The following is a 110,680-nucleotide window of genomic DNA, read 5'->3' as shown; positions in this document are numbered from 1 at the left end:
GTCTTTGGGTCAAGATTTCCTTATGGAGGGTTTGGCTCCTTACTGGGAGGTTTTGGAGCCCTAAAAGGAGGTTTTGGGTCCTCACTGGGAGGGTTTTGATGCCACCCAAGGAGTTTTTGGGATCTCTCAGGGATACTTTGGGAATTCCCAGGAATTTTTGGGGCTCTCTGAGGCATTTCCTGGGATTTTTGGAGTCCTTGCTCCAAGATTTGGGTCCTTACTGGGAGGTTTTGGGCCACTAAAAGGAGCTTTTGGGTCCTTACTGGGAGGGTTTTGATGCCACCCAAGGAGTTTTTGGGATCTCTTAGGGATACTTTGGGAATTCCCAGGAATTTTTGGGGCTTTCTGAGGCACTCCCAGGGATTTTCTGGGTCTTTGCTGGAAGTTTTGGGTCTCTACTGGGAGGGTTTGGGTCCTTACTGGGAGGTTTTGGAGCCTTAAAAGGAGGTTTTGGGTCCTTACTGAGAGGGTTTTGATGCCACCCAAGGAGTTTTTGGGATCTCTTAGGGATACTTTGGGAATTCCCAGGAATTTTTGGGGCTTTCTGAGGCACTTCCTGGGATTTTTGGAGTCTTTGGTCCAAGATTTGGGTCCTTACTGGGAGGGTTTGGGTCCTTACTGGGAGGTTCGGGACCTTACTGGGAGGTTTTGGAGCCCTAAGAGGAGGTTTTGGGTCCTCACTGGGAGGGTTTTGATGCCACCCAAGGAGTTTTTGGGATCTCTTAGGGATACTTTGGGAATTCCCAGGAATTTTTGGGGCTTTCTGAGGCATTTCCTGGGACTTTTGGAGTCTTTGCTCCATGTTTTGGGTCCTTATTGGGAGGTTTTGGAGCCCTAAAAGGAGGTTTTGGGTCCTCACTGGGAGGGTTTTGATGCCACCCAAGGAGTTTTTGGGATCTCTCAGGGATACTTTGGGAATTCCCAGGAATTTTTGGGGCTTTCTGAGGCATTTCCTGGGATTTTTGGAGTCCTTGCTCCAAGATTTGGGTCCTTACTGGGAGGGTTTGGATCCTTACTGGGAGGTTCGAGACCTTATTGGGAGGTTTTGGAGCCCTAAAAGGAGGTTTTGGGTCCTCACTGAGAGGGTTTTGATGCCACCCAAGGAGTTTTTGGGACCTCTCAGGGATACTTTGGGAATTCCCAGGAATTTTTGGGGCTCTCTGAGGCATTTCCTGGGATTTTTGGAGTCCTTGCTCCAAGATTTGGGTCCTTACTGGGAGGGTTTGGGTCCTTACTGGGAGGTTCGGGACCTTATTGGGAGGTTTTGGAGCCCTAAAAGGTTTTGGGTCCTCACTGGGAGGGTTTTGATGCCACCCAAGGAGTTTTTGGGATCTCTTAAGGATACTTTGGGAATTCCCAGGAATTTTTGGGGCTCTCTGAGGCATTTCCTGGGATTTTTGGAGTCCTTGCTCCAAGATTTGGGTCCTTACTGGGAGGTTTTGGAGCCCTAAAAGGAGGTTTTGGGTCCTCACTGGGAGGGTTTTGATGCCACCCAAGGAGTTTTTGGGATCTCTCAGGGATACTTTGGGAATTCCCAGGAATTTTTGGGGCTTTCTGAGGCATTTCCTGGGATTTTTGGAGTCTTTGCTCCAAGATTTGGGTCCTTACTGGGAGGGTTTGGGTCCTTACTGGGAGGTTCGGGACCTTACTGGGAGGTTTTGGAGCCCTAAAAGGAGGTTTTGGGTCCTCACTGGGAGGGTTTTGATGCCACCCAAGGAGTTTTTGGGATCTCTTAGGGATACTTTGGGAATTCCCAGGAATTTTTGGGGCTTTCTGAGGCATTTCCTGGGATTTTTGGAGTCTTTGCTCCAAGATTTGGGTCCTTACTGGGAGGTTTTGGAGCCCTAAAAGGAGGTTTTGGGTCCTCACTGGGAGGGTTTTGATGCCACCCAAGGAGTTTTTGGGATCTCTCAGGGATACTTTGGGAATTCCCAGGAATTTTTGGGGCTCTCTGAGGCATTTCCTGGGATTTTTGGAGTCTTTGCTCCAAGATTTGGGTCCTTACTGGGAGGTTTTGGGTCCTTACTGGGAGGTTTTGGAGCCATAAAAGGAGGCTTTGGGTCCTCACTGGGAGGGTTTTGATGCCACCCAAGGAGTTTTTGGGATCTCTCAGGGATACTTTGGGAATTCTCAGGAATTTTTGGGGTCCTTTGAGGCACTCCCTGAGATTTGCTGGGTCATTGCTGGAAGCTTTGGGTCTCTACTGGGAGGTTTTGGATCCTTATTGGGAGGTTTTGGAGCCCTAAGGGGAGGTTTTGGGTCCTCACTGGGAGGGTTTTGATGCCACCCAAGGAGTTTTTGGGACCTCTCAGGGATACTTTGGGAATTCCCAGGAATTTTTGGGGTCCTCTGAGGCACTCCCTGAGATTTTCTGGGTCTTTGCTGGAAGCTTTGGGTCCTTACTGGGAGGGTTTGGGTCCTTACTGGGAGGTTTTGGGTCCTTACTGGGAGGGTTTTGATGCCACCCAAGGAGTTTTTGGGACCTCTCAGGGATACTTTGGGAATTCCCAGGAATTTTTGGGGCTCTCTGAGGCATTTCCTGGGAGTTTTGGAGTCTTTGCTCCAAGATTTGGGTCCTTACTGGGAGGGTTTGGCTCCTTACTGGGAGGTTTTGGAGCCCTAAGGGGAGGTTTTGGGTCCTCACTGGGAGGGTTTTGATGCCACCCAAGGAGTTTTTGGGATCTCTCAGGGATACTTTGGGAATTCCCAGGAATTTTTGGGGCTCTCTGAGGCATTTCCTGGGATTTTTGGAGTCCTTGCTCCAAGATTTGGGTCCTTACTGGGAGGCTTTGGGTCCTTACTGGGAAGTTTAGAGGCAATTTTATCATTCCAGCATTTTTTTTGGCCGTTCCCAGTGGATTTTTTTTGCCATTCCCAGTGGATTTCCTGCCACTCCCAGTGGATTATCTGTCATTCCCAGTGGATTTCTTCCATTCCCAGTGGATTATCTGTCATTCCCAGGGGGTTTACTGCCACTCCCAGTGGATTTCCTGCCACTCCCAGTGGATTTTCTGCCACTCCCAGTGGATTATCTGTAATTCCCAGGGGATTTACTGCCATTCCCAGTGGATTCCCTGCCACTCCCAGTGGATTTTCTGCCACTCCCAGTGGATTTCCTGCCACTCCCAGTGGATTTCTTCCATTCCCAGTGGATTATCATTCCCAGTGGATTTCCTGCCACTCCCAGTGGATTTCCTGCCACTCCCAGTGGATTATCTGTCATTCCCAGTGGATTTCTTCCATTCCCAGTGGATTTTCTGCCATTCCCAGGGCATTTTCTGCCACTCCCAGTGGATTATCTGTCATTCCCAGGGGATTTCCTGCCACTCCCAAGGCATTTCCTGCCACTCCCAGGACATTTCCTGCCACTCCCAGGGCATTTCCTGCCACTCCCAGGGGAGCTTTTCCCAGTCCCAGTGGATTTCTGCCCCCCCCTCCACTCACTGCTTCCCGGCGCCTCCGTTCCTGCTCCCTCTTCCTGGCCATCTCCCGCTGCTGGTCCAGCATGGACTGGGAGGATTGGGGCTGGGAGCTCTGGGGCTGGGGAGCTGCCGCCGAGACTGGCACCGGGACTGGCACCGGCTGCTGCTGCTGCTGCTGCTGCTGCTCCTGGCGCCGCCGAACCTCCTCGTGCACCCGCCGGGCCTGCTCCAGAGCCTCCTCATCCTCCCTGCTCCTGCTGGCACACACCAGGGCATCCCTCAGCACCAGCACGGCCTGGGCACCACCGAGGGCATGGGGATGGGATGGGCACATGCCAGGGCATCCCTCAGCATCAGCACTGCCTGGGCACCACCGAGGGCATGGGGATGGGATGGGCACATGCCAGGGCATCCCTCAGCATCAGCACTGCTGGGCACCACTGAGGGCATGGGGATGGGCACATGCCAGGGCATCCCTCAGCATCAGCACTGCTGGGCACCACTGAGGGCATGGGGATGGGATGGGCACATGCCAGGGCATCCCTCAGCATCAGCACTGCCTGGGCACCACCGAGGGCATGGGGATGGGATGGGCACATGCCAGGGCATCCCTCAGCATCAGCACTGCTGGGCACCACTGAGGGCATGGGGATGGGCACATGCCAGGGCATCCCTCAGCATCAGCACTGCTGGGCACCACTGAGGGCATGGGGATGGGATGGGCACATGCCAGGGCATCCCTCAGCATCAGCACTGCCTGGGCACCACGGTGGGCATGGGGATGGGATGGGCACATGCCAGGGCATCCCTCAGCATCAGCACTGCCGGGGCACCACCGTGGGCATGGGGACAGGAGCTGGGATGGGCACATGCCAGGGCATCCCTCAGCATCAGCACTGCCTGGGCACCACGAAGGGCATGGGGATGGGATAGGCACATGCCAGGGCATCCCTCAGCATCAGCACTGCCTGGGCACCACTGAGGGCATGGGGATGGGATGGGCACATGCCAGGGCATCCCTCAGCATCAGCACTGCCTGGGCACCACGGTGGGCATGGGGACAGGAGCTGGGATGGGCACATGCCAGGGCATCCCTCAGTATCAGCACTGCCTGGGCACCACCGAGGGCATGGGGATGGGATGGGCACATGCCAGGGCATCCCTCAGCACCAGCACCGCCTGGGCACCACCGTGGGCATGGGGACAGGAGCTGGGATGCTGCTGGTGGTGTTATGGTGAGGTTGGTGGTTATGGAGGTGGTGTTGGCTGTGGTGCTGGTTGTGGTTAGGGTGGTGATGGTGCTGTGGGCTGTGGTGGTGGTTGTTATGGTGCTGGTGGTGGTTGTGGTGCTGGCTGTGGTTATGGTCATGGTGCTGGCTGTGGTTATGGTCATGGTGATGGGGGTGGTGGCAATTATTGTAGCAGGGGTGGTTATGGTTAGGGTGGTGGCTATGGTGCTGCTGATGCTTACAATAGCAGTGGTGGTTATGGTGCTGGTTGTGGTTATAGTGGTGGTGATGCTGGTGGTGTTGGCTGTGGTGATGGGGTGCTGGTTGTGGTTAGGGTGGTTATGGTGGTGGTTAGGGTAGCAGTGATGGTTATGGTGCTAGCTGTGGTTACGGTTATGGTGGTGCTGCTGGCGCTTACGGTAGTGGTGGTTATGGTAGCAGTGGTGGTTATGGTAGCAGTGGTGGTTACAGTTGTGGTGGTTATGGGGGTGGTGGTGCTTATTGTGCTGGTGGTGCTTACAGTAGCAGTGGTGGTTATGGTTAGGGTGGTGGTTATGATGCTGGTGGTGGCTATGGCAGCAGTGGTGGTTACGGTGCTGGCTAAGGTGGCAGTGGTGGTTATGGCACCAGTGGTGGCTATGGTGGTGGTGCTGGTTATGGTGCTGGTGGTGGCTATGGCAGCAGTGGTGGCTATGGTGGTGGCTATGGCAGCAGTGGTGGCTAGGGTGGTGGCTATGGCAGCAGTGGTGGTTACGGTGCTGGCTAAGGTGGCAGTGGTGGTTATGGCAGCAGTGGTGGCTATGGTGGTGGCTATGGCAGCAGTGGTGGCTATGGTGATGGCTATGGCAGCAGTGGTGGCTATGGCAGCAGTGGTGGTCACGGTGGTGGCTATGGTAGCAGTGGTGGTTATGGTGCTGGCTAAGGTGGCAGTGGTGGCTATGGTGGTGGCTGTGGCAGCAGTGGTGGCTATGGTGGTGGCTATGGTGGTGGCTATGGCAGCAGTGGTGGCTATGGTGGTGGCTATGGCAGCAGTGGTGGTTATGGTGGTGGCTGTGGCAGCAGTGGTGGTTATGGCAGCAGTGGTGGTTATGGTGGTGGCTATGGCAGCAGTGGTGGTTATGGCAGCAGTGGTGGTTATGGTGGTGGCTATGGCAGCAGTGGTGGTTATGGCAGCAGTGGTGGTTATGGCAGCAGTGGTCATGGTGCTGGCTATGGCAGCAGTGGTGGTTACGGTGCTGGCTAAGGTGGCAGTGGTGGCTATGGTGGTGGCTATGGCAGCAGTGCTGGTTATGGCAGCAGTGGTGGCTATGGTGGTGGCTGTGGCAGCAGTGGTGGCTATGGTGGTGGCTATGGCAGCAGTGGTGGCTATGGTGGTGGCTATGGCAGCAGTGGTGGTTATGGCAGCAGTGATGGCTATGGTGGTGGCTATGGCAGCAGTGGTGGTTATGGCAGCAGTGGTGGCTATGGTGGCTATGGCAGCAGTGGTGGCTATGGTGGTGGCTGTGGCAGCAGTGGTGGCTATGGTGGTGGCTGTGGCAGCAGTGGTGGTTATGGCAGCAGTGGTGGCTATGGTGGTGGCTATGGCAGCAGTGGTGGTTATGGCAGCAGTGGTGGCTATGGTGGTGGCTATGGCAGCAGTGGTGGCTATGGTGGTGGCTATGGCAGCAGTGGTGGTTATGGTGGTGGCTGTGGCAGCAGTGGTGGTTATGGCAGCAGTGGTGGCTATGGTGGTGGCTATGGCAGCAGTGGTGGTTATGGTGGTGGCTATGGCAGCAGTGGTGGTTATGGCAGCAGTGGTGGCTATGGTGGTGGTTATGGCAGCAGTGGTGGCTATGGTGGTGGCTATGGCAGCAGTGGTGGCTATGGTGGTGGCCGTGGCAGCAGTGGTGGTGCTGGTTATGGTGCTGGTGGTGGCCGTGGCAGCAGTGGTGGTCACGGCGCTGTTGGCCTCACCTCATCCTCTCCTGCTCCCGCCTCAGCCGCTCCTTCTCGCGCTCCACCTGCTCCGCCTGTGCCTTCAGAGCCTTCTCCCTCTCCTCCTTCTCCCTCGCTGCCCTCTTGAACTGCTCGAAGCTGTCGCTGGAGGACTTGGCGGTGGCCGAGGGGGTGGTTGGATGCTTCTGCACCAGGCTGGCCCAGGAGCCCATGTTCTTGATCTTCAGGTCCTGCGGGGGCAGGGGGAGTGGGTGGGAGGGAGGGAGGGTGAGGGGGTGCCTGGGGGGGGTGCCTGGGGGGGTGCCTGGGGGGGTGCCTGGGGGGGTGAGTGGAGAAGCCTGAGCCAGCCAACGCTGCCCCCACTGCTGCCCAAGGGCTGTGGCCCCTGCCCCACACCACCTGGAGAAACATCTCCCCCCACACCATGGGCAGCTTCTCCTCCTCCTCCTCCCCTTCTTCCTCCTTCTTCTCCCCCTCCTCCTCCTCCCCTTCTTCCTCCTTCTTCTCCCCCTCCTCCTCCTCCTCTTTCTCCTTCCCCTCCTCCCCTTCTTCTTCCGCCTCCTCTATCTCCTCCTCCTCCTCTTCCCCTTTCCCCTCCTCTTCCTTCTCCTTCTCTTCCTCCCCTTCTTCTTCCTCTTCCTTCTTCTGCTCTTCTTTCTCCTCCTCCTCTTCCTCCTTCCCTTCTTCCTCCTTCTCCTCCCCTTTTCTTCCTCTTCCTCCTTCTCCTGCTCTTTCCTTCCTTCTCCCCCTCCTCATCCTCCTCCTTCTCCTCCCCCTTCCCCTCCTCATCCTCCCCCTTCCCCTCCTCATCCTCCCCCTTCCCCTCCTCCTCCTCTCCCTCTCCTCCCCCTCCTCATCCTCCTCCTTCATCTCCCCTTTCTCCCCCTTCCTTCTCCTCTTCCCCCCCACCCCTCTTCTCCTCCTCCCCCCTCTCCCCCCAAAGCCAAGCTGGTGGCTCCCAGCACCTTGCCAGGGCTGCTGGATCCATCCCTCCAGCACCTCCTGCTCTCCCCCACCCAAGAGCTGGCATCATGGAAGGCTCTGGGTGGTGGAGACCTTCCCAGGGCAGCCAGCAGGGACACCTGGGAACCATCCAATGCCTCTGCTGGGAGGACACTTGGAGCAGCAGCAGGAGCAGCCACGGAGCCAGCACTGGCAGCTCACCACCACACCAGCCCCAGGCACAGAAGTGGCTCAGACTCCAGCAGAGCTCACCTGGCAGGGGCCCAGGCCTGGGCCAGCTCCAGCCTCTCTGGGCAACCTGGGCCAGGCTCCCACCACCTGCCCCAGCAACCATTTCTGCTCTGCCCCCACCCAGCCTCACCTCTGCCACCTGCCAAGCCCTGCCCCTTGCCCTACAGCTCCTGCTCCACAGCCTGGCTCCAGCTCTCTCCTCAGCCTCTCCCAGCTCTGCAAAGGCCACCAGAAGCTCTCCTGCAGCCTCAACAACCTCAAACTCTCCCAGCCTTGGCCTCCCAGCTGCCAGCTCTTGCAGCAGCTCCAGGGCCTCCCCTGGCCCTGCCCCTCCAGCTCCCTCTCCCTGCTGTGCACTGCAGCTGGGGTCCCACCACCAGACAGGCAAAGTCCTCTCCCAGCTCTTCACCCAGCAGCACCCCCAAGTCCTCCTCCATGGGCTTCCTCCTCCATGGGCTTCCTCCTCCATGGAGCTTCTCCTTCATGGAGCTCCTTCTCCATGGAGTCCCTCCTCTATGAAGCTTCTCCTTCATGGAGCTCCTTCTCCATGAGGTTCCTCCTCCATGGAGTTCATCCTCCACAGAGTTCCTCCTCCATGGAGCTTCTCTTCCATAGGGCTCCCCCCCCCCATGGAGTTCCTTCTCCATGGGGCTCCTTCTCCATGGAGTTCCTCCTCTATGGAGCTCCTTCTCCATTGACCCCCTCCTCCATATTGCTCCTTCTCCATAGAGTCCCTCCTCCATGGGGCTCCCCCTCCATAGAGTTCCTCCTCCATGGGGCTCCCCCTCCATAGAGTTCCTCCTCCATGGGGCTCCCCCTCCATAGAGTCCCTCCTCCATGGGGCTCCCCCTTTATAGAGTTCCTCCTCCATATTGCTCCTTCTCCATAGAGTCCCTCCTCCATGGGGCTCCCCCTCCATAGAGTTCCTCCTCCATGGGGCTCCCCCTCCATAGAGTTCCTCCTCCATGGGGCTCCCCCTTTATAGAGTTCCTCCTCCATATTGCTCCTTCTCCATAGAGTTCCTCCTCCATGGGGCTCCCCCTCCATAGAGTTCCTCCTCCATGGGGCTCCCCCTCCATGGGGCTCCCCCTCCATAGGTCTCCTCCTCCATGGGGCTCCCCCTCCATAGGTCTCCTCCTCCATGGGGCTCCCCCTCCATAGAGTTCCTCCTCCATGGGGCTCCCCCTCCATAGAGTTCCTCCTCCATGGGGCTCCCCCTCCATGGGGCTCCCCCTCCATAGGTCTCCTCCTCCATGGGGCTCCCCCTCCATAGGTCTCCTCCTCCATGGGGCTCCCCCTCCATAGAGTTCCTCCTCCATGGGGCTCCCCCTCCATAGAGTTCCTCCTCTATGGGGCTCCCCCTCCATGGGGCTCCCCCTCCTTAGAGTCCCTCCTCCATGGGGCTCCCCCTCCATGGGGCTCCCCCTCCATAGAGTTCCTCCTCCATGGGGCTCCCCCTCCATAGGTCTCCTCCCCCCGGGAGCTCTTCCTCCATCCCTTCCTCCCCCAGCCTGGACTGCCACTGGTGGCTGCCCCCAACCCAAAGGTGCAGAAGAACCTCCTCAGGTTCTCCTTGCCCTCACTTCTGGAGCTTCTCCACATCCCTTTGGCTCTGCCCTTGCTGGGACTCCATCTCCACCTCCCCCACCCCCATCAGCCACCTCCAGAGGAGGAGATGTGGAGCAGGTTGGAGACCATGCTGAGGTCATCCACCCTCCCCCCACCCTCCACTCCTCCCCACCCAAGGTTGGTCCTGCAGGAGTTGGGTCCCAGTGTTGAGGTCTTCTGCCTTCTTTGTGGCCAGGGTTTGGTTACCTTTTTGGGGGCCACAGGGGTCTTGGGCTCCTGCTTCTGCCTCTCCTTCTCCTGCACCCCCGGGGGGGTCGGGGTCTGCTCCGGGGGTCTGATGACAGGACGCCCACCCTCCAGGGGCTTCAGCTCCGGCCCTAGGAGCAGGAGACACACTCAGAGCCTGCTGGGGGCTCCACCAGAGCCAGGGCAAGGAGGACCACCCAGGAGGTGTCCAGTGGAGGGTGCTGGGGACCTCCACTAGAGCCAGGACAAGGAGAACCACCCAGGAGGTCTCCAGGGGAGGGTGTTGGGCACCTCCAGAAGAGCCAAGTCAAGGAGAACCACCCAGGACAAGGAGAACCACCCAGGAGGTCTCCAGGGGAGGGTGTTGGGGACCTCCACTAGAGCCAGGACAAGGAGAACCACCCAGGAAGCCTCCAGAAGGGCCAGGACAAGGAGAACCACCCAGGGCAAGGAGAACCACCCAGGAGGTCTCCAATGGAGGTTGTTGGGGACCTCCACAAGAGCCAGGGCAAGGAGAACCACCCAGGACAAGGAGAACCACCCAGGAAGTCTCCAATGGAGGCTGTTGGGGACCTCCAGAGGAGCCAGGACAAGGAGAACCACCCAGGACAAGGAGAACCACCCAGGAGGTCTCCAGGGGAGGGTGTTGGGGACCTCCAGAAGAGCCAGGACAAGGAGAACCACCCAGGACAAGGAGAACCACCCAGGACAAGGAGAACCACCCAGGAGGTCTCCAATGGAGGCTGTTGGGGACCTCCAGAGGAGCCAGGACAAGGAGAACCAGCCAGGACAAGGAGAACCACCCAGGAGGTCTTCAACAGAGGCTGCTGGGGGCCTCCAGAAGAGCCAAGACAAGGAGAACCACCCAGGAAGTCTCCAGTGGAGGTTGTTGGGGACCTCCAGAAGAGCCAGGGCAAGGAGAACCACCCAGGAGGTCTCAACCAGTTGAGGCTGTTCGAGGTACTCCAGAAGACCTCAGTTAGAGGCTTTTGGAGTCCTCCAGAAGACCTCAGTGAGAGGTTGTTTGGGGCCTCCAGAAGAGCCAAGACAAGGAGGAACCACCCAAGAGGTTTCAACAGGGGAGAGGTTGTTGGTGTCCTCCAGAAGATTCATGACAAGGAGGAACCACCCAGGAGGTCTCAAGTAGTTAAGAGGCTGATGAGGTCCTCCACAAGACCCAGGACAGGGAGGAACCTCTAGGACACCTCAACCACATAGAGGCTATTGGGGTCCTACAGAGGACCTCAGTTAGAGGCTGTTGGAGTCTTCCAGAAGACCTCAGTTAGAGGCTGTTTGGAGTCCTCCAGAGGACCTCAGTTAGAGGCTGTTTGGAGTCCTCCAGAGGACCTCAGTTAGAGGCTGTTTGGAGTCCTCCAGAAGACCTCAGTTAGAGGCTGCTGGAGTCCTCCAGAGGACCTCAGTTAGAGATTGGAGTCCTCCAGAGGACCTCAGTTAGAGGCTGTTGGAGTCCTCCAGAGGACCTCAGTTAGAGATTGGAGTCCTCCAGAGGACCTCAGTTAGAGGCTGTTGAAGTCCTCCAGAAGACCTCAGTTAGAGATTGGAGTCCTCCAGAGGACCTCAGTTAGAGGCTGTTGGAGTCCTCCAGAAGACCTCAGTTAGAGGTTGTTGGAGTCCTCCAGAAGACCTCAGTTAGAGATTGGAGTCCTCCAGAGGACCTCAGTTAGAGGCTGTTGGAGTCCTCCAGAGGACCTCAGTTAGAGGCTGCTTGGAGTCCTCCAGAAGACCTCAGAGGCTGCTGGAGTCCTCCAGAGGACCTCAGTTAGAGGCTGTTTGGAGTCCTCCAGAAGACCTCAGTTAGAGGCTGTTGGAGTCCTCCAGAGGACCTCAGTTAGAGGCTGTTGGGGTCCTCCAGAAGATGCATGACAAAGAGGAACCATCCAGGAGGTCTCAAGCAGTTAGAGGCTACTGAAGTCCTCCAAAAGGCCCAGGCCAAGGAGGGAGCACCCAGAAGGTCTCCAGCACCAAAGTGGAGGATGGAGCTGGGTCTCCACCATCTTGGCCACCAGGATGGCTGAGGATGAGGCCCTCCACCATCAGGAGGGGTGGTGGGGGTGGACTTGGCAACACCAGGAGGAGCTATGATGGAGTCTCCCCCACTGCCCTGGGTGCTGATGGAGGCCTCCACTGCCAGGGCAGGGCTGAAAGCTCTCCAACTCTGCAGTGAGAGAGTTCTGCACCACAGCAGTGGGCACTGCTGTGGCTCTCCCCTCTGGCACTGTGCCCTGCTGTGGCTCTCCAGCCTGGCAGTGGGCACTGCTGTGGCTCTCCCCCCTGGCACTGGGCACTGCTGTGGCTCTCCAGCCTGGCAGTGGGCACTGCTGTGGCTCTCTAACGTGGCACTGTGCCCTGCTGTGGCTCTCCCCCCTGGCACTGTACCCTGCTGTGGCTCTCTAACGTGGCACTGTGCCCTGCTGTGGCTCTCCACCCTGGCACTGTGCCCTGCTGTGGCTCTATAGCCTGGCACAGTGCCCTGCTGTGGTTCTCCACCCTGGCACTGTGCCCTGCTATGGCTCTATAGCCTGGCACTGTGCCCTGCTGTGGCTCTCCCCCCTGGCACTGTGCCCTGCTGTGGCTCTCCCCCTGGGCGCTGTGCCCTGCTGTGGCTCTCCAGCCTGGCACCGTGCCCTGCTGTGGCTCTATAGCCTGGCACTGTGCCCTGCTGTGGCTCTCCCCCCGGCACTGTGCCCTGCTGTGGCTCTCCACCCTGGCACTGTGCCCTGCTGCAGCTCTCCCCCCTGGCACTGTGCCCTGCTGTGGCTCTATAGCCTGGCACTGTGCCCTGCTGTGGCTCTCCGCCCTGGCACTGTGCCCTGCTGTGGTCCCCCCTCCCCCCCGGGCGCTGTGCCCTGCTGCGCTGTGCCGCAGCTCTCTGGCGCCCCCCGCTGGACTCACGCTGCGGGAGGTGCGGGGCCGCTTTGATGCCGTCGGGATGCTGCTTGGGGGGGTCCTGGCGCAGCGGGGGGCTGAAGGCCTCGGTGCGGATCACAGGCGAGTGCATCTTCTCCTCCTTCACCGCCAGCGGCTGCGACTGCACCACCGAGGCTGCTCTCAGCTCCTGCCCCGAGGGAAGGGAGGAGGAGGAGGAGAAAGGAGAAGGAGGTCAAGGGGAAGCAATCCCAAGCACAAACCCAGGCTGGGGAGGGAAACTGGAGAGCAGCTCTGAGGGCATGGAGTCAGTCAGCAGCAAGTGTGCAGAGGGCACCAAGCTGGGGGCAGATGTGGCTGGGTTGGAGGGCAGAAGGGCTCTGCAGCAGGACCTTGACCACCTGCACAGATGGGCAGAGCCCAAGGGGATGGCTTCAGTAGCTCCAAGTGCAGGGTGCTGCACTTTGGCTACAACAACCCCATGCAGAGATACAGGCTGGGGTGGGAGTGGCTGAGAGCAGCCAGACAGAGAGGGATCTGGGGGTGCTGATCGATACCCGCCTGAACATGAGCCAGCAGTGTGCCCAGGTGGCCAAGAGAGCCAGTGGCATCCTGGCCTGCATCAGGAATGGTGTGGCCAGCAGGAGCAGGGAGGTCATTCTGCCCCTGTACTCTGCACTGCTTAGACCACACCTTGAGTATTGTTTTCAGTTCTGGGCCCCCCAGTTTAGGAGGGACATTGAGATGCTTGAGCATGTCCAGAGAAGGGCAACGAGGCTGGGGAGAGGCCTTGAGCACAGCCCTACGAGGAGAGGCTGAGGGAGCTGGGATTGGTTAGCCTGGAGAAGAGGAGGCTCAGGGCAGACCTTATTGCTGTCTACAACTACCTGAGGGGTGGTTGTGGCCAGGAGGAGGTTGCTCTCTTCTCTCAGGTGGCCAGCACCAGAACAAGAGGACACAGCCTCAAGCTGTGCCAGGGGAGATTTAGGCTGGAGGTGAGGAGAAAGTTCTTCCCTGAGAGAGTCATTGGGCACTGGAATGGGCTGCCCGGGGAGGTGGTGGAGTCGCCGTCCCTGGAGCTGTTCAAGGCAGGACTGGACGTGGCACTTGGTGCCATGGTCTGGCCTTGAGCTCTGTGCTAAAGGGTTGGACTTGATGATCTGTGAGGTCTCTTCCAACCTTGGTGATACTGTGATGCTGTGATGCTGTGATGCTGTGATGCTGTGATGCTGATGCTGTGATGCTGTGATGCTGTGTGATGCTGTGATGCTGTGATGCTGTGATACTGTGTGATGCTGTGATGCTATGACCTGGTGAGGGGGATCTGGAAGTGATCTTCTCCTCCCTCTGCTCTGCACTGCTCAGATCCCATCTGGAGTGCTGCATCCAGTGCTGGAGCCCCTGGGTCAAGGAGGGATGTGGAGGTGCTGGGAGGGGTCCAGAGCAGGGCCAGGAGGGTGAGCAGAGAGCTGGAGCTGCTCTGCTGTGGGGAGAGGCTGAGGCAGTTGTGGCTGTGCAGCCTGGAGAGGAGAAGGCTCCCAGGGGACCTTCTGGTGGCCCTGCAGTGTCTGCAGGGGGCTACAGGAGAGCTGGGGAGGGACTTTAAGGCTGTCAGGCAGAGATAGGACTTGGAGGGGTGGAACAGAGCTGGAAATGGGGAGAGTCAGAGTGGCTGTCAGGAGCAAGTTCTTCAGCATCAGAGTGCTGAGAGCCTGGAAGGGGTTGGTGGTGGAAGCCTCATCCCTGGAGGTGTTTAAGGCCAGGCTGGATGAGGCTCTGGGCAGCCTGCTCTGGTGTGAGGTGTCCCTGGGTATGGCAGGGGGGGTTGGGATTGGCTGATGCTTGGGGTCCCTTCCAACCCTGACTGGTTCTGTGGTGGCCTGGGCTGCAGCAGGGGTGGCCAGCAGGGTGAGGGAGGGGATCCTGCCCCTCTGCTCTGCTCTCCTGAGACCCCCACCTGGAGCACTGTGGGCACCTCTGGAGCCCCCAACACAAGCAGGACATGGAACTGCTGTGAGGGAGGCCCAGAGGAGGCCATGAGGATGCTCAGAGAGCTGTGGGCACCTCTGGAGCCCCCAACACAAGCAGGACATGGAAGTGTTGGGAGGGAGGCCCAGAGGAGGCCCTGAGGATGCTCAGAGAGCTGAGGGAACCTCTGGAGCCCCCAACACAAGCAGGACATGGAACTGCTGTGAGGGAGGCCCAGAGGAGGCCCTGAGGATGCTCAGAGAGCTGTGGGCACCTCTGGAGCCTCCAACACAAGCAGGACATGGAAGTGTTGGGAGGGAGGCCCAGAGGAGGCCCTGAGGATGCTCAGAGAGCTGAGGGCACCTCTGGAGCCCCCAACACAAGCAGGACATGGAACTGCTGTGAGGGAGGTCCAGAGGAGGCCATGAGGATGCTCAGAGAGCTGTGGGCACCTCTGGAGCCTCCAACACAAGCAGGACATGGAAGTGTCGGGAGGGAGGCCCAGAGGAGGCCCTGAGGATGCTCTGAGCACAGGCTGAGAGAGTTTGGGCTCTGCAGCCTGGACAGGAGAAGGCTTCCAGGAGACCTTGGAGTGGCCTTGCAGGGTCTGAAGGGAGCTCCAGGAAGGCTGGGGAGGGACTACTGAGAAGGTCTTGCAAGGACAGGAGGAGGAGGAGGAGGTGGAATGGGTTTGAACTGGCAGAGGGGAGACTGAAACTGGACGTGAGGAAGAAGTGAGGATGGTGAGAGACAGGCACAGGTTGAGGGTGGTGAATGAGGCACAGATTGAGGGTGGTGAGAGACTGGCACAGGATGAGGGTGGTGAGAGACTGGCACAGGTCGAGGGTGGTGAGAGACTGGCACAGGTTGAGGGTGGTGAATGAGGCACAGATCGAGGGTGGTGAGAGACTGGCACAGGTTGAGGGTGGCGAGAGACAGGCACAGGCTGAGGGTGGTGAGAGACAGGCACAAGTTGAAGGTGGTGAGAGACTGGCACAGGTTGAGGGTGGTGAATGAGGCACAGATTGAGGGTGGTGAGAGACTGGCACAGGTTGAGGGTGGTGAGAGACTGGCACAGGTCGAGGGTGGTGAATGAGGCACAGATTGAGGGTGGTGAGAGACTGGCACAGGTCGAGGGTGGTGAATGAGGCACAGATTGAGGGTGGTAAGAGACTGGCACAGGTCGAGGGTGGTGAATGAGGCACAGATTGAGGGTGGTGAGAGACTGGCACAGGTTGAGGGTGGTGAATGAGGCACAGATTGAGGGTGGTGAGAGACAGGCACAGGTTGAGGGTGGTGAGAGACTGGCACAGGTCGAGGGTGGTGAGAGACTGGCACAGGTTGAGGGTGGTGAGAGACTGGCACAGGATGAGGGTGGTGAGAGACAGGCACAGGATGAGGGTGGTGAGAGACTGGCACAGGTTGAGGGTGGTGAGAGACTGGCACAAGTTGAGGGTGGTGAGAGACTGGCACAGGTTGAGGGTGGTGAATGAGGCACAGATTGAGGGTGGTGAGAGACTGGCACAGGTTGAGGGTGGTGAATGAGGCACAGATTGAGGGTGGTGAGAGACAGGCACAGGTTGAGGGTGGTGAGAGACTGGCACAGGTCGAGGGTGGTGAGAGACTGGCACAGGTTGAGGGTGGTGAGAGACTGGCACAGGATGAGGGTGGTGAGAGACAGGCACAGGTTGAGGGTGGTGAGAGACTGGCACAGGTTGAGGGTGGTGAGAGACTGGCACAAGTTGAGGGTGGTGAGAGACTGGCACAGGTTGAGGGTGGTGAGAGACTGGCACAGTTCAGGGGTGGTGAGACACTGGCACAGGTTGAGGGTGGTGAGAGACAGGCACAGGTCAAGGGTGGTGAGAGACTGGCACAGGTCGAGGGTGGTGAGAGACTGGCACAGGATGAGGGTGGTGAGAGACAGGCACAGGATGAGGGTGGTGAGAGACTGGCACAGGTTGAGGGTGGTGAGAGACTGGCACAGGATGAGGGTGGTGAGAGACTGGCACAGGTCAGGGGTGGTGAGAGACAGGCACAGGTCGAGATGCTCAGGACCAGCTTGCCACAGGTTGAGGGTGGTGAGAGACTGGCACAGATAGAGGGTGGTGAGAGACTGGCACAGATTGGGCTGGTGAGAGACTGGCACAGATTGGGCTGGTGAGAGACTGGCACAGGCGGAGGCTGGTGAGAGACTGGCACAGGTGGAGATGCTCAGGACCAGCCTGGCTTTACCCTGAGGTGTGTGGGGCTGGGGGCAGCTGGGACCTGCTGAGCTTTCAGCTCCCTTCCAGCCCTTAACCCTCCAAACCTCTTCCCTGCTGCTGCTGCTGCTCCTCCCCTGCAAACCTCCAGGCTCTTGCTGCTGCTCGGTGTGGCAGAAACTGCTGCCCCCCACCTTGGGTGGTCTCCCTCCACCCTCTCCTCCTCCTCCTCCTCCTCCTCTGCCTCCTGGTACCTGTTTTTTTGGCTGGATGCTTTGCTGAGGTGGGGACTGATGGACCAGAGCCTGGAACTGCGGCATCTGTGGGGAATGCATCATGAGAGGGGAAGGAGCTTCCCGCAAGTGACCTGCGAACAGGTTGGCAGCGATCAGTTAAGCGTTGGGCACCGCCTGGCACCGCCCCGACCGCGCCCCCACCCCCCCCCCCCCATCGCCCTGCCCCTGCCCCCCACGGCGCCGACGCAGCTGCTCCACCCCCCCCTCCCCCATCAGCTACTCCGGAGGCCTGAGGAGCTGCAGAGCATCGAGTGAGAGCCTCCAAAAGGAGATGCTTGAGGTCCTTGAGGGGTTGAGAGCCTCAGAAAGGAGATGCTTGAGGTCCCTGAGAGGCTGAGAGACTCAAAACAGAGATCCTCAAAGGGCTGAAAGCCTCAGAAAGGAGATGCTTGAGGTCCTTGAGGGGTTGAGAGCCTCAGAAAGGAGATGCTTGAGGTCCTTGAGGGGTTGAGAGCCTCAGAAAGGAGATGCTTGAGGTCCCTGAGAGGCTGAGAACCTCAAATCAGAGATCCTCAAAGGGCTGAAAGCCACAGAAAGGAGATGCTTGAGGTCCTTGAGGGGTTGAGAGCCTCAGAAAGGAGATGCTTGAGATCCTTGAGGGGTTGAGAGCCTCAGAAAGGAGATGCTTGAGGTCCCTGAGAGGCTGAGAGCCTCAAAACAGAGATCCTCAAAGGGCTGAAAGCCACAGAAAGGAGATGCTTGAGGTCCTTGAGGGGTTGAGAGCCTCAAAACAGAGATCCTCAAAGGGCTGAGAGCCACAGAAAGGAGATGCTTGAGGTCCTTGAGGGGTTGAGAGCCTCAGAAAGGAGATCCTCAAAGGGCTGAGAGCCACAGAAAGGAGATGCTTGAGGTCCCTGAGAGGCTGAGAGCCTCAAAACAGAGATCCTCAAAAGGATGAGAGCCTCAAAACAGAGATCCTCAAAGGGCTGAGAGCCACAGAAAGGAGATGCTTGAGGTCCTTGAGGGGTTGAGAGCCTCAGAAAGGAGATCCTCAAAGGGCTGGGAGCCACAGAAAGGAGATGCTTGAGGTCCTTGAGAGGTTGAGAGCCTCAGAAAGGAGATACCTGAGGTCCTTGAGAGGTTAAGAGCCTCAAAATAGAGATCCTCAAGAAGTTGAGAGCCTTAGAAAGGAGATTCTTGAGGCTCCTGAGAGGTTGAGAGGCACAGAAAGATGCTTGAGGTCCTCAAGAAGTTGAGAGCCTCAGAAAGGAGATGCTTGAGGTCCTTGAGAGGTTGAGAGCCTCAAAATAGAGATCCTCAAGAAGTTGAGAGCCTCAGAAAGGAGATGCTTGAGGTTCCTGAGAGGTTGAGAGCCTCAGAAAGGAGATCCTCAAAAGGCTGAGAGCCACAGAAAAGAGATGCTTGAGGTCCTTGAGAGGTTGAGAGCCTCAGAAAGGAGATCCTCAAAGGGCTGAGGTTCAGAAAGGAGATTCTTGAGGCTCCTGAGGCCTCGAGAGCCTCAGAAAGGAGATGCTTGAGGCCCTTGAGAGGTTGAGAGCCTCAAAACAGAGATCCTGAAGAAGCTGAGAGCCTCAGAAAGGAGATTTCTGAGGTCCTCCATGTCCTGAGATGATCCAAAAATGAGGTCCTTGAGCTCTTCAGGCATTGGAGATCCTCAGAAACTTGAGCTCCTTCATTGCCTCAAGGATTTGAGATCCTCAAGACCCTCCAGAACTTGAGATCCTAAAATATGAGGCCCTCAACAGCCTCAAGGACTTGAGGTGCTCAAAACTGAGACCCTCAGAGGCCCTCAATGACCTGGGATGGTCCAAAACTGAGGTCCTTGAGCTCCTCAAAGCTGGGAGAGTCTAAAGAACTTGAGATCCTCAAGACTCTTGAAGACTTCTGGTGCTCAGAGACCCTCAAGGACCTGAGATGACCCAAAAATGAAGTCCTTGAGCTCCTCAAGGATCAGAGATCCTCAGCAACTGAGCTCCTTGATGGCCTCAAGGATTTGAGATCCTCAAGACCCTCAAGGACTTGAGGTGCTCCAAGCTGAGACCCTCAAAGCTCCTCCACAACCTGAGATGATCCCAAAATGAGATCCTTGAGTGCCTCCAAGACTGGAGACTCTCCAAGACTGCATCTCCCCAGGAGCTTGAGCTCCTTGAGACCTCAGAGACCTCAAGACTGAGATTCCACAAGGCCAGAGCCGAGGACACTTCCCCAGCTGCTAACAGCAGCCCCCAGGGACCTCCACACCACCACCCCCAGACCCTCTGCGGCGCCACAGGAGCCCAAGAGGCCTCCACTGCTCCCACTCCTGACCCTCCACAGTGCCACAGGAGCCCAAGAGGCCTCCACTGCTCCCACTCCTGACCCTCCACAGTGCCACAGGACACCAAGAGGCCTCCACTGCTCCCACCCCTGACCCTCCACAGTGCCACAGGACACCAAGAGGCCTCCACTGCTCCCACTCCTGACCCTCCACAGTGCCACAGGAGCCCAAGAGGCCTCCACTGCTCCCACCCCTGACCCTCCACAGTGCCACAGGACACCAAGAGGCCTCCACTGCTCCCACTCCTGACCCTCCACAGTGCCACAGGAGCCCAAGAGGCCTCCACTGCTCCCACTCCTGACCCTCCACAGTGCCACAGGAGCTCAAGAGGCCTCCACTGCTCCCACCCCTGACCCTCCACAGTGCCACAGGACACCAAGAGGCCTCCACTGCTCCCACTCCTGACCCTCCACAGTGCCACAGGAGCCCAAGAGGCCTCCACTGCTCCCACCTTGGACCCTCCACAACACCACAGGAGCCCAAGAGGCCTCCACTGCTCCCACTCCTGACCCTCCAAGATGCTGTTGGAGCCCAAGAGGCCTCCACTGCTCCCACTCCTGACCCTCCACAACACCACAGGAGCCCAAGAGGCCTCCACTGCTCCCACTCCTGACCCTCCACAGTGCCACAGGAGCCCAAGAGGCCTCCACTGCTCCCACTCCTGACCCTCCACAGTGCCACAGGAGCCCAAGAGGCCTCCACTGCTCCCACCCCTGACCCTCCACAGTGCCACAGGAGCTCAAGAGGCCTCCACTGCTCCCACTCCTGACCCTCCACAGTGCCACAGGAGCCCAAGAGGCCTCCACTGCTCCCACTCCTGACCCTCCACAACACCACAGGAGCCCAAGAGGCCTCCATCACTCCCACTCCTGACCCTCCACAACACCACAGGAGCCCAAGAGGCCTCCACTGCTCCCACCCCTGACCCTCCACAACGCCACAGGAGCCCAAGAGGCCTCCACTGCTCCCACTCCTGACCCTCCACAGTGCCACAGGAGCCCAAGAGGCCTCCACTGCTCCCACCTTGGACCCTCCACAAGACCACAGGAGCCCAAGAGGCCTCCACTGCTCCCACCCCTGACCCTCCACAACACCACAGGAGCCCAAGAGGCCTCCACTGCTCCCACTCCTGACCCTCCAAGATGCTGTTGGAGCTCAAGAAGCCTCTACCATCCTCACCCTCGACCCTCCACAGAGCCACAGGAGCCCAAGAGGCCTCCACTGCTCCCACCTTGGACCCTCCACAGTGCCACAGGAGCCCAAGAGGCCTCCACTGCTCCCACTCCTGACCCTCCAAGATGCTGTTGGAGCCCAAGAGGCCTCCACTGCTCCCACTCCTGACCCTCCACAACACCACAGGAGCCCAAGAGGCCTCCACTGCTCCCACCTTAGCCCCTCCACCACACCCCAGGACCCCAAGAGGCCTCCACTGCTCCCACCTCAGCCCCTCCACGACGCCCCAGGACCCTGAGCCGCCTCCACCTCTCCCCCCATGCGCGGTGCCAGCCCTGCCCGCAGCTGCAGCGCTGCTCACCGCTCGAGTAGGGGTCTGGCTTGTGGTGCCTGGGCGAGGGGTGGTGCTGGATGACCTGCTGGGGCTTGGCCTGCGCCGGCGTGGCCGAGTGCTGCTGCTGCTGCTGCTGCTGCTGCTGCTGCTGCGCTGCCTGCGGTGCCTGCGGCGCCTGCGGCTGCTGCTGCTGCTGCTGCGGCGGCGGCGGAGGAGGAGGAGGAGGAGGAGGTTGGGGTTGAGGCAGGTGGGCTGGGAAGGACATGGGCTGCATGTGCATGGGCCGTGGTGGTGCCTGGTGCTGCTGCTGCTGCTGCTGCTGCTGCTGCTGCAGCACCGCGGGGTGGGCCGGGGGCAGCGGCGGAGGCTGCGGCGCGGGAGGCTGCGGCGCGGGAGGCTGCGGCGGAGGCTGCTGCTGCGGAGGCTGCGATTGGACCTTCACTGAAGGGAGAAGAGGAGTCTGAGGTTGGACCTTCTGCAGCTGCTGAAGGTAGAGCTGCATCTGGCTGGCGCTCAGAGGCAGGTTGTGGTGCGGAGGAGGCGGCGGAGGAGGAGGCGGAGGAGGCGGCGGAGGAGGAGGTTGAGGCTCTTCGTCCTCCAGGAGGACCTGGGGAGGTTGGGGCAGAGGAGGCTGAGGGAGCAGAGGCTGCTGCTGGCCCAGGGCTGGCGACACGGCCGGGGGGCGAGAAGGCTTCGGGGGCAGCGCCGCCGCTCGGTTGCTGGGTCTGGAGGGCTGCTGAGGCAGAGCGTTGTGCAAAGCTGGGGGGAGAGGAGGGCTGGGTCAGGGAGGGGGCAGCCCAGCAGGACCCCCAGCAGCAGCCCCCACCCACTGGGGGCTGCCCCGAGCCCAGCAGGACCCCCAGCAGCAGCTCCCACCCACTGGGGGCTGCCCCGAGCCCAGCAGGACCTCCAGGATCAGCTCCCACCCACTGGGGGCTTCCTGGAGCCCAGCAGGACCCCCAGCATCAGCTCCCACCCACTGGGGGCTTCTTGGAGCTCAGCAGGACCCCCAGGATCAGTTCCCACCCACTGGAGGCTTCCTGGAGCTCAGCAGGACCCCCAGGATCAGCTCCCACCCACTGGGGGCTTCCCAGACCCAACCAGGACCTCCACACTCAGCATCCTCTAACTGGAGGCTTCCTGGAGCCCAGCAGGACCCCCAGGATCAGCTCCCACCCACTGGGGGCTTCCTGGAGCCCAGCAGGACCCCCAGGATCAGCTCCCACCCACTGGGGGCTTCCTGGAGCCCAGCAGGACCCCCAGCATCAGCTCCCACCCACTGGGGGCTGCCCCGAGCCCAGCAGGACCCCCAGGATCAGTTCCCACCCACTGGGGGCTGCCCTGAGCCCAGCAGGACCCCCAGCCTCAGACTGCACTCAATGGGAGCTTCCTGGAGCCCAGCAGGACCCCCAGCATCAGCTCCCACCCACTGGGGGCTGCCCCGAGCCCAGCACGACCCCCAGCATCAGCTCCCACCCACTGGGGGCTTCCTGGAGCCCAGCAGGACCCCCAGGATCAGCTCCCACCCACTGGGGGCTTCCTGGAGCTCAGCAGGACCCCCAGGATCAGCTCCCACTCACTGGGGGCTTCCTGGAGCCCAGCAGGACCCCCAGGATCAGCTCCCACTCACTGGGGGCTTCCTGGAGCCCAGCAGGACCCCCAGGATCAGCTCCCACCCACTGGAGGCTTCCTGGAGCCCAGCACGACCCCCAGCATCAGCTCCCACCCACTGGGGGCTTCCTGGAGCCCAGCAGGACCCCCAGGATCAGCTCCCACTCACTGGGGGCTTCCTGGAGCCCAGCAGGACCCCCAGGATCAGCTCCCACCCACTGGAGGCTTCCTGGAGCCCAGCAGGACCCCCAGGATCAGCTCCCACCCACTGGGGGCTTCCTGGAGCCCTCCAAACCCCAGCCCTCAGCACCACATCTCCAAGGAGTTGCCAAACACCCCTGGGAGGTTCCAACAGCAGAAAGGCCTCAGCCTGGTGGGGGTGGGAAGAGAGCATCCAGTGGCCAGGAGGAGGAGGAGGAGGTTGGGTTGGAAGAGACCTTCATGGTCAGAGCCAGTTCCAACCCCTGCCATGGGCACAGACACCTCCCACTAGCCCCAGGGAGCTCAAGGCCTCATCCAGCCTGTTGACCTCAAGGAAGCTCCAACTCTTGTGCTGAGCTCAAGGAAGCTCCAAGGGTTGGGTTGGCCTTGAGGAAGCTCCAAGGGTTGGGTTGGCCTTGAGGAAGCTCCAAGGGTTGGGATGGCCTTGAGGAAGCTCCAAATGTTGTGTTGACCTCAAAGAAGCTCCAACCCTTAGGTTGACCTCAAAGAAGCCTCAAGCCTTGGGTTGACCTCAAGGAAGCTCCAAGAGTTGGGTTGGCTTTAAGGTGGCCCAAAGTGTTGGGTTGGCCTTGAGGGAGAACCCAAGGGCTGGGTTGGCCTTGTGGGAGAACCCAAGGGTTGGGTTGGCCTTGTGGGAGAACTCAAGAGTTGGGTTGGCCTTGAGGGAGAACCCAAGGGTTGGGTTGGCCTTGTGGGAGAACTCAAGGGTTGGGTTGGCCTTGAGGAAGAACCCAAGGGTTGGGTTGGCCTTGAGGGAGAACCCAAGGGTTGAGTTGGTCTGGAGCAAGCACCAAGGGCTGAGTTGGCCTGGAGCAAGCACCAAGGGTTGGGTTGGCCTTGTGGGAGAACCCAAGGGTTGGGTTGACCTTGTGGGAGAACTCAAGAGTTGGGTTGGCCTTGTGGGAGAACTCAAGGGTTGGGTTGGCCTTGAGGAAGAACCCAAGGGTTGGGTTGGCCTTGAGGGAGAACTCAAGAGTTGGGTTGGCCTTGTGGGAGAACTCAAGGGTTGGGTTGGCCTTGAGGGAGAACCCAAGGGTTGGGTTGGCCTTGTGGGAGAACTCAAGAGTTGGGTTGGCCTTGAGGAAGAACCCAAGGGTTGGGTTGGCCTGGAGCAAGCACCAAGGGTTGGGATGGCCTTGTGGGAGAACCCAAGAGTTGGGTTGGCCTTGAGGGAGAACCCAAGGGTTGGGTTGGCCTTGTGGGAGAACTCAAGAGTTGGGTTTGCCTTGAGGGAGAACCCAAGAGTTGGGTTGGCCTTGAGGGAGAACCCAAGGGTTGGGTTGGCCTTTAGCAAGCACCAAGGGTTGGGATGGCCTTGAGGGAGAACCCAAGAGTTGGGTTGGCCTTGAGGGAGAACCCAAGAGTTGGGTTGGCCTTGAGGAAGAACCCAAGGGTTGGGTTGGCCTTGTGGGAGAACTCAAGAGTTGGGTTGGTCTTGAGGGAGAACCCAAGGGTTGGGTTGGTCTGGAGCAAGCACCAAGGGCTGGGTTGGCCTTGAGGAAGAACCCAAGGGTTGGGTTGGCCTGGACCAAGCCTCAAGGGCTGGGTTGGCCTGGACCAAGCACCAAGGGCTGGCTTGGCCTGGAGCAAGCCCCAAGGGTTGGGATGGCCTTGTGGGAGAACCCAAAGGTTGGGTTGGCCTTGAGGAAGAACCCAAGGGTTGGGTTGGCCTTGTGGGAGAACCCAAGGGTTGGGATGGCCTTGAGGAAGAACCCAAGGGTTGGGTTGGCCTTGAGGAAGAACCCAAGGGTTGGGTTGGCCTTGAGGAAGAACCCAAGGGTTGGGATGGCCTTGAGGGAGAACCCAAGGGCTGGGTTGGCCTTTAGCAAGCACCAAGGGCTGGGATGGCCTGGAGCAAGCGCCAAGGGCTGGGTTGGCCTGGAGCAAGCCCCAAGGGTTGGGTTGGCCTGGAGCAAGCACCAAAGGCTGGGTTGGCCTGGAGCAAGCCCCAAGGGCTGGGTTGGCCTGGAGCAAGCCCCAAGGCTCTGGCTTGGCCTGCAGCAGGCCCCAAGGCTCGGGTTGACCTGAAGGAAGCGGCAGGGGCTGGGTGTGGCCTGGAGCAGGCCCCGGGGGCGGCGCTGACCTGGAGGGGACACCACTGCGTGCTGGGCGAGGTGCGGCGGAGTGCTGTGCTCGGGCGGCGGCGGCAGGTGCGGCGCCAGCTCCGGCTGCGCCAGGTGCAGGATGGGTTGGCTGAAGTGGGTGATGGCGTCGAACATGGTGCCCGGCAGGGGGTGCTCCAGGACGGGCACCTGAGCGGCCACGAAAGGCGGCGGCGGAGGAGGAGGAGGAGGAGGAGGCGGAGGAGGAGGAGGAGGAGAAGCCTTCATGGGCGGAGGAGCCTGCTGCGGCGGGAGGGGCGCGGGGGCAGGAGCCTGCTGCGGCGGCGCCAGCGGCTGCGGAGGAGCCTGCGGCGGCGGAGGGGGAGGCTGCTGGGGCTGCTGCGGCGCCGCCTGGTGGTGGTGGTGGTGATGCTGCGGGGGAGAGGGAGAGAGAGAGAGAGAGAGAGAGAGAGAGAGAGAGAGAGAGCTGGTGAGGGACCAGGGCGCATCTGCTTGGGCGCCACAACTGCCCCCCGGGCACCAAAGCACTCCCCTGGGCACCAAAGCACTCCCCTGAGCACCAAGACATTCCCCTGGGCACCAATGCAGCCTCTTGGGCACCAAGACACCCCCCTGGGCACCAAAGCACTCCTCTGGGCACCAAGACACTCCCCTGGGCACCAAAGCACTCCCCTGGGCACCAAGACACTCCCCTGGGCACCAATGCAGCCTCCTGGCCACCAAAACAGTCCCCTGGGCACCAAAGCACTCCCCTGGGCACCAAAGCACTCCCCTGAGCACCAAGACATTCCCCTGGGCACCAATGCAGCCTCTTGGGCACCAAGACACCCCCCTGGGCACCAAAGCACTCCTCTGGGCACCAAGACACTCCCCTGGGCACCAAAGCACTCCCCTGGGCACCAAGACACTCCCCTGGGCACCAATGCAGCCTCCTGGCCACCAAAACAGTCCCCTGGGCACCAAAGCACTCCCCTGGGCACCAAAGCACTCCCCTGAGCACCAAGACATTCCCCTGGGCACCAATGCAGCCTCCTGGGCACCAAAACACTCCCCTGGGCACCAAAGCACTCCCCTGGGCACCAAAGCACTCCCCTGGGCACCAAAGCACTCCCCTGGGCACCAATGCAGCCTCCTGGCCACCAAAACAGTCCCCTGGGCACCAAGACACTCCCCTGGGCACCAGTGCAGCCTCCTGGGCACCAAAGCACTCCCCTGGGCACCAATGCAGCCTCCTGGGCACCAAAACACTCCCCTGGGCACCAAAACAACCCTCTGGGCACCAAAACACACCCCTGGGCACCAAAACACACCCCTGGGCACCAAAGCAGCCTCTTGGGCATTGAAACAGCCTCCTGGGCACCAAAACAACCTCTTGGGCATTAAAACAGCCTCTTGGGCACTAAAACATCCCCCTGGACACCAAAACAGCCTCCTGGGCACCAAAACACTCCCCTGGACATCAAAGCAGTCTCCTGGGCACCAAAACAGCCTCTTGGACACCAAAACAGCCTCCTGGGCACCAAAACACTCCCCTGGGCACCAATATAGCCCCTTAGACATCAAAACATCTTCCTGGGCACTAAAGCAGCCTCCTGGGCACCAACATAGCCCCTTGGGCACCAACCCACCCCTATGGGTACCAAGACATCCTCCTGGGCACCAACACAGCCCCTTGGGCACCAACACAGCCCTTTGGGCACCAAAATACCCCTTTGGGTACCAAAGCAGCCTCCTGGGCACCAGAACACTCCTTTGGGCACTAAAACAGCCTCTTGGACACCAGAACAGCCCCTCAGGCACCAAACCACCCCTCTGGGCACCAATACAGTCCCTTGGGCACCAGAACAACCTCCTGGGCACCAGAACATCTTCCCAGACACCAAAACGACTTTCCCTGGTCACTAAAACATCTTCTTGGGTCACCAAAACACCACTTTGGTCACCAAAACATCTGCCTGGTCACCAAAACATCTGCCTGGTCACCACCCTGTTGACCACCAAGACACCCAAGAGCTCACCAGAACATCTTGTTGGTCACTAAAACCCCCTCCTGGTCACCAGAACATCCTCCCAGTGACCAAAAGGATCTTCCCTGGTCACCAAAACAGATCCTTGGTGTCCAAATTAGCCTTCAGAACATCTTCTTGGTCACCCAAAGCATCCTCTTGGTCACCAAAACTTCTCCTTGGGTCACCAGAACATCTTTATGGTGACCCCAAGAGTCTTCCTGGTCACCTAAAGCATCCTCTTGGTCACCAAAACTTCTCCTTGGGTCACTAAAACATCTTTATGGTGACCCCAAGTGTCTTCATGGTCACCTAAAGCATCCTCTTGGTCACCAAAACTTCTCCTTGGGTCACCAAAACATCTTTATGGTGACCCCAAGAGTCTTCCTGGTCACCCAAAGCATCCTCTTGGTCACCAAAACTTCTCCTTGGGTCACCAGAACATCTTTATGGTGACCCCAAGTGTCTTCCTGGTCACCCAAAGCATCCTCTTGGTCACCAAAACTTCTCCTTGGGTCACCAGAACATCTTTATGGTGACCCCAAGTGTCTTCATGGTCACCTAAAGCATCCTCTTGGTCACCAAAACAGGTTTCTGGTGACCAAAATGTCCTTCTGGTCTCAAGGAAGTGCCTCCCTTGTCACCAAAACACCTTCCTGGGCACTGAGACATCTTCCTGGTCACCAAAGTCTCCTCTTGGTCACCAAACTAACGTCCCCTGGGCACCAAAACACCTGCCCAGGTCACCTCCAAGCCCTCCTGCTCTCCATCCTTGCCACCAAACCCCCTCCCTTGCTCCTCAACCCCTCCCCCAAGTCACCAAATCAGCTCCTTGGCTCCCCAACCCCTCCACGGCCACCAAACCCCCCTCTTGGTGTCTTGCCAACCCTGCCTGTGCCAGGCCAACTCCTCAGCCCAGCCCAAGCCCCTTGGGCCACGCCGGTGCCAGCTGCAGCAGCGCTCCCGGAGCTCCCCCCAGGCCCTGGGTGCCAGGAGGTGTTGGCATCTCCTACCTTCTTCTGCTCTCGCCCCGAGTGCCCTTTCTTCTTCAGTTTTGGTGCCAGCTCTGCCAAGAGAAGAGGGGGACAGGCCTGGGTCAGTGCCATGCTGCTGCCGTGCCAACCCCGGCGCCCACGACCCGCCCCACGGCCTGGCAGCAGGGGAGGGGATGGCGGGGGGGGGGGGGGCTGGGCTGGGGCTTCAGAGTGGGGAGAGGGAGGGAGAAGCAGGAAAAGGGAGGGGGAATAGCAGGGAAGAGAGAGGGGAAAGGGGGAAAGAGAGAGGGAGAAGCAGGGAAGAGAGAGGGAAAGCAGGAAAAGAGAGAGGGAAAAGCAGGAAAGGGAGAGGGGAAAGGAGGAAAGAGAGAGGGGAAAGGCAGGGAAGAGAGAGGGGAAAGGAGGAAAGAGAGAGGGGAAAGGCAGGGAAGAGAGAGGGGAAAGGCAGGGAAGAGAGAGGGGAAAGGCAGGGAAGAGAGAGGGGAAAGGCAGGGAAGAGAGAGGGGAAAGCAGGAAAGGGAGAGGGGAAAGCAGGAAAGGGAGAGGGGAAAGGAGGAAAGAGAGAGGGAGAAGCAGGAAAGAGAGAGGGGAAAGGAGGAAAGAGAGAGGGGAAAGGCAGGGAAGAGAGAGGGGAAAGCAGGAAAAGAGAGAGGGAAAAGCAGAAAAGGGAGAGGGGAAAGGAGGAAAAGAGAGGGCAAAGCAGGGAAGAGAGACGAAGAAGCAGGAAGGAGGAGGGAAAAGCAGGAAAGAGAGGGAAAAGCAGGGAAGAGAGGGAAAAGCAGGGAAGAGAGAGGGGGAAAGCAGGAAAAGAGAAGGAAAAGCAAGGAAAAGAAGGAAAAGCAGGGAAGGAAGGAAGGAAGGAAGGAAGGAAGGAAGGAAGGAAGGAAGGAAGGAAGGAAGGAAGGAAGGAAGGAAGGAAGGAAGGAAGGAAGGAAGGGGGAGGGAGGGGAAAAACAGGGAAAAGAGAGAAAAGCAGGGAATAGAGGGGAGAAAGCAGGGAAGAGAGAGAGGAGAAGCAGGAAAATATGGAGGAAGGCAACAAAAAGGGAGAGAAAAGCAGAAAAGGAGGGAAAAAGAGGGAGAAAAGAAGGAAAAAGGCAGGGAAATAAAAGAGAAAAGCAGGGAAAGGGAGAAAAGCAGGGATCAAGCAGGGATCAAGCAGGGAAAAGGAGAAAGGCAGGGATCAAGCAGGGATCAAGCAGGGATCAAGTAGGGAAAAGGAGAAAGGCAAGGATCAAGCAGGGATCAAGCAGGGATCAAGCAGGGCAAAGGAGGCCAAAGTGAAGCTGAAGTCGCTTCCCCCTCCCCCTGCCTCCCCGAGTGGAGCAGGACCCAACTATCCCGGGAATGCTGCCAGGGGAGATCCCAAGGGAGCCTGCTGGCAGGAGCAGGAGAAGCCAAGAGAAGGCTCCAACATCCCAGCAGAGTTTTCCCAGCCCTTTCTCTCCCCCTCCCTGGCTTCAGCTCCGACGCTTCCCGCGGGATCTTCCCGACCCCCTCCCCAGCTCCGGGGGGATGCATCTGGAAGCAGCTGGCCTGAACTGGGGCCAATTCCCAGGATTTCCAGCCCAAGCCGTGCCAAGGAGCAGCAGAAAGGACAGCAAGAGGCTGTCCCAAGCTGGCACAGAATTCCTCAGGCTGGGAATGTGGCCTCTGTTGGGTCACTGCCAGCGAAACGCAGCCCAGAGAAATCCTGCTGGAGTCAGGGGTGGGCAAGAAGCTTCCTGATCCCATGGGATCAACCCTGCCAGGGGGATTCTCCCTGCAGTCCCTCCAGTGATGGAACCAGTTGGAAGTTGGAGGAGAGAAAACCAAGAGGGAATTTGAGGGGGGAGGGGGGGAAGGGTTGGGAGGATGGGAAAAGTTGGGAATGTTTGGGGTTAAAGAGCAAGGATTTGGGTCTGAGGTGGGAAAGGCTTTTTTGGAGAGCTGTGGTGCTGAGTCCTGACGTTCCAGGCTGGATCTGGGGGATCCCCAGGGAAGAAGAATGGGATTGGAAGGACTTCAGGAGAGGTGAGATTCCCTGGAGCGTCGCAGGGATCAAGAAGCTTCCTCTCAGCTCCAGCCACTTCCCACCCTGGCTCCTGGGAGCTCCAACATCCCTCCTGGTGCTTCCTCAGGGAGTATTAAGAAGCTTCCTTTCATCTCCATTTCCCATCTTGAGTCCTGTGAGCTCCAACATCTCTCCTGGTGCCTCCTCAAGGAACATCAAGAAGCTTCCTCCCATGTCCACTTCCCACTTTGAGTCTTGTGAGCTCCAACATCTCTCCTGGTGCCTCCTCAAGAAGCTTCCTCCCATCTCATCTCCACTTCCCATCTTGGCTCCTGTGAGCTCCAACATCTCTCCTGGTGTCTCCTCAAGGAGCATCAAGAAGCTTCCTCCCATCTCCACTTCCCACTTTGAGTCCTGTGAGCTCCAACATCTCTCCTGGTGCATCCTCAAGGAACATCAAGAAGCTTCCTCCCATCTCATCTCCACTTCCCATCTTGAGTCCTGTGAGCTCCAACATCTCTCCTGGTGTCTCCTCAAGGAACATCAAGAAGCTTCCTCCCATCTCCACTTCCCACTTTGAGTCCTGTGAGCTCCAACACCTCTCCTGGTGCCTCCTCAAGGAACATCAAGAAGCTTCCTCCCATCTCATCTCCACTTCCCATCTTGAGTCCTGTGAGCTCCAACATCTCTCCTGGTGCCTCCGCAAGAAGCTTCCTCCCATTTCATCTCCACTTCCCATCTTGGCTCCTATGAGCTCCAACATCCCTCCTGGTGCCTCCTCAAGGAGCATGAAGAAGCTTCCTCTCATCTCCACTTCCCATCTTGGCTCCTATGAGCTCCAACATCCCTCCTGGTGCCTCCTCAAGGAGCATGAAGAAGCTTCCTCTCATCTCCACTTCCCATCTTGGCTCCTGTGAGCTCCAACACCTCTCCCGGTGTCTCCTCAGGGAGCATCAAGAAGCTTCCTCCCATCTCATCTCCACTTCCCATCCTGAGTCCTGTGAGCTCCAACATCTCTCCAGGAGCAAAAGCATCAAGAAGCCCCCAGGAGCATCCAGCAGCTCCATCCCCATCTCCAACATCTTCTCCATGGGGCATTTGGAGACCTCTTTGGAGCAAAGAGCTTCACCCACCGCAGGAGGCTCCACTCCAGGCCTCTGCCCTTTGGCTTTTCCCTACATCCTCAACTTCTGAATCCCAGCTGGAAGCTTCAGCACTGTGGGAACTGCCTCCCCAGGGGGGGAAATTCCAGAGGTGGGGGGGGGGGGGGGGAAATAAAGGCATTTTCTGCTGGAAGCTTCTTTTGGGAGCCCTTAAGCAGGAAGAGGAAAACTGAGAGAACCTGGAGCTGGTGGGGAGAGGTTGGGAGATGCCAGAGAGGGTGGAAGTGGAGAGCTCTGGGTTGAGGAAGTGGAGGGAAAAGGAGGGAAAAGGAGGGAAAAGGAGGGAAAAGGAGGGAAAAATCCTCAGCTTAACCAAAAATGATGAGAAGAGTCCTGCCTGTGGCTGAATCCTTTTGGGAAGCTGGGATAAAGAACAGGAAGATCTAAGAAGATCTCAGCCTCCCCCAGAGGAGGTCAAGATCCCAACGGGATCCTGATCCCATGGAATGCCTGGGAGGAGGACAAAGGGATGGATATGGGGGGGGGGGGGAGGAAAGGGCTCCAGGAAAAGCCCCCAGAAAGCAGCTTTTTGGGGGGAGATTGGTTCAAAAGGGCATTTTTTGGGGGGAGGGGAGGGCAGGAAAAGGGAATTGGCTGAGGTGGAGGCAGCGAAGCGGCGCTGGAGCCTCCTGGCTTGGGCAGGGCAAGAGGGAAAGAGGAACTGGAGCTGATTTGGCTGCCTCTGAACCCCCCCCCCCCAAATCCTGCTCCCAAGGAGCTGGGCAGCTCCTGCTCCCCAAATCCCATCCAACAGACCCAACTTAGCCTCAGGTCGCCTGCACCTGACCCAAAATTGACCTGAATGTGCCAAATCTGACCCAAATCGACCTAAATTTGATGCAAATTGATCCAACTTTGACCCAATGTGACCTAAATCTGAGCCAAATTGACCTAACTCTGAGCCAAACTGACCTCAGTTTGCTTTGGAAGCTGCTTGGTAAAGCCTGGGATCCTTCACAGGCCCAAATTGATCCTGAATTTGCCCAATTTGACCTCATTTTGCCTGCTTTGATCCAAAATTGACCTAATTTTGCCTAATTTGATCCAAATTGACCTAAAATTGGCCAACCTGACCCAAATTGACCTAAACTTGTCTCATTTGACCTAAATTTGTCCAATAGGACCCAAGTTGACCTAAACTTGTCTCATTTGACCTAAATCTGACCCAGTTTGACCTAAATTCACCTAAACTTGCCCAATCTGACCCAAATTGACTTAAACTTGTCTCACTTGACCTAAATTCAACTCAATTTGTCTAATCTGACCTAAATTTGAGTCAAATTGACCTAAATTTGTCTAAATTTCATCCAAATTGTCCTAAATTAGCCCAATCTGACCCAAATTGTTCTAAATTTGCCTAATTTGACATTAATTGACCTAAATTTGATCCAAATTTACCTAAACTTGCCCCATTTGACCTAAATCTGACCCAGTTTGACCTAAATTCACCTAAACTTGCCCAATCTGACCCAAATTGACCTAAACTTGTCTCATTTGACCTAAACCTGACCCAAATTCAACTCAATTTGTCTAATCTGACCTAAATTGGAGCCAAATTGACCTAAACTTGCCCAATCTGACCCAAATAGACCTAAACTTGTCTCATTTGACCTAAATCTGACCCAGTTTGATCTAAATTCACTTAAACTTCCCCAATCTGACCTAAGCTTGTCTAAATTTCACCCAAATTGACCTAAATTAGCCCAATCTGACCCAAATCATGCTAAATATGCTCATTTTGACCCAAATTGTCCTAAATTTGCCTAATTTGACACCAATTCACCTATATTTGATCCAAATTGACCTAAACTTGCCCAACCTGACCCAAATTTGTCTCATTTGACCTAAACCTGACCCAAATTCAACTCAATTTGTCTAATATGACCTAAATTTGAGCCAAATTGACCTAAAATTGTCTAAATTTCATCCAAATTGACCTAAATTAGCCCAATCTGACCCAAATCATTCTAAAATTGCCTAATTTGACACTAATTCACCTAAATTTGCTCCAAATTGACCTAAACTTGCCCAACCTGACTCAAATTAACCTAAATTTGTGACATTTGACCTGAATTTGTGCCAATTTGACCCAAATTCACCTAAATTTGACCCCATTTGATCCAAATTGATCTAAATTTGACCCAAACTGACCTAAAACATGTCCAATCTGACCTAAATTGACCTAAATTTGATCCAAAATGTTCCAAATTGACCTAAATTTGCCTCAGTTGACCTAAACTTGCTTTATTTGACCCAGAAGCTGCTTGATGAGGCCTGGAGCCTTCACCCAAGGAGGCTTAATTTGGCCCAAACTGAACTTGAGTTTGCCTGATTTGACCTAAATTTGCCCAGTCTGACACAAATTGACCTCAATTTGTCTAATTTGACCTAAATTTGACTCAAAATATACAAAATTTGCCTGGTTTGACCTAAATTTGCCTACTTTTGACCCCATTTGACCTAAAATGGCATTATCTGATCTAAAATTGCATTATTTGACTTCAATTTGCCTCATTTGACCCAAATTGACCTAAAATGGCATTATTTGACCTAAACCTGTCAAATTTGTCAAAAAATTACCCAAATTTACCTACTCTTGACCCAAATTGACCTAAAATTGCATTATTTGACCCAAACTTGTCTGACTTGTTCCAAAATGACCTAAATTTGCCTACTTTTGACCCCAGTTGACCTAAAATTGCATTATTTGACCTAAATTTGTATGACTTTTCCCAAATTGACCTAAATTTGCCTAATTTTGACCAAAATTCACCTAAAATTGCAATATTTCACCTAAACTTGTCTGATTTGTCCAAAATTAACCTAAATTTGCTACTTTTGACCCCATTTGACCAACAATTGCAATATTTGACCTAAACTTGTCTGATTTGTCCCAAATTGACCTAAACTTTCCTGATTTGACCTCATTTGACCTAAAATTGCATTATTTGACCCAAACTTGTCTGGTTTGTCCCAAATTGACCTAAATTTGCCTACTTTTGACCCAAATTGACCTAAAATTGCATTATTTGACCTAAACTTGTCTGGTTTGTCCCAAATTGACCTACATTTGCCTACTTTTGACCCAATTTGACCTAAACTTGCATTGTTTGACCTAAACTTGCATTGTTTGACCTAAACTTGCATTGTTTGACCTAAACTTGCATTGTTTGTCCCAAATTGACCTAAAGTTGCATTATTTGACCTAAACTCTTCTAATGTCACCCAAACTGACCTGAATTTGCCTAAATTTGGCACCAAATGACTTAGATTTACCTAAGTTTGCCCCATTTGATCTAAAATTGCCCTAAGCTGACCCAAACTTGCCTATTTTGTCCTAAACAGACCTTAAATTCACCCAAAAATGCCTAATTTGCCCCAAAAGCTGCCTGGGGAGGGCTGGGACCCTGCAGCCAAGGAGGGGATGCTCAGCCTGGAGTTCTGGGGGCCCAGGGAGGAGCAGCTGTGGTGGAAACCTGCACCCAGCTCTTCTGAAGCCACCTCAGGGACCCCTGAGTTAATCCCAACCCCTTCTAAAGCCACCTCAGGGACCCCTGAGCTGATCTCAACCTCTCTGGATCCACCTCAGAGACCTCTGAGCTGACCTCAACCCCTTCTAAAGCCACCTCAGGGACCCCTGAACTGATCTCAACCTCTCTGAATCCACCTCAGGAACCTCTGAGCTAATCCCAACCCCTTCTAAAGCCACCTCAGGGACCCCTGAGCTGATCTCAACCTCCCTGGATCCACCTCAGGAACCTCTGAGTTAATCCCAACCCCTTCTAAAACCACCTCAGGGACCCCTGAGCTGATCTCAACCTCTCTGAATCCACCTCAAGGACCTCTGAGTTAATCCTGACCCCTTCTGAAGCCACCTCAGGGACCCCTGAGCTGATCTCAACCTCTCTGAATCCACCTCAGGGACCTCTGAGTTAATCCTGACCCCTTCTAAAGCCACCTCAGGGACCCCTGAGCTGATCTCAGCCTCTCTGGATCCACCTCAGGAACCTCTGAGCTAATCCCAACCCCTTCTAAAGCCACCTCAGGGACCCCTGAGCTGATCTCAGCCTCTCTGGATCCACCTCAGGGACCTCTGAGTTAATCCCAACCCCTTCTAAAGCCACCTCAGAGACCTCTGAGTTAATCCTGACCCCTTCCAAAGCCACCTCAAGGACCTCTGAGTTAATCCCAACCCCTTCTAAAGCCACCTCAGGGACCCCTGAGCTGACCTCAGCCTCTCTGAATCCACCTCAGAGACCTCTGAGCTAATCCCAACCCCTTCTAAAGCCACCTCAGGGACCCCTGAGCTGATCTCAACCTCCCTGGATCCACCTCAGAGACCTCTGAGTTAATCCCAACCCCTCCTAAAGCCACCTCAGAGACCTCTGAGTTAATCCTGACCCCTTCTAAAGCCACTCAGGGACCCCTGAGCTGATCTCAGCCTCTCTGGATCCACCCCAGGGAGCTCTCAGTGAGGGTGTCCCTGCCTGTGGCAGGAGCTTGGACCTGGATGACCTTTAAGGTCCCTTCCAACCTAACCCATTCCATGAACTGAATCCAGGCAGCTCTGAAGCCAACCCAAGTGGCTCTGGACCCAGGTCCCTCTGGTGTCCTCAGGAGCCTCTGATCTGTCCCCAGGAGCCTCTGAACTGTCCCCAAGAGCCTCTCAACTGCCCCCAGGAACTTTTGAAGTGTCCCCAAGAGCTCTGATCTGTCCCCAAGTGCCTCTGAACTGCCCCCAGGAGCCCCTGAAGTGTCCCCAAGAGCTCTGATCTGTCCCCAAGTGCCTCTGAACTGCCCCCAGGAACCTCTGAAGTGTCCCCAAGTGCCTCTGAACTGCCCCCAGGAGCCTCTGAAGTGTCCCCAAGAGCTCTGGTCTGTCTTCAGGAGCTCTCATCTGTCCCCAGGTGCCTCTGAAGTGTCCCCAGGACCCTCTGAACTGTCCCCAGGTGCCTCTGAAGTGTCCCCAGGAGCCTCTGAACTATGCCCAGGAGCCTTTGAAGTGTCCCCGGGTGCCTCTGACCTGTGCCCAGGAATCTCTTATCTGTCCCCAGAAGCCTCTGAACCATCCCCAGGTACTTCTGAACTGTCCCCAGGTGCCTCTGGACCCTACCCAGGTACCTCTAGACCCTACCCAGGTGCCTCTGGACCCTACCCAGGTGCCTCTGGACTGTCCCCAGGTGCCTCTGGACCCTACCCAGGTGCCTCTGGACTGTCCACAGCTACCTGTAGCCTATCCCCAGGTCCTTCTGAACTGTCCCCAGCTCCTCTGGCTGAACCCCAGGTCCCCTCCAACCACACCCAACTCATCCTCCCTGCAGCCAGCTCTGACCTCAACCTGAAGCCTCTCAGCCCTCCCCAAGCCCCAGCTCCTCCTTCCCCCTCTCCTCCAGCAGCACCAGGCACGTTCAGTGCCTCAGAAGATGAGCCAGAAGCAGCTCAACCCCCTCAGATTTGGTCCTCCAGCCTTGCTGAGCCAGCTCCAACCCCTCCCCGGAGCCTCTTCCTTCCCCCAGCACAGAAATCCCTCTCCCTCTGGGGCAGGAAAGCCTCATCAGGCCCCACCGACCTAAGGCAGGCTCAGGTTTAATTGCTGCAGAGTTAATTGCTGATGGCAATGAGCACAGTGCTGCCACTTCTGCCCCTGGCCCACACCTCTGGCACCCTGGGAAGCACTTCCCAGGAGCCTGATGGATTAAAGAGGCTGAGGGAGCAGAGCTCACCCAGCTGCCTGCTCAGCAGAGCTCACCCAGCTCCCTGCTCAGCAGAGCTCACCCAGCTGCCTGCTCAGCAGAGCTCACCCAGCTCCCTGCTCAGCAGAGCTCACCCAGCTCCCTGCTCAGCAGAGCTCACCCAGCTCCCTGCTCAGCAGAGCTCACCCAGCTCCCTGCTCAGCAGAGCTCACCCAGCTCCCTGCTCAGCAGAGCTCACCCAGCTGCCTGCTCAGCAGAGCTCACCCAGCTCCCTGCTCAGCAGAGCTCACCCAGCTGCCTGCTCAGCAGAGCTCACCCAGCTCCCTGCTCAGCAGAGCCCACCCAGCTCCCTGCTCAGCAGAGCCCACCCAGCTCCCTGCTCAGCAGCCTCGGATTTGCTTCCTACCACCCAAAGCAGCCAAGTTTGACTTTGCCAGAGCACCACCACGGCCCCAACCTTGATGCCTGAAGCCAAAAGCAGCTCCCAGGGCCTCACACTCAGCACAAAACCCTTCCAGAGTGCTCCCAGGATGGAGCCTGAGCTCATTTGCATCCCCTGATCGCTAATCACAAGCAGTTAAAGCACAAAGAGCTCTCCCCACCCCCGGGGGCAGCTCCTCTGGTGCCTGGCAGCTGAAGGGGGAGGCTCAGACCCCTACAGAGCCCAAAGTGCTGCTCTCTTCTTGGAAGAGTTTTCCTCTTTTTGAAGCCTGAAGGAGTTCCTGGACATTAGGAAGGAGTTCCTGGACACTAGGAAGCTCTTTGGACATCAGGAAGCTCTTTGGACATCAGGAAGAAGCTGTTTAGATACAAGGAAAGAAGCTCCTGGACATCAGGAAGGAGCTCTTGGACATCAGGAAGCTCTTTGGACACAAGGAAAGAAGCTCCTGGACATCAGGAAGGAGCTCTTGGACATCAGGAAGCTCTTTGGACACAAGGAAAGAAGCTCCTGGACATCAGGAAGGAGCTCTTGGACATCAGGAAGCTCTTTAGACACAAGGAAAGAAGCTCCTGGACATCAGGAAGGAGTTCCTGGACATTAGGAAGCTCTTTGGACATCAGGAAGAAGCTCTTTGGACACAAGGAAAGAAGCTCCTGGACATCAGGAAGGAGTTCCTGGACATTAGGAAGCTCTTTGGACATCAAGAAGAAGCTGTTTAGATACAAGGAAAGAAGCTCCTGGACATTAGGAAGGAGCTCTTGGACATCAGGAAGCTCTTTGGACATCAAGAAGAAGCTGTTTAGATACAAGGAAAGAAGCTCCTGGACATCAGGAAGGAGCTCTTGGACATCAGGAAGCTCTTTAGGCACTGGGAAGAAGTTCTTTACAGGTGGTGGAGGCCTCATCCCTGGAGACACCAAGGCTGAAGGCTTTGATGGAGCTGTGAGCAACCTGCTCTGGCTGGGGAGGTCTGAGCTGGTGGCACAGCAGCTCAGCAGGGAAAGGGAAGCCTCAGTAATTGGCTAGAAGGTCATTAAGGTGCTGGATCTCATTAACAGCTGCCAGGCAAAGCCTGGAGCTTGCCAGGAAGCTTTAAACCTAATCTCCAGCTCAAGAGAGGTCAGGTCAGGAGATGCCAGGATGATGCCACCAGGAGCAGAGGAGATGGATTCTGACAGCAGCCAAACTGCTGTGGGCATCAGGGGCCAAGAGGGCAGGGTGTGGAGACAAAAGAGCACTTAAAAGGCCTTACAAGACCCTAAAATGTCTTGGGTGCTGTCTTAAAACAGCTTTAAAAGGTTCTAAAATGCCTCAAAAGGGCTTAAAATGCCTTAAAAGAACCTAAAATGTCTTTAAATGCCCTAAAAATCATTGGACCAAGCTTTAAACATCTCCAAAGGTCTCAAAATGCCTTCAAAGGTCTTTATATGCCTTAAAACACCTTAAAAGGTCTTAAGACACTAAAATATCCTTGAAGCAGTCTTGAAACATCACTGAAGGTCTTAAAATGCCCCAAAGCATCACTGGAATGGGCTTAAACCAGCTTAAAAGCTCTCAGAGTGCCTTAAAGGCTCTTCAAATGCCCTAAAACATCCTTGGAATTGTGTGAAATAATTGTAGCAGGTCTCAAAAGGTCTTAAAACATCTTAAAAGGTCTTGAGATGGCTTTAAGAGGTCTTGAAATGACTCTTAAAGGACTTGAAATGGCTTTAAATGTCTTGAAATGGCTTTAGAGGGTCTTGAAATGGCCCTAAGAGGTCCTGAAATGGCTTTAAATGATCCTGAAATAGCTTTTAAAGGTCTTCAGATGGCTTTAGAGGGTCTTAAAATGGCTTTAGAGGTCTTGAAATGGCTTTCAAAGGTCCTGAAATGGCTTAAATCATATTAAAATGGCTTAAAGAGGTCTTGAAATGGCTTTCAAGGGGTCTTAAATAGCTGTTTAAAGTCTTGAAATGGCTTTTAAAGGACCTGAAATGGCTTTAAGAGGTCTGGAAATAGCTTTTAAAGGTCTTGAAATGGCTTCAAGAGGTCCTGAAATGGCTTTAAAGGATCTTAAAATGGCTTAAAGAGGACTTGAAATGGCTTAAAGAAGTCTTAAAGTGGCTTTAAAGGGTCTCAAAAGAGTTTTTAAAGGTCTTGAAATGGCTTTCAAAGGGTCTTATATGGCCTTTAAAAGTCTTGAAATGGCTTTCAAAGGTCCTGAAATGGCTTTAAGAGGTCTGGAAGTGGCTTTTAAAGATCTTGAAATGGCTTTAGAGGCTCTTGAATGCCCTAAGATGTCCTTGGAACAGTCTTTAAAAGTCTCAAACTGTCTTAGATTGTCCTACAAGTTCCTTAGAAGAGTCTTAAACCATCTTAAAAGGTCTAAAAATGTTCTAAAGCAGCCCTGGGACTTCTTAGAAACATCTTAAAAGGTCTCCAAGTGCCTTCAGAAGGTCTTAAAACCTTCAACCAAGAAGCACTTTGGACCTAAGAACCACCAGAACCAAGAGCTCCACCACCAAAATGTCCACTTGGAGGCCAAACCAAGCGAGGCAGAGCTGTGAGATGCTGAGTTCCAGAACCAGACTGGGTGTAAGGACCCTGTGGGACCTAAGGACCACCAGAACCAAGAGCTCCACCATAAAGCAGAGCTGTGAGATGCTGAGTTCCAGAACCAGACTGGGTTTAAGAACCCTGTGGGACCTAAGGACCACCAGAACCAAGAGCTCCACCATAAAGCAGAGCTGTGAGATGCTGAGTTCCAGAACCAGACTGGGTTTAAGAACCCTGTGGGACCTAAGGACCACCAGAACCAAGAGCTCCACCACAAGGCAGAGTTGTGAGATGTTGACTTCCAGAACTAGATTGGCTTCAAGAACTGTGTTGGACCTAAGAACCACCAGAACCAAGAGCTCCACCACCAAGATATCCACCTGGAGGCCAAACCAAGCAATGCAGAGCTGTGAGATGCTGAGTTCCAGAACCAGACTGGGTATAAGAACCCTGTGGGACCTAAGGACCACCAGAACCAAGAGCTCCACCACAAGGCAGAGCTGTGAGATGCTGAGTTCCAGAACCAGACTGGGTTTAAGGACCCTGTGGGACCTAAGGACCACCAGAACCAAGAGCTCCACCATAAAGCAGAGCTGTGAGATGCTGACTTTCAGAACCAGACTGGGTGTAAGGACCCTGTGGGACCTAAGGACCACCAGAACCAAGAGCTCCACCACAAGGTGGAGTTGTGAGATGTTGACTTCCAGAACTAGATTGGCTTCAAGAACTGTGTTGGACCTAAGAACCACCAGAACCAAGAGCTCCACCACCAAGATATCCACCTGGAGGCCAAACCAAGCAATGCAGAGCTGTGAGATGCTGAGTTCCAGAACCAGACTGGGTTTAAGAACCCTGTGGGACCTAAGGACCACCAGAACCAAGAGCTCCACCACCATAAAGCAGAGCTGAGAGATGCTGAGTTCCAGAACCAGACTGGGTATAAGAAACCTGTAGGACCTAAGGACCACCAGAACCAAGAGCTCCACCACAAGGCAGAGCTGAGAGATGCTGAGTTCCAGAACCAGACTGGGTGTAAGGACCCTGTGGGACCTAAGAACCACCAGAACCAAGAGCTCCACCACCAAGATGTCCACTTGGAGGCCAAACCAAGCAAGGCAGAGCTGTGAGATGCTGACTTCCAGAACCAGACTGGGTGTAAGGACCCTGTGGGACCTAAGGACCACCAGAACCAAGAGCTCCACCATAAAGCAGAGCTGAGAGATGCTGAGTTCCAGAACCAGACTGGGTTTAAGAACCCTGTAGGACCTAAGGACCACCAGAACCAAGAGCTCCACCACAAGGCAGAGCTGAGAGATGCTGAGTTCCAGAACCAGACTGGGTGTAAGGACCCTGTGGGACCTAAGGACCACCAGAACTAAGAGCTCCACCATAAAGCAGAGCTGAGAGATGCTGAGTTCCAGAACCAGACTGGGTGTAAGAACCCTGTGGGACCTAAGGACCACCAGAACCAAGAGCTCCACCATAAAGCAGAGCTGAGAGATGCTGAGTTCCAGAACCAGACTGGGTGTAAGGACCCTGTGGGACCTAAGGACCACCAGAACCAAGAGCTCCACCATAAAGCAGAGCTGAGAGATGCTGAGTTCCAGAACCAGACTGGGTGTAAGAACCCTGTGGGACCTAAGGACCACCAGAACCAAGAGCTCCACCACAAGGCAGAGCTGTGAGATGCTGAGTTCCAGAACCAGACTGGGTGTAAGGACCCTGTGGGACCTAAGGACCACCAGAACCAAGAGCTCCACGGCCAAGCCGCCTGCCTGGGGGCCGGAGCAGGCGAGGCAGGGCGGTGAGAAGGGAGAGCTTTGGCTCTGCAGAGCACAACAGCAATAATTAGAAGACTGAGGCAGGGCTCAAAAGGTTTTATTGGTACAGGCCCCCGGGGCGGGGCCCGGGGCGGGGGCGCAGCTGCGGCTAACCTGTTTCGGACTCTTCGCTGTCGGAGGAGCTGGACTCGCTGCTGCTCTCCGACTCGGAGGAGGAGAAGCCTTTCATCTTGGAGGAGCCAGCCAGGACGTCCACCTTCTCTGCTGCAAGGAGACAACAGGAGGAGGCCACCGTTAGCGGCTGCGGCGGCGCCGCGGGGGAGCAGGCAGCGGCGCGGAGGGGAGGTGGAAGATGCCAGCCCTGCTGCCTGCCAGCTCTGCTGCCTGCCAGCCCTGCTGCCAGCCAGCTCTGCTGCCTGCCAGCCCTGCTGCCTGCCAGCTCTGCTGCCAGCCAGGCCTGCTGCCAGCTCTGCTGCCAGCCAGCTATGCTGCCTGCCCTGCTGCCTGCCAGCCCTGCTGCCTGCCAGCCCTGCTGCCTGCCAGCTCTGCTGCCAGCTCTGCTGCCAGCCAGCTCTGCTGCCTGCCAGCCCTGCTGCCTGCCAGCCCTGCTGCCAGCCAGCTCTGCTGCCTGCCAGCCCTGCTGCCAGCTCTGCTGCCTGCCAGCCCTGCTGCCTGCCAGCCCTGCTGCCTGCCAGCCCTGCTGCCTGCCAGCCCTGCTGCCTGCCAGCTCTGCTGCCAGCTCTGCTGCCTGCCGTGGGGGTGTGGAATGGGATGGGGCTGATGTCAAAAGCTCCATGAGTTCAACCTTCAGCACAGCACCGAGCTACAGCGCTCAGCACCGCAGCTGCAGGGCACCTCCAGGCGTGGGCACTGCGCCACTGCCCCTGGGCAGCCTGGGACAGGTCTCACCAAGCCCTTCAGGGAGGACATTTCTGCTCCTGGCCAACCTCTGGGGGCACCTTCAGGCTGCTTTCTCTGCTGCCAGCTCTCAGGAGCACAGGGCTCAGCCCCAGCTGGCTGCAGCCTCCTGCCAGGGAGCTGCAGAGCCTCACAAGGGCTCCCCTCAGCCTCCTCTGTGGCAGCCTCAACCCCTCTACAGCCTCTTCAGCTGCTCCTCACTTCTCTAGAGCCTTCCCCTCCTCCTCCAGACCCTTCTCCTTCTCCAGACCCTTCCCCTCCTTCCCCAGACCCTTCCCCTCCTTCCCCAGAGCCTTCTCCTTGTCTAGAGCCTTTCCCTCCTTTTCCAGAGTCTCCTCCTCCTTTTCCAGACCCTTCCCCTCCTTCCCCAGACCCTTCCCCTCCTTCTCCAGAGCCTTCTCCTCCTTTTCCAGAGCCTTTTCCTCCTTCTCCAGACCCTTCCCCTAGTTCTCCAGAGCCTTCTCCTCCTCCTCTAGACCCTTCTCCTCCTCCTCTAGACCCTTCCCCTCCTCCTCCAGACCCTTCCCCTCCTTCCCCAGAGTTTGCAAAAGGAAATCAAACATTCAGAGAAGAAACAAAACCACTTTGGGAAACGAAAGGAAAAAAAAATGCTGACAGAGAAGCTGAAACCTTTAACACTTTGAAATGAAACTGAACTTCGTTAAAATCTAATTAATCAGATTGAAATATCAAATGCAATCAGAGCTTAATTGTAATGTAACTGTGAGTCATTTTAACGGCAGTTAAGGTTTTAATGTCAATGCAATCGGAGCTTAAATGCACCTCAGGTTTTAAGGTAGATGTGTTCAACCTCACTGGAAATGTCATCAGGTTCAGTTTTACCTGGGATCAGGTTTTAAGTGCAATTAGGGTTTAAGTGCAATTAGGGTTTAAGGTAAATGTAATTCATTTTAACTGCAAGGAGAATCTTAACTGCAAGGAGAATCTTAACTGCAAGGAGAATCTTAACTGCAAGGAGATTTTGGCTGCAAGGAGATTTTAGCTGCAATCAGATTTTTAGCTGCAAGGAGATTTTTAGCTGCAATCAGATTTTAGCTGCAAGGAGATTTTAGCTGCAAGGAGATTTTTAGCTGCAAGGAGATTTTTAGCTGCAAGGAGATTTTTAGCTGCAAGGAGATTTTTAGCTGCAATCAGATTTTAGCTGCAAGGAGATTTTTAGCTGCAATCAGATTTTAGCTACAAGGAGATTTTAGCTGCAAGGAGATTTTAGCTGCAAGGAGATTTTTAGCTGCAAGGAGATTTTAAGCTGCAATCAGATTTTTAGCTGCAATCAGATTTTAGCTGCAAGGAGATTTTAGCTGCAATCAGATTTTTAGCTGCAAGGAGATTTTTAGCTGCAATCAGATTTTAGCTGCAAGGAGATTTTAGCTGCAAGGAGATTTTTAGCTGCAAGGAGATTTTTAGCTGCAAAGAGATTTTAGCTGCAAAGAGATTTTTAGCTGCAAAGAGATTTTAGCTGCAAGGAGATTTTAGCTGCAAGGAGATTTTTAGCTGCAATCAGATTTTTAGCTGCAAGGAGATTTTAGCTGCAATCAGATTTTTAGCTGCAAGGAGATTTTTAGCTGCAATCAGATTTTAGCTGCAATCAGATTTTAGCTGCAATCAGATTTTTAGCTGCAAGGAGATTTTTAGCTGCAATCACATTTTAGCTGCAAGGAAATTTTAGCTGCAAGGAGATTTTTAGCTGCAAGGAGATTTTTAGCTGCAAAGAGATTTTAGCTGCAAAGAGATTTTTAGCTGCAAAGAGATTTTAGCTGCAAGGAGATTTTAGCTGCAAGGAGATTTTTAGCTGCAATCAGATTTTTAGCTGCAATCAGATTTTAGCTACAAGGAGATTTTAGCTGCAAGGAGATTTTTAGCTGCAAGGAGATTTTAGCTGCAAGGAGATTTTTAGCTGCAAGGAGATTTTTAGCTGCAAGGAGATTTTAGCTGCAATCAGATTTTAGCTGCAAGGAGATTTTTGCTGCAAGGAGATTTTTAGCTGCAAGGAGATTTTTAGCTGCAAAGAGATTTTAGCTGCAAAGAGATTTTTAGCTGCAAAGAGATTTTAGCTGCAAAGAGATTTTTAGCTGCAAGGAGATTTTTGCTGCAAGGAGATTTTAGCTGCAGTCAGATTTTTAGCTGCAATCAGATTTTAGCTGCAATGAGATTTTTAGCTGCAGATTTTTAGCTGCAATCAGATTTTAATTCAGATGCAATTAATTTTAACTGCAATTAGAACCTAACTGTAATCAGATTTTAATTCAAATGTAATGAGGTTTTAATTCAAATGTAATTAGATTTTAATTCAAATGTAATTAGATTTTAATTTTAACTGAAATGAGAATTTTAATTCATATGTAATTAATTTTAACTGCAATCAGAACCTAACTGTAATCAGATTTTAACTCAAATATAGTTAGATTTTAATTCTAATGTAATTAGATTTTAATTCAAATGTAATTACATTTTAATTTTAACTGCAATGAGAATTTTAATTGAGATGTAATTCATTTAAACTGCAATCAGAACCTAACTGTAATCAGATTTAAATGTAATTAGATTTGAATTTAAATGTAGTTAGATTTTAACTGCAATTAGAATTTTAATTGAGATGTAATTCATTTTAACTGTAACTAGAATCTAACTGTAATCAGACTTTAACTCAAATGTAATTAATTTTAACTGCAATTAGACTTTTAACTAATCAGATTTTAATTCAAATGTAATTATTTTTAATTGCAATTAGAATCTAACTTTAATCAGATTTTAATTCAAAGGTAATTAATTTTAATTGCAATTAGAATCTAACTTTAATCAGCTTTTAATTCAAATGTAATTAGATTTTAATTCAAAAGTAATTAGATTTTAACTGCAATTAGAATTTTAATTCAGATGTAATTCATTTTAACTGCAATTGGAATTTTAGCTGCAATCAGATTTCAACTCAAATGCAATTAACTTTAACTGCAATCAGACTTTTAACTAACCAGATTGTAATTCAAATGCAATTAACTTTAACTGCAATCAGACTTTTAACTAACCAGATTGTAATTCAAATGTAATTAGATTTTAACTGCAATTAGACCTTAATTTTAACTGCAATTAGACTTTAACTGCAATTAGACCTTAATTTTAACTGCAATTAGACTTTAACTGCAATTAGACCTTAATTTTAACTGCAATTAGACTTTAACTGCAATTAGACCTTAATTTTAACTGCAATTAGACTTTAACTGCAATTAGACCTTAACTGCAATTAGACCTTAATTTTAACTGCAATTAGACTTTAACTGCAATTAGACCTTAATTTTAACTGCAATTAGACTTTAACTGCAATTAGACCTTATTTTTAACTGCAATTAGACTTTAACTGCAATTAGACCTTAATTTTAACTGCAATTAGACTTTAACTGCAATTAGACCTTAATTTTAACTGCAATTAGACCTTAATTTTAACTGCAATTAGACCTTAATTTTAACTGCAATTAGACCTTAATTTTAACTGCAATTAGACTTTAATTTTAACTGCAATTAGACTTTAATTTTAACTGCAATTAGACTTTAATTTTAACTGCAATTAGACCTTAATTTTAACTGCAATTAGACTTTAACTGCAATTAGACTTTAATTCTAACTGCAATTTGACTTCAACGTAACTGCAATTACATTTTAACTACAATTAGACTTCAACATGAAACTTTAATTGGATTAAATAAAATCTCATTATTTCCTGTTAATTTAGTTATTAGGAAGTTGATTATTTATTGTACTACTAAAACCAATTTCATTTTAATCTGTTTTAATTTCCAAATTAATTCAAATGGAAGTCTTCAAGGAGCTGAATTTAAAGCATCCAAGAAACTGAATTTAAAGCATCCAAGAAACTGAATTTAAGGCATCCAAGAAACTGAATTTAAAGCATCCAAGGAATTGAATTTAAAGCATCCAAGAAATTGAATTTAAAGCATCCAAGAAACTGAATTTAAAGCATCCAAAAAATTGAATTTAAAGCATCAAAGAAACTGAATTTAAAGCATCCAAAACATTGAATTTAAAGTATCCAATAAACTGAATTTAAAGCATCCAAGAAACTGAATTTAAGGCATCCAAGAAACTGAATTTAAAGCATCCAAGAAACTGAATTTAAAGCATCCAAGAAACTGAATTTAAAGCATCCAAGAAACTGAATTTAAAGCATCCAAGAAACTGAATTTAAGGCATCCAAGAAACTGAATTTAAAGCATCCAAGAAACTGAATTTAAAGCATCCAAGAAACTGAATTTAAAGCATCCAAAAAATTGAATTTAAAGCATCCAAAAAATTGAATTTAAAGCAAGAAACTGAATTTAAAAGCATCCAAAATATTGAATTTAAAGCACCCAAGAAACTGAATTTAAAGCATCCAAGAAACTGAATCTACAACATGAATGGAATTAGATCTACAACACTGAAAGGAAATGCAAAAAGCAAAAGGAAATTGAAGAAGTGAACTAAAAATTCAAACTAAAATGAAAAAGGGAACTAAAGTCATGGAATTGGAAGAAAAAGACCTGAAATTACCCAAGATTTTAAGAAATTAGATCAAAGAAAGGCCTCAAATTCTTGGTTCAATTTAATGTCATTTAGATTTGATTTCATTTTAGTTCCTACTTCACACTTGCATTTATTTTGTAGTTTGAATTTCATTGAAAACATTTAAGAAGTGCAATAAAAATTCAACAGAAAATTAAACTCAAAATAAATTACTTTTAAAAGTGGAAAGGAAAAAAAAAATCTACAAAATAAGCAAAATGTTTCAAACTGAACCAAAATATTAGAAATTAAATCAAGGAAGGGCTCCAAATCCTTGGTTCAATTTAATGTAATTGAAATTTGATTTCATTTTAGTTCTTAATTTAACTTGGATTTATTTTTAGTTGGAGTTTAAATTAAACATTAAAGAGATTAAGACTAAAAAAGGGAATTTTAGAAGTGCAATAAAAATTCAAAACAAAATCAATCACTTATAAAACTGAAAGAAAAAAACTATAAAGTAACCAAAATGTTTAAAACTGAACCAAAATTATAGAAAATAAATCGAAGAGCTCCAAATTTTAGTTCCTAATTGAATCTGATTTTCATTTAGTCTTAGTCTGAGTTTAAACATTAAAGAAATGAAATGAAGAATGAAAAAGGAAATTTTTAAGGGGCAATAAAAACTCAACAAGAAAATTTAGCTCAAAATAAATTACTTCTAAAATTGAAAGGAAAAAATATCTACAAAATAAGCAAAATGTTTGAAACTGAACCAAAACTCCAGAAATTAAATCAAAGAGTCCCAAATTTTAGTTCCTAATTTAACTTGGATTTCGTTGAGTTTTAGTTTAAACATTAAAGAAATGAAATTAAGACTAAAAAAGGAAAACTTTAAAAGTGCAATAAAAATTCAACAACAAATTAAACTCAAAATAAATTACTTCTAAAATTCAAAGTCTACAAAATAAGCAAAATGTGTAAAACTGACCCAAAATTCCAGAAATTAACTCAAAGAGCCTCAAATCCTTGGTTCAATTTGATGGAATTTAAATTCAGTTTCATTTTAGTTCTTAATTTAACTTGAATTTAATTTCTTTTTAGTCTGAGCTTAAATGAAACATTAAAGAAATTAAAGGAAGAATGAAAAAGGAAATTTTTGAAGTGAAAGAAAAATTCAACAGAAAATTAAACTCAAAATAAATTCCCTAAAAAATTGAAAGAAAAAAAAACAATCAAAATGTTTAAAACTGACCCAAAATTCCAGAAATTAACTCAAAGAGCCCCAAATTTTACTTCCTAATTTAACTTGGATTTCATTGAGATTAAATTCAACATGAAAGAAATTAAAGGAAGAAGGAAAAATTTTTAGGTGCAAGAAAAATTCAAAGCAAAATTTAGCTCAAAATAAATTACTTAAAAAAATTGAAAGGGGAAAAAAAAATCTGCAAAATAAGCAAAATGTTGAAAACTGACCCAAAATTCTACAAATTAAATCAAAGAGCCTCAAATTCTTGCTTCAATTGGATGCAGATTAAATTCAATTTAATTTCAGTTTCTTATTTAACTTGGATTTATTTTTGCTTTTAATTTAGATGAAAACATTAAAGGAATTAAGGAGAAAAATTAAAAGGAAATTTTTAAGCGCAATAAAAATTCAACAGAACCAAAAAAAAGAAAGAAAATTTAAAAACTTTAAAAATAGAAATGAAAAAAAATCTAACAAAATAAGCAAAATGTTTAAAACTGACCCAAAATTCTACAAATGAAATCAAAGAGCCTCAAATTCTTGCTTCAATTTAATGGAATTTAAGTTTCATTTCATTTTAGTTCCTAACTTTAATGTTTCATTTAAACTCAAAAATAAATTCAAGAAATTCAATGAAAAAGGAAAATTTTTAAGGGCAAGAAAAATTCAACAGAAAATTAAACTCAAAATAAATTACTTAAAAAATTGAAAGAAAAAAATCTACAAAATAAGCAAAATGTTTAAAACTGACCCAAAATTCTACAAATGAAATCAAAGAGCCTCAAATTTTTGGTTCAATTTAATGGAATTTCATTTCATTTTAGTTCATAACTTGAATTTAGTTTTGAGTTGAAATGAAACATTAAAGAAATTCAATGGAAAAGGAAAAATTTTAAGGGCAAGAAAAATTCAACAGAAAATTAAACTTAAAAAAATTGAAAGAAAAAAAATCTACAAAATAAGCAAAATGTTGAAAACTGACCCAAAATTCTACAAATGAAATCAAAGAGCCTCAAATTTTTGGTTCAATTTCATGGAATTTAAGTTTCATTTTAGTTCATAACTTGAATTTAGTTTTGAGTTTAAATGAAACATGAAAGAAATTCAATGGAAAAGGAAAAATTTTAAGGGCAAGAAAAATTCAACAGAAAATTAAACTCAAATTACTTAAAAAATTGAAAGAAAAAAAATCTACAAAATAAGCAAAATGTTTAAAACTGACCCAAAATTCTACAAATTAAATCAAAGAGCCTCAAATTTTTGGTTCAATTTCATGGAATTTAATTTCATTTTAGTTCATAACTTGAATTTATTTTTGAGTTGAAATGAAACATTAAAGAAATTCAATGAAAAAGGAAAAATTTTAAGGGCAAGAAAAATTCAAAGCAAAATTAAACTTAAAAAAATTGAAAGAAAAAAAATCTACAAAATAAGCAAAATGTTGAAAACTGACCCAAAATTCTACAAATTAATTCAAAGAGCCTCAAATTCTTGCTTCAATTTAATGGAATTTAAGTTTCATTTTAGTTCATAACTTGAATTTAGTTTTGAGTTGAAATGAAACATTAAAGAAATTCAATGGAAAAGGAAAAATTTTAAGGGCAAGAAAAATTCAACAGAAAATTAAACTTAAAAAATTGAAAGAAAAAAAATCTACAAAATAAGCAAAATGTTTAAAACTGACCCAAAATTCTACAAATTAAATCAAAGAGCCTCAAATTTTTGGTTCAATTTAATGGAATTTAATTTCATTTTAGTTCATAACTTGAATTTAGTTTTGAGTTGAAATGAAACATTAAAGAAATTCAATGAAAAAGGAAAAATTTTAAGGGCAAGAAAAATTCAACAGAAAATTAAACTCAAATTACTTAAAAAATTGAAAGAAAAAAATCTACAAAATAAGCAAAATGTTGAAAACTGACCCAAAATTCTACAAATGAAATCAAAGAGCCTCAAATTTTTGGTTCAATTTCATGGAATTTAAGTTTCATTTTAGTTCATAAATTGAATTTATTTTGGAGTTTAAATGAAACATTAAAAAAATTCAATGAAAAAGGAAAATTTTTAAGGGCAAGAAAAATTCAACAGAAAATTAAACTTAAAAAATTGAAAGAAAAAAAATCTACAAAATAAGCAAAATGTTTAAAACTGACCCAAAATTCTACAAATGAAATCAAAGAGCCTCAAATTTTTGGTTCAATTTCATGGAATTTAAGTTTCATTTTAGTTCATAAATTGAATTTATTTTGGAGTTTAAATGAAACATTAAAAAAATTCAATGAAAAAGGAAAATTTTTAAGGGCAAGAAAAATTCCACAGAAAATTAAACTCAAAAAATTGAAAGAAAAAAAATCTACAAAAATAAGCAAAATGTTTAAAACTGACCCAAAATTCTACAAATTAATTCAAAGAGCCTCAAATTTTTGGTTCAATTTCATGGAATTTAATTTCATTTTAGTTCATAACTTGAATTTATTTTTGAGTTGAAATGAAACATTAAAGAAATTCAATGGAAAAGGAAAAATTTTAAGGGCAAGAAAAATTCAACAGAAAATTAAATTCAAAATAAATTACTTCAAAAATTGAAAGGGGGAAAAAAATCTATAAAATAAGCAAAATGTTTAAAACTGACCCAAAATTCTACAAATGAAATCAAAGAGCCTCAAATTTTTGGTTCAATTTCATGGAATTTAATTTCATTTTAGTTCATAACTTGAATTTATTTTTGAGTTGAAATGAAACATTAAAGAAATTCAATGAAAAAGGAAAAATTTTAAGGGCAAGAAAAATTCAACAGAAAATTAAACTTAAAAAATTGAAAGAAAAAAAATCTACAAAATAAGCAAAATGTTGAAAACTGACCCAAAATTCTACAAATTAAATCAAAGAGCCTCAAATTTTTGGTTCAATTTCATGGAATTTAATTTCATTTTAGTTCATAACTTGAATTTAGTTTTGAGTTGAAATGAAACATTAAAGAAATTCAATGGAAAAGGAAAATTTTTAAGGGCAAGAAAAATTCAACAGAAAATTAAACTCAAATTACTTAAAAAATTGAAAGAAAAAAAATCTACAAAATAAGCAAAATGTTTAAAAGTGACCCAAAATTCTACAAATGAAATCAAAGAGCCTCAAATTCTTGCTTCAATTGAATGCAGTTTAAATTCAATTTAATTTCAGTTTCTTATTTAACTTGGATTTATTTTTGCTTTTAATTTAGATGAAAACATTAAAGGAATTAAGGAGAAAAATTAAAAGGAAATTTTTAAGCGCAATAAAAATTCAACAGAACCAAAAAAAAGAAAGAAAATTTAAAAACTTTAAAAATAGAAATTAAAAAAAATCTACAAAATAAGCAAAATGTTTAAAACTGACCCAAAATTCTACAAATGAAATCAAAGAGCCTCAAATTCTTGCTTCAATTTAATGGAATTTAAGTTTCATTTCATTTTAGTTCCTAACTTTAATGTTTCATTTAAACTCAAAAATAAATTCAAGAAATTCAATGAAAAAGGAAAATTTTAAAGTGCAAGAAAAATTCCACAGAAAATTAAATTCAAAATAAATTACTTCAAAAATTGAAAGGGGGAAAAAAATCTATAAAATAAGCAAAATGCTTAAAACTGACCCAAAATTCTACAAATTAAATCAAAGAGCCTCAAATTCTTGCTTCAATTTCATGGAATTTAATTTCGTTTTAGTTCATAACTTGAATTTATTTTGGAGTTTAAATGAAACATTAAAGAAATTCAATGAAATAGGAAATTTTTTAAGGGCAAGAAAAATTCAACAGAAAATTAAACTCAAAATAAATTACTTCAAAAATTGAAAGGGGGAAAAAATGTACAAAATAAGCAAAATGTTTAAAACTGACCCAAAATTCTACAAATTAAATCAAAGAGCCTCAAATTTTTGGTTCAATTTAATGGAATTTAAGTTTCATTTCATTTTAGTTCCTAACTTTAATGTTTCATTTAAACTCAAAAATAAATTCAAGAAATTCAATGAAAAAGGAAAATTTTTAAGGGCAAGAAAAATTCCACAGAAAATTAAACTCAAAATAAATTACTTCAAAAATTGAACAAAAAAAATCTACAAAAATAGGCAAAATGTTTAAAACTGACCCAAAATTCTACAAATTAATTCAAAGAGCCTCAAATTTTTGGTTCAATTTAATGGAATTTAAGTTTCATTTCATTTTAGTTCCTAACTAATGTTTCATTTAAACTCAAAAATAAATTCAAGAAATTCAATGAAAAAGGAAAATTTTTAAGTGCAAGAAAAATTCAACAGAAAATTAAACTCAAAATAAATTACTTCAAAAATTGAAAGGAAACAAAAAATCTACAAAATAAGCAAAATGTTTAAAACTGACCCAAAATTCTACAAATGAAATCAAAGAGCCTCAAATTTTTGGTTCAATTTCATGGAATTTAATTTCATTTTAGTTCATAACTTGAATTTAGTTTTGAGTTGAAATGAAACATTAAAGAAATTCAATGGAAAAGGAAAAATTTTAAGGGCAAGAAAAATTCAACAGAACCAAAAAAATTAAAGAAAATTTAAGAACTTTAAAAATAGAAATTAAAAAAAATCTAACAAAATAAGCAAAATGTTTAAAACTGACCCAAAATTCTACAAATGAAATCAAAGAGCCTCAAATTCTTGCTTCAATTGGATGCAGATTAAATTCAATTTAATTTCAGTTTCTTATTTAACTTGGATTTATTTTTGCTTTTAATTTAGATGAAAACATTAAAGGAATTAAGGAGAAAAATTAAAAGGAAATTTTTAAGCGCAATAAAAATTCAACAGAACCAAAAAAAAAGAAAGAAAATTTAAAAACTTTAAAAATAGAAATGAAAAAAAATCTACAAAATAAGCAAAATGTTTAAAACTGACCCAAAATTCTACAAATTAAATCAAAGAGCCTCAAATTTTTGGTTCAATTTCATGGAATTTAATTTCATTTTAGTTCAAAACTTGAATTTAGTTTTGACTTTAAATGAAACATGAAAGAAATTCAATGGAAAAGGAAAAATTTTAAGGGCAAGAAAAATTCAACAGAAAATTAAACTCAAAAAATTGAAAGAAAAAAAATCTACAAAAGAAGCAAAATGTTGAAAACTGACCCAAAATTCTACAAATTAAATCAAAGAGCCTCAAATTCTTGGTTCAATTTCATGGAATTTAATTTCATTTTAGTTCATAACTTGAATTTATTTTGGAGTTGAAATGAAACATTAAAGAAATTCAATGAAAAAGGAAAAATTTTAAGGGCAAGAAAAATTCAACAGAAAATTAAACTTAAAAAATTGAAAGAAAAAAATCTACAAAATAAGCAAAATGTTTAAAACTGACCCAAAATTCTACAAATGAAATCAAAGAGCCTCAAATTCTCGCTTCAATTGGATGCATTTTAAATTCAGTTTCATTTCAGTTCCTCCTTTAACTTGGATTTGGTTTTGAGTTGAAATTGAAACATTTCAGAATGGAGAAGAAAGAAAGGAAAAAAAGGAAATTTTTGGAGCGCGACAAAAAGGTCCAAAGGAAAATGAAACTCAGAAGAAATCACTTAAAAAAACAAAGGAAAAGAAAAAAAATCTACAAAAATAACCCAAAATGTTGAAAACTGAACCCAAACTCTGGAAGTTCACTCCGAGAAGAGCTCCCAAATCTTTGGGTTTCGCTCAGGGAGGAAGTTTTGCTGGAAGCAGGGCAGGGCCTAAAGTGCCTACTGAGGTCTAAACTGGTGGCTGGGGCCTAAAAGTGGTGACTGAGGCCTAAAGGCACCGCTGAGGCCTAATGTTAGCGCTGGGGCCTACATTGGTGGCTGAGGCCTACATTGGTGGCTGGAGCCTCCACTGCTGCTGAGGCCTACAGTGGCTGCTGAGGCCTGCACTGCCACTGGGGCCTACAATGGTGGCTGAGGCATACATGAGGCTGAGGCCTACAGTGGCAGCTGAGGCCTACAATGGTGGCTGGCGCCTCTACTGGCCGCTGAGGCCTACAGTGGCACTTGAGGCCTACAGAGGCACCTGAGGCCTACAATGGCAGCTGAGGCCTACAGAGGCAGCTGAGGCCTACAGAGGCAGCTGAGGCCTGCAATGGCAGCTGAGGCCTACAATGGCGGCTGGCACCTCTACTGGCCGTTGAGGCCTACAGTGGCAGCTGAGGCCTACAGTGGCAGCTGAGGCCTACAGTGGCAGCTGAGGCCTACAGAGGTAGCTGAGGCCTACAGTGGCAGCTGAGGCCTACAGTGGCAGCTGAGGCCTACAGAGGCACCTGAGGCCTACAGTGGCACCTGAGGCCTACAGAGGCACCTGAGGCCTACAATGGCAGCTGAGGCCTCTACTGGCCTCTGAGGCCTACAATGGCAGCTGAGGCCTACAGAGGCACCTGGGGCCTACAGTGGCACCTGAGGCCTACAGTGGCACCTGAGGCCTACAGAGGCAGCTGGCACCTCTACTGGCCGCTGAGGCCTACAGAGGCACCTGAGGCCTACAATGGCAGCTGAGGCCTACAGAGGCAGCTGAGGCCTACAGAGGCACCTGAGGCCTACAATGGCAGCTGAGGCCTACAGAGGCAGCTGAGGCCTACAGAGGCACCTGAGGCCTACAATGGCACCTGAGGCCTACAGAGGCACCTGAGGCCTACAGAGGCACCTGAGGCCTACAATGGCAGCTGGCACCTCTACTGTCCGCTGAGGCCTAGGCCGGCGGCCGGCGCCTACCTGGGGGCCGCCGCTTCTTGCGCAGGCAGGAGGTGACGTAGCGCTCCAGCTCGCGCAGCGTGGACGGCTTCAGCGTCTCGAAGTCGATCTCGATCTCGTCGGGGTTGGAGTTCTTGAGGGAGGGCTCCCGGGACTGGATGATGTGCACGACCCTGCCCAGCTTCTCCCCCGGCAGCTTGTTGATGTCCAGGCTCAGCTGCCGCTTCTCCTCGTACGACATGGGCCTGCACTTCTCCTCCTCCTCCGACTCATAGCCCGCGGGGCCCTTGCTGCTCTTGGCGGCCGCAGGCTCCTTCTTGCTGCTGGGGCACAGGGAGAGGGGAGGTTGGCACCGGGAGGACACCCGAGGGGCTCCTGGGGACCGACCTCTGCCATGGTCCCAGCGCAGCCACAGGGAGAAGCAGCTTCACCTAGAGCTGCAGATGGGATGTTGACCATGGGGACCGGAGCTGGGCTCAGGCTGCTCTTGGCACACCCAAAGCTGGGCTCAGGCTGCTCCGGGGCTGCCAAGGCTGAGCTCAGGCTGCTCTTGGCACTGACAAAGCTGAGCTCAGGCTGCTCTGGGACAGCCAAGGCTGGGCTCAGGCTGCTCCGGGGCTGCCAAGGCTGAGCTCAGGCTGCTCTTGGCACAGCCAAAGCTGAGCTCAGGCTGCTCTGGGACAGCCAAAGCTGAGCTCAGGCTGCTCTGGGGCAGCCAAAGCTGAGCTCAGGCTGCTCTGGGACAGCCAAGGCTGGGCTCAGGCTGCTCTGGGGCAGCCAAAGCTGAGCTCAGGCTGCTCTGGGGCAGCCAAGGCTGAGCTCAGGCTGCTCTTGGCACAGCCAAAGCTGAGCTCAGGCTGCTCTTGGCACAGCCAAAGCTGAGCTCAGGGTGCTGTTGGCACAGCCAAAGCTGAGCTCAGGCTGCTCTGGGGCAGCCAAAGCTGAGCTCAGGCTGCTCTGGGGCAGCCAAGGCTGAGCTCAGGCTGCTCTGGGACAGCCAAAGCTGAGCTCAGGCTGCTCTGGGACAGCCAAAGCTGAGCTCAGGGTGCTCTTGGCACAGCCAAAGCTGAGCTCAGGCTGCTCTTGGCACAGCCAAAGCTGGGCTCAGGGTGCTCTGGGACAGCCAAAGCTGGGCTCAGGCTGCTCTGGGGCAGCCAAGGCTGAGCTCAGGCTGCTCTGGGACAGCCAAAGCTGAGCTCAGGCTGCTCTGGGACACCCAAAACTGAGCTCAGGCTGCTCCGGGACAGCCAAAGCTGAGCTCAGGGTGCTCTTGGCACACCCAAAGCTGAGCTCAGGCTGCTCTGGGACAGCCAAAGCTGAGCTCAGGCTGCTCTTGGCACACCCAAAGCTGAGCTCAGGTTGCTCCGGGACAGCCAAAGCAGGGCTCAGGTTGCTCTGGGACACCCAAAGCTGAGCTCAGGCTGCTCTGGCACAGCCAAAGCTGAGCTCAGCCTGCTCTGGGACAGCCAAAGCTGAGCTCAGCCTGCTCTGGGACACCCAAAGGTGAGCTCAGCCTGCTCTGGGACAGCCAAAGGTGAGCTCAGCCTGCTCTGGGACAGCCAAAGGTGAGCTCAGCCTGCTCTGGGACACCCAAAGGTGAGCTCAGCCTGCTCTGGCACACCCAAAGGTGAGCTCAGGCTGCTCTTGGCACAGCCAAAGCTGAGCTCAGGCTGCTCTGGGACAGCCAAAGCTGGGCTCAGGCTGCTGTTGGCACAGCCAAAGCTGAGCTCAGGCTGCTCTGGGATAGCCAAGGCTGAGCTCAGGCTGCTCTTGGCACAGCCAAAGCTGGGCTCAGGCTGCTGTTGGCACAGCCAAAGCTGGGCTCAGGCTGCTCTTGAGTAGGTTAAAAACAGCTCTGGGGACAAGTGAGGCCTGGTCAGGAAATGCTCCCAAGGCAGTAAAGGATCCTCCTGGACCCAACCCTTGAGCCAGCAGTGCCCCAGGGCAGCCCCAGCCCAGGGCCCTCAGCAGCACAGCTGCAGGGCTTGGGAGCACCTCCAGCCATGGGCACTGCACCACTGCCCCTGGGCAGCCTGGGCCAGGCCTCACCAAGCCCTTCAGGGAGGACATTTCTGCTCCTGGCCAACCTCAGCCTGCCCTGGGGGCACCTTCAGGCTGCTTCCTCTGCTGCCAGCCCTCAGCAGCACAGGGCTCAGCCCCAGCTGGCTGCAGCCTCCTGCCAGGGAGCTGCAGAGCCCCACAAGGGCTCCCCTCAGCCTCCTCTGCTGCAGCCTCAACCCCCACAGCTCCCTCAGCTGCTCCTCACAACTGCTCCAGACCCTTCCCCACCTTCCTTTGCCCTTCTCTGGCCACTCTCCAGCTCCTCAATGTCCTTCTTGAGCTGAGGGGCCCAAACTTAACCCCAGCACTCCAGAGGTGCCCTCCCCAGTGCCCCCATTCAGGGGGACAATCCCTGCCCTGCTGCTGCCCACACCGAGGCTGCTCCAGGCCATGCTGCTGGTGACCTTCTTGGCCAGCTGGGCCCTGCTGGCTGCTCTGCAGCTCACCAGGGAGTTAATGAGCACACAGGATAGGGCTGACCTGGAGGTGCTGCTGTTGCTGTTGCTCTTCTTGGCCTTCTTGGGTGGTGGCTCCTTGGCTTTGCTCTTCTTGGCCTCCTCCAGTTCCTCCTTCTTTTTGTGCTTCTCCTTCTTCTTCTCCTTCTTGTCCTTCTCTTTCTTCTTTGGTTTGTTCTGCTGGGGCTGGGACAGTGCTGCCAGCTGCTCATGCACGGCCTTGAGCTGCGGGCAGGAGGCACAGAGCCAGGTCAGGACCTCTGCCACCTGAGAGCCAGGTCAGGACCTCTGCCACCTGCTCCTCAGCCACTCTCTGCTCTGCTCCCCTCCCCAGAGACTCCTCCTGGCTCACAGAGGAGACCTCAGCAGCTTGGGACCATGGGATGGGATGGGATGGAATGGGATGGGGAAGAGCCTGAAGCTCATCGAGTCCAACTGACCTGCCCAATCCCAACTGTCCTGCCTGATCCCCACTGCACTGATCCTCTGTCCTGCTTGATCCCAGCTACCCTCATCCCAACTGTCCTGATTCCATCTGTCCTACTTGATCCCAGCTATCCTCATCACAGCTGTCCTGATCCCATCTGTCCTACTTGATCCCAGCTACCCTCATCCCAACTGTCCTGATTCCATCTGTCCTGCTTGATCCCAGCTACCCTCATCCCAACTGTCCTGATTCCATCTGTCCTACTTGATCCCAGCTATCCTCATCCCAACTGTCCTGATTCCATCTGTCCTGCTTGATCCCAGCTATCCTCATCCCAGCTGTCCTGATTCCATCTGTCCTACTTGATCCCAGCTATCCTCATCCCGTCTTGATCCCATCTGTCCTGCTTGATCCCAACTATCCTCATCCCAACTGTCTTGATCCCATCTGTCCTGCTTGATCCCAGCTACCCTCATCCCAACTGTCCTGCCTGATCCTTACTGTCCTGATCCCAACTGTCCTGCCTGATCCCTACTGCACTGATCCTCTGTCCTACTTGATCCCAGCTATCCTGATCCCAACTGTCCTGATTCCACCTGTCCTGCTTGATCCCAGCTATCCTAATCCCAACTGTCTTGATCCCATCTGTCCTGCTTGATCCCAACTCTCCTGATCCCAACTATTTTGATCCTAACTGTGCTGCCTGAACCCAGCTGTCCTGTCTGATCCCATATGTCCTGATCCCAACTGCCTTGTCTGATCCCAGCTGCCTTGTCTGATCCCAGCTGTCCTGATCCCAACTGCCTTGTCTGATCCCAACTGCCCTGTCTGAACCCAACTGTCCTGATCCCAACTGCCTTGTCTGAACCCAACTGTCCTGATCCCAACTACCTTGTCTGATCCCATTTGTCCTGATCCCAAGCATCCTGCCTGATCTCAGTCCTCCTGCCCTCTGATCCTTACTGCACTGATCCTCTGTCCTGCTTGATCCCAGCTATCCTGACCCCAACTGCCTTGATCCCATCTGTCCTGCTTGATCCCAGCTATCCTCATCCCAACTGTCTTGATCCCAACCGCCCTGTCTGATCCCTACTGCCCTGATCCCATCTGTCCTGCTTGATCCCGACTCTCCTGATCCCAGCTCTCCTGTCTGATCCCTACTGTCCTGATCCCAACTGTCTTGATCCCAACTGTCCTGATCCCAGCTGCCTTGTCTGATCCCAACTGCCCTGATCCCACCTGCCTTGTCTGATCCCAACTGCCTTGTCTGATCCCAACTGTCCTTATCCCAACTGCCCTGTCTGATCCCAACTGTCCCGATCCCAGCTGCCTTGTCTGATCCCAACTGTCCTTATCCCAACTGCCCTGTCTGAAACCAACTGTCCTGATCCCAACTGTCCTGATCCCAAGCATCCTGCCCGACCCCAGTCCTCCTGCCCTCTCCCCAGCATCCCTCCCACAGGCCCCACCCCCAAGCCAATCCCTCTCCCCTGGCTCCCTCCTTGGCTATCTCCCAGGAAGCAGAACCCCAATCCCTGGGCACCTCCCGTGCGCTCCCCCCCAGCCTCCTGGGGGGCTCTGGAAGCTGCTGCTGGCCAAGTGGTGAACTCCTCCAGCCGGCAGCCAGAGCCCTTCCAGGCTGCCCCCTGGCCCCTACCTGCTCCTGCAGCTCTGCCAAGCGCTGAGCTCGCTCCTCCTCCGAGTCGTCGCTGCTGCTGTCGCTGTCGGAGGAGCTGTCGCTGCTGCTGTCGCTGGAGGAGGGGGCGGCCACCTTGGTGGGGGGCGGCACCACGGCGGGGGAGGAGGCTGGCAGCGCAGGCTCCTCGGGCTCGTCAGGCATCTTGGCGAAGCGCATCTCGAACACGTCCTGGCACACGGGGGAGGAAGCTGGGCTGAGGGGCGGCGGCAGGCAGGGCACCGCCAGGCAGGGCACCGCCAGGCAGGGCACCGCCAGGCAGGGCACCGCCATGCAGGGCACGGCCAGGCAGGGCACCGCCAGGCAGGGCACCGCCCGGCAGGGCACCGCCAGGCAGGGCTCGGGCAGCTCCCAGCGGCTCCTCGCCCAGCGCTCTGCTGCTCCACCTCGCCCTGAGGCCACACCAGAGCGGTCCCTGCAAGCTGCAAATCCATGGGGAAAAGCCACCGCAAGGGCTCCCTGGAGCTCACCCGCGATGGTGCCAGGCATGGGCAGCTTTGCCTTCTCCTCCTCCCCCTCCTTCTCCATCTCCATCTCCTTCTCTTCCTCCCCCTCCTTCCCCTTCTCCATCTCCTTCTCTTCCTCCCCCTCCTTCTCCATCTCCATCTCCTTCTCTTCCTCCCCCTCCTTCCCCTTCTCCATCTCCTTCTCTTCCCCCCACTCCTTCTTCATCTCCTTCTCTTCCTCCCCCTCCTTCCCCTCCTCCATCTCCTTCTCTTCCTCCCCCTCCTTCCCCTTCTCCATCTCCTTCTCCTCCTTCCCCTCCTTCTCCATCTCCATCTCCTTCTCTTCCTCCCCCTCCTTCCCCTTCTCCATCTCCTTCTTCCCCTCCTTCTCCATCTCCTTCTCTTCCTCCCCCTCCTTCCCCTTCTCCATCTCCTTCTCTTCCTCCCCCTCCTTCCCCTTCTCCATCTCCTTCTCCTCCTTCCCCTCCTTCTCCAACTCCATCTCCTTCTCTTCCTCCCCCTCCTTCCCCTTCTCCATCTCCTTCTCTTCCTCCCCCTTCTCCTCCTCTCCCCCTCCTCCCCCTGCCCCTCTACCCCCCTGCCCCTCTACCACACTCCCCCTTTTCCTCCCCCTCCTCTTTCTCCTTCTCCCCCAACTCCTTCTCCTCCCCCTTCTCCCCCTCCTTCTCCTTCCCCTCCTCCTTCTCCTTCCCCTCTTCTTCCTCCTCATCCTCCCCCTCTTCTTCCTCCTCCTCCTCCTTTCCCCCCTCCTCCTCCTCCTTCACCCCTCCTCCTCATCCTCCTGCTCCTCCTCCTCCCCCCAAAGCCAAGCTGGTGGCTCCCAGCACCTTGCCAGGGCTGCCCAAGAGCTGGCATCATGGAAGGCTTTGGGTGGTGGAGACCTTCCCGGGGCAGCCAGCAGGGACACCTGGGAACCATCCAATGCCTCTGCTGGGAGGACACTTGGAGCAGCAGCAGGAGCAGCCACGCAGCCAGCACTGGCAGCTCACCACCACACCAGCCCCAGGCACAGAAGTGGCTCAGACTCCAGCAGAGCTCACCTGGCAGGGGCCCAGGCCTGGGCCAGCTCCAGCCTCTCTGGGCAACCTGGGCCAGGCTCCCACCACCTGCCCCAGCAACCATTTCTGCTCTGCCCCCACCCAGCCTCACCTCTGCCACCTGCCAAGCCCTGCCCCTTGCCCTACAGCTCCTGCTCCACAGCCTGGCTCCAGCTCTCTCCTCAGCCTCTCCCAGCTCTGCAAAGGCCACCAGAAGCTCTCCTGCAGCCTCAACAACCCCAAACTCTCCCAGCCTTGGCCTCCCAGCTGCCAGCTCTTGCAGCAGCTCCAGGGCCTCCCCTGGCCCTGCCCCTCCAGCTCCCTCTCCCTGCTCTGCTCAGCACCCCGGAGCTGGCCCTGCCACTGCAGCTGGGCTGCCAGCAGCACAGGGCCACAGAACCTCCTCTGCCCACCTGCTGCCCAGCAGATGCTGCTTGGGGCTGGGCTGGCAGCTCCCCTTGGTGCCTCCTGGGCAGCTTCTCCCCCAACAGCACCCCCAAGGCCCTCTCCAGGGGGCTCCTTCTCCAGCCCTTTGGCCCCAGCCTGCACCCACAGCGGGAGCTGTGCCAACCCTCGGGCAGGAACCTTGCCCTTGCTGACCTTCAGCAGGTTGGCATTGGCCTCCCCTGCCCAGCCTGCCCAGCTGCAGCCCTTCTGCTCCCTGCTGCCTGCCAGCCAAAGTCCACCCCCTTGGCTCTGCCTCTGCCCCAAGGGTGGCAGCAGGACGAGAAGAGGCTCAGGAGTGACCCTTGAGCCCTCAGCCTGTCCCTGCTCCACAGACAAGGCAGAGCCTGGAGCCCAGCCAGGAGCTGCTCCTGGCACACAGCCTCGACCCACAGCAAGAGTTGTGCCAAGCTGAGCCCAGGAGCTTGCACTTGGCCTTGTAGAACCTCCTGAGGTTCTCACGGTGCCACTTCCCCAACCTGCCCAGGTGCCAGGAGCAGGTCACAGAACCCAAGGTTGGAGCTCTTCAGCCCTGGTGGAGCTCCTCCAACACCAGGAGCTGCTGACTGCTCCCAGACCCACCCAGGAGACCCCAAGGAGCAGCCCTCAGCAGTGGAGATGACTGAGGGCAGTGCCCATGGGAGGCACCAAGCCCTGCAAAGCCTTCACTGATCCCATTCCAGAGCCCTCTCTGCCCCCACTCCAGACACTTTGCTGCCCCTGCTCCAGAGCCCTCACTGCCCCCACTCCAGAGCCCTCACTGCCCCTGCTCCAGAGCCCTAACTGCCCCCACTCCAGAGCCCTCACTGCCCCCACTCCAGACACTTTGCTGCCCCTGCTCCAGAGCTCTCACTGCCCCCACTCCAGAGCCCTCACTGCCCCTGCTCCAGAGCCCTCACTGCCCCCACTCCAGAGCCTTCACTGCCCCCGCTCCAGAGCCCTCACTGCCCCTGCTCCAGAGCCCTCACTGCCCCTGCTCCAGAGCCCTCACTGCCCCCGCTCCAGAGCCCTCACTGCCCCCGCTCCAGAGCCCTCACTGCCCCCGCTCCAGAGCCCTCACTGCCCCCGCTCCAGACCCTTCACTGCCCCCACTCCAGAGCCTTCACTGCCCCCGCTCCAGAGCCCTCACTGCCCCCGCTCCAGACCCTTCACTGCCCCCACTCCAGAGCCTTCACTGCCCCCACTCCAGACCCTTCACTGCCCCCACTCCAGAGCCCTCACTGCCCCTGCTCCAGAGCCCTCACTGCCCCCGCTCCAGAGCCCTCACTGCCCCCGCTCCAGAGCCTTCACTGCCCCTGCTCCAGAGCCCTCACTGCCCCTGCTCCAGAGCCCTCACTGCCCCTGCTCCAGACCCTTCACTGCCCCCGCTCCAGAGCCTTCACTGCCCCTGCTCCATAGCCCTCACTGCCCCTGCTCCATAGCCCTCACTGCCCCCACTCCAGACCCCTCACTGCCCCCACTCCAAACCCCTCCCTGCCCCGCTCCAGACCCCTCACTGCCCCCACTCCAAACCCCTCCCTGCCCCGCTCCAGACCCCTCACTGTCCCCACTCCAGGCCTCTCACTGTCCCCACTCCAGGCCCCTCACTGCCCCCACTCCAGACCCCTCACTGCCCCCACTCCAGACCCCTCCCTGTCCCCACTCCAGACCCCTCACTGCCCCCACTCCAGACCCCTCACTGTCCCCACTCCAGGCCTCTCACTGTCCCCACTCCAGGCCCCTCACTGCCCCCACTCCAGACCCCTCACTGCCCCCACTCCAGACCCCTCCCTGTCCCCACTCCAGACCCCTCACTGCCCCCACTCCAGACCCCTCACTGCCCCCACTCCAGACCCCTCACTGTCCCCACTCCAGGCCCCTCACTGTCCCCACTCCAGGCCCCTCCCTGCCCCACTCCAGACCCTTCACTGCCCTACTCCAGACCCCTCCCTGCCCCACTCCAGACCCCTCCCTGCCCCACTCCAGCTCTGTGTGGTGCTTAAGGGAGGGAAAGCCAAGCCCAGGAGCCCCCAGGGTGCCCCCCAGGCGGAGGGGAGGCCTCACCTGCAGCTTCCTGGCCATGGCCACCACCTCGTGGTCCGCAGGGTTGTACTTGTAGCAGTTGGAGAACATCAACCTGACGTCGGCGGCGAACTCCTGCGCGTCTCTGTACTCCCTGCCCTCCAGCTTGGACTGCAACACAACCCACGGCATTGGGCACCCCTGGGGCACAGCCCTGCCCAGGGGCACAGCCCTGCCCAGCCCAGACAGGGCCAGCAAAAGCTGGCACCCACCCGAGGGGTATCTGAGGTGGGACTGGCAACGGGGGGCAGGAGGAGACCTCACTGCGGGCAAAGGGAAGGGGCTGAGCGGAGGGAGAAAGAGGCTGGGGGGAGAGGGGAAGGGGCTGGGGGGAAAGAGGGGAAGGGGCTGGGGGGAAAGAGCAAGAGCAAGCATTTGGGGGAAAAGGGGAAGGATTTGGGGGAAAAAAGGAAGGAACTGGGTGAAGAGAGGAAGGAATTGGGTGAAGAGAGGAAGGATTTGGGGGAAAAGGGGAAGGATTTGGGGGAAGAGAGGAAGGATTTGGGGGAAGAGAGGAAGGATTTGGGGGAAAAGGGGAAGGATTTGGGGGAAGAGAGGAAGGATTTGGGGGAAGAGAGGAAGAATTTGTGGGAAGAGAGGAAGGATTTGGGGGAAGAGAGGAAGGATTTGGGTGAGAAGGGGAAGGATTTGGGGGAAAGGAGGAAGGATTTGGGTGAAGAGGATTTGAGGCAAAAGAGGAAGGATTTGGGTGGAAAAAGGGAAGGATTTGGGTAAAAAGGATTTGGGGCAAAAGAAAAAGGATTTGGGTGAAAAGGGGAAGGATTTGGGGGAAGAGGATTTGAGGCAAAAGAGGAAGGATTTGGGTGGAAAAAGGGAAGGATTTGGGTGAAAAAAGGAAGGATTTGGGTGAAGAGAGGAAGGATTTGGGTGAAGAGAGGAAGGATTTGGGTGAAGAGAGGAAGGATTTGGGTGAAGAGAGGAAGGATTTGGGTGAAAAAAGGGAAGGATTTGGGTGAAAAGGATTTGAAGCAAAAAAGGGAAGGATTTGGGTGAAAAAAAGGAAGGATTTGGGGCAAAAGGATGAAATTTGGTCAATGAATGGAGTACTCTTGGGCCAAAAGTGACTTTGCCAATGTGATTAATCTGGGTCAAAACAACTAATTTTGGTCAGGAGAGAACTCATTTGGGTCAAAATGACTGATTTTGGGGAAAATGACTCATGGGTTATAAACCTCAACTCACTCAGGTCAAAATGGCTGATTTTGATCAAAAGAGCAACTAATTTCGGTCCAAACCCAATGGATTTGGGTCACAGTGGTTGAATCCAGTCAAAACAATGACCAAATGGGGTCAAAATGACTCATTTTGGTCCCCAAACTTCTTACTTTGGGTCCCAAGCTCCCAGCTGGGACTTTGCTGCTGCTCTCTGCTGCCGCCTGCTGGGCTCGCAGGGGAGAGCAGAGGGGAAACAGCCCCCAGGGAGCAGCCGCAGGAGGCTGCTGGCAAGGTCTGGGCTGCCTGAGGTCACCTTAAAGGTGACCACAACAGGGAGAGGAGACCAAACATTCCAGAACCTTCAGCCGACATCCCCCTGAACGCCAGCGTGGGGAGAAGGGACCTCTGGAGCTGTGCCAGGCCAGCAGGGTGCCCACAGCAGGGTGCCCAGGAGTGCCCAGGGGGCAGCTGGCATTGGAAGCTCTGCACACAAGGAGACTCCACAACCTCTCTGGGCAGCTGCTCCAGGCCTGGCACCCTCCAAGCCAAGCAGCTGCTGCTCAGGGCACCTCCTGCCTCCCACTTGCTGCCCCTTGGCACAGCTCTGGGCACCACTCAGCAGTGCCCAGCCCCAGCCTCATGCCCCCCAACCCCCAGCACAGAGCAGATGCCCTCTGGGGCTGCTCCCCTGCAGGCTGCCCAGCCCCAGCAGCACCCAGAGGTGCCCTCAGCATCTCCTCAAGCTCTGTTGGGCTCTCTCCAGCAGCTGCTGGGCTCTGCAGCTGGGCAGCCCCCACCTGGCCCTGGCAGGGGCACAGCAGAGGGCCAGCAGCAGCAGCTGCCTCTGTGCCCTGCTGCCCACACTCTTCCTCATGCCACTCCCCAGCAGAGCCCCTTGGGGACCTTCTTGCCCACCTTGCTGCCTCCTGCCCACCCAGGTGCCCACCCCCAGCTTCTTGCCAGCAGCTCTCCCCCTCCATGCCCTGTGCCAGGAGCTTGTCCCTTTGTGCCTAGGGGCAGGGCCCTGCCCTTGGCCTGCTGCCACCTCAGGACCTTCCTCTCCCCCAGCTCTGCAGCCTGGGCAGTTCCAAACCACTCCCAGCCTGCCTGGGGTCACAAAGGGACCCTCAAAGATGACCTCTCCCAACCCTAACGGCTCTGGTGGCCACCTGCAGAGGCTCCAGAAAGGACCAGGATAGGTTGGGAAATGAGGTCTTGGAAGGCAGCAAAGGAGAAGAGGCTCTGGAGGTCCTGGTGGGTGGGAGGGTGCCCATGAGCCAGCAATGTGCTCTGGGGGCCAGGAGGGGCAATGCCACCCTGGGGTGGATGAGCAGGGCTGGGGGTAGTAGGTGGAGAGGTTCTCCTGCCCCTCTGCTCTGCCCTGGTGAGGCCACATCTGGAGTCCTGTGCCCAGTTCTGGGGCCCCCAGTTCCAGAGGGACACAGAACTGCTGCAGAGAGCCACAGAGCTGCTGGAGGGAATGGAACAGCTCCGTGAGGAGCAGAGCCTGAGGGGGCTGGGGCAGAGGAGCCTGAGAGGGGACCTCAGCAGTGGCTCTCAACATGTGCAGGTGAGTGCCAGGAGGCTGCAGCCAGGCTCTGCTGGGGGGTGCCAGTGCCAGCACAGGGGGCAGTGGTGGCAGCTGAGGCAGAGGAAGATGCATGGAAACAGGAGGAGGAATTTCTGCCCTGGCACAGGCTGCCCAGGGGGGCTGTGGAGTCTCCCTCTCTGGAGGCACTCAAACCCTGCCTGGATGTGCTCCTGGGTGCTCTGCTCTGGGTGATCCTGCCCTGGCAGGGGGGGGTGGACTGGCTCAGCCTGGGAGGTCCCCTCCAGCCCCTGGCACTGCCTCAGCTTGGGAGCTCCCTTCCAGCCCCTGGCACTGCCTCAGCTTGGGAGGTCCCTTCCAGCCTCTGGCACTGCCTCAGCTTGGGAGGTCCCTTCCAGCCCTGGCACTGCCTCACCTTGGGAGGTCCCTTCCAGCCCTGGCACTGCCTCACTTTGGGAGGTCCCTTCCAGCCCCTGGCACTGCCTCAGCCTGGGAGGTCCCTTCCAGCCTCTGGCACTGCCTCAGCTTGGGAGGTTCCTCCCAGCCCCTGGCACTGCCTCACCTTGGGAGGTCCCTCCCAGCCCCTGGCACTGCCTGAGCTTGGGAGGTTCCTCCCAGCCCTGGCACTGCCTCACTTTGGGAGGTCCCTCCCAGCCCCTGGCACTGCCTCAGCTTGGGAGGTCCCTCCCAGCCCCTGGCACTGCCTCAGCTTGGGAGGTCCCTCCCAGCCCCTGGCACTGCCTCAGCTTGGGAGGTCCCTTCCAGCCCTGGGACTGCCTCAGCCTGGGAGGTCCCTTCCAGCCTCTGGCACCGCCTCAGCTTAGGAGGTCCCTTCCAGCCCCTGGCACTGCCTCAGCTTGGGAGGTCCCTTCCAGCCTCTGGCACTGCCTCAACTTGGGAGGTCCCTTCCAGCCCCTGGCACTGCCTCACCTTGGGAGGTCCCTTCCAGCCCTGGGACTGCCTCAGCCTGGGAGGTCCCTTCCAGCCTCTGGCACTGCCTCAGCTTGGGAGGTCCCTTCCAGCCTCTGGCACTGCCTCACCTTGGGAGGTCCCTTCCAGCCCCTGGCACTGCCTCAGCTTGGGAGGTCCCTTCCAGCCCTGGCACTGCCTCACCTTGGGAGGTCCCTTCCAGCCCTGGCACTGCCTCACCTTGGGAGGTCCCTTCCAGCCCTGGCACTGCCTCAGCTTGGGAGGTCCCTCCCAGCCCTGGCACTGCCTCACTTTGGGAGGTCCCTTCCAGCCCCTGGCACTGCCTCACTTTGGGAGGTCCCTTCCAGCCCCTGACTCTGCCTCACTTTGGGAGGTCCCTCCCAGCCCTGGCACTGCCTCACCTTGGGAGGTTCCTCCCAGCCCCTGGCACTGCCTCACTTTGGGAGGTCCCTCCCAGCCCCTGGCACTGCCTCAGCTTGGGAGGTCCCTTCCAGCCCTGGGACTGCCTCAGCCTGGGAGGTCCCTTCCAGCCTCTGGCACTGCCTCAGCTTGGGAGGTCCCTTCCAGCCCTGACACTGCCTCACCTTGGGAGGTCCCTTCCAGCCCTGGCACTGCCTCACTTTGGGAGGTCCCTCCCAGCCCTGGCACTGCCTCACCTTGGGAGCTCCCTCCCAGCCCCTGACTCTGCCTCACTTTGGGAGGTCCCTTCCAGCCCTGGCACTGCCTCACCTTGGGAGCTCCCTCCCAGCCCCTGACTCTGCCTCACTTTGGGAGGTCCCTCCCAGCCCTGGCACTGCCTCACCTTGGGAGCTCCCTCCCAGCCCCTGACTCTGCCTCACTTTGGGAGGTCCCTCCCAGCCCTGGCACTGCCTCAGCTTGGGAGCTCCCTTCCAGCCCCTGGCACTGCCTCACCTTGGGAGCTCCCTCCCAGCCCCTGACTCTGCCTCATCTTAGCAAGTCCCTCCCAACCCTGTCCTTGGGTCCCTCCCGCCGTGCCCTGCCCGGGGGCTCACCTTGATGGTGCTGAGGTCCATGGGGTGCTTGATGATGTCGCAGTAGTCGTGCAGCCCCAGGGCCTCCACGTCCACAGGCTTGTAGAAGGGCCAGGCGTAGGCTGCGTGCTTCTTGGCGAACATCTCCTTGATGATGCCGCCGCAGTACTTGAGCTGCTCCGAGACCTTGCAGCTGCTGCTGCTGCTGCTGCTGCTGCCCTTCTCGGCCCCCTGCTGCTGCGAGTCTGGCACCTCCTTCTTGGGCGGCTTCAGCGGGCGGCTGCTCTCCCGCCGCGCCCCCAGCTTGCTGGGCTTGGCTTCGGCAGGCAGCGAGGAAGAGTCGTGGATGGGGTCGATGGTGGTGGGGGTGGTGGTGTCTGCTTTCCTCTTCACCCCTTTTTTTGTCTGCCAGCCCAGAATGAGAGAGAGAGAGAGAGGGAGAGAGAAAAAGGAGCTCTTGGGCACCGCAGCCTTGGCATCGAAGCAGGACTGCTTCAGGCCAGCAGTGCCCCAGGGCAGCCCCAGCCCAGGGCCCTCAGCAGCACAGCTGCAGGGCTTGGGAGCACCTCCAGCCATGGGCACTGCACCACTGCCCCTGGGCAGCCTGGGCCAGGCCTCACTAAGCCCTTCAGGGAGGACATTTCTGCTCCTGGCCAACCTCAGCCTGCCCTGGGGGCACCTTCAGGCTGCTTCCTCTGCTGCCAGCCCTCAGCAGCACAGGGCTCAGCCCCAGCTGGCTGCAGCCTCCTGCCAGGGAGCTGCAGAGCCCCACAAGGGCTCCCCTCAGCCTCCTCTGCTGCAGCCTCAACCCCCACAGCTCCCTCAGCTGCTCCTCACAACTGCTCCAGAGCCTTCCCTTCCCCTTCTCCTCCTCCTCCTCCCTCCTCCAGACCCTCCTCCTCCAGACCCTTCCCCACCTTCCTTTTGCCCTTCTCTGGCCACTCTCCTGCCCCTCAATGTCCTTCTTGGCTTGAGGGTCCCAAACCTGACCCCAGCACTCCAGAGATGCCCTCCCCAGTGCCCCCACCCAGCAGTGCTACTGCTCCCAGCCAGGCTGCTGTGTCCTCTTTGCCCACCTGGGCACTGCTACCTCTCCTCCAATCCCCTCCCCCCCGACCCAGAGCCACTTTCCAGCCGCTCTACCCCCCAGGCCTGGAGGAGGCTCCGTGGGGGGCTTCAAACCCAACTCCCACACCAAAAGCCAAAGGGGCAACCAACTGCCCAGCTCTGGAAGGTCCCTAGAGAGGACCTGGAGCTGCTAATTAACGAACTGCTGCCGAGTTAATTGCTGCTGCTGCTGCGGGACTCACCTTGACGGGCTGGGCGGGCGTGGGGATGACTGCTGGGTGGGACTGGAGGGGCTGCGGGGCCGGGGCCGGCGGTGCGGGGGCCTGGGGGGCCGGTGGGGGGAGGGGAGCTTGGGGAGGCACCATCGTCATGACGGGAGGCTGCTGCACCAGGAGGTCAGGGGTGACGGTGGGGAAGGGGTGAGGAGGCTGCGCCGAGGGCGGCAGCGGAGGCTGCGCAGGCAGCGGCGGCGCCGGGGACGAGGCTTGGGTGGCGTTGGGGACCGCGGAGGAGCCAGGCTTGGACGTCACTGCCGGCAGGAGAGACACAGAGAGAGACACAGAGAGAGAGAGAGAGAGAGGTGGAAGGGGTGAGGGGGAAGGTGGAGGAGCCACGGAGGAGCTGCAGCCCAAGGGATGCTCCGCAGGAGGGGAGCAGTGGTTTGGAGGTCGAGAGGGACACTCGAGGAGCAGCAACGCTCAGGTTCTCCTTGGATCTGCTCCTGAGGGACCCTCAGGGACCTGCACCCACCACAGACTCCTTGGATCTGCTCCTGAGGGACCCTCAGGGACCTGCACCCACCACAGACTCCTTGGATCTGCTCCTGAGGGACCCTCAGGGACCTGCACCCACCACAGACTCCTTGGATCTGCTCCTGAATGACCCTCAGGGACCTGCACCCACCACAGACTCCTTGGATCTGCTCCTGAGAGACCCTCAGGGACCTGCACCCACCACAGACTCCTTGGATCTGCTCCTGAATGACCCTCAGGGACCTGCACCCACCACAGACTCCTTGGATCTGCTCCTGAGGGACCCTCAGGGACCTGCACCCACCACAGACTCCTTGGATCTGCTCCTGAATGACCCTCAGGGACCTGCACCCACCACAGACTCCTTGGATCTGCTCCTGAGGGACCCTCAGGGACCTGCACCCACCACAGACTCCTTGGATCTGCTCCTGAATGACCCTCAGGGACCTGCACCCACCACAGACTCCTTGGATCTGCTCCTGAATGACCCTCAGGGACCTGCACCCACCACAGACTCCTTGGATCTGCTCCTGAATGACCCTCAGGGACCTGCACCCACCACAGACTCCTTGGATCTGCTCCTGAGGGACCCTCAGGGACCTGCACCCACCACAGACTCCTTGGATCTGCTCCTGAATGACCCTCAGGGACCTGCACCCACCACACACTCCTTGGATCTGCTCCTGAGGGACCCTCAGGGACCTGCACCCACCACACACTCCTTGGATCTGCTCCTGAATGACCCTCAGGGACCTGCACCCACCACAGACTCCTTGGATCTGCTCCTGAGGGGCCCTCAGGGACCTGCACCCACCACAGACTCCTTGGATCTGCTCCTGAATGACCCTCAGGGACCTGCACCCACCACACACTCCTTGGATCTGCTCCTGAATGACCCTCAGGGACCTGCACCCACCACAGACTCCTTGGATCTGCTCCTGAATGACCCTCAGGGACCTGCACCCACCACAGACTCCTTGGATCTGCTCCTGAGGGACCCTCAGGGACCTGCACCCACCACAGACTCCTTGGATCTGCTCCTGAGGGACCCTCAGGGACCTGCACCCACCACAGACTCCTTGGATCTGCTCCTGAGGGACCCTCAGGGACCTGCACCCACCACAGACTCCTTGGATCTGCTCCTGAGGGACCCTCAGGGACCTGCACCCACCACAGACTCCTTGGCTCCTGCTCTTCTCCTGCCCCAAACTGGGCAACTCTTCCCTCAGGACCCATTTTGGGCTCCAGCATCATGAGGAATTTCTCAGTTCTTGGAGACCAGGCCTGGTGGAGCCTCAGGAGGTTCCCCTGCCCCAGCTCTGCTCGACTGGTTTGGGTTGGAAAGGACCTTTCAAGCCCATCCAGCTCAAGCCCCCGAAGTGACCAAGGTCATCCCCAGGCACAGAAGTGGCTCAGACTCCAGCAGAGCTCACCTGGCAGGGGCCCAGGCCTGGGCCAGCTCCAGCCTCTCTGGGCAACCTGGGCCAGGCTCCCACCACCTGCCCCAGCAACCATTTCTGCTCTGCCCCCACCCAGCCTCACCTCTGCCACCTGCCAAGCCCTGCCCCTTGCCCTACAGCTCCTGCTCCACAGCCTGGCTCCAGCTCTCTCCTCAGCCTCTCCCAGCTCTGCAAAGCCACCAGAAGCTCTCCTGCCCCTGAGGGTCCCTCTGAAGAAGGTGCTGCTCACCTCTCTTGACCCCTGAGGTGTTCCATGAATCACAGAATCACAGAATCAACCAGGCTGGAAGAGAGCTCCAAGCTCATCCAGCCCAACCTATCCCCCAGCCCTGGCCAGTCACCCAGACCATGGCACTGAGTGCCTCAGCCAGTCCTTTCCTGAAGACCCCCAGGGATGGTGACTCCAGCACCCCCCTGGGCAGCCCATTCCAATGCCAATCACTCTCTCTGACAACAACTTCCTCCTCACATCCAGCCTAGACCTGCCCTGGCACAGCTTGAGGCTGTGTCCCCTTCTTCTGTCCCTGGCTGCCTGGCAGCAGAGCCCAACCCCACCTGGCTACAGCCTCCCTGCAGGTAGTTGTAGACAGCAATGAGCTCTGCCCTGAGCCTCCTCTGCTGCAGGCTGCACCCCCCCAGCTCCCTCAACCTCTCCTCATAGGGTTTGTGCTCCAGGCTCCTCACCAGCTTTGTTGCCCTGCTCTGGGCACCTTCCAGCACCTCAACATCTCTCTTGAATTGAGGGGCCCAGAACTGGACACAGCACTCAAGGTGTGGCCTGAGCAGTGCTGAGCACAGGGGCAGAAGAACCTCCCTTGTCCTGCTGCCCACACTGCTCCTGAGCCAGCCCAGGATGCCATTGGCTCTGCTGCCCACCTGGGCACTGCTGCCTCACCTTAAGCTACTCTCTTCCAGCACCCCCAGGGCCCTTTCCTCCTGGCTGCTCTCAGCCACTCTGGCCCCAGCCTGTAGCACTGCTTGGGGTTGTTGTGGCCAAAGTGCAGAACCCTGCACTGGGACTTGTTCAGTCTCATCCCCTTGGCCTCTGCCCACCCATCCAGCCTGGCCAGGTCCCTCTGCAGGGCTCTGCTACCCTCCAGCAGCTCCACAGCTGCTCCTAGCTTGGTGTCATCTGCAAACTTACTGCTGCTGGACTCAATCCCCTGCTCCAGAGCATCAGTAAAGATATTGAACAGGACTGGGCCCAGCACTGATCCTTGGGGAACACCACCAGTGACAGCTGCCAGCTGCATGTGGCACCACTCACCACCACTCTCTGGGCTCTGCCATCCAGCCATGACCTCCAGGCCATCAACCAGACCCTGCTGCCACTGCTCTCAACCCTCTCTGGGCTGCATCCTTCAGCCCCTTCTGCCCCACTCCACACTTGCAAAACCTCCTGAGGAGCAGGGTTGGGTTGTGAGGCACATCTCAGCCAAACACTTCTGGACTTGGAATCACAGAACCACAGAATCAGTCAGGGTTGGAAGGCACCACAAGGAGCAGCCAGTCCCAACCCCCCCTGCCATGCCCAGGGACACCCTACCCTAGAGCAGGCTGCACACAGCCTCAGCCAGCCTGGCCTCAAACACCTCCAGCCATGGGGCCTCAACCACCTCCCTGGGCAACCCATTCCAGCCTCTCACCACTCTCCTGTTCAACAACTTCCTCCTCACCTCCAGCCTCACTCTCCTCACCTCCAGCTCTGCTCCATCCCCCCCACTCCTGCCACTCCCTGACAGCCTCAAAAGTCCCTCCCCAGCTTTTTTGGAGCCCCCTTCAGCTCCTGGCAGGCCACAAGAAGGTCCCCTGGGAGCCTCCTCTGCTCCAGCCTGCACAGCCCCAGCTCTTTCAGGCTGTGCTCACAGCAGAGCTGCTGCAGCCTCTGAGCATCCTCCTGGCCCTGCTCTGGACACTCTCCAGCATCTCCACAGCCCAGAGCTGGATGCAGCACTCCAGGTGGGGTCACAGCAGAGCAGAGCAGAGGGGCAGAATCCCCTCCCTGGCCCTGCTGGCCACACTGCTGCTGCTGCAGCCCAGGCTCTGGCTGCTCTCTGTGCTGCAAGTGCACACTGCTGGCTCCTGCTGAGCTTCTCCTCCAGCAGCACCCCCAAGTCCCCCTCCTCAGGGCTGCCTGGCACTGCCCAGCCTGGAGTTGTGCTTGGCACTGCAAGCACTCCTGGAGGCCAAAGCCAGGTGCAGGCTTTGTGGCCAAGAGCTCAGAGGTGGCCAGCAGGTGGCCATGGTCTTTACCTGCTTCCTTCCTGGCGCGGCCTCTGCCCTTTGTCTGGGCAATGACAATTTCTGTCTCCTCCTGGGTCATCTCTGAGATCTTCTGGAGGAAAAGCTTCTCAAGAGCTTCTGCCATGAGGACAATGTCATCTCCTGGCTGGAGGAGAAAGGAGAGGGGAGGTTAGGTAGGACCAAAGTGGTCTCCAGGAGAGGATTCTGCCTGCTCAACTTGCTGCTTCCACCACCAAGAGGAGCTGGGTCAGGGCCTGGGGGTTGCCTCCACCAGGAGGTCTCTGCTCCTCTTGGTGGGGCCCAGGGCAGAGCTTTCTCTCTGGAGCATCAAGGGTAGGGAGGAAGAAGAGATGGGTGGGAGAGGAAGAGCTGGGCCTGGGCTTCCTCCCTTCAAAAGGAGGCTTTGGAGGTCCAAGCTTAGCATTGGAAGCTTTTGTGGCCCAGGATGGAAGGAGAGGACATTTCTGAGGTCCTCAGGGACCTTGGACTGCAAAGGGCAGGGAGAAGAGGGAGGAGGAAGCTACCAAGGCTGAGACCTTTCTGAGGTCCTCAGGGACCTTGGACTGCAAAGGGCAGGGAGAAGAGGGAGGAGGAAGCTACCAAGGCTGAGACCTTCTGGCCAGGGCCAGCCTGCAGTGCTGAGGGCCAGGAGGCAGCAGAGAAGTGAAGGGCTGAGGCTGGACACCACCAAAGCAAGAGCCACCAGACACGGTGGCACCAGGAGAAGCCCTGGAGGGTGGCCACAGCCCAGCAGAGCTGAGGGCCCAGAGGGAGCTTCTCTGGATGCTTTATGGCCTCCAGCCCCGAGCAGAGAGGTGAAGGTCAGGGAGGAGATGGAGGAGGAGGCTGGAGAGAGGCAGACGCTGGGGGGAGGCAATGTGGCAGGAGCCCTCCTGGGCTGGGAGAGAGATCTGAAGCCTCCCAGAGCCTCGAGGTGCATCGTGCAGGGCCTGACCCCGCGGGGCAGTGCCCAAGGAGACAGCTCTGGAGGCCTCCAGGGCCAAGGCCTGGCTGTGGAACCTGCCAGAAAGGGCTGGTGCAAGGCTGCCGAGAGCGGCGGCGGAGGTCAGCGGGCGCAGGGGCGAGCAACAGCCTGCTCCAGCCTCCTCCTGCTCCAGCCTCCTCCTGCTCCAGCCTCCTGAGAGCCTTCTCCTGCTCCAGCCTCCTGCTCCAGCCTCCTGAGCCTCCTCCTGCTCCAGCCTCCTGCTCCAGCCTCCTGAGAGCCTTCTCCTGCTCCAGCCTCCTGCTCCAGCCTCCCGAGCCTCCTCCTGCTCCAGCCTCCTGCTCCAGCCTCCTGAGAGCCTTCTCCTGCTCTCAAGCCTCCTCAGCGTCCTCCTCTCCAGCCTCTTGAGAGCCTCCCCCTGCTCCAGCCCCCCGAGAGCCTCCTCCTCAGCCTCCCCCTGCTCTCCAGCCTCCTCCAGCCTTCTCAGCCTCCTGCTCTCCAGCCTCCCAAGAGCCTCTCCCTGCTCTCCAGCCTCCCGAGAGCCTCCCCCTGCTCTCCAGCCTCCTGAGAGCCTCCTGCTGCTCTGAGAGCAGGATGGGATCTTTCAAAAACCAACCATGCTGAGACCCTTAAAGAGTATCCATGGTGGGACCCCTGAAGACCACCCAGGGTGGGACCCTTCAAGACCAACCACAATTGAACCCTTCAAGGCCATCCATGGTTGGACCCTTGAAGATCATCCACGGTGGAACCCTTCACCACCACCCACAGTGGAACCCAGCATCAGCCATGGTGGAATCCTTCAAGAGCATCCATGGTTGGACCCTTGGAGACCACCCACAGTGGGACCCTTCAAGAACAATCATGGTGGAACCCTTCAAAACCAACCATAGTGGAACCCAGGACCAACCACGGTGGAATTCAAGCCCAACCATGGTGAACTCTTCAAGTTCACTTATGGTGGAACCCTCTTCAAGATCAACCATGGTGGAACTCAGGACCAACCACAATGGAGCCCTTGAAAAGCATCCATGGCTGGATCCCTGAAGATCACCCCACAGTGGGACCCTTCAAGACCAACCATGGTGGGACCTTTGAAGATCATCCTTGGTACCCTTCAACAACAACCATGGTGGAACCCTTCAAGACCAGCCACAGCCAAACCCAGGACCATCTACAGACAGATGCATCCCTGAAGAGCATCCAGGATGGGACCCAGGATGAACCACAATGGAACCTTTCAAGACCATCCATGGTTGGACCCTTCAAGACTATCCACAGTGGGACCCTTCAAGACCAACCATGGTGAAACCCTTGAAGAACATCCTTGGGATCCTTCAAGAACAACCATGGTGGAACCCTTCAAGATCATCCATGGTGGGACCCTTGAAGAGCAGCCATGGTGGAACCCTTGAAGAGCATCCATGGTGGGACCTCTGAAGAGCATCCATGGTGGATCTCCAGACCAGCTAGGGTGGGACCCCTGAAGAGCATCCACAGTGGAAGCCCTGAAGAGCATCCACTGTGGATCTCAAGACCACCCAGGGCAGGACCCTTGAAGAGCACCCACAGTGGATCTCCAGCCCATCCACAATGGAACCCCTGAAGAGCATCCACAGTGGATCTCCAGACCCGCCAGGGTGGGACCCCTGAAGAGCATCCACAGTGGATCTCCAGACCATCCACAATGGAACCCCTGAAGAGCATCCACAGTGGATCTCCAGACCTGCCAGGGTGGAACCCCTGAAGAGCACCACCCACAGTGGATCTCCAGACCCGCCAGGGCAGGCCCCTTGAAGAGCATCCACAGTGGATCTCCAGCCCATCCACAATGGAACCCCTGAAGAGCATCCACAGTGGATCTCCAGACCCGCCAGGGTGGGACCCCTGAAGAGCATCCACAGTGGATCTCCAGACCATCCACAATGGAACCCCTGAAGAGCACCCACAGTGGATCTCCAGACCATCCACAATGGAACTCCTGAAGAGCATCCACAGTGGATCTCCAGACCATCCACAATGGAACCCCTGAAGAGCATCCACAGTGGATCTCCAGCCCATCCACAATGGAACCCCTGAAGAGCATCCGCAGTGGATCTCCAGACCCACCAGGGTGGAACCCCTGAAGAGCATCCACAGTGGATCTCCAGCCCATCCACAATGGAACCCCTGAAGAGCATCCACAGTGGATCTCCAGCCCATCCACAATGGAACCCCTGAAGAGCATCCACAGTGGATCTCCAGCCCATCCACAATGGAACCCCTGAAGAGCATCCACTGTGGATCTCAAGACCACCCAGGGCAGGACCCTTGAAGAGCACCCACAGTGGATCTCCAGACCATCCACAATGGAACCCCTGAAGAGCATCCACAGTGGATCTCCAGACCATCCACAATGGAACTCCTGAAGAGCATCCACAGTGGATCTCCAGACCATCCACAATGGAACCCCTGAAGAGCATCCACAGTGGATCTCCAGACCATCCACAATGGAACCCCTGAAGAGCACCCACAGTGGATCTCCAGCCCATCCACAATGGAACCCCTGAAGAGCATCCACAGTGGATCTCCAGCCCATCCACAATGGAACCCCTGAAGAGCACCCACAGTGGATCTCCAGACCCACCAGGGTGGAACCCCTGAAGAGCACCCACAGTGGATCTCCAGACCATCCACAATGGAACCCCTGAAGAGCACCCACAGTGGATCTCCAGACCATCCACAATGGAACTCCTGAAGAGCATCCACAGTGGATCTCCAGACCATCCACAATGGAACCCCTGAAGAGCACCCACAGTGAATCTCCAGACCATCCACAATGGAACTCCTGAAGAGCATCCACAGTGGATCTCCAGACCCACCAGGGTGGAACCCCTGAAGAGCATCCACAGTGGATCTCCAGCCCATCCACAATGGAACCCCTGAAGAGCATCCACAGTGGATCTCCAGCCCATCCACAATGGAACCCCTGAAGAGCATCCACTGTGGATCTCAAGACCACCCAGGGCAGGACCCTTGAAGAGCACCCACAGTGGATCTCCAGCCCATCCACAATGGAACCCCTGAAGAGCATCCACAGTGGATCTCCAGACCATCCACAATGGAACCCCTGAAGAGCATCCACAGTGGATCTCCAGACCTGCCAGGGTGGAACCCCTGAAGAGCACCCACAGTGGATCTCCAGCCCATCCACAATGGAACTCCTGAAGAGCATCCACAGTGGATCTCCAGACCCGCCAGGCAGGACCCTTGAAGAGCACGGCGGGCGGGGCCTTGGCGGGCGGGGCCCTGGCGGGCGTGGCAGGCGGGCGTGGCGGCGCTGCCCCGCCCTGGGTACCTTGTTGTAGATGTAGCAGTTTGTAAACATGGTGTTGAAGTCCTGGATGCACTCCTGAGCGTTCCAGTAGTAGTTGTTCTCCAAGCGCTTCTTGATTGTTCCCATGTCCATCGGCGTCTTGATGATCTTGTAGTAGTCCTGCAGGGGCAGCCAGAGGAGCAGAGCTCAAGCTGGGCACCACCAGCAGCAGGAGCTCCACCTCAGCCCTGGGCCTGACTGCCTCGGATGAGCCAAGCCCAGGAGAGCCTCATGCAACCAACCAGAGGTGGTCGGCAGCAGCCTCCTGGCTGGGAGTTGTAAGGGAACCTTTGGCAGAGCAGAGAAGCAAGGACTGGGTTGGGTTGGAGAAGACCTTGGAGATCCTCCAGTCCAACTGCTCTCTAACTCTCCCCCAGGCTGAGGCTGCTCTATGCCTCCAGGGGTGGGGATTCCACCACCTCCTGCAGCAGCCTGGGCAAGGCTTTAAGAGACCTCCCAGGGAGGAAGTTTCTCTTTGTGGCCAACCTGAACCTCCCCTGGGGCAACCTGAGGTCCAGGTGGTCCCTTTCAGCCCAAATCTGACTACAATCATAAAGATCCTCCAGCCCAACCATCAGCTCTCCTCCAGCCCAACCATGAGATCTCCTCCAGCCCAACCATGAGATCTCCTCCAGCCCAACCATCAGCTCTCCTCCAGCCCAACCATGAGATCTCCTCCAGCCCAACCATGAGATCTCCTCCAGCCCAACCATGAGATCTCCTCCAGCCCAACCATGAGCTCTCCTCCAGCCCAACCATCAGCTCTCCTCCAGCCCAACCATCAGCTCTCCTCCAGCCCAACCATCAGCTCTCCTCCAGCCCAACCATGAGATCTCCTCCAGCCCAACCATGAGATCTCCTCCAGCCCAACCATCAGCTCTCCTCCAGCCCAACCATGAGATCTCCTCCAGCCCAACCATGAGATCTCCTCCAGCCCAACCATGAGATCTCCTCCACCCCAACCATTAGCTCTCTTCCACTCCAACCATTAGCTCCCCTTCACCCCAACCATCAGCTCCCCTTCACCCCAACCATGAGATCTCCTCCACCCCAACCATCAGCTCCCCTTCACCCCAACCATGAGATCTCCTCCACCCCAACCATCAGCTCCCCTTCACCCCAACCATGAGATCTCCTCCACCCCAACCATCAGCTCTCTTCCACCCCAACCAAGAGATCTCCACTGCAGCCATCAGCTCTCCTCCACCCCAACCAAGAGATCTCCACTGCAGCCATCAGCTCTCTTCTACCCCAACCATCAGCTCTCTTCCACCCCAACCATCAGATCTCCTCCACCCCAACCATCAGATCTCCTCCACCCCAACCATCAGCTCTCCTCCACCCCAACCAAGAGATCTCCTCCACCCCAGCCATTAGCTCCCCTTCACCCCAACCAGGAGATCTCCTCCACCCCAACCATCAGCTCTCTTCCACCCCAACTAAGAGATCTCCACTGCAGCCATCAGCTCTCCTCCACCCCAACCAAGAGATCTCCACCCCAACCATCAGCTCTCTTCCACCCCAACCATCAGATCTTCTCCACCCCAACCATCATCTCTCTTCCACCCCAACCATCAGATCTTCTCCACCCCAACCATCAGCTCTCTTCCACCCCAACCAAGAGATCTCCTCCACCCCAACCAAGAGATCTCCACTGCAGCCATCAGCTCTCCTCCACCCCAACCATCAGCTCCCCTCCACCTCAACCATCATCTCTCCTCCACCCCAACTATCAGCTCTCCTCCACTCCAACCATCAGCTCCACTTCACCCCAACCATCAGCTCTCCTCCACCCCAACCATCAGCTCCACTTCACCCCAACCATCAGCTCTCCTCCACCCCAACCATCAGCTCCACTTCACCCCAACCATCAGCTCTCCTCCACCCCAACCATCAGCTCTCCTCCACCCCAACCATCAGCTCCACTTCACCCCAACCATCATCTCTCCTTCACCCCAACCATCAGCTCTCCTCCAGCCGCCCCCAGGCTCCATCCCCTCCCTCCCAGCAGGCCCCCCTGAGCCCCTCACTCACAGGGAGGTTCAGCTTGACGGCGTCCACAGGCTGCTGGAAAGGCCACGCAAATTTGTGCTTCCAGAGGGTCTTGAGGACCTCCTTCAGCAGGTACTGCAGCTGGTTGGTCTGGCGCTTGGGCTTGTTGGGGTTGGAGGTCTCTGGGGGAGGAGGGTTGACCCCCACCAGGCTGCCAGGCTGGGGCTGGGCCTGTGCCTGGGTGGTTGCCATCTGGGAGGCCTCCAGGCCGTCGCCCATCACCGGCAGGTTCCTCAGCCTCGTGCCGGGGCCGCTCTCCGCTGCCATGTTGATCCCATTGCATTCCTCGCCGGACACCCTGCGGAGCCAGCACAGGGCAGGGGGGCTGCAGCCTGGGCCACGAGGTGCAACCTCCCCAGGCTGGGCAAGGAGGGCTCCAAGGCTCTCCAGAAGGGCTCCGTATGGCTCCGTGCTCTGGGAGGGCTCCACACAGACCCTGGGGACCTCCTCCAAGCTCTGGCCTCACCTGGGCAGTGAGGGCCCCAAAGGGCTCCATACAGACCCTGTGGGCCTCCTCCAAGCTCTGGCCTCACCTGCTCAGTGAGGGCCCCAAAGGGCTCCACACAGACCCTGTGGATCCCATTCCATGCTCTGGCCTCACCTGGGCAGTGAGGGCCCCAAAGGGCTCCACACAGACCATGTGGACCTCCTCCATACTCTGGCCTCACCTGGGCAGTGAGGGCCCCAAAGGGCTCCATACAGACCCTGTGGACCTCCTCCATGCTCTGGCCTCACCTGGGCAGTGAGGGCCCCAAAGGGCTCCATACAGACCCTGTGGACCTCCTCCATGCTCTGGCCTCACCTGGGCAGTGAGGGCCCCAAAGGGCTCCACACAGACCCTGTGGATCCCATTCCCTGCTCTGGCCTCGCCTGGGCAGTGAGGGCCCCAAAGGGCTCCATACAGACCCTGTGGACCTCCTCCATGCTCTGGCCTCACCTGGGCAGTGAGGGCCCCAAAGGGCTCCATACAGACCCTGTGGACCTCCTCCATGCTCTGGCCTCACCTGGGCAGTGAGGGCCCCAAAGGGCTCCATACAGACCCTGTGGACCTCCTCCATGCTCTGGCCTCACCTGGGCAGTGAGGGCCCCAAAGGGCTCCACACAGACCCTGTGGATCCCATTCCCTGCTCTGGCCTCGCCTGGGCAGTGAGGGCCCCAAAGGGCTCCATACAGACCCTGTGGACCTCCTCCATGCTCTGGCCTCACCTGGGCAGTGAGGGCCCCAAAGGGCTCCACACAGACCCTGTGGATCCCATTCCCTGCTCTGGCCTCGCCTGGGCAGTGAGGGCCCCAAAGGGCTCCACACAGACCCTGTGGATCCCATTCCCTGCTCTGGCCTCACCTGCTCAGTGAGGGCCCCAAAGGGCTCCATCCAGACCCTGTGGATCCCATTCCAGGTTCTGGAGCCAGCTGAAGGCCTCTCCAGCAGCAGCCTCTCTGCCCCCTCAGAAGCCCATGGAGATGCTGTGGTGGAGGCAGCAGCCCCAGAACTGAGGCTTTTCCATGCCTCTGCATGCCCAGACCTGCTCTTCTGCCAGGACCCAGGAGGCAGCAAACAAAGTGTGTAACCCACACACGCCCTGCCCCTGTGCCCCTGGGGTCTGGGCAGGTAATGCCCTCTTGGGAGGGTCCAGGCATGTCTCTACTGCCTATTGGGGCAAGGTTTGGTTTAGAGCCAACCTGATTGGTCATGTTAGATGTCCAACAAGCCCAGAGCCTTTGAAGAGGGGTGCACAGCAGCACCACGGGGTCAGTCCTGGTCAGACAATCCAGGCTGTTTACCAGTTCAGAGCTTAGAGCATTTTAGACTCAGCTCTGATCCACAGCAGCATCCTGCTGCCCTGACCTGCTTGCATGGCCTAGACACAGGATCAGGCCTTGCTCACTTGCAAGCATTACAGAGGCTCAGACCTCATGCATTGATCTCAAGGAGCAGCCAAGCTACCTGCCAGCCCTCTGAGAAGCAGAGCACATTCATGCCTGCACCATACCTATATGGGGAGCTGAGAGACCCCCTGCCTAGCCTAGAGCTGTCTTGATCCATCTGTGGAGTTAAACCTCCCTGCAGCACGGTGTAGATACTACTTGCCAGCTGCCCTGCAGCTCTGGAGAGACCCAGAGCTCAGCAGCCCCTCAGACAGTCTGCACACCTGCAAAGGCAGCCTGCTAGCTGCCAGCCCGTGTCAGAGGCAACACAGGCAGCTCCTTCTCCTGCACCAGGAATCCTGCCAGCAGGGTTCTGCACTTTGGCCACAACCCCAAGCAGCACTACAGGCTGGGGACTGAGTGGCTGGAGAGCAGTCAGGAGGAAAGGGACCTGGGGGTACTGATAGAGAGTAGCTGAAGATGAGCCAGCAGTGTGCCCAGGTGGCCAAGAGAGCCAATGGCATCCTGGCCTGCATCAGGAGCAGTGTGGCCAATAGGACAAGGGAGGTTCTTCTGCCCCTGTACTCAGCACTGCTCAGGCCACACCTTGAGTGCTGTGTCCAGTTCTGGGCCCCTCAGTTCAAGAGAGATGTTGAGGTGCTGGAACATGTCCAGAGAAGGGCAACAAAGCTGGTGAGGGGCCTGGAGGACAAATCCTATGAGGAGGGGTTGAGGGAGCTGGGCCTGGTTAGCCTGGAGAAGAGGAGGCTCAGAGGTGATCTTATTACTGTCTACAACTACCTGAAGGGAGGCTGTAGCCAGGTGGGGTTGGCCTCTTCTCCCAGGCAACCAGCAATAGAACAAGGGGACACAGTCTCAAGTTGTGCCAGGGCAGGTCTAGGCTGGATATTAGGAAGAAGTTCTTCACAGAGAGAGTGATTGGCATTGGAATGGGCTGCCCAGGGAGGTGGTGGAGGCACCGTGCCTGGAGGTGTTCAACAGAAGACTGGCTGAGGCACTTAGTGCCATGGTCTGGTTGATTGGATAGGGCTGGGGGATAGGTTGGACTGGATGAGCTTGGAGGTCTCTTCCAACCTGGTTGGTTCTGTGATTCTATGATCACCCCTGGACACACAGCTTCCAGGAGCAGCAGCTCTGAGGCAGAGATCACCCCAGGAGAAAAGGTTAGAGAAAACTCAATTTACCCCAGAGACAGGGAAAGCTTTAACATCCCTTGCAAGGCAGGACAGACTCCAGCTCACCAAGACCCCAATACTGGGCACAGGCTGAGACAGATTCCAGCAGTGTGCCCAGGTGGCCAAGAGAGCCAGTGGCATCCTGGCCTGCATCAGCAATGGTGTGGCCAGCAGGAGCAGGGAGGTCATTCTGCCCCTGTGCTCTGCACTGCTTAGACCACACCTTGAGTGCTGTGTTCAGTTCTGGGCCCCCCAGTTTAGGAGGGACATTGAGATGCTTGAGCGTGTCCAGAGAAGGGCAACGAGGCTGGGGAGAGGCCTTGAGCACAGCCCTACGAGGAGAGGCTGAGGGAGCTGGGATTGGTTAGCCTGGAGAAGAGGAGGCTCAGGGCAGACCTTATTGCTGTCTGCAACTACCTGAGGGGAGGCTGTGGCCAGGAGGAGGTTGCTCTCTTCTCTCAGGTGGCCAGCACCAGAAGGAGAGGACACAGCCTCAGGCTGTGCCAGGGGAGATTTAGGCTGGAGGTGAGGAGAAAGTTCTTCCCTGAGAGAGTCATTGGACACTGGAATGGGCTGCCCGGGGAGGTGGTGGAGTCGCCGTCCCTGGAGCTGTTCAAGGCAAGATTGGACGTGGCACTTGGTGCCATGGTCTGGCCTTGAGCTCTGTGCTAAAGGGTTGGACTTGAAGATCTGTGAGGTCTCTTCCAACCCTGATGAGACTGTGATACTGTGACACTGTGATGCTGTGATTCCCAGGAGGGTGATTTAATGATTAATACTTAAGAGCATCACACCTAAGTGAGCTTCAGTTCCCCTGTAATGTGAGTCACCTCTGCCTGAGGAGCAGACACAGTTTCAGCCCTCGCTGGGCAGACCCTGGAGCTGTTAAGAGGCACTGAGCCTAAGAAATCTTTCTCTCTGTCAATCATTGTTAATAATTTGATATTCCCATTCAATAATCAATCCCTGTGTCATAGAATCACAGAACCAACCAGGTTGGAAGAGACCTCCAAGCTCATCCAGCCCAACCTAGCACCCAGCCCTATCCAATCACCCAGACCATGGCACTAAGTGCCTCAGCCAGGCTTTGCTTGAAGACCCCCAGGCACGGTGCCTCCAGCACCTCCCTGGGCAGCCCATTCCAATGCCAATCACTCTCTCTGCCAACAACTTCCTCCTAACACCCAGCCCAGAGCTGGCACAACTTGAGACTGTGTCCCCTTGTTCTATTGCTGGTTGCCTGGGAGAAGAGGCCACCCCCACCTGGCTACAATGCCCCTTCAGGTAGCTGTAGACAGCAATGAGGTCACCCCTGAGCCTCCTCTTCTCCAGGCTAACCAATCCCAGCTCCCTCAGCCTCTCCTCATAGGATCTGTGCTGTAAATAGATCCCAAAGCTGTTTCCATAACCCTGGAATGCCACAGTGGGAGGGGGTGGAACACATCTGTAAATACTCATTTTAATAAATAATTGTATACAAAACCCAAAACCTCCTCAAATTAACTTCTCACCTGCCCCTCACAGGGGAGGAACAGAGAAATCCCCTCCACGACACACGCCAGGGCTGCAGCTGCAGGACACCTCCTGACTGCAGCCCGCTCCAGCTCCTCCTCCTCCTCCTCCCAGCTCCTCCCCCTCCCCCACCACATCTGGCTTGGCCTCGGGGGGGGCTCAGCTGGGGGCCAGCAGGGGGCGCCCTCTGCACTCACCTTGTCGGATACATCGCCAGAGTCGTGCCCCGGAGCAGCTGCGCAGTCAGAGCTCTGCTGACCTCTCCATCTGCCGCGGCTCCAGGCACGGCCGCCCTGGACACCGACCTGGGGGAGAGCACAGCTCAGGGCTGGGCCCAGCACAGCACAGCCCGGGGAGAGACCCAGGGGCCACAGCTGGGAGTGGGAGCAAGGAGATCCACCCACGGGGATCAGGGGTGAGAGGGGCCACAGCTGGGAGTGGGAGCAAGGAGATCCACCCACTGGGATCAGGGGTGAGAGGGGTCACAGCTGGGAGTGGAGCAAGGAGATCCACCCACGGGGATCAGGGGTGAGAGGGGCCACAGGCTGGGAGTGGGAGCAAGGAGATCCACCCACGGGGATCAGGGGTGAGAGGGGCCACAGCTGGGAGTGGGAGCAAGGAGATCCACCCACGGGGATCAGGGGTGAGAGGGGCCACAGGCTGGGAGTGGGAGCAAGGAGATCCACCCACTGGGATCAGGGGTGAGAGGGGCCACAGGCTGGGAGTGGGAGCAAGGAGATCCACCCACTGGGATCAGGGGTGAGAGGGGCCACAGCTAGGATTGGGAGCAAGGAGATCCACTCACTGGGATCAGGGGTGAGAGGGGCCACAGGCTGGGACTGGGATCAAGGAGATCCACCCACTGGGATCAGGGGTGAGAGGGGTCACAGGCTGGGAGTGGGAGCAAGGAGATCCACCCACTGGGATCAGGGGTGAGAGGGGTCACAGGCTGGGATCGGGAGCAAGGAGATCCACTCACTGGGATCAGGGGTGAGAGGGGTCACAGGCTGGGATCGGGAGCAAGGAGATCCACCCACGGGGATCAGGGGTGAGAGGGGCCACAGCTAGGATTGGGAGCAAGGAGATCCACCCACTGGGATCAGGGGTGAGAGGGGCCACAGCTGGGAGTGGGAGCAAAGAGATCCATCCACTGGGATCAGGGGTGAGAGGGGTCACAGGCTGGGATCGGGAGCAAGGAGATCCACCCACTGGGATCAGGGGTGAGAGGGGTCACAGGCTGGGAGTGGGAGCAAGGAGATCCACCCACTGGGATCAGGGGTGAGAGGGGCCACAGCTGGGAGTGGGAGCAAGGAGATCCACCCACTGGGATCAGGGGTGAGAGGGGTCACATGCTGGGAGTGGGAGCAAGGAGATCCACCCACGGGGATCAGGGGTGAGAGGGGTCACAGACTGGGATTAGCATCAAGGAGATCCACCCACTGGGATCAGGGGTGAGAGGGGTCACAGGCTGGGAGTGGGAGCAAGAAGATCCACCCACTGGGATCAGGGCCAAGAGGGGTCACATGCTGGGAGTGGGAGCAAGGAGATCCACCCACTGGGATCAGGGGTGAGAGGGGTCACAGGCTGGGAGTGGGAGCAAGGAGATCCACCCACTGGGATCAGGGGTGAGAGGGGCCACATGCTGGGATTAGCATCAAGGAGATCCACCCACTGGGATCAGGGGTGAGAGGAGTCACAGCTGGGATTGGGAGCAAGGAGATCCACCCACTGGGATCAGGGGTGAGAGGGGTCACAGGCTGGGATCGGGAGCAAGGAGATCCACCCACTGGGATCAGGGCCAAGAGGGGTCACAGGCTGGGAGTGGGAGCAAGGAGATCCACCCACTGGGATCAGGGGTGAGAGGGGCCACATGCTGGGAGTGGGAGCAAGGAGATCCACCCACTGGGATCAGGGGTGAGAGGGGCCACATGCTGGGATTAGCATCAAGGAGATCCACCCACTGGGATCAGGGGTGAGAGGGGTCACAGGCTGGGATTGGGAGCAAGGAGATCCACCCACTGGGATCAGGGGTGAGAGGGGCCACAGCTGGGAGTGGGAGCAAGGAGATCCACCCACTGGGATCAGGGGTGAGAGGGGTCACATGCTGGGAGTGGGAGCAAGGAGATCCACCCACTGGGATCAGGGGTGAGAGGGGTCACAGGCTGGGAGTGGGAGCAAGGAGATCCACCCACTGGGATCAGGGGTGAGAGGGGCCACATGCTGGGATTAGCATCAAGGAGATCCACCCACTGGGATCAGGGGTGAGAGGGGTCACAGGCTGGGATTGGGAGCAAGGAGATCCACCCACTGGGATCAGGGGTGAGAGGGGCCACAGCTGGGAGTGGGAGCAAGGAGATCCACCCACTGGGATCAGGGGTGAGAGGGGTCACATGCTGGGAGTGGGAGCAAGGAGATCCACCCACTGGGATCAGGGGTGAGAGGGGTCACAGGCTGGGAGTGGGAGCAAGGAGATCCACCCACTGGGATCAGGGGTGAGAGGGGCCACATGCTGGGAGTGGGAGCAAGGAGATCCACCCACTGGGATCAGGGGTGAGAGGGGCCACATGCTGGGATTAGCATCAAGGAGATCCACCCACTGGGATCAGGGGTGAGAGGGGTCACAGGCTGGGATTGGGAGCAAGGAGATCCACCCACTGGGATCAGGGGTGAGAGGGGCCACAGCTGGGAGTGGGAGCAAGGAGATCCACCCACTGGGATCAGGGGTGAGAGGGGTCACAGGCTGGGATCGGGAGCAAGGAGATCCACCCACTGGGATCAGGGGTGAGAGGGGTCACAGGCTGGGAGTGGGAGCAAGGAGATCCACCCACTGGGATCAGGGGTGAGAGGGGCCACATGCTGGGAGTGGGAGCAAGGAGATCCACCCACTGGGATCAGGGGTGAGAGGGGCCACATGCTGGGATTAGCATCAAGGAGATCCACCCACTGGGATCAGGGGTGAGAGGGGTCACAGGCTGGGATTGGGAGCAAGGAGATCCACCCACTGGGATCAGGGGTGAGAGGGGTCACAGGCTGGGAGTGGGAGCAAAGAGATCCACCCACTGGGATCAGGGGTGAGAGGGGCCACAGGCTGGGATTGGCATCAAGGAGATCCACCCACTGGGATCAGGGCCAAGAGGAGCCACATGCTGGAATCAGGATCAAGAAGATCCACTCACTGGGATCCAGGTCAAGAAGATCCACTCACTGGGATCAGGACCAAGAAGCCCCCCCCAGCTGTTGGAACTGGGATCAAGAAGATCCACCTGCTAGGATGAGGATCATGAAGATCCACTCACTGGGATCCAGGCCAAGAAGATCCACTCACTGGGATCAGGACCAAGAAGCCCCAGCTGTTGGGACTGGGATCAAGAAGATCCACTCACTGGGATCCAGGCCAAGAAGATCCACAGGATCTGCCCTCTGCCAGGAGGCCAAGGCTGGGGGCGTTGGGGGTGTGCAGCCTGCAGGAGGCTGCAGGAGCCCTTCTGGAGGCCTCTGCAGCAGAGGCTGAGGAGGAAGCTGGAGCCAGGCTCTGGAGCAGGAGCTGAGGGGCAGAGGTGAGGCTGGATGGGGGCAGAGCAGAAATGGCTCCTGGGGAAGGCAGCGAGAGCCTGGCCCAGGTTGCCCAGGGAGGCTGAAGCTGACCCAGGCCCATCCCAGATCATCTCTGCTGGACTCTGAGCAACCTTTCTGTGCTTGGAGGTGACCTTGGCCACTTCAGGGCCTTGAGCTGGATGAGCTCTGAGCTCCTTCCCCACCCAAACCAGCGCCGGTGGCAGCGCAGGAACCGCTCCTGCTCTTCCCCCACCCTTCCCCTCCACGGATCAGACTCCTGCTCCAAACTGCTGTTTTCTTTCTCCCCATCCCCTTTGCTCTCCTTCCCCTCCCCACCCCCAGAGCTGTTTGGTCTTGGACCTCCTCTAATCAAGCACCACCTCGGCCCACACCACCCCCAAACAGCAGCCCAGAGCCCAAGGCCGAGCCCTGGACGTCACCCAGGACCTTGAGATGTTTGGATGTCTCCTGCCTGCAAGGGGAAATTCCCCCCCAGGAGATGGGAGCTTGGGAGGCTCCAGCTGGGCTAGAGCAGGCTGGAAGTTCCCTCAGAGCCATCCCTGAGGTCGTTCAGCTTTGAGCTTTGGGTTTCTGCATCCTCCAGCACAGGAGGGACTTTGATGCCACCACTGTTCAATTCATTTCCACTCACAAGTGTCCAACCTTGAGCCCAGAGTGTGGCTGCCCCCCCCCCCCCAGATTCTTCTCCTCCCCACTTCTGCTTCATCATTGAACTGCAGAGATGTGGGCATGAAGCAGCAAATGATGGAGTTAGTTGGGCTGGAGAAGACTTTGAAGCTCATCAAGTCCAACCCTTAGCCCAGCAGTGCCCCAGGGCAGCCCCAGCCCAGGGCCCTCAGCAGCACAGCTGCAGGGCTTGGGAGCACCTCCAGCCATGGGCACAGCACCACTGCCCCTGGGCAGCCTGGGCCAGGCCTCACCAAGCCCTTCAGGGAGGACATTTCTGCTCCTGGCCAACCTCAGCCTGCCCTGGGGGCACCTTCAGGCTGCTTCCTCTGCTGCCAGCCCTCAGCAGCACAGGGCTCAGCCCCAGCTGGCTGCAGCCTCCTGCCAGGGAGCTGCAGAGCCCCACAAGGGCTCCCCTCAGCCTCCTCATTTGACTCCACTCCACGGTGACCATCGTGGCCCATCCTGGATGGAATCAACTCCTGATGTCCCACTCAACATCACCACCCCTGTGGTGACCTCCCAGGGTGGACATCCCAGCCCCAAAAGGAGCAGAGGAGTCAAAGTGCAGAGAATTACCTGAAACCTTGAGCTGTCCCCTTCGAGCTGTTGGGCTCCTCCTCACCAGCTCAGCCCTCTCTGACCTTCATCTTCGTCACGACTACACAGAGAAAGATCTGCAAGGGAAGGAGAGGAGGAGCTCAATCCCTCCCCACACCAGCACCAACTTCTCTCTCCTTCACCTTTTTTCCCTCTCCAGGTTCTGGTTTCATTTGTAGCCAAGGTTGGGGCTGAGGCAGGAACTCAGAAGTGCAGCAGATGCAGAGCTGGAGGGATCCAAGAGGATGGTTCCCAGCACCAGCAGCCATGGTTTGGAGTTGCCTCCACCCAAAACACCTCTGAGGGCTCCCCCAAGCACAGCTCCCATCCCTTAACTTCTCCTCAGAGGACCTGCAGGGGACTCCAAACACACCCTGCCAGCCCACAGAGCCCTTGCTGGGTGGGAAGGAGCTTCCAAGAGCATCTCCAAGTGCAGCTGAGCAGCTCTTGAGAGGTCTCAAAGCTACCCCCAGCCCCAGGACAGCGACCACTCAGCCCCTGGCTCCTCACAGACACTACCTCAAACCCACCAGATTCAGGCTTCTACCACAGAGCTGTCTCCAAGAAGACCTTCAGCACCACCATGGCCTTGGTGACCTTGCCCCTGACATGCCCACCACAGCTCCAGAGCCTGCAGGGCTCTATCTGAGAGCCAAGAAACTCCTGGAACTGTTAAAGCCTTCAATGGCCTCTGCAGAGGTGGGGATGAGATCCTAGAGATGGTGTGGGGCCAGATGGACCAGGGCAGGGATGGTCCTCCTGGAGTGGGGGCACTGGGGAGGGCACCTCTGGAGTGCTGGGGTTAGGGCTGGGACCCTCAGGTCAAGAAGGGCATTGAGGAGCAGGAGAGTGGCCAGAGAAGGGCAAAGGAAGGAGGGGAAGGGTCTGGAGGAGGAAAGGAAGGGTCTGGAGGAGGAAGAGGAGGAGGAGGAGGAGAAGGGGAAGGGAAGGGTCTGGAGCAGTTGTGAGGAGCAGCTGAGGGAGGTGTGGGGGTTGAGGCTGCAGCAGAGGAGGCTGAGGGGAGCCCTTGTGGGGCTCTGCAGCTCCCTGGCAGGAGGCTGCAGCCAGCTGGGGCTGAGCCCTGTGCTGCTGAGGGCTGGCAGCAGAGGAAGCAGCCTGAAGGTGCCCCCAGGGCAGGCTGAGGTTGGCCAGGAGCAGAAATGTCCTCCCTGAAGGGCTTGGTGAGGCCTGGCCCAGGCTGCCCAGGGGCAGTGGTGCAGTGCCCATGGCTGGAGAGGCTCTGCAGGGCCTGCAGCTGTGGTGCCCAGGGCCATGGCTTGGTGGTGCCCAGGGCCATGGCTTGGTGGTGTCCTGGGGCACTGCTGGGCTGGAGGCAGCTGGTTGGACCTGATGAGCTTCAAAGTCTTCCCCAACCCCATCAACTCCTCAATTCTCCCATTCCAGAGGGCACAGCAGATGGTTGCTCCATCACCCAGAGCAGCCCAGGAGCTCCAAGGAGCAGCTCAACCACCTCTGACTAACTTTAGGCCCAGCCCTAGCAAGCTGAGCTCCAAGCAAGACTCAGCTGCCCTGGGGTGAGGAACAGCAGGGCTGGAATCCATGGCTGGAGGTGTCCTGCTCTCAGCAGGACCTACTCCAGAACATCAAAGAGGTCACTCAGGGCCTTGCCACCACCCAGCAGTCACCCTCAGGCTGTAACTCAGATTCTTCTGGTCCTGGCTCCTGAGCCAGGAGGGAGGTGGACACCAGAGCAGCTCCAGGGATGGAACCCAGGAGGTCTAAGCCCAGTCTGGAGGGAGGTGGACACCAGAGCAGCTCCAGGGATGGAACCCAGGAGATCTAAGCCCAGCCTGGAGGGAGGTGGACACCAGAGCAGCTTCAGGGATGGAACCCAGGAGGTCTAAGCCCAGCCTGGAGGGAGGTGGACACCAGAGCAGCTCCAGGGATGGAACCCAGGAGATCTAAGCCCAGCCTGGAGGCAGGTGGACACCAGAGCAGCTCCAGGGATGGAACCCAGGAGATCTAAGCTCCTAGTGACATCCTCAGCTGTTGCTGCTGCCCACCTGGACCTTCTGACACAGCCTGAGGTCATTTGAATGCTTTGGGTTGGAGAAGACCCCGCAAGAGCCTTGAGCCACCACCATTACCACTCCCCCAGCACTGCCAGGTCCCTCAGCTCCACATCTCCATGGCCTCACTGAATGAGCTACAACCACCCCTGGGATGTTCCAACCCCACACAGGTCCCAGCAGGGTGGGAAGGAACCTCTGGAGATGATCCAGTCCCATGGAGGGTGCCCAGGGGGCAGCTGGCATTGGAAGCTCTGCACACAAGGAGACTCCACAACCTCTCTGGGCAGCTGCTCCAGGCCTGGCACCCTCCAAGCCAAGCAGCTGCTGCTCAGGGCACCTCCTGCCTCCCACTTGCTGCCCCTTGGCACAGCTCTGGGCACCACTCAGCAGTGCCCAACCCCCCAACCCCCAGCACAGAGCAGATGCCCTCTGGGGCTGCTCCCCTGCAGGCTGCCAGCCCCAGAGGTGCCCTCAGCATCTCCTCAAGCTCTGCTGGGCTCTCTCCAGCAGCTCCTGGGCACTGCAGCTGGGCAGCCCCCAGCTGGCCCTGGCACAGGGGCACAGAGCAGAGAGGGGCAGGAGCAGCTCCCCCTGTGCCCTGCTGCCCACACTCTTCCTCATGCCCCCCTACCCAGCAGAGCCCCTTGGGGACCTCCTTGCCCACCTTGCTGCCTCCTGCCCACCCTGGTGCCCACTCCCAGCTCCTTGCCAGCAGCTCTCCCCCTCCATGCCCTGTGCCAGGAGCCTGTTCCTCTCTTGCAGGCTGCCCAGCCCCAGCAGCACCCACCAAGAAGAGCACAGCTTCAGGGCACCCCAAATGCCAGCCTGGGCACCTGGGAAGGGACCTCTGGAGCTCTGCCAGGCCAGCAGGGTGCCCACAGCAGGGTGCCCAGGAGTGCCCAGCAGGCAGCTGGCACTGGAAGCTCTGCACACAAGGAGACTCCACAACCTCTCTGGGCAGCTGCTCCAGGCCTGGCACCCTCCAAGCCATGAAGGTTCTCCTGGTGGAACCTCCTGGCTGCCTGTTGGTGCCCTTTGGCCTCTCCTTTGGTGAGCACTGAGAAGATCCCAGCCCCATCCTCACCAGCCCAGCCCTTGAGCTCTCCCCCAGCATGGGGAGAGACTCTCAGTGAAGGAGGTCACCACCAAGACCCCCACACCTCACCTCCATGGGCCAGCTCGACCCTACCATGAGGCCACCTGACCCTGTGCCTGCCCAAACCAGCCAGGTCCAGGAGCTGCTCCTGCCCCAGGCTCCTTCATTTCACCTGAAGAAGCTCAACTGCACACAGGCTGTGCTCACCCAGCACCAGGAGGAGGTCACAGCAGTGACCAGAGTCTCTCTGCCCATGGTTTTCCTCCCCCTGAGCCACCATGAACCCCCAAGAGATGCTCTACCACCAAGATCTCCTCCTAGGATGGTACCAAAGCACCTTTCAAGTGGTCTCAAGACCTGCATTTTCCAGCAAACAAGGTGGGGAAAGGCACTCAGAGGGGACCAGGGACATTGGTGGCCATAGGAAGGAGCAGCTCAAGTTGAGATCAGGAGCACTGAAGCTTTGTGTGGGCCCCAGGAAGCACCACCACAGCCCAGCAGCCACCAACTGCTTCTGGAAAGGATCATCTGGGAACCAGGATGAGCTCTGGAGCTCTGCTGGAGCTCTGCACAGCTCCATGTGGATGTTCAGACCTTCTGCTGTAGGCTCCCTCAGCCACAAGCTTCATCTTCTAGGAGTCAGAGCCCTGTGGGGACCTCAGCTCCAAATGCACTCAGTCCCCTGAGGAGCCTTGGGCAGGTCCCAACCTTTCCTTCTTAATTGGAGCCTTCAAACTTCTCCTGGGTGGGAACATGGAAAGGGTTTGGGTGGTGGAGACCTTCCCAGGGCAGGCAGCAGGGACACCTGGGAACCATCCAATGCCTCTGCTGGGAGGACACTTGGAGCAGCAGCAGGAGCAGCCACGGAGCCAGCACTGGCAGCTCACCACCACACCAGCCCCAGGCACAGAAGTGGCTCAGACTCCAGCAGAGCTCACCTGGCAGGGGCCCAGGCCTGGGCCAGCTCCAGCCTCTCTGGGCAACCTGGGCCAGGCTCCCACCACCTGCCCCAGCAACCATTTCTGCTCTGCCCCCACCCAGCCTCACCTCTGCCACCTGCCAAGCCCTGCCCCTTGCCCTACAGCTCCTGCTCCACAGCCTGGCTCCAGCTCTCTCCTCAGCCTCTCCCAGCTCTGCAAAGGCCACCAGAAGCTCTCCTGCAGCCTCAACAACCTCAAACTCTCCCAGCCTTGGCCTCCCAGCTGCCAGCTCTTGCAGCAGCTCCAGGGCCTCCCCTGGCCCTGCCCCTCCAGCTCCCTCTCCCTGCTCTGCTCAGCACCCCGGAGCTGGCCCTGCCACTGCAGCTGGGCTGCCAGCAGCACAGGGCCACAGAACCTCCTCTGCCCACCTGCTGCCCAGCAGATGCTGCTTGGGGCTGGGCTGGCAGCTCCCCTTGGTGCCTCCTGGGCAGCTTCTCCCCCAACAGCACCCCCAAGGCCCTCTCCAGGGGGCTCCTTCTCCAGCCCTTTGGCCCCAGCCTGCACCCACAGCGGGAGCTGTGCCAACCCTCGGGCAGGAACCTTGCCCTTGCTGACCTTCAGCAGGTTGGCATTGGCCTCCCCTGCCCAGCCTACCCAGCTGCAGCCCTTCTGCTCCCTGCTGCCTGCCAGCCAAAGTCCACCCCCTTGGCTCTGCCTCTGCCCCGAGGGTGGCAGCAGGACGAGAAGAGGCTCAGGAGTGACCCTTGAGCCCTCAGCCTGTCCCTGCTCCACAGACAAGGCAGAGCCTGGAGCCCAGCCAGGAGCTGCTCCTGGCACACAGCCTGGTGGCACAAGGTGCCAGGAACCTCCTCACTGCCCAGGAGGGACCCAAGTGGACCTCCACTGGTGCAGGATGCCCAAGCCCAGGTCGGGCTGTGGCCAGAGAAAGGAGCATGGCAAATTCTGCTGCCAGATTCACCCAAAGCCCTCAGCTGCCAACAGAGGGATCCAGAGCCAAGGGCAGGCCTGAGCCAGGACTGCTGGGATCAGCCCTGCCCAAGGATGGAACCCAGGAGATCTAAGCTCAAATGGGCTCTGCCTGGGGGCAGGAGGAAGAGTGTGGGCAGCAGGGCACAGAGGGAGCTGCAGTGTGTGAGTGGGCACCAGGAGAGCTGCAGAGGGACTTTGCCCCAGGGGCTGTGGTGATGGCACAGGGAGTGATGGCTTCAAGCTGGGTCGAGAGGAGACCTGAGGAGGAAGTTCTGCCCCATCAGGGGTGCTGAGGCCCTGGCACAGGTTGCCCAGAGGAGCTGTGGAGGCTCCAAGCCTGGAGGTGTTCAAAGCCAGGCTGGGTGGGGCCTGGAGCAAGCTGGGCTAGCAGGAGGTGCCCATGCCCATGGCAGGGGGTTGGCACTGGATGCCCTTTGAGCTCCCTTCCAACCCAACCTGCTCCAGGACTCTGTGATGTTCTCTGCATGCCCAGGCTGAGGATGAGCATCCAAAGGCCAATTTCCTCCTAAGAACATCAGAGTTGACCATCAGGATTCTGACCCAGCCCTCAAACCCCCCCAGCTCTGGGTCCAAACCTGCCCTTCCACCCCCCCCAGGCTGCAGAATTCACCTCCCTCTCCTGCCCACCACTGCTCAGGCAGCTCTGGAAGCTGAGGTAGCAGAGGACAAGGCAAGGTCAGCCCCAGAGGAGCTGATAACAGAAGCTGAGAGACAACAAAACATGGCTCAGAAATGGGGGAAGAGCAGAGAATTTGGTTAAAAGTCTTCAGACAGGAGAAAAACAAACCCCAAATCAGAGGAAAAGCAGCAGGGGGGTTGGGAGTGGAGCTGCTGGGCCCACAGCAGACCACATCAAAGGCCTAAAGACATTCCAGGACCAGTTCAAACCAGTTTGTGCCAAGCCAAGAGCTCTTTCACTGACCCTCACCCAGCCCCAACGCTCTGAAACAGCAACAATGCCCCAGAACTGCCCCAAAACTGCCCCAAAACTGCCCCAGAGCCACTGGAGCCCTCCCTGGGGGCTGAGATCTGCCCAGGCTGCAGAGCTGGGGGAGAGGAAGGTCCTAAGGTGCCAACAGGCCAAGGGCAGGGTCCTGCCCCCTGGGCACAGAGGAACAAGCTCCTGGCACAGGGCATGGAGGGGGAGAGCTGCTGGCAAGGAGCTGGGAGTGGGCACCAGGGTGGGCAGGAGGCAGCAAGGTGGGCAAGGAGGTCCCCAAGGGGCTCTGCTGGGGAGTGGCATGAGGAAGAGTGTGGGCAGCAGGGCACAGAGGCAGCTGCTGCTGCTGGCCCTCTGCTGTGCCCCTGCCAGGGCCAGGTGGGGGCTGCCCAGCTGCAGAGCCCAGCAGCTGCTGGAGAGAGCCCAGCAGAGCTTGAGGAGATGCTGAGGGCACCTCTGGGGGTGCTGCTGGGGCTGGGCAGCCTGCAGGGGAGCAGCCCCAGAGGGCATCTGCTCTGTGCTGGAGGTTGGGGGGCATGAGGATGGGGCTGGGCACTGCTGAATGGTGCCCAGAGCTGTGCCAAGGGGCAGCAAGTGGGAGGCAGGAGGTGCCCTGAGCAGCAGCTGCTTGGCTTGGAGGGTGCCAGGCCTGGAGCAGCTGCCCAGAGAGGTTGTGGAGTCTCCTTGTGTGCAGAGCTTCCAATGCCAGCTGCCCCCTGGGCACTCCTGGGCACCTTTCTGTGGGCACCCTGCTGGCCTGGCAGAGCTACAGAGGTCCCTTCCCACCTCCCCAGGCTGGCATTTGGAGGGGCTCTGGGATTGCCAAGCAGAAGATAACCCCCCCAGAGCTTCAGCCACCCTGCACAGAGCAGCTCCACACTTTCCCCTTCACTCTTTCCCCTGGAGCAGACCTAATGAGCTCTAATTACAGCCCAGGAAAGGATCCTGCAGGGCTCTGGGAGAAGCCTGGAGTTGGGAATTGCTCTGGAATCCAGGAATGCTGAGGGGGCTGCTTGGATTTTGAGCTGCCAGTGAAGGCCAAACCCTGGGGCTGATGTTCAAGTCCCTTCCCCAGAGGACTCTCAGGCTCCCTGAAGCAGAGCAAGCAGCAGAGGGTCAAACACAGCAGGTCCTGGAAATCCTCCCCCAGATCCCAAAATCCCAACCACAATTCCTGCCAGGTGACCTCTGGAGCAAGGAGCTGCATCCAACCAGGCCTCCCCCCACGGCTGCTGAACTCTGGACCCTGGGAAGAGACTTCCCTGCGCTTGGAGAGGTGAGAGAGGAGCAGCCCTGGGCAGGGGCAAACACCCAGCAGCAGAGACCTCACTGCCAGGAGGGCACAGAGCCCCTCCAAATGCCAGCCTGGGCACCTGGGAAGGGACCTCTGGAGCTCTGCCAGGCCAGCAGGGTGCCCAGAGAAGGGTGCCCAGGAGTGCCCAGGGGGCAGCTGGCATTGGAAGCTCTGCACACAAGGAGACTCCACAACCTCTCTGGGCAGCTGCTCCAGGCCTGGCACCCTCCAAACCAAGCAGCTGCTGCTCAGGGCACCTCCTGCCACCCACTTGCTGCCCCTTGGCACAGCTCTGGGCACCACTCAGCAGTGCCCAGCCCCATCCTCATGCCCCCCCAACCCCCAGCACAGAGCAGATGCCCTCTGGGGCTGCTCCCCTGCAGGCTGCCCAGCCCCAGCAGCACCCCCAGAGGTGCCCTCAGCATCTCCTCAAGCTCTGCTGGGCTCTCTCCAGCAGCTGCTGGGCTCTGCAGCTGGGCAGCCCCCACCTGGCCCTGGCAGGGGCACAGCAGAGGGCCAGCAGCAGCAGCTGCCTCTGTGCCCTGCTGCCCACACTCTTCCTCATGCCACTCCCCAGCAGAGCCCCTTGGGGACCTCCTTGCCCACCTTGCTGCCTCCTGCCCACCCTGGTGCCCACTCCCAACTCCTTGCCAGCAGCTCTCCCCCTCCATGCCCTGTGCCAGGAGCTTGTTCCTTCGTGCCCAGGGGCAGGACCCTGCCCTCGGCCTGCTGGCACCTCAGGACCTTCCTCTCCCCCAGCTCTGCAGCCTGGCACTGCACTGCCTCCACTCCTGCCAGCCTGCAACCAGCAGCCAACTGCTTCAGCCTCCACAACCTCCTCTCATCCAGGTTGGTCCTGAGGAGGCTGCCCAAGAGTGGCCCCAGAGCTGCCTCCTGGGGGGCACCACAAGCTCCTGCCCACCTCTGCTGGAAGAACTTTTCCTGCTGCCACTCTGGAGGCAATTTTCACTCCCCCCAGCTCCTTCCCCTGCCCTGGGCTGAGGAGGGGGCAGAGGCAGCAGCCCCCAGAGTTGGGGAGGGATTTAAAGGGACCTCTCCTGACTGTCTCTAAGTGCCAGGTGGGCACCTTCTCGGTGCCAGCTGGAGTCATTCAGGCCCTTTGAGTGCAGAGGAGCTGAGCAAACCTCCTCTGGAGCTCTAAGCTGCCTCTCCACAGCCATGCTTGGGACTCTCCACCTTGGATTTCTCAGTTTCACCTTCCAAAACCTCTCTGCTTTGAGCACAAATCTCCTTCCTGACCACCCTGCAGCTCCCTCCACACAGCAGGAGAGACCCAAAAATTCCTGCTGCTGAGCCAAGAGCCTGAGTGAAGCCTGAAGGAGCACTTCTGGGTTCAGGAGAGGCTTTGGGCACCTCCAAAGCAGGACTTAATTGGTTGTTCCTCCACTCAGGCTGCTTCCAAACCACCTCAATTCCCAACAGGGATCAGAGCAACCTCCAAAGCAGTCCTGAATTTCCAGCTTCTCCCAGAAAGCAGCAGAAGGGGAGGTGGAAGCTGCTCCAAGGAGCCACTGGGAGATTGGTGGCCTTGCTCCAGGAGTGGTTTGGAGGTGGAAGGGGCTGAAGGTTGCATCACAAGCACCCAATGGAGGAGCAGAGCCCTGGCAGAGCCTTGGCAGAACAGGATAAACCAGCCTGGCACAGCATTCCCAAACTGGGCTGCTCTTGGCCAGGAGATTCCCTGAGCTGCACCAGGAACCACCACCAGGAACTTCCAAGAGGGTTTTGGGGTTATTTTTTGGGGGGTGGGGAGGTCTCTTTAGGACCTTTTCCAGGTGTTTCAGTGATGAAAGGTGTGGAGTAAAAGAGGAATCTGCCCCAGGGAGATGGGAAGGGCAAAGCCATTCTGGAGCTCCAAAGTTCCAGCCAGGAAGAAACTTCCTGGCCTAGGGAATGTGGTTTTGGAGAGGTTATTCCTCACTTCCATCAGCTGAGCACAGAAAAGGGAGACAGCTGATGAGGAGGAACCTTCTGAGGAGCTGCAGGACCTGGCTCTGGCCAAGCAGTCTCCAGGTGGCATTGGGAAAAGAACCCAGGGTCAAAAAAAGGAGTTCTGCAGCCCAAAGGTTGAAAACTTCAACCCAAGTGGCTCAGTTTTGGGCTCACCCCAAAATATCAACCCCTCCCCTGCCAAATTCTTCACTCTGGGGTTGGAAATGCAAGAGAAAGGTCAAGGGAGGAGGGACACAGAGATGGGGCAGGGAAAAAGAAAGTCAGGAAAGGGAATTCTGTGTGGGGAGGCCCAGGGCAAACATCTCCATGCTGAGCCCTTCCCATGGGATGAGAGCTGACTCCAACCTCTCCACCTGAGCCAAGCACAAGAGAGGTGAGAGCCCAGCCCAGCAGGGGAGTGTGGGACAGGAGCTGTGCCCCTGGGATTATCCCTGGATGTGGAAGAGAGGGAGGGAAACCTTCTGGAGACAGGGATCAGAGCTGAGGAGCAACCTCTTGGGCTTTGAGGCCACTGAAGGTCATTTCTGGGGCAGCCTTGGGCTAATCTGGAAGAACATTGAGGGAGCAAAAGAGCTTTGGGAGGTACTGGTGGAGAAGTGGAGCCAGGTGGGGGCTGCCCAGCTGCAGAGCCCAGCAGAGCTTGAGGAGATGCTGAGGGCACCTCTGGATGCTGCTGGGGATGTGGAGCCTGCAGGAGAGCAGCCCCAGAGGGCATCTGCTCTGTGCTGGGGGTTGGGGGGCATGAGGATGGGGCTGGGCACTGCTGAGTGGTGCCCAGAGCTGTGCCAAGGGGCAGCAAGTGGGAGGCAGGAGGTGCCCTGAGCAGCAGCTGCTTGGCTTGGAGGGTGCCAGGCCTGGAGCAGCTGCCCAGAGAGGTTGTGGAGTCTCCTTGTGTGCAGAGCTTCCAATGCCAGCTGCCCCCTGGGCACCCTGCTGTGGGCACCCTGCTGGCCTGGCAGAGCTCCAGAGGTCCCTTCCCACCATGTTAGGATGGGAGGGGGAGGGGAGGTGTGGGGGCTCTGTGTATGGAAAAGAAGAAGCCTTCAAAAGCTGAGCTGCAGCCTCCAGCTGAGGACCTTCCCCACACATCACCCCCAGCCATGTTCTGTCTTCATCCTTATCTCCTTCCTCATCCTTATCTCCTTTGTCCTGTTGCAGGATCCCAAACCAAGGTGAACTCCAACTTTCTGTCCCCAGACCCCTCCCTTGGTCACCCACCCAAGCCAGGCACGGTGCCACCTGCCCCTCGCCCACCCCCACACCTCAGTGAAGGCTACAGAACCAAAGCAACTCCCAAGGGAGCAAGAGGGAGATTCCTGAAACCAGGAACCACCCTTTGGCAGCTCATTTTCCACCTCTCAGCCCAGCCTGAGGAGCAACCATCCCAGCCACCAGGTGTGGCTTCACCACGGGGCAGCCTTCCTGGGGTGGCATCAGGCAAATTTCACCCCAAATCAAGGACTTTTAGGGCTTGGTTGAGGTTTAGTCCCAGAAACTGAAGCGAGCTGCAGGGGTGACTCCAGCAAAGGTTCACTCTGGACCTCCTCTGCACCATTTCCACTCCTTTTTAACCCAAAACTTGACCCACCAGGGGCCTGCCAAACTCCTCCCAGCTTTGCCCACGTCCTGAGCTAGGAATAAAGGCAGCAGCTGTGGGCTGAGCCTCTGTAGGAAACCACAAACCTGGTCCTAAACCACCACACCTCACCCCCAGCCCTGAAGCCAAAGGGGATCTTTTCACTCCCAGCATCAAAACCAAGCTCAAAGAGCACCCCCAAAGCCCAAACCTTCACCCCAAAACGCTTCCCCCCTGCCAGCTGCCAGCACTCATCCTGAGGAGCAGGACTCAGCTCTCTGCTGCTGAGAGGGCCAGAGCCCAGCAGCAGCCCTCACACTGCTCCTCTGCAGCCAACAATTCATTCCCTTCACACCCGGGGAGGATCTTTTACCCCACCCTGGAGGTGAAATCAATCCCAAAACAGCTCCCAGAAGCTTTCCCACCTCTGTTTCATTAGCAGCTAGGAGATGATTCCTGTGTTCTGAGGTTGTTTTGCCTCCCTCTCTCCGGGCTGGGAGAGCCAAAGTGTCAGCAGACAATAATTAAATGAAGCTGCTCTTTAATTGCTGAAGCTCCCAGGGTTCATTTAAAGAGCTAATTGCTTAATTAGGCAGGGATTTGGGAACATTATTCCCTTGCTCCTCACCTCGGGAAGGCAAAACCTTGACCTGGAGAGCTGGGGTTGAATTGGGGTTAAGCTTTCTTAGCCCCACAAAGCTCAGCTGGAGGCTTCAGGAGGCAAAAGGAGGCCAGGCTGGAGCTGGGGTTTGCTTCACCAACGCCCCCAGAAGGCACAGAGCTGAGCCCCCAGCAAAGGAATCCTGACCCCAGGCAGGGAAGGAGCTGAGCTGCTGGGAACAGCTCCCCAGAGAACCTGGGGGGCACCAAGGTGGGCAGGAGGCAGCAAGGTTGGGGGGGAGGGCACCAAGGTGGGCAGGGGGCAGCAAGGTTGGGGGGGAGGGCACCAGGGTGGGCAGGGGGCAGCAAGGTTGGGGGGGAGGGCACCAAGGTGGGCAGGGGGCAGCAAGGTTGGGGGGGAGGGCACCAGGGTGGGCAGGGGGCAGCAAGGTTGGGGGGGAGGGCACCAGGGTGGGCAGGGGGCAGCAAGGTGGTCAAGAAGGTCTCACTCATGCCAAAATGATGTCACCAACTCTGGGGGCTGCTGCCTCTGCCCCCTCCTCAGCCCAGCCCAGGGCAGGGGAAAAGGAGCTGGGGGGGGGTGAAAATTGCCTCCAAAGTGGCAGCAGGAAAAGTTCTTCCAGCAGAGCTGGGCAGGAGCTTGTGGTGCCCCCAAGGAGGCAGCTCTGGGGCCACTCTTGGGCAGCCTCCTCAGGACCAACCTGGATGAGAGGAGGTTGTGGAGGCTGAAGCAGTTGGCTGCTGGTTGCAGGCTGGCAGGAGTGGAGGCAGTGCAGTGCCAGGCTGCAGAGCTGGGGGAGAGGAAGGTCCTGAGGTGCCAACAGGCCAAGGGCAGGGTCCTGCCCCTGAGCACGGAGGAACAAGCTCCTGGCACAGGGCATGGAGGGGGAGAGCTGCTGGCAAGGAGTTGGGAGTGGGCACCAGGGTGGGCAGGAGGCAGCAAGGTGGGCAAGGAGGTCCCCAAGGGGCTCTGCTGGGGAGTGGCATGAGGAAGAGTGTGGGCAGCAGGGCACAGAGGCAGCTGCTGCTGCCCCTGCCAGGGCCAGGTGGGGGCTGCCCAGCTGCAGAGCCCAGCAGCTGCTGGAGAGAGCCCAGCAGAGCTTGAGGAGATGCTGAGGGCACCTCTGGGGGTGCTGCTGGGGCTGGGCAGCCTGCAGGGGAGCAGCCCCAGAGGGCATCTGCTCTGTGCTGGGGGTTGGGGGGCATGAGGATGGGGCTGGGCACTGCTGAGTGGTGCCCAGAGCTGTGCCAAGGGGCAGCAAGTGGGAGGCAGGAGGTGCCCTCAGCAGCAGCTGCTTGGCTTGGAGGGTGCCAGGCCTGGAGCAGCTGCCCAGAGAGGTTGTGGAGTCTCCTTGTGTGCAGAGCTTCCAATGCCAGCTGCCCCCTGGGCATTCCTGGGCACCCTTCTGTGGGCACCCTGCTGGGCTGGCAGAGCTCCAGAGGTCCCTTCCCACCTCCCCAGGCTGGCATAAGGGAAAGGGGGGGGAATTCAGTAACCCCAACATGTTTCCCTCCCTCTCCTCCTGGTCACAACTGCCCTGCCTAGGGATGGCTCTGACCACCCCAAGCCATGCTCCATGCCTCCAGCTCCAGCCCAACCTCCCCCTCCCAAGTCTCCTTTTCAGCCACTTCTCCATTTTGGGGCCAATTCAGCAGTGATGTCCCCAGGAGCCTGCAGGCAGCCAAGGAAATAAGTCAGGAAAAGGCAAATGGATCCCAAGGGCAGATCCCAGAAACTCCTCCAGCAGCTGGCAGCTCCCTGAGGTGCCCAAACTGGCTCCAAGACCCTTCTGCTTCTTGCCAGACACCACAAATTTGGGCTCTTCTGAGCTGAACCACTTTGGAGCTTCGATGTCCTCCTCACAGGATGGTCCTGAGCTGCTCTCAGGGCTTGCAAAGCTTAATTAGGATTGAACTCAATTAACCAAAACTCAACCTTTGGGGCTGAGCTTAGCCTAACAGAGGGCACCAGATGTGCCCACCCCCAGCTTCCTCCCTTCCCTAACTCAGGAATTTGGCCTTCAGAAGACCAAAGCCAAGAGGAAAGCCCTCAAGATTCCAGAGGGATGCCCCATTCCCAGGCTGGGAATGGCTTTCAGGCTCTATGCCCTGGCCCTGAGGGTTGCTTTGGGCTGGGTTTGAGGCTTTTGGGTTTGGGTTTTGTTTTTGAGGCTGTTTTGTGTCTTGCTGGCTCTGGGCCATCCTCCTCCTCCTCCTCCTCCAGGCAGGGCAGGATTGTCCTAAGCTGCTGGAGAAGTTATAATTAGCAGCTCTCCTCCTGCTCCCAGTAACCAGCAGCTAAGGAAGGGACAAAATTCCACCCTAAAAGGGGGAGGGGGAAAATGGGAACAAAGCTGCCCCTTGCCATGAAAACAGGGATTAAAAACAACCCAGGGAGAGAGTTTTGCTCCTCAGACACTACCCCAAATGCTCTGACCTCAATCGTTTTGGGATCACAGTTCCTGGGTATTCCCTCCCTCTACTTCCAGGATTTTCCTTCTTCTCCAGAGAAAAGAAGGAGCAGGTTTAAAAAGTCTTGGGAAAGGGATGAGATGTGCCCAAAAAGAGCCTGGGGGAGGACTTTGTCAGGCTCCAGTTGGGAATTTCAGGCTGGGTTTGAGGTGTTCCATGCCCTCCCCACATCCTAACCCCTTGCTGGCAGCCAGATCCCTATGGAAAAGCAGCTCATCCCAAGGGAACTTTGAGGTGTCTGAGGCAGCAGAAGTGAATCCAGACCACTCCCAAAGCCACCCTGCATCCTGCTGGTCCAAGCAGAAGGCAATCCAAGGCTGCTTCTGCAACCCCTTCCCAAAATATCCCAAACATTCCAGAGCAGGAATTCCAGGCTGGGATTTAACAGCCCCTCTGGAGCCACCAACCTGACCCTTCTGGCACCTCCTCCAGGTGGATATTTCAGGAACACTGAGCCCTCCTCAGCTACTTTCTGAGGTTAAGAGGTGGAGGAGTGCTTGCCTGGATTAAAAATCGGGGGAGGTCAGCAGGAGCGACCCCAAAATGTCCCAGTTTTGGGAAGCAGCAGCTCCAGGAGGAGAAGGGGTGGGGATAAAGCCTCCATCCAGCACCGCACTGGGGTCGGCACTGCCCCTTCTTGCTCCAGGGCAAGGCATCAGCTCCTCCGCCACCAGCAGGGAGGTGCTGCGGATCGGCAGGAGCTGATCCCGGGGATCCCAGCGCTGGGATTCCCAGGCTGTGCCAGGCGGCTCCTCACCGCCCCCCTCCCCCCGCTCCAGCACCATCGCATCCGCTCGGCAGAGCTGCCCCCAGCCTGCCCCGACGGCCCCCGAGCTGCTCCCGGAGCCCCTGCGCCCTGCCAGGGCTGCCAGCTCCTGGGCTGCAGCCCCCAGACCTCCTCTGCTCCCCCCCAGGAGCGCTCAGACGCTTCGGTTTCCTCCTTTCCGCACCAAGAACCCTCCAAATCCAGATCTAAACCTCAGCTCAGACACTTAACTTCAGCCCCTTCCACACCAAGAACCCTCCAAATCCAGATGCAAATCCCAGCTCAGCTCCTCTGCTTCCCCCAAGAGCTCAGACACTTCAGCCCCTTCCACACATGAACTCTCCAGATCCAGATCTAAACCTCAGCTCAGACACTTCCCTTCAGCCCCTTCCACACCAAGAACCCTCCAAATCCAGATGCAAACCTCAGCTCAGCTCCTCTGCTTCCCCCAAGAGCTCAGACACTTAACTTCAGCTCTTTCCACACCAAGAACCCTCCAAATCCAGATGCAAACCCCAGCTCAGCTCCTCTGCTTCCCCCAAGAGCTCAGACACTTCCCTTCAGTCCCTTCCACACCAAGAACCCTCCAAATCCAGATGCAAATCCCAGCTCAGCCCCTTCCAGTCCCTCCAGGAGCTCCCAGACACTTCAGTTTCCTCCTTTCCACACCTGAATCCTCCAAATCCAGATGTAAACCTCAGCTCAGCCCCTTCCAGTCCCCTCCAGGAACTGAGACACTTCAACCCTTTCCACACCAAGAACCCTCCAAATCCAGATGTGAACCTCAGCTCAGACACTTCAGCCCTTTCCACACCAAGAACCCTCCAAATCCAGATGTGAACCTCAGCTCAGACACTTCAACCCTTTCCACACCAAGAACCCTCCAAATCCAGATGTGAACCTCAGCTCAGACACTTCAGCCCTTTCCACACCAAGAACCCTCCAAATCCAGATGTGAACCTCAGCTCAGACACTTCAACCCTTTCCACACCAAGAACCCTCCAAATCCAGATGTGAACCTCAGCTCAGACACTTCAGCCCTTTCCATACCAAGAACCCTCCAAATCCAGATGTGAACCTCAGCTCAGCCCCTTCCAGTCCCCCTCAGACACCTCCCTTCAGTCCCTTCCACACCAAGAACCCTCCAAATCCAGATGTAAACCTCAGCTCAGACACTTCATTTCAGCCCTTTCCACACCAAGGACCCTCCAAATCCAGATGTGAACCTCAGTTCAGCCCCTTCCAGTCCCCCCCAAGACCTCTCAGACACTTCATTTCAGCCCTTTCCACACCAAGAACCCTCCAAATCCAGAGGTGAACCTCAGCTCAGACACTTCATTTCAGCCCTTTCCACACCAAGAACCCTCCAAATCCAGAGGTGAACCTCAGCTCAGACACTTCATTTCAGCCCTTTCCACACCAAGAACCCTCCAAATCCAGAGGTGAACATCAGCTCAGACACTTCAGCCCCTTCCACACCAAGAACCCTCCAAATCAGATGTAAACCTCAGTTCAGCCCCTTCCAGTCCCCCCCAAGACCTCTCAGACACTTCATTTCAGCCTCTTCCACACCAAGAACCCTCCAAATCCAGAGGTGAACCTCAGCTCAGCCCCTTCCAGTCCCCCTCAGACGCCTCCCTTCAGTCCCTTCCACACCAAGGACCCTCCCAGTGCAGACGCAGAGCCCAGAACTGCCGGCCAGGAGGTGACCCAACCACCCCCACCTCAGGCATCCCTCGGCTCAGTGGAAGCCTCCCGAGGTGGCACTGAGGCTGACATCCAGAAGATGTTCCTGTGGCCCATCCACGTTCAGGAAGGGAAGGACCCAAGGAAGCAGGAGGAATCATTTGATCACCCAAGCAGTGAAGAGGCACAGCCAGGAGGAGCTTTTTCCTCCTCTCTCCCCCTCACCCATTTGCTCCAATCCTCCTGATTTCATCCCACTTTGCCTCCTCCTGCCTGGACGACTCAGTGCAAGGTAAAAGATCTTCCTGGTGGACATTCCTGAACCTGCTCCAGATGTTGTTTGCCAGCAGATAATAACGACCCAGCCTCAAAGTTTACTCTGGAGGAACGGATCCAAACCAGCACGGGGTGGGGGTGGGGTTCCGAGCACCTCTCCTCCATCGAGACCCTCCCCCCTCCCCTCAAATCGCTTCGTTGAGAGGAAGGAGCAGCAGGGGAGCAAGCAGAGGAGGTCAGGTCCTGCCTGGGTTCATCTCCAAGCCCTGTCTGCTCCTCCAGCAGCCATTTCAGCACCCACCGGTCCCCTCCTCACCCCTGCTGGCAAGAGCAACGATTTCAGTCACAAACGGACTGGGAGAGGACTAAAACCAGCAGGGAACTGGGGGGGGGTTGCTGCTCTGACAGGAGGAGCCCCAACCCCTGGGGGAAAAGCAGGCTCAAGGGGGTGGTTTCCATCCCCTCCCCATCCCCTGGGGCCACTGTGGAGGTTGCAGCAGCTCAGGTGTGGGCAAGTCTAAGATATTTTTCCTCTTTGCCTCCTCTCCTGGAGCACAGAAAGGACCTCCTGGAAGTCCAGAGAGGACTTTTAACCCCTGTGACAACTCCTAGGGAGGTGAATTCCATCCACACTGACCTCTGCAAGCAGTCCTGTGGGCAAAAATCAATGCCCAGAGCTGAACCAGCTCGGGAGAGAAGATCCAACAGCCTTTAAAAGGGGAGAAATCAGCAACATTTGGGTTCTTCCAAGCACTGTGGGATCATTTTCCTGCCTGGAAGCTTAAAGAGAGCTCAGGCACAGCACCTGAAGTGACCACACCACAAAGAGCTCAACCCACACCTGTGGCAAACAGCAAAGGGGCTCTGAAATCACCCAAAGCACCCCAAAACTCTGCTGGAGACAAACCCCAGGAGCCAATCCTCAAAGCAGCACCCTCAGGGGTGCCTCCCAAAGTTCCTTCTTTGCTGCCCCATCAAGCCAGAAATTCATTACCGGGTTAATTAACAACTTAATTCCTCAGCTTCTGACACCCATCCCTGCCTCTGGTTGTTCCCAGCGCCTGGCTGCTGGAGAACAGGGAGGAAACTGGAACATAACGGTGCTGGGAAGAGGATTTGCCTGGGAATGCTGCTGCTGAGGAGCATGGAGAAGCTTGCACAGAGCCTCAAGACAAAAGCTGTTTGCTGGGGGAGCCTTTAAAGCCCCCCAAAACAAAACCTGTTTGCAGGGGGAGCCTTTAAAGCCCCCCAAAACAAAACCTGTTTGCTGGGGGAGCTTTTAAAGCCCCCCCAAAACAAAACCTGTTTGCAGGGGGAGCCTTTAAAGCCCCCCCAAAACAAAACCTGTTTGCAGGGGGAGCCTTTAAAGCCCCCCCAAAACAAAACCTGTTTGCAGGGGGAGCTTTTAAAGCCACTCAGAACAGAAACTATTTGCAGGGGGAGCTTTTAAAGCCCCCCCAAACAAAAGCTGTTTGCTGGGGGAGCCTTTAAAGCCCCCCCAAAACAAAACCTGTTTGCAGGGAGAGCCTTTAAAGCCCCCTAAAACAAAACCTGTTTGCTGGGGGAGACTTTAAAGTCCCCCAAAAACAAAACCTGTTTGCAGGGGGAGCTTTTAAAGCCACTCAGAACAGAAACTATTTGCAGGGGGAGCTTTTAAAGCCCCCCAAAACATAACCTGTTTGCAGGGGGAGACTTTAAAGCCCCCCCAAACAAAAGCTGTTTCCTGGGAGAGCTTTTAAAGCTCCCCAAAACAAAACCTTTTTGCAGGGGGAGCCTTTAAAGCCACTCAGAACAGAAACTATTTGCAGGGGGAGCTTTTAAAGCCCCCCCCAAACAAAACCTGTTTGCTGGGGGAGCTTTTAAAGCCACTCAGAACAGAAACTATTTCCAGGGGGAGCTTTTAAAGCCTCCCAAAACAAAACCTGTTCGCAGGGGGAGCCTTTAAGGCCCCCAAAACAAAAGCTTCGAGGGTTTGGGGGTCACTGAAAAGTTGGGGAGAGTGAAAACGAAAAAGCAGGCAGGCAGAAGAGCAGGGCAGGGCTGAAGAGAGGTAAAACCTCGCCAGTGAATAAAGGTGAGAGCAGCCCCAAGCTGGTCACCACCGAAACATTTCCCCCCTCGCTGCTGTTACTCAGCGGCACGAAGCTGCCTCTTGGAAGCGAGGAGGACAAACTTCCACTTTCACGCCAGCGGCAAACTGCTGCAGCAGCAAACGAGGAACCCAGCGGCCTTGCGACGCAACATCCAGGAGGGGGACCTCGATCCTCTGCTTCTTCAACCCACAAAGCCCCCGGGGATGGAAGGAAGGAAGGAAGGAAGAAAGGAAGGAAGGAGAAGCTGCTCCCCGGCCGGCTCCGGCTTCCAGCAGCACCCAGGTTTTCCCCCTTCCCCCACCTAAAAAAACCGCCGGAGAGCAGTTGCAAAGTTTCCCCTCTCCCGGAGCAGATCCCTCCAAAAGCTTTGTTAACATCCAAGCAACTCGTTAGGGAAGTTGAAAAGGACCTGGAAAAGGAGGCACAATTCCCGCTTGGAGCCGCACCGAAACCCAGCAGCTGAGGAGCCGGAGAGCAACTCGCCCTGCGGGGAGCTTGCGAGAGGCCCAAGGAGCGGTTGAAGGCCGGCGGAGAGCGAGCCGGAGCGGCTGTTGCGGCGGGGAAGCGGCGGGGAGCGGCGGGCGGGCGGGTCGGTAGCTCAGGGCTGCCCGGGAAGGCACCGCCTCCCCCCCCTCCCAAGGGCACCGAGGAGCGGCGGGCACACGCAGACCCCGCTCCCGGCCCGGCCTGGCTCCACTCCCTGGCTCCCATCGCCTTTTAGCCGTCCGCGTTCCCCTCCCGCCCGCAGCGGCTGCGAGCGAGCGGCCGCCGGGGCCTGGCTTCAGGGCCAGGGCGGGGGCGGGCGAGCGGCCTAGAGGCCTAACGGCGCGGCGGGAGCCTCCCCTCCGCGCTGGGCCCGTGTTCGGCCCTCTCCAACCCGGCGGTGGGGTGCTGGGGGTAGTCTCCCCACCCCGAGGAAGGGCGAGGCGGGGAAGAGCGGCGGCGGCTTCACTCACCGCAGAGCCGCGGGGCCGGGCCTCGGCCGCTGCCTCCGCGCAGGAGCCGCCGCTTCCTCCTCCCGTCCGCCGACAAAATGGCGGCGGCAGGAAGTGCCCCCGCGCCGCCCCGCCCCGCCGCACGCCGCCTGCGTAGCGGGACGCAAACAGCGTAAGGCAGCTCGGCGCACCCAGCGCCCCCCCCCGGCCCCGGCCCTGCCCGGCTTACGCAAACGGCGCAGCGGGGGCGCCCGGCGGCTCCCACCTTACCCCATCCCCGCTCCGTACGCAAACGGCGCAGCTCAGCGCAGGGCTTTACGCAAACGGCGTAACCCGGCAGGCAGCGGCGGCGGCACCGCTCGGCGCTCTCAGCCCGGCCGCGGCTCCGCCACCGGAGGCACCTCCGCACCCTCAGCACCCCGCAGCGGCGGTGGGGAAAGGCTTCCTCCGCTAAAACACACCGGGCCGGAGGCTGCGCACACGGCGTACGGCGTGGAGAATTCCGCGCAGCCCACGGCCGCCCCCGACCCGCGCTCCCCTCCCTCCGTGGGCGCAGCGGCTCCGCCACCGGCCCGGGACCGCGGCTAGGGCAGCGCCGCCCGACGCCGTCTGCGCACGGGGGAGGCCTCGGACCTGCGGGGCCGAGGGGGGCAGCGCCGCAGTTTGCGCAGGGGCTCCGTGACGCAGCGGCCGCGTTACGCAGTGCGGGTTACGCCGCCGGCGGGGCGACGTCAGAGGCGCCGGTGAGTGCCGGCAGCGCCGCTCCGCCGCCGCCCCCGCCCCCGCTCCCGCCCCGCACGCAGCCGCCGCGGCGCGGCCCCGGCTCTTACCTCAGGCGGCGGCGGCAGAGGCCGGGCCCGGGCCCGGCGCGTCCCGGGAGGCCGTCAGGGAGCGGCGAGGGGGGGAAGGAGAAGGGAAGGGGAAGGGGGAGAGGGGGGGGAGGGAGGCGGCCAGCGGCGGGCAGCGGCTCCGGGCAGCGGCGCGGTGCTGACCTCACCGCGCTGCGCCTGACGTCACGGCGCAAAAGGGGACACGCCCAGCGGCGTGACGTCACCGTCGCGGGGCGCGAGGCGCAGGCTCGGGGCGGGTGACGTCACGCGGCGGTGGGGGGGGGGAAGACGCGTCACGCGGCGGGGGTTTGTGACGTCAGCTGGCCACAGGGAACGCCGCGTGGGGCGGGGGTGACGTCATGGGACAGAGGGTCGAGGGTCACATGGAGTGTGACGTCATGGGAGGGACAGGTCGGGGCGGAGCTGTGATGTCATGTGGCAGAGGGGACAGGTCACATGGGCGGTGACGTCACAGTGGGGGAACGTGGCAAGAGGACAGGTCACATGGGTGGTGATGTCACATGGGGTGGGGCATGGGACAAGTCACATGGGTGGTGATGTCACATGGGGTGGGACATGGGGCAGGTCACATGGGTGGTGATGTCACATGGGATGGGACATGGGGCAGGTCACATGGGTGGTGATGTCACATGGGGTGGGACATGGGGCAGGTCACATGGGATGAGACATGGGACAGGTCACATGGGCGGTGATGTCACATGGGGTGGGGCATGGGACAAGTCACATGGGCTGATGTCACATGGGGTGGGGCATGGGACAGGTCACATGGGCGGTGATGTCACATGAGATGCAATGTCACATGAGGGGTCAGATCACATGGGCTGTGATGTCACAGGGCAGGGGGTGATGTCACATGGCGATGGCACAGCACAGAGCCGGCTGTGACATCACAGTGGTGTGTGGAACCCTACAGCCCAGGTGA

The 110,680-nt window shown here is 55.8% G+C and overlaps 1 protein-coding gene across 2 annotated transcripts; it reads right to left on the bottom strand.

The window, feature by feature from the left end:
• Positions 1-41,316: 41,316 nt before the first annotated feature.
• BRD4 (bromodomain containing 4) lies at positions 41,317-109,010 on the bottom strand. Of its 2 annotated transcripts, none has more exons than XM_064141660.1 (13): positions 108,929-109,010; positions 89,194-89,291; positions 84,570-84,677; positions 79,781-80,096; positions 77,729-77,866; positions 73,458-73,593; positions 69,235-69,521; positions 67,946-68,329; positions 63,260-63,388; positions 59,230-59,439; positions 57,171-57,370; positions 54,651-54,952; positions 41,317-41,499 (listed from the first exon to the last, which is right to left on the bottom strand). In XM_064141660.1, exons 3-13 carry the CDS (start codon positions 84,581-84,583, stop codon positions 41,384-41,386), a joined length of 2,232 nt encoding a protein of 743 aa, XP_063997730.1. In that variant the 5' UTR covers positions 84,584-84,677; positions 89,194-89,291; positions 108,929-109,010; the 3' UTR covers positions 41,317-41,383. The 2 variants fall into 2 exon arrangements, with proteins under 2 accessions (XP_063997730.1, XP_063997731.1); XM_064141661.1 differs by having other exon boundaries at positions 54,651-54,949.
• Between the last annotated feature and the right edge of the window lie 1,670 nt (positions 109,011-110,680).

Source organism: Pogoniulus pusillus, unplaced genomic scaffold (assembly GCF_015220805.1).
Source record: "Pogoniulus pusillus isolate bPogPus1 unplaced genomic scaffold, bPogPus1.pri scaffold_62_arrow_ctg1, whole genome shotgun sequence".
Classification (NCBI taxonomy): Eukaryota; Metazoa; Chordata; class Aves; order Piciformes; family Lybiidae; genus Pogoniulus; species Pogoniulus pusillus.
Note: the sequence above shows the minus strand (reverse complement) of the source record. Positions and strands in the feature narration are given on the sequence as shown.

Excerpts from the sequence above, each read along its gene's own strand:
- BRD4 (XM_064141660.1), bottom strand. Across the intron at positions 77,867-79,780 it reads CCGTCAAGCTGAACCTCCCT|GACTACTACAAGATCATCAA; the intron begins GTGAGTGAGGGG and ends CTGCCCCTGCAG. Across the intron at positions 69,522-73,457 it reads CCGCGCCAGGAAGGAAGCAG|TGACGTCCAAGCCTGGCTCC; the intron begins GTAAAGACCATG and ends TCCTGCCGGCAG.